Source organism: Hippocampus bargibanti, linkage group LG04 (assembly GCF_051943395.1).
Source record: "Hippocampus bargibanti isolate YZ-2025 linkage group LG04, ASM5194339v1, whole genome shotgun sequence".
Lineage (NCBI taxonomy): Eukaryota > Metazoa > Chordata > Actinopteri > Syngnathiformes > Syngnathidae > Hippocampus > Hippocampus bargibanti.
In genome coordinates, this window is record NC_142737.1 from 25,382,808 (window position 1) to 25,504,947 (window position 122,140).

Consider the following 122,140-nt stretch of genomic DNA (forward strand, 5'->3'; position numbering starts at 1 on the left):
ACTGTACATAGTGCAGAATCAAGAAATGCATTTAGATATATTGCAACAACCCATATTTACAAGTGTCCAGTTTTTTTTTGTTTTTTTTTCACATGTGATCATTGGGAATTGTGAAGCCTGACAGCAGTCGGTAGGAACGAGCGGCGGTACCTCTCCTTCTTGCAGCGCGGGTGTAATAGTCTCTGGCTAAAGGAGCTACCCAGAGCTGTCAGGATGGGCAGGAGGGGGTGGGAGGGGCTGTCCGTCATAGCTTTTAGTTTAGCTAGCGTCCGTCTGTTGCCCACCTCCTCTAGAGAGTCCAGCGAGCAGCCCACGACAGAACTGGCCCGCTTGACAAAGCGCTCCAGTCTTTTTCTGTCCCGGGTGGTGATGCTGCCTGACCAGCAGACAATGCAATAGTGGATGGCTGATGCCACCACAGAGTCATAGAAAGTCTTTAGGAGTGACCCCTGAACTCCAAAAGACCTCAGTTTCCTGAGGAGGAAGAGGCGACTCTGTCCCTTTTTGATTAGGGCATCCGTGTTTGTTGTCCAGTCCAGTTTATTGTTGAGAGTAACACCCAGGTACTTGTAGGAGGTCACCCTCTCAATGTCCGAACCCTGGATGTTCAATGGTGCAGGTGACGATTGTTTCCTGCAGAAATCCACCACCAGCTCCTTGGTTTTGCCGGTGTTGATCTGGAGGTGATTCTGCTGGCACCAGTCCACAAAGTCCTTTGTCAGTCCCCTGTACTCCCTATCGTCTCCCTCTGTAATGAGGCCGACAATAGCTGAGTCATCAGAGAACTTCTGAAGGTGGCAGGTTGGGGTGTTGTAGTTGAAGTCCGAGGTGTAGAGGGTGAAGAGGAATGGAGCCAGGACTGTTCCCTGCGGTGCTCCGGTGCTGCAGAGAAGCCTGTCCGACTCACAGTTCTTTACCCTCACGTACTGTGGCCTGTTTGTGAGGTAGTCTGTAATCCAGGATGTGAGGTGATGGTCGACTGCGGCATGCTGCAGCTTTTCCCCCAGTAGACTTGGCTGGATGGTGTTGAAGGCACTGGAGAAATCGAAGAATGTGATCCTCACCGTGCTCCCAGCATTCTCCAGGTGCAGCAACGCCGTATGGAGGAGGTAGATGATGGCATCCTCCACACCGATGCTGGGCTGGTAGGCAAACTGCAGCAGGTCCAGCGATGAGCTTGCCAGCGGTCGCAGGTGGGCGAGGACGAGTCTCTCCAGCGTCTTCATCAGGTGAGACGTCAGCGCCACCGGTCTGTAGCTGTTGAGCTCTTTGGGGTTGGCAATCTTGGGCACTGGGACCAGGCATGACGTTTTCCACAGCTGTGGAACTCTGCCCAGCTTCAGGCTCAGGTTGAACAAGTGCTGGACAATGTCACACAGCTGGTCGGAGCAGGTCTTGAGGAGTCGGGAACTGATGTCATCCGGACCTGCTGCCTTCCTCACCTGCATCCTCCTCAGTTGGTTCCTCACCTGCGCAGTTGTGACAGACAGGCAGGAACCAGGAGGCAGAGTGGCGGCTGAGGGTGTGGCAACGGTTGGGAGGGCAGATGTTGGTTGTGGAAAGCTGGTCGTGAGAGGGGGCAGGGAGGGTAAGGCCACAGTGAGAGTTGGTGCAGGTGCAGCTACAGGTGAAGTTGACGGTGGGCCGGGGGCGGCTGGCGTCTTGTCAAACCGATTGAAAAAGCGGTTGAGTTCATCTGCCCAGTCCTTGTCTTTTTCGTTCAATGTCACTGGGCTTTTGTGGCCTGAGATGTTTTTCAGGCCCTTCCAGACACCAGCGACATTGCTGGCTTGCAGCTGCTCCTCCATTTTCATCCTGTAGGCCTTCTTCCCCTCTCTGATCTTCCTCCTCAGTTGGATCTGCACGGCCTTCAGTTCCTCTCTGTTGCCCGACACAAAAGCCCTTTTCTTCTCCTTCAGGAGGACTTTTATGTCGGGATTAATCCATGGTTTGTTGTTGGCAAAACACCGCACAGTCCTGGTGGGTACGGTGTTTTGTTCACAAAAGTTAATGTAGTCTGTGATGGTGTTGGTGAGTGAGTCAATGTCTTCCCCATGAATCTCAGTAAAGAGCTCCCACCTGGTTGAATCAAAACAGTCCCGCAGAGCTTGTTCAGCTTCTGTGGACCATCTTTTGATCGTGCGGGTCACAGCTGGTTGCCTCTGGACAAGGGGTTTGTACACAGGCTGGAGATAAACCATATTGTGGTCTGCTCTTCCGAGAGGGGGGAGGGGGGAGGGTTTGTATGCATCCTTGGCGTTTGAATAAAATAGGTCCAATATGTTATTGTCTCTGGTGGCACAAGTTACATACTGTGTGAATGTTGGGAGGGAGAATTTCAGGGAAATGTGATTGAAGTCCCCTGAGATGATAAACAAGCCGTTGGGGGACTGGGTTTGCAGCTTGTTTACAACAGATATGAGGGCATCGGAGGCAGCGCCGCCATTTGCCGTAGGGGGAATGTACGTCGTCACGGCTATGACGTGTGAGAATTCCCGTGGCAGGTAATGCGGCCGGAGGCTAACGGCTAGCAGCTCGATGTTCCGAGTGCAAAGTTTTTCCTTCACCGTGATGTGCCCAGGATTGCACCATTTGTCATTCACAAATACAGCAATCCCCCCTCCTTTCTGCTTACCGCTGCCTTCATTTCTGTCCGCTCGTACGAGTTGGAAGCCCTCCAACTCTGCGTGGGCGTCCGGAGTGATTGCCGAAAGCCATGTCTCCGTGACGAGTAGAAAGCTGGCTTCCCGGTACTCCCTCTGATGTCGCGTTAGCGCTGCCAGCTCATCCATTTTATTTGGGAGCGATCTCACGTTCCCCATGATGACGGACGGGAGAACGTGTCGGTATTTCCTCGTTCTTTTGCGGCGATCTTTCCCGGCCCGACATCCTCGTTTCCTCCTCTTCAATTCATCGGGGATGTCTGGTGCGGCGGCCGCTAGTCCGCTATTAGCCCGTCACGCTAGTAGCTGGTCTCGACTGTAAACAATGGGATTCCGCGTGCGCGTGGATTCCCCGTTCACAGGAGCGATGAAAAAGTAAAAAATAACGGCGATGAGCAAAAGAAAAGATGCCCATCTCCTCTCTGTAGGTTTATGGAACGAGATTAGGCAAAACAAAAACGGAAAAGTAAAGAAGTGAAAAAGTAGACAAGAAAGGGAAAGAGCTGCTGTGGAGGCAGCCACACAGGGGGGCGCCATCTTGTTTAAATAAACATTTTCGATATATTTCATTTGTAAACCAATGTAACTATGCGAATAAAATACTAAATAACATACTTTCCAACCTGTCACATACTCTCCCTCAAAATAGATGTTGTCCCCAACATATGTACTAGTAAATACATAAATGCGCTGGACGACATACAGTACCCAAAACAATTACGCACGGTATTATGAACTGCATCCAAATATGAACTATAATAATGAACAGTTTCCCGACAGGAACTATTTTCATACATTCTGTTTACATTATAATAATCAACAGTTTACAGACTGGAACTCTTTTCATACATTCCGTTTGAATTATACTAATCAGGGGTCTTCTTGTGCCCATCTCAGTGTACTATCAAACAGAAGTGTCAATTAACCATCTCTGTAGTACTCCGGAACATATTAACCATCTCTGTAGTACTCCGGAACATAATAGGGGTGTGCACCATACATCCAAGGCATTGTCTGTTCACCATAACATGGTACTGTCCCTACATTGTAACAAGATGGCGAACCAAGGCTATCATACGTGAATACCTTGGTTCTCCTGTGCTCTCGTCGTGGCCGTTGATTTTCTCCAATATCAGAATTACTGGAGGGTGGATGGGGCAAAGGGGGGCACACCGTCACAGGTGGATCATTTTCCTGACCAATGTTGCCCTCTAGAGGTTGGTCAACTTCCGCAGCTCCCGGCTCTGTCCCCGGCAGTTCGTTCCCCGGTTGGTTGTCATCATGATGGGCTGTCGCCACAAAGCTCACATCCCGCAGTTCTGGTGAGTCTGGTCGGGCGCTCTGGCGATGCAACACTGGATAATATTCATCCTCCTCATCATCCTCTTTTGAATACATCTCTGGCATCTTGTTCGATCGTTGCCGAGTGGACTGAGGCTGTAGTGAAGTCTCTAATGGCAAATGATCACATGGCAGCAAGGGATTGCGGTGGAGTATCCTAGATCTGCCCTACCCCCTCTCAGGTTTCAGCTCATAAACTGGAATTTCTTTGCTGACTTGACGAACCACTGAATGAACAACATCCTCCCAGTGGTTTCTCAGTTTGCCTGGACCTCCGCATGGGGTTAAGTTTTGAATTAGAACAAATCACCGGGCAACAGGGAAGAATACTTCAGTTTACTTTGATATAGTCTCTGACTCCTGGCAGCAGCTTTGTTGTTATTTTCTTGCGTGATCACATACGCTTCCTCCATACCCTCTTTCCACTTCTTAACATAGTCCTTCTGGTTGGTGTCACCCTGGTGAGAGTCTGGATTCAAACTAAACAACATATCAACTGGTAAACGTGGTGAACGTCCATAAAGTAATTAAAAAGGCGAAAACCCTGTCACCTCACTTTTGGTACAGTTGTAAGCATAAACTACTTTGTTTAGTGAGTCTTTCCATTTACTCTTTTTTTCCTCTGTCAGTGTCTTTAACATCTGGATCAGTGTTCGATTAAATCGTTCAACCTGTCTATTTCCCTGTGGGTGGTAGGTAGTTGTCCTTGAACCCGCAGCCCCACAATAGTCCTTCAGTTGAGCAAAAAGTTGGTTGGTTGAATTCACCACCCTGGTCATGATGAATCCGAAGTGGGAACCCAAAGTTTAAGGCATAGTCATTCAAGATTTTGTTTGCCGCTGTTTTGCCAGATTTGGACGTTGTAGCATAAACTTGAGCAAAACGTGTAAAATGGTCTACTAGCACAAACACATAGGGCCAGTAAAAACGATCCCTTACAAGGGAAAGAGTCCTTTCTACACAATGGTGGCCAATTTCATCATGCAGCGCTTTTAACATTGTCACCTTGTGTTTTTCAGGAAGCAGTAGTCGGGTTGTGTTTCCTGTTTTTCTGTACAAAACACCTCTGTCATTAAAGTGTAGCCTGTCCCATTCCCTCACAAAACAAACAACTTGAGGACAATATTTTCTTAGTTCAGTACCTCGCGGTTTCGTCTCTGCCAGTTTGTATCTAATAATATGTCCTATAATGGGGTCAGTCTCTTGATCTAGCTTGATCTGTCCAACAGTCAATGGAGCTATTGGTGTGTTTAGTGACACCTCGGCACACGTAGCTGAGATTCCCATAGACCAAGCTGCACTAGACTTGTTCTGTTGGTCAACTGCTTGTACGACAGCACTCACAGCATCATATGACATTTCTTTTGTACATTCTTCCATATATGTTACCATATCAAGGGGCATCCTAGACAAACTGTCTGCATCAACATTTTCTTTACCAGGACGATATTTAACAGTAAAATGAAAATCAGAAAGTTATGCAACCCAGCTGCACCCAGTTGATTTTAACTTAGCAGTCGACAATACATAAGTGAGTGGATTATTGTCCCGAAACACAGTGAAGATTGGTGCATAGTACAAATAATCACTAAATTTGTCTGTGATTGCTCACTTAAGCGCCAAAAATTCTAACTTGCCCGAGTGTAAGTTATAATTATTCTCAGCTGCCGTTAAAGTCCGAGAGCCATAGGCTATCACGCGGAGTTTGCCATTTTGTCTTTGGTACAACACAGCACCAAACCCCCGGTTGGAGGTATCTGTATGCAAAATGAAAGGCTGCGCGAAGTCAGTAAAACATAAAACTGTTGGTTGAACTAAACAGTCTATTCGCTGCTCTCACGCTGAGTGACGCTCATCACTCCACTCAATACGTGTGTTGGAAGGCACACCGTTAGGCGAGAAGATGGTGTTACCCCCAAGGCTGTCCACCACGTCCTCCAAGGCTGTCCACCACATCCTGTACCTGTAGGATGGAGTGCCGGTCAGGGTCTTTTCCGATTTAGCTCTCTGTCGTCAATACATAAGCGCAGTGTACCATCTTTTTTCCTGACACAGACGACAGGGGATGAGTAGGATGAAGTGGACTTTTCCACCCACCCCTGCGCTATCAAATGAAGTCCTGTAAATAGTCTTTCACCTCTCTGTACAGTGGCTTTGGTACAGACATATATGTCTTTGAAACGGGCTCTGTGACTTTTAACAAAATGTCCATTTGGATGTTTTCCACACACCCTATGTCGTCATCCGATTTTGAAAATGATGCCGATTGCTCTCTCAACATCTGATGAACGGTCTTTCTTTTGTCTTCGTCCAGATGAGACAGATCAATTGGGGGGTCTAACTGCTCACTTATAGAGATGGAGCCTGTGGTATCCTGGACATGGACCTCGTTGACAACCGCTGAAGGAAGGTCTCTTTTAAATATGTTAGCTGGCCATCTGGCCAGTGGCCACAGTGGCCAGATGGCCTAGAGCAGGGGTGCTCATTACGTCGATCGCGATCTACCGGTCGATCGCGGAGGTAGTACTGGTCGATCGCAGCGTGACAGTAAAAAAAAACATTTGTCAGCCTATCAAACGTCCCGTCACTTGATTGACATTACAGGGCAACCATTCAGATGACAACTGAATTTTTACCTTTAGGTCGCCGTGCATGCGTAAACAACGGCACTAAACGCAGCAAAATTTACAAGCTGATTTTACAAGCGAATTACCTCAGATTTTAAGCCCTTGCTAAAACATATGGTGATCAAAATGATTGAGAAACCTGGATAAAGTAAGGGGGTAAAACATATTACTTTATTACGGAATGGGAAAATGTGGAGCGGCATTTTCGGACTGTTCATGGAAAATACGACATTGACTTCCCGCCGAAAAGCCAGCTGAGAAAGAGAACGGTGGACGAACTAAAATCCCAGTTGTCCAGACAGCAGTCATTTTTCACTCAACATACTTCAAAAGCGAAAGCCGCCAACCGAAGCATTGTTCCGGGTGAGTCACGCCATCGTTAAAAACAATAAGTCCTTCCAAGACGGAGAGATGGTAAAAGAAGCATTCGTTGAAGCAGCTGACTCTTTGTTCAGAGACTTTAAAAATAAGGCAGATATATTATCTTCAATCAAAGCTCTGCAGCTGTCTGCGCTGTGAAGCCATGGCTGAGGCTTTAACCCAGCAAATGTGGAAAGACATCGGAGATTGTGAGTGTTCTCGCTGCTGAAGTCCAGGGCTCATGGGCAGTTCTGTAACTTACTCACACAGGAAAAGTACCCCAACATGAGGAAATGTGCTACCTCCTCGACTGCATTATTCGGCTCCACTGATTTATGTGAGTCAGCCTTTTCCTACATGAAGATCATTAAGTCCAAATATCGTTCCACCATGAATGATGAACATTTGGAAATGTGCTTGAGGCTGGCTGTCAGCAGCTACTGTACGGACTATGCTTCCCTGGCTGATTCAATTCAGTGCAAGTCATCAAAGTAAACTCAGGTAATTACAAAAAAAATTAATAGTTATTTATTATGTTATGTATATGTAGTTATGTGTGTTGTGCAATATTGGCTTATTCAGTTATGCAAGGTACGTCAACATACATTGTACATACAACGATGAGAAGGTTTCTTCAGCCGTCATCTGTACAAATTTGAGAACCAAATTAAGAACCACCACAGACGTATTGTACATACAAAGAATCCTTAAAACATTTGAAAATAATTATGTTTTGCATTTTTGTCGTGGGTAGATCATTTTGACTTGGTCGTTTTTATAAGTAGCTCGTATGCTGAAAAAGTGTGAGCACCCCTGGCCTATAGAGTCTGGTACACAATTTTCACTTGGCTCAAAAACCAATGTAACATTTTCCCTAAAGGGCTTAGCCCAGGGGTGGGCAAACTTTTTGACTCGCGGGCCGCATTGGGTTCTAAAATTTGACAGAGGGGCCGGGCCAGGAGCATTTGGAGGGAGTGTTTGGGCCGGAAATACTCCGAACAAGTTATGTCCATAATTTATAAAATCACTTCAAATGACTTCGACTGAGCGTATTTTACAAAGATTCCACAGCATATAGCTATAGTTTACGTTTTAAGACTTGCGCTGAATATATGAAGTCTTGTTTTCGAGTTGATGACGATCCCCATGTGACGTCACGTTTGGACCGCCCTGACCGAGAAAGCGACATACAATGCATTTTGGGTACTTTGTTTAGTCTGAAAACTTCGTGTTAATCCGTGTTGATGGCGAAATTAGAAGGAAAACACATAAATAACGCCATGGTGAATCGTTGTGTGTTGCACCAAGACAACTATTTGATATTCGCTGACACAAATTCCCAGCTGACAAATCAGCCCATTTCCAACGGAGCTTGGGCGCAATCTTCTGCTTTTTCTGGGTGCTCCATTGCTGTCATTGACGGCTCGAATTGATATGGGAGGACTCCTAGAATCAATTGCAAACATTTATGCTTTCCTCTTCAGAAGAACAAGAACAAGAAAACATCTTCTCCGAATCTGAAGCCATTGTTTTGATTCTCGAGCAACCTTCTGAAACTGGCCATTTCCGGATTCATTTTGAAGTCATTTTTATTGGTGTTTTTCATTTAACTAAAAATATCAGCCTGCCTGATTTGGGTATTTTAGATGCTATAAAACGTTTTTCTGATGTCAGTGGGAAACAAAAACAAAAAATGGTGCCGGTTGTCCTTTAAATGTAGTATGTACAAACCTCATAGCACAGTAAAAACACTACAACCCAATTTATTAACTGTCTTTCAAATGTGAAAAATATCCCTGATCAGTTAATAAATTTGTCTCAAGGAATATGCAAGATATGGCATTTACAAACTATTTCGCAGATACTTGGAGGAGGAAATGGAAATAGATTAAAATAACATATGCACTGTGATTTATCAAGATTGCGTCTGTTTTTAAGTTTCCATCGAAGGGGCAAAGAAATCAACATTTATTGAAAAATGGAATCACTTTCAACATTCAAAACATATTATTACACAACGAAATATTCAAGCTCAATAATACCTACTTGTGTTAAATTCCGCCAAATCATAGATGGTTTGTCCTGACCGCGCGCTCAACAAACTCCTCACTGACGCTCTCGCCTTCACGCGCTAACAAAACACGTGTACCGTCGCCGAGCACACAAACATAGACTACCTGCAGTTGAAATTTGCATACTCGGCTCGGCAGCCAATCAGAAGCCTGCTTCTTTCTTCCGGACTTTCGCAAGCGTTACAAAGTCGTGCAATTGCATGTCATTTTCCAAAATAGATGCACAGAACCTCAAACTAGAAGAAAGATTCAAAAGAAGCTAACAACATATGTGACGCTACAAAACGTAAATTTACATTAAACCGTGACTGTAAAGTGTACGTGAGACTTATGAAAGGGGCTTAGTGGCTCGTAGGAATCAATGCAAACGTTGCATTGTGCACCACAATGACAATCGACTACTGTAGCAAAATTTACAGTCATGCGCATTTGCCGTAAATTAAGCAAGGTAGCATTTGTAGTTGGTGCATTCTTGATTTAAAAAAAACTTTATACTTTGTGACAATGTTTCTTAATCGGATTGGTCTCTTTTTGCTTCAAGTTGGGAAAAATGGGGCAGGCAACTTTTCAGTTATCTGCCCTGTTGTTCGCTAGCTTTTTGTCATGAGTTTTAGACACTTTTTGTACTATAATTTGGGCAAGTTCGGCGGGCCGGATTGAAAAGCCTAACGGGCCGTATGTGGCCCGCGGGCCGTAGTTTGCCCATGCCTGTCATAGAGGCTATCTAACACAAGACGCTCAATGACATTAAACCCTATTATAGGACATTGTTGCTGGTTACGTTTTAGTACTAAAACTGGTACAAGTAGCCCTGGGTCATTAGCACCAAGTTTAAATGGTATCTCAAGCCATCCTACATAAGGCATATCTGTTCCATTAGCTGCCACAATATTGAGAGTATTATCAGGGTAAATAAGCTCATTCACATTTTTCAATGACACGTCTGGTAAGTTCGTTTGTTTCCATAACTCATCTGTGACCCCGAGTCCCAGACTGCTTCAACCCTTTTGTTACACAAAAAGCATCGAATAAGACATTTCTTTCCCACTAACTCCCTGACCAAAGGTAATTTGCCACACTGTTTCTTATTTGTACGCTCGACAAATGTCTCTTCTGAACGGGGCCACATGTGTGGGGCTTACATTCCATTTTCATAGCATCACTGTAGCACTGGGACCTATCTGTCTCTGTGGTCACACCATGTCCCACTGAGGTAAACCTTTCTAGTTTAAAGCGTGGTTCCTGGCTGGATTCTGTGCTTTGAAGCCTGCTCTGAAATGTTCACTACTTCCACATTTAAAACAGTGCTGACAATATTCTTCACCTGTCTGAATACAAGAATAACACCTGGGCTGAGGGCGACGGGGCATGTAGTACTGCTGAGGGGCGAACCGCTGCTGTAACTGTGCTGCCCCCTCATCGACCTGGCGCTGGGTGGTACTGTTGAAGAGCTGATGGGGAGTGCTGGGTGTAGTAGTGCCTGGCTGGTGCATCTACCTGATATGGTGAAGGGTAGTGGTCAGGCAGGCGTTCAGGTCCTCCGCTGGTGGGCTGAGAAGTGGCTGTTGGTTTCTGAATAGTCTTTTTGATCTGGGACACTTCCGCCCGCAGCTCCTTTAAAAGCATAATCTCTGACCTCATCTGTTTGATCTCTGAAAGGAGTTCATTCGGCACAGTAACAGTACTCTGCTTTAAGACTGTCTTCTTCCCAATCAGGGCTAGTGTGTCATCTAACTGGACAGTGTTTACCGTGGTCACCCGCGGAGCAGCATTTTTCTTTTTTTCCTTTCACTCCTTTTCATTTGCACATGCTATGTTTAATTTCTCTAACAGTACTTCATCTGATGTGGTGGTTAGAAGGAGGAAAGGTTGCATGTCACTCTGTAACCCTGTCAGAACTGTGTGCAGGAATAAACTCTGGACCAATATAGGATCATACTTCAAACCTGTTTCGGCCTCTTGAGATGCAAAAAAGAATCCTTTGACAAAGGTCCATTGCCCGAAGCAGAAAGTTCTGTGGAGACTCTTTATTGGTCTGCACTTCCAATGAGAGCTGCTTGTACAATTCAGTGGCTCCTCTCTCCTGATAGTGAGACCGGAGATTCCTTCGTAAAGAAGGTAGGGTGAGGTTCCCTTTCCCTTCGAGGTAGCTTCTCAACTGCAGACCCGGTGTTATGGCACGAATCACTGCATCGATGATCTCATCCCCCTGGTTGCCTTTACTGAGCCCACTTTCTATCTGTCTGACCAAACTAGGAAGTTTAACTTTCAGTCCAAGCTCACTTATTTGTCCAGATCTTGAAACATTTGCGCCAGGGGGCAGTGTCTGGGGGCACTATGCTTCTCTTTCGCACTGCATCTTAACCTTTTTCACTTGGTTTGGCTATTCCTAGTTCAAAATCTTTTATGCTTTCAATCAAGTCCTTTACACGTAGCAAATCAGACATTCCTCCGTCTTCTAGCTCTAATTCAGCTCTTTCAATGTAGTTTGACACAATATTAATTAGTTGGCCTCGAGTCTTGCCTGTAAATTGCTCTAAATCCAGTCCAGATATTTGGATTTCAGCACATAACTCTAACTGTTGAAAATTCAGTCCAAATAACTTGCCTTTGACATCCAACTGGAATTCCTCTAGCTCCATTTTCGAGGGTACACGCAGTTCAACTAACCGAATTCACTTCATAGACTTCCAGTGCCCTCTAGTGGTGGATGTACGCACAGAGATGCAACCAGATCACATGTTGAAAAAAAAGTAACCGCGATGCCACTCCGACTGGGTTGATTGGGGGATATTCGGCGCGAGCTTCTACCCACGGCGAGTAGACCACACTCGAACCAAAATATCCCAGCGGTGCCTCCAAAATGTTGCGCTCTCCACTATGGTAAGGAGAGATATGGTGTTGTGGGATCCAGAAAAAAAAAACACAAGACAAGTGTAATGATATGAGCAAATCGTATTTGCATGTTCAACTAGTGATGCCTGGCTATAGACCAAAGGAGCATGCGCGCTGCTGCAAGTCAGTCTGAGAGCCTACGAGAGCCACACATGTCAATTGCCTTTTCCCTCCAACCAACACAGCCGTCCTAATAAAGCACCTCAACTCTATCCAGAAGTTGTATCATTTACCGAACCCGCAACAACAGCAACACAACAAGCAGTGCGATACGTCTTGACTCAACAGTGGTTTACTTCGAATGCCCAAATGTAATGCAAACGTTGCGCACAACAACTTCCTGTCCAACCATGTAAATCGGTCCGACACGAAACACTAACCGAAGCAGACATTCCTTGTTTAAATAAACATTTTCGATATATATCCTTTGTAAACCAATGTAACTATGTGAATGTAACCAAAATACTAAATAAGATACTTTTCAACCTGTCACACAATAGGGTCAATATTTAATTCCGTTCAAAATTGTTCCAAGATTAAATCTTATCTCATCTCATCTCATTTTCCGTACCGCTTATTCCTCATTAGGGTCGCGATGATGATGAGATAAAAGACGTCCTTTGACGTCCTTTGACGTCACGTACGTACTCATCACCAACTCAAAAACAAGACTTCCTGAATATTCAGCATGAGTCTTAAAACGTAAAATATAGCTATATGCAGTGGGATTTAAAGATTTAATTTAAAGATTAAAAGATTAAATGTAACTGTTAAAGGACAACCGACGTCACTTTTTTGTTTTTTAACTGACACCAGAAAAATGTTTTATAGCATCTAAAATACCCAAAACATGCGGTATGATATTCTTAGTCAAAGTCAAAACACCAATAAAAATGTGTCCAAAATCTGCAAAAAATTGAGCTACGAATTGGGCATTTTCAGAAAGTCCTGCCCCCATTTCGTGACGTCACGCCAAGACGTCTTGCATTGCTTGTGAAACAAAACAATGGCTTCAGATTCGGAGAATATGCTTTCTTGTTACACATCCAGTTATGAATATGATTCAAATAGTTCTGAAGAGCAAAGCATACATGTTTGCAATCGATTAAATAATTTATTTGGGCCATTTTGAGGCAACATTGGGGGACAATCTCTCACAAAAAAAGAGGCACAAAATGGCGACATCCTGTGGCCACCTCCGTTTCCACAGGCTGATAAATTCTTAAATGGCGCTTGGACGCCCTCTGGCGGCATTTGGGTTCAACACGAGGTCCCCAGACCAAACAACGACAGCAAAATACATTTACGTGATGGAAGGACAATGCGACAATGCGTCCTTTTCGCAGTCAGTGGGTGGTCCTTTGAAGTCACGTACGGACTCATCACCAACTCAAAAACAAGACTTCCGTCCATGACTCTCACCTGTTTTAGGTACTCAGAACTTGGAAGTCTACACGTGCGACGGAGGAGGACATGCACTCCTGAGTGCTTCCTTTCATTAGGACTGTTGAACACCAAATGAGCCCTGAATACACGTGAGCAACTGCAAGATAACGTCTAATCGTCTCTGCTTGATCTGAGACCAGAGAAGATCTACAATGACTAAAAGAAAAGGCAGGGCTACAGATGCTAACACCAAAGCTAACGTCAGCCCTGGACCCCTTAATGCTGCTACTACAGGATGTGAAAGTGAAAATACTGTTTCTTTGCCTCCTGTATGTCGTCCAAAAGAAAGTCACGCCATGATTGTTGCTAATATACACGATTACCTGGGGGGTGAACCTACTGTGGCTTCCAATGAGAATGGAATGTGGTGGGAGATTCATTCCCTCCGCTTCCACTCTCTCCTGCGGCTACCTCTACCACAGTTTCCTCCCCTACTATACCAGCAGCCAAAATAGCTCGCAATATCCGAGGTCCAGTTCCCCAAGACCTCATGGCAATTCTGCTCGCTGAATTTGAGTCTCTGCGGCAACTAATGAACACAAGAGCTGATGCCCTAGAGGCTATGATTAAGATGAACTCAGTGACTATTGCAAAAGTACAAGCAGAGAGTAAAGAAAATACAAAACAAATAAATGGCTTGAAAGTTTCTCTGGACCAGATGCACGCAGAAACGGTTGCAATAAAGGATAGATTGGGAAAACTGGAGTCTCACCCACGCAGTTTAAACAAAGACATGATAAACCGCATTTCCAAGTGGGAGACCTATCATCGACGTTGGAATCTTATCCTCCATGGATTGGAAGAAAACAACCAGCAGAATATCCGCCAGGAGACCAAGTACTTCAGGGTGTCCTGCCTGAGGCCAAGGACAAGATCCGTGGTGTGGTGGACACCATCCATCGCCTCGGCCCGAGATGCCCAGACTGCTCCAGGAGTCGCCCTATAATGATCCAGTTGGCCTGCAGGATCCACAAAGAAGCCATCTGGGCAGCAGCGAAAGCGGGTAACTCCTTCCTCCAGGCTAAAGGTCTTCGGCTGTCCCTTGACTTCCCACCAGAGGTACGTGAAAGGAGGCGTCTGTTGTGGCCCCAAGTGGACAAGGCCAGAAAGGAACATAAGCAGGCCCATTTTGTGGGAGGCCGTGCCTTTGTGAATGGGGTTGAGATCTTCCCTCCCTGATACAGTAAAGTCTCGTTATATCGATATTCAAGGGAGTCCGAAAAAATATCGATATAACCGGGACTGTCGATATATCCGACCCTGTTTGCATGTAATTTTCTCCGCGCGTGCATAGAAATAGTATCGATATAACCGGGACTATCGATATATCCGATATCGATATAACGAGACTTTACTGTATTTAGGAGGTTCTGACTGACTTAACCTCTAAGTATCCTCCAATACCTGTAAATAATTTTTGATTTACCAGGCTGTAAAGCTAATAGTATTAAAAGAATAATAAATAAATAATTAATAAAGCAGTTGCTCTCGAAATAGAAATTGAATATTCTACACGTTATGATACGCATCATACATTATGGGCTTATTATGTTTAAATGTACTACTTTTGGTTATTCAGCAGTCCTTAGTCTCTATTTCTTTTTCAATTGAGACTGTGCTTCACCAAACCTTTGGTGTGAGCACTTTGTTTTTGAAGTGATCCCGTGGATTGCTGTTTGAGTTTTCTATATTTAGTTCTTATTAAAAAAAAATAATAATTGTAATTTCTTTTATATTTTACTTTTCCTAGCTTAATTTTTCACTTCTTCTATTTTTCTTGTCTATTTCTTACTGTTCTCATCCCTATGTCCCTTTCCCTTCTCTCCCTAAATGCCAGGGGTTTAAGGAACTCCTTGAAACGCAAAGCTGTATTTTTGTTTCTCAGAAAATTTAAGTGTGATTTCTTGTTTTTGAAAGAAACTCATAGTACAGCAAATGACGTCAGTCTCTGGAAAAGTCAATGGGGAAGAGACTTATGAGGAGCACTCAGGTCGGAAAAAGCAGCCGGTGTCACAGTTCTAAAAGAAAATTTCTCTGGGGAAATTATTGGTCATGACAGTGACCCGGAAGGTCAGTATATCATACTTATGTTGGCAATCTCTGATAAAAAATTTATCATGATTAATATATATGGGTACAATTCACGTCCTAAAAATATATTATTGTTAGAAGAAATTGATACAAAAGTTGAGTACTGGTTAAACAAATATCCAACTGCCTATTTAATTCTGGGTGGTGATTTTAATGTGGTTATGAATAACAAACTACATCGACTTCCACCACCAAGTCAAGCAGTCTCTAATCTATACCTCATCACCTTCATGGAGAAATACAACCTATATGATGTTTCCAGAGAAAAGTTTCCCTCTCTAAAAACATATACTTGGCACTCTAAGGACCTTTCAAAACAATCTAGACTGGATTACTGGTTGATATCTAAAACAATCTCTGCGGACCTCGTTGAAGTAGACTACCACCCAGCACCACTGTCTGATCATAAAATAATCACACTTAAGGTAACCTTGACACCAGTTATGAATATTCCAAAGGCTTTATGTTGGAAGCTGAACAATAGTTTGTTAGCCCATGATGAGGTAAAGGAAAATATAAACAGGTTAATAAAGTCTCATTGGGACACAGCCCTTCTTCAAAACTCTTTCAGCCTCCAATGGGAACTTCTAAAATACGAAATCGGTAAATATATGAGGAAATATAGCAGCAATTTAGCGAAACACAGAGGAGCGGAAGAGGACAATTTATGTGCTCAAATAATGTCTCTTTCCAGTCAATCAGCAACCCTATCTGAGGATGATCACGCCAAGTTAGCAGACTACCAAGATAAACTTGATGGTATATATAGACGAAAAGCAGAGGGCGCATTTATCAGATCCAGGAGGCGTTGGCTGGAAGAAGGGGAAAAATGCTCATCGTACTTCTTTAACTTGGAAAAATCTAAATCTAAAAAACACACCATTGACACATTAAAAATTGATAACAAAATTGTTTCAGACTACCACAAAATCTCCTCTTTCTGCTCAAAATTCTATGGTAACCTATATACTTCCAACCATATGCAAGCAGAGCCAGTGTCAATCTTAGAATCCATTACGTCCAATAAAACTATTAGCATTAATGAGAAAAAAACGATGTGATCAACCAATCTAATTGAAGTGCAGGATGCAATTAAGCAGCTCAAGGTGAATAAATCTCCTGGAAATGATGGGCTTACTTCAGAATTGTATAAAACCTTTTCTGACCCTTTGGCTCCTTTCCTGCTCAATGTTTTTTCTGAAAGCATCTCAAAAGGCTCCCTCCCCTGTTCACTCTCTCGAGGTCTTATATCTCTCATTCCAAAACCAAAAAAAGACACATCATCTCTTGAAAACTGGTGCTCTATCTGCCTATTAAATACAGACTATAAAATTTGGCCTCCATCCTTGCAAACCGAATTAGAAAATCCTTACCGCATATAATCCTTTACACGTAGCAAATCAGACATTCCTCCGTCTTCTAGCTCTAATTCAGCTCTTTCAATGTAGTTTGACACAATATTAATTAGTTGGCCTCGAGTCTTGCCTGTAAGTTGCTCTAAATCCAGTCCAGATATTTGGATTTCAGCACATAACTCTAACTGTTGAAAATTCAGTCCAAATAACTTGCCTTTGACATCCAACTGGAATTCCTCTAGCTCCATTTTCGAGGGTACACGCAGTTCAACTAACCGAATTCACTTCATAGACTTCCAGTGCCCTCTAGTGGTGGATGTACGCACAGAGATGCAACCAGATCACATGTTGAAAAAAAAGTAACCGCGATGCCACTCCGACTGGGTTGATTGGGGGATATTCGGCGCGAGCTTCTACCCACGGCGAGTAGACCACACTCGAACCAAAATATCCCAGCGGTGCCTCCAAAATGTTGCGCTCTCCACTATGGTAAGGAGAGATATGGTGTTGTGGGATCCAGAAAAAAAAAACACAAGACAAGTGTAATGATATGAGCAAATCGTATTTGCATGTTCAACTAGTGATGCCTGGCTATAGACCAAAGGAGCATGCGCGCTGCTGCAAGTCAGTCTGAGAGCCTACGAGAGCCACACATGTCAATTGCCTCCTCCCTCCAACCAACACAGCCGTCCTAATAAAGCACCTCAACTCTATCCAGAAGTTGTATCATTTACCGAACCCGCAACAACAGCAACACAACAAGCAGTGCGATACGTCTTGACTCAACAGTGGTTTACTTCGAATGCCCAAATGTAATGCAAACGTTGCGCACAACAACTTCCTGTCCAACCATGTAAATCGGTCCGACACGAAACACTAACCGAAGCAGACATTCCTTGTTTAAATAAACATTTTCGATATATATCCTTTGTAAACCAATGTAACTATGTGAATGTAACCAAAATACTAAATAAGATACTTTTCAACCTGTCACACAATAGGGTCAATATTTAATTCCGTTCAAAATTGTTCCAAGATTAAATCTTATCTCATCTCATCTCATTTTCCGTACCGCTTATTCCTCATTAGGGTCGCGATGATGATGAGATAAAAGACGTCCTTTGACGTCCTTTGACGTCACGTACGTACTCATCACCAACTCAAAAACAAGACTTCCTGAATATTCAGCATGAGTCTTAAAACGTAAAATATAGCTATATGCAGTGGGATTTAAAGATTTAATTTAAAGATTAAAAGATTAAATGTAACTGTTAAAGGACAACCGACGTCACTTTTTTGTTTTTTAACTGACACCAGAAAAATGTTTTATAGCATCTAAAATACCCAAAACATGCGGTATGATATTCTTAGTCAAAGTCAAAACACCAATAAAAATGTGTCCAAAATCTGCAAAAAATTGAGCTACGAATTGGGCATTTTCAGAAAGTCCTGCCCCCATTTCGTGACGTCACGCCAAGACGTCTTGCATTGCTTGTGAAACAAAACAATGGCTTCAGATTCGGAGAATATGCTTTCTTGTTACACATCCAGTTATGAATATGATTCAAATAGTTCTGAAGAGCAAAGCATACATGTTTGCAATCGATTAAATAATTTATTTGGGCCATTTTGAGGCAACATTGGGGGACAATCTCTCACAAAAAAAGAGGCACAAAATGGCGACATCCTGTGGCCACCTCCGTTTCCACAGGCTGATAAATTCTTAAATGGCGCTTGGACGCCCTCTGGCGGCATTTGGGTTAAACATGAGGTCCCCAGACCAAACAACGACAGCAAAATACATTTACGTGATGGAAGGACAATGCGACAATGCGTCCTTTTCGCAGTCAGTGGGTGGTCCTTTGAAGTCACGTACGGACTCATCACCAACTCAAAAACAAGACTTCCGTCCATGACTCTCACCTGTTTTAGGTACTCAGAACTTGGAAGTCTACACGTGCGACGGAGGAGGACATGCACTCCTGAGTGCTTCCTTTCATTAGGACTGTTGAACACCAAATGAGCCCTGAATACACGTGAGCAACTGCAAGATAACGTCTAATCGTCTCTGCTTGATCTGAGACCAGAGAAGATCTACAATGACTAAAAGAAAAGGCAGGGCTACAGATGCTAACACCAAAGCTAACGTCAGCCCTGGACCCCTTAATGCTGCTACTACAGGATGTGAAAGTGAAAATACTGTTTCTTTGCCTCCTGTATGTCGTCCAAAAGAAAGTCACGCCATGATTGTTGCTAATATACACGATTACCTGGGGGGTGAACCTACTGTGGCTTCCAATGAGAATGGAATGTGGTGGGAGATTCATTCCCTCCGCTTCCACTCTCTCCTGCGGCTACCTCTACCACAGTTTCCTCCCCTACTATACCAGCAGCCAAAATAGCTCGCAATATCCGAGGTCCAGTTCCCCAAGACCTCATGGCAATTCTGCTCGCTGAATTTGAGTCTCTGCGGCAACTAATGAACACAAGAGCTGATGCCCTAGAGGCTATGATTAAGATGAACTCAGTGACTATTGCAAAAGTACAAGCAGAGAGTAAAGAAAATACAAAACAAATAAATGGCTTGAAAGTTTCTCTGGACCAGATGCACGCAGAAACGGTTGCAATAAAGGATAGATTGGGAAAACTGGAGTCTCACCCACGCAGTTTAAACAAAGACATGATAAACCGCATTTCCAAGTGGGAGACCTATCATCGACGTTGGAATCTTATCCTCCATGGATTGGAAGAAAACAACCAGCAGAATATCCGCCAGGAGACCAAGTACTTCAGGGTGTCCTGCCTGAGGCCAAGGACAAGATCCGTGGTGTGGTGGACACCATCCATCGCCTCGGCCCGAGATGCCCAGACTGCTCCAGGAGTCGCCCTATAATGATCCAGTTTGCCTGCAGGATCCACAAAGAAGCCATCTGGGCAGCAGCGAAAGCGGGTAACTCCTTCCTCCAGGCTAAAGGTCTTCGGCTGTCCCTTGACTTCCCACCAGAGGTACGTGAGAGGAGGCGTCCGTTGTGGCCCCAAGTGGACAAGGCCAGAAAGGAACATAAGCAGGCCCATTTTGTGGGAGGCCGTGCCTTTGTGGATGGGGTTGAGATCTTCCCTCCCTGATACAGTAAAGTCTCGTTATATCGATATTCAAGGGAGTCCGAAAAAATATCGATATAACCGGGACTGTCGATATATCCGACCCTGTTTGCATGTAATTTTCTCCGCGCGTGCATAGAAATAGTATCGATATAACCGGGACTATCGATATATCCGATATCGATATAGCGAGACTTTACTGTATTTAGGAGGTTCTGACTGACTTAACCTCTAAGTATCCTCCAATACATGTAAATAATTTTTGATTTACCAGGCTGTAAAGCTAATAGTATTAAAAGAATAATAAATAAATAATTAATAAAGCAGTTGCTCTCGAAATAGAAGTTGAATATTCTACACGTTATGATACGCATCATACATTATGGGCTTATTATGTTTAAATGTACTACTTTTGGTTATTCAGCAGTCCTTAGTCTCTATTTCTTTTTCAATTGAGACTGTGCTTCACCAAACCTTTGGTGTGAGCACTTTGTTTTTGAAGTGATCCCGTGGATTGCTGTTTGAGTTTTCTATATTTAGTTCTTATTAAAAAAAAAAATAATTGTAATTTCTTTTATATTTTACTTTTCCTAGCTTAATTTTTCACTTCTTCTATTTTTCTTGTCTATTTCTTACTGTTCTCATCCCTATGTCCCTTTCCCTTCTCTCCCTAAATGCCAGGGGTTTAAGGAACTCCTTGAAACGCAAAGCTGTATTTTTGTTTCTCAGAAAATTTAAGTGTGATTTCTTGTTTTTGAAAGAAACTCATAGTACAGCAAATGACGTCAGTCTCTGGAAAAGTCAATGGGGAAGAGACTTATGAGGAGCACTCAGGTCGGAAAAAGCAGCCGGTGTCACAGTTCTAAAAGAAAATTTCTCTGGGGAAATTATTGGTCATGACAGTGACCCGGAAGGTCAGTATATCATACTTATGTTGGCAATCTCTGATAAAAAATTTATCATGATTAATATATATGGGTACAATTCACGTCCTAAAAATATATTATTGTTAGAAGAAATTGATACAAAAGTTGAGTACTGGTTAAACAAATATCCAACTGCCTATTTAATTCTGGGTGGTGATTTTAATGTGGTTATGAATAACAAACTACATCGACTTCCACCACCAAGTCAAGCAGTCTCTAATCTATACCTCATCACCTTCATGGAGAAATACAACCTATATGATGTTTCCAGAGAAAAGTTTCCCTCTCTAAAAACATATACTTGGCACTCTAAGGACCTTTCAAAACAATCTAGACTGGATTACTGGTTGATATCTAAAACAATCTCTGCGGACCTCGTTGAAGTAGACTACCACCCAGCACCACTGTCTGATCATAAAATAATCACACTTAAGGTAACCTTGACACCAGTTATGAATATTCCAAAGGCTTTATGTTGGAAGCTGAACAATAGTTTGTTAGCCCATGATGAGGTAAAGGAAAATATAAACAGGTTAATAAAGTCTCATTGGGACACAGCCCTTCTTCAAAACTCTTTCAGCCTCCAATGGGAACTTCTAAAATACGAAATCGGTAAATATATGAGGAAATATAGCAGCAATTTAGCGAAACACAGAGGAGTGGAAGAGGACAATTTATGTGCTCAAATAATGTCTCTTTCCAGTCAATCAGCAACCCTATCTGAGGATGATCACGCCAAGTTAGCAGACTACCAAGATAAACTTGATGGTATATATAGACGAAAAGCAGAGGGCGCATTTATCAGATCCAGGAGGCGTTGGTTGGAAGAAGGGGAAAAATGCTCATCGTACTTCTTTAACTTGGAAAAATCTAAATCTAAAAAACACACCATTGACACATTAAAAATTGATAACAAAATTGTTTCAGACTACCACAAAATCTCCTCTTTCTGCTCAAAATTCTATGGTAACCTATATACTTCCAACCATATGCAAGCAGAGCCAGTGTCAATCTTAGAATCCATTACGTCCAATAAAACTATTAGCATTAATGAGAAAAAACGATGTGATCAACCAATCTAATTGAAGTGCAGGATGCAATTAAGCAGCTCAAGGTGAATAAATCTCCTGGAAATGATGGGCTTACTTCAGAATTGTATAAAACCTTTTCTGACCCTTTGGCTCCTTTCCTGCTCAATGTTTTTTCTGAAAGCATCTCAAAAGGCTCCCTCCCCTGTTCACTCTCTCGAGGTCTTATATCTCTCATTCCAAAACCAAAAAAAGACACATCATCTCTTGAAAACTGGTGCTCTATCTGCCTATTAAATACAGACTATAAAATTTGGCCTCCATCCTTGCAAACCGAATTAGAAAATCCTTACCGCATATAATTAGTGAAACACAGTCAGGCTTCTTGAGTAAAAGACACATTGCCAATAATGTTTGTCTTGTATTGGATATTCTTGATTATCAGGAACTTATTAACCACAATAGTTTTATTTTATTTCTCGATTTTTACAAAGCTTTTGACACTTTGGAACACCGTTTTATTTTTCAATCACTTAATAAATTTGGTTTTGGAAACTACTTTACTCAGGCTGTTAAGACACTGTACACCAACTGCAACTCCTCAATACTGCTTAAATATGGTACGTCCCCTCGCTTCAACATCTCCCGTGGCATCCATCAAGGTTGTCCCATTTCTCCCTATTTATTCTTACTTTCAGCACAAATCTTATCACTGTTGGTCACTGAAAGCGAGGTCCAAGGTATTGAAGTAGCGGGCAGGCAGGTTGTGATTAGCCTCTTCCTGAAAAATTCTGAGCAAATTCCAAAGGCCATAGTTCTGATTAAAGAGTTTTCCAAAGCGTCAGGTCTTTCGCTTAATATAAATAAATGTGAGTTGTTAGCTGTGAAATCATGTAATGAGTCTATGCTATACAACATACCTGTTAAAAATCAAGTGACGTACCTAGGTGTTGTCATAGCCAAAGACGACGAAGAGCGTTGTCATCTGAACCTCGATCCAATAATTGATAAAACCAAGAAGCGCTTTAATCACTGGTTACAAAGGGATCTATCATTAAACGGAAGAATACTGCTAGCAAAAAGTGAGGGAATCACTCGGTTTGTATATCCTACAATGGCTTTAAATGTGGATCCAAGTGCATGTAAGACAATGGACAAAATAATGTATAACTTTGTATGGAAAAATAAAACTCATTATGTAAGAAACTCAGTCATATCCAGGACGTTAAAGGAAGGAGGCCTAAATTTTTTGGACTTTACTTCTCTAAACTATACGTTTAAGATTAACTGGCTGCGTAATTATCTGTGTAGCCCTGATGCAATCTGGAATTTCATTCCAAAATCCATGTCGGAGTCCTTGGTGGTCTGTCTTTCTTGCTGAAATGTAATTATAAGTTAGAAAAATTGCCTGTTAACCCATCAAAATTCCATAAACAAGTTTTATTAGCCTGGTGCCTAATGTATAACCATTCTTGCTCTCCTCATTCATGTATGATCTGGAATAACTGTCATATTTTGTACAAAAACAAATCACTGATTTTGTCGAGATGGATTGACTTGGGTATCATTTATGTAAAGCAACTTTTTAACACAATGTTTTAATGAACTATGCTGAGTTTCTCAATACGCATCAAATCCCTGTGACCCCCAAGGACTTTGCCATCGTTATGGGTGCCATCCCAAGTGGTATCATAAGCCTGTTCAAGGGTCACTCCGCTACTCCCGACAGACCACCGCCAATTCCAGTGAAAGAAACTGCCCTGGGGAAACTCTATTTCTCATCAATTGCTCGAAATCGGAACCGTGCAATTCGACATTTGTTTCAAAAATCTTTTGTGACGGTTCCCTACGTTGTTCATCACTGGAGAACGTATGTCCCAAATATCCCATGGGAAAAAGGTTTGGACCCCCCCCCCCCCCCCGCCCCATATAAATTTTTCATCTCAAACAAACAAAGAGAAATAACCTACAAAAGTTGAGTACTGGTTAAACAAATATCCAACTGCCTATTTAATTCTGGGTGGTGATTTTAATGTGGTTATGAATAACAAACTACATCGACTTCCACCACCAAGTCAAGCAGTCTCTAATCTATACCTCATCACCTTCATGGAGAAATACAACCTATATGATGTTTCCAGAGAAAAGTTTCCCTCTCTAAAAACATATACTTGGCACTCTAAGGACCTTTCAAAACAATCTAGACTGGATTACTGGTTGATATCTAAAACAATCTCTGCGGACCTCGTTGAAGTAGACTACCACCCAGCACCACTGTCTGATCATAAAATAATCACACTTAAGGTAACCTTGACACCAGTTATGAATATTCCAAAGGCTTTATGTTGGAAGCTGAACAATAGTTTGTTAGCCCATGATGAGGTAAAGGAAAATATAAACAGGTTAATAAAGTCTCATTGGGACACAGCCCTTCTTCAAAACTCTTTCAGCCTCCAATGGGAACTTCTAAAATACGAAATCGGTAAATATATGAGGAAATATAGCAGCAATTTAGCGAAACACAGAGGAGTGGAAGAGGACAATTTATGTGCTCAAATAATGTCTCTTTCCAGTCAATCAGCAACCCTATCTGAGGATGATCACGCCAAGTTAGCAGACTACCAAGATAAACTTGATGGTATATATAGACGAAAAGCAGAGGGCGCATTTATCAGATCCAGGAGGCGTTGGTTGGAAGAAGGGGAAAAATGCTCATCGTACTTCTTTAACTTGGAAAAATCTAAATCTAAAAAACACACCATTGACACATTAAAAATTGATAACAAAATTGTTTCAGACTACCACAAAATCTCCTCTTTCTGCTCAAAATTCTATGGTAACCTATATACTTCCAACCATATGCAAGCAGAGCCAGTGTCAATCTTAGAATCCATTACGTCCAATAAAACTATTAGCATTAATGAGAAAAAACGATGTGATCAACCAATCTAATTGAAGTGCAGGATGCAATTAAGCAGCTCAAGGTGAATAAATCTCCTGGAAATGATGGGCTTACTTCAGAATTGTATAAAACCTTTTCTGACCCTTTGGCTCCTTTCCTGCTCAATGTTTTTTCTGAAAGCATCTCAAAAGGCTCCCTCCCCTGTTCACTCTCTCGAGGTCTTATATCTCTCATTCCAAAACCAAAAAAAGACACATCATCTCTTGAAAACTGGTGCTCTATCTGCCTATTAAATACAGACTATAAAATTTGGCCTCCATCCTTGCAAACCGAATTAGAAAATCCTTACCGCATATAATTAGTGAAACACAGTCAGGCTTCTTGAGTAAAAGACACATTGCCAATAATGTTTGTCTTGTATTGGATATTCTTGATTATCAGGAACTTATTAACCACAATAGTTTTATTTTATTTCTCGATTTTTACAAAGCTTTTGACACTTTGGAACACCGTTTTATTTTTCAATCACTTAATAAATTTGGTTTTGGAAACTACTTTACTCAGGCTGTTAAGACACTGTACACCAACTGCAACTCCTCAATACTGCTTAAATATGGTACGTCCCCTCGCTTCAACATCTCCCGTGGCATCCATCAAGGTTGTCCCATTTCTCCCTATTTATTCTTACTTTCAGCACAAATCTTATCACTGTTGGTCACTGAAAGCGAGGTCCAAGGTATTGAAGTAGCGGGCAGGCAGGTTGTGATTAGCCTCTTCCTGAAAAATTCTGAGCAAATTCCAAAGGCCATAGTTCTGATTAAAGAGTTTTCCAAAGCGTCAGGTCTTTCGCTTAATATAAATAAATGTGAGTTGTTAGCTGTGAAATCATGTAATGAGTCTATGCTATACAACATACCTGTTAAAAATCAAGTGACGTACCTAGGTGTTGTCATAGCCAAAGACGACGAAGAGCGTTGTCATCTGAACCTCGATCCAATAATTGATAAAACCAAGAAGCGCTTTAATCACTGGTTACAAAGGGATCTATCATTAAACGGAAGAATACTGCTAGCAAAAAGTGAGGGAATCACTCGGTTTGTATATCCTACAATGGCTTTAAATGTGGATCCAAGTGCATGTAAGACAATGGACAAAATAATGTATAACTTTGTATGGAAAAATAAAACTCATTATGTAAGAAACTCAGTCATATCCAGGACGTTAAAGGAAGGAGGCCTAAATTTTTTGGACTTTACTTCTCTAAACTATACGTTTAAGATTAACTGGCTGCGTAATTATCTGTGTAGCCCTGATGCAATCTGGAATTTCATTCCAAAATCCATGTCGGAGTCCTTGGTGGTCTGTCTTTCTTGCTGAAATGTAATTATAAGTTAGAAAAATTGCCTGTTAACCCATCAAAATTCCATAAACAAGTTTTATTAGCCTGGTGCCTAATGTATAACCATTCTTGCTCTCCTCATTCATGTATGATCTGGAATAACTGTCATATTTTGTACAAAAACAAATCACTGATTTTGTCGAGATGGATTGACTTGGGTATCATTTATGTAAAGCAACTTTTTAACACAATGTTTTAATGAACTATGCTGAGTTTCTCAATACGCATCAAATCCCTGTGACCCCCAAGGACTTTGCCATCGTTATGGGTGCCATCCCAAGTGGTATCATAAGCCTGTTCAAGGGTCACTCCGCTACTCCCGACAGACCACCGCCAATTCCAGTGAAAGAAACTGCCCTGGGGAAACTCTATTTCTCATCAATTGCTCGAAATCGGAACCGTGCAATTCGACATTTGTTTCAAAAATCTTTTGTGACGGTTCCCTACGTTGTTCATCACTGGAGAACGTATGTCCCAAATATCCCATGGGAAAAGGTTTGGACCCCCCCCCCCCCCCCGCCCCATATAAATTTTTCATCTCAAACAAACAAAGAGAAATAACCTACAAACTTTTGCACCGTTGCTATCCTGTTAAACATAAGATACGGTCCTTAAAGGATATATCTTGTACATTTTGTGAAGCTGAGCCTGAAACTGCAACTCACCTCTTCTGGGCTTGTTCCGAAACTACTCGCTTCTGGAAACACTTTGTCAAATATGTTCAATGTAAAATCACTTCTCCGTTCATATTTCATTACAAAAACATGCTGTTTGGATATTACAACAAGACCAACGATAAATATTTTATTATTAATTTATTAGTTTTTCTTGCCAAACATCATATTCATAAATCTAAATTTTGTAGGAGGAAACCCCTATTTGTAATATTTCAAAATGAAATGAAACTATATCAGAAAACAATTCAACCATCTGCCGACCCAAACTCTATCAAAACACATGATTTGTTGATGAAATATGGCATAGGATGATGTGCTTGCCGATTTATCTGGTGTTCCCCCCTCTTTTTTTTGTCAATTACACTATGTTGTGCAGACACGATGAATTGTTAAAACCCCTGGCACCCACCTCCCCCCGCTCTCTCTCCTATTGTTTTGTTCTCTCCTCTTTTTTTCTTCTTGTATAATGATTATCTGTCAGGAACTCCTATTTCCTGTGCGATCAGGTACTGTCTCGTACGCGATTATGTCACCTAATGTATGTTGCCAACTATTTGGAAAATATCAAGTATGCAGAAAGATTTGCTGAGACACAGCTCAGATTTACTTCTAGAACAGGGGTCGGGAACCTTTTTGACTAAGAGAGCCATAAAAGTAAAATATTTAGAAATGTTTTTCAGCAAGAGCCACACACACGCGCGGCCACTTTTCAACAAAATATCAGAATGCATTATTTAAAATAACTTTGTGATAGTACTCACTATTAACATGAATGGTTTTCCGTTCCTCGTGTTTGGTAAAAATCCAGGAAAACGATCGGAATGAAATTCAATTTGCCGGTCCATAGGCGAAGTTACTGCTAGCTCGCCTGCACACGGTTCATAAGCTTCCACACTTGCTATCTGCAAACTACTTCTCGCAGAAGTATGTCGATGCTAACGTTAACATGGGGCTTGTTAAAATGTCACTGACATTCGACTGTTTCATCGATGGTGTTGTTTCATTGCAAATTAGAATCAGAACATTTTCTCTCCTCTATTGCTCCGGGGCATTCACGCTGAAGTGCACTAGTTGGGCTCAAAGGGGCGTTTACCTGTTTCAACATGACGGCCACTATCATCCAATCAACATGGCGCTTTCGGCCATTGAAGGTCAGTGTCATCCAATCAAAATTGCGCTTTCCGCCAACTGCACCCCCAACGGGAAATGAACGGCGAAAAAAGAAGACGAAACGAAAAACTAAATACATATTTTAGTTTTATCGGCGAGCCATATGCAATCATCAAAAGAGCCATATATGGCTCGCGAGCCATAGGTTCCCGACCCCTGTTCTAGAAGCTCCACGAGCTATTCAAAACCAATGGTTTTGTTGTGTTTTGTTTGCAGTGTTGTTTGTTTGTTTCTGTTGCTCTGTATGTTTGCATGCCATTTGAAAAAAAAACAAGACTTCCTGAATATTCAGCATGAGCCTTAAAACGTAAAATATAGCTATATGCGGTGGAATCTTATTAAAATACGCTCAGTAGAAGTCATTTGAAGTGATTTTACAAATTATGGACACGACTTGTCCGGGGACGTTGGTTGTCCTTTAACGCTGATATTAGCTTGTAATATTCTAACCTAACACTATCTATAACCTATTTATTTGCATGATATTGCTTCAATAAACAAACTTCAGAAATGCACACTTTTAGTTTAGCTATTCCCTTTTTTAAGTATCTGTGGACAAAAAAATGCTACCTTTAGCTTTTGGCGAGTACTGTACAACAGGCAGGGAGTACTGTAGTATTTGCAGATATTGAAATAAAACGTTTATTCTGAAAAGCGGAAGTTATGTTCCATTTCACTCTCACTTGACTCGGCGGGTTTTTCTTGTAAACTAAAATCGTGCCAAATTGTATCGAGAGGATATCGAAGTGGAACGGAGTCTTTGCTGTCTACTTTGTTCATTCGTTTGTTAAAATGACCGAACTAAGGCACCGTAGAGCCACAGACACCGAGACGACGTTACAAAATCAACAGTCCGAGGACAAGGTAACGTTAGCTTGGACCCGCTCTTGCATTTTCAATATGATGCGAGTTAGCTACCGAGCTAATTCATTGAGGTCGATGATAACATTAATATAGAAAGTCATGCGTAAATTGGGGAACTCTTTAAACATATAAGGAGTTTTGTATGAAAAGCATATTTATTTAGACCTTGTTCGCCTTTATTTAAATAAGAATTTGATTCCGAGTACACTCCACCTTCGTCGTCGAACAGCAAATTCTGAAGTGATATCGGATGTAAAATATTATATACACCATTTTCTGAAAAGGAGCGCACAGTGAAATCGTGCACGCTCGAGTCTACATGACAGCTATTTACCAGATCCAATTTTAGTCTTAATGACCTTTTTGTATTGTTTTTTTTTTTTTATTCTGGATCCACGGTTCCGAGTTACTACTTCCAACCTTCATTTGTCTGCTGCAACACAACGTTGTCATTTTGCTTAAAGGACAACCGACGCCTCCGGACAAGTTGTGTCCATAATTTGTAAAATCGCTTCAAATGACTGAGAGGATTTTACAAAGATTCCACCGCATATATATTTTACGTTTTAAGACTCGCGCTAAATATTGAGGAAGTCTTGTTTTTGAGTTGGTGACGATTCCTGACGTCACGTCACGGAAGGAATGCCCCTGACCGAGAAAGGACACACAATGCATTTTGTTTGGTCTGAAAACTTCGTGTTGATGGTGAAATTAGAAGGAAAACACATAAATAACGCGATGGTGAATCGTGTGTTGCATCAAGACAACTATTAGATATTCGCTGACAAAAATTCCCACTAGATAAATCAGGCCATTTCCATGCAACTTTGTCACAATCTTCTGCATTTTTTGGGTGCTACATTTCTGTCCTAACGGCTCGATTTGATACGGGAGGACTTCTTTAACCAATTGCAAAAATGTATGCTTTCCTCTTCAGAACTATTTGAATCGTATTCATAGCTGGATGAGAAACAAGAAAGCATCTCCGAATCTGAAGCCATTGTTTTGATTCTCGAGCAAGGCAAGACGTCTTGCCGTGACACCACGAACTAAGGGGCGGCACCTTCTGAAACTGGCCACTTCCGGGTTCAATTCGAAGTAGTTTTTAGACACTGTAAGTCGTTTTTATTGGTGTTTTGCATTTGACTAAAAATATCCTGCGTGTTTTGGGTATTTTAGATGCAATAAAACGTTTTTCTGATGTCAATTAGGAAACAAAAAAGTGGTGTCGGTTGTCCTTTAAGTGTTCATGGACCGGAAATGGCTTTTGCTGATGTCAAATTGCGGATGGATGCTGAAGGAGGCGTGGTCGAATGGTGGATACGGCGCTGTGATTAAATTCAACGCTTTTACAAACATTTCTAATTAATCAGGAACTCATCGGGAGTTACAATGTTTTAAAAACCAACCATTTGTGAACATATGCTGGACTGTTAAGTATTGATGTGAATACTCAGTTTGGCAAGAGTAACAGCACACAATACTTAGCATTACGGCAAAGACTGTAAATGCTTATGAATTGTGTGATGGCTCTAATTTCTTTTGTCATGGCTTTGCAACAATTTCAAAAACAAGCTTTTGTTTATGTTTTCATGATGTTATGTTGCTCGTTTAATTTTGAGGAAGAAAGTAATTTATATCATTTTGCTGTGAAGCTGAAACATAAAATGTGGGAAAAGTGAAGCACTGTGAATACTTTCCTGTGGGTGCATTGCGGATCATGGAGTATTTATTTGCATGGTACTGTAGTTATGGATGCTACGATGTGTGCTGTGAAACCACTCATTTCTTTCTTGGTCATGTTACTATGGTGACATCTTGTTGTAGACAATTTATAATTTTAGCCGTCTGCAAAAAAATCTGATTCATCCTCTAGGAGTCAACTTCTCAATATGTCAAATATGTGAGAAGATGGTGATGCTTTAATATCTACTGGTGCGATATTGACTCACAAGTATTTAGTGTTGAGAAGGACCAGATGCCATTCCTAATGTTAACAGCATGCTACTACATTTTCCAGGGAATTTTGAGATACTTTTTACATCAGGGGTGGGCACTCCTGGTCCTGGAGAGCTACCCTCCTGCATGTTTTCCAAGTCTCCCTGTTACAATACACCTGATTCAAATAATCAGATAATCACCAAGCTCCGCGGAAGCCTTACATTGAACCTGCTCATTTGAATCAGGTGTGTTGCTACAAGGAGACTTGGAAAACATGCAGGAGGGTGGCTCTCCAGGACCAAGAGTGCCCACCCCTGCTTTACATAGTATAAGGACTATGACAGTGTCCTCGCAAGCACTGAATAACTTTTTTTCAAGCGGATTAACTGTGTTTTGATCTGTCTCCCCCCTTCTGAATCGGTGTTTGTTGTAAAGTAAATTATACCGCGACTGAAGATAGGGTTGTGTTACCACAGAATGACTTTATTGATTTCAAGTACAGTATGGTGTCGACATTAATTTGTTTTCCAAACATCGCATACTCTCATTTGAAAAGAAAAGTCATAATCAATACAACAAGTATTAAATAAGGGCCTACAGTATGTTTGTGTATCACATCAAATATGTTGCACTAGTCAAGAATGTCATTTTCTTTTCCAATATAAATCTTGGGGAAGAACCATGACATTAGCACAACAGGAGCTCCAAGTTCCGATGGTGAATCGTGTGTTGCATCAAGACAACTATTAGATATTCGCTGACAAAAATTCCCACTAGATAAATCAGGCCATTTCCATGCAACTTTGTCACAATCTTCTGCATTTTTTGGGTGCTACATTTCTGTCCTAACGGCTCGATTTGATACGGGAGGACTTCTTTAACCAATTGCAAAAATGTATGCTTTCCTCTTCAGAACTATTTGAATCGTATTCATAGCTGGACGAGAAACAAGAAAGCATCTCCGAATCTGAAGCCATTGTTTTGATTCTCGAGCAAGGCAAGACGTCTTGCCGTGACACCACGAACTAAGGGGCGGCACCTTCTGAAACTGGCCACTTCCGGGTTCAATTCGAAGTAGTTTTTAGACACTGTAAGTCGTTTTTATTGGTGTTTTGCATTTGACTAAAAATATCCTGCGTGTTTTGGGTATTTTAGATGCTATAAAACGTTTTTCTGATGTCAATTAGGAAACAAAAAAGTGGTGTCGGTTGTCCTTTAAGTGTTCATGGACCGGAAATGGCTTTTGCTGATGTCAAATTGCGGATGGATGCTGAAGGAGGCGTGGTCGAATGGTGGATACGGCGCTGTGATTAAATTCAACGCTTTTACAAACATTTCTAATTAATCAGGAACTCATCGGGAGTTACAATGTTTTAAAAACCAACCATTTGTGAACATATGCTGGACTGTTAAGTATTGATGTGAATACTCAGTTTGGCAAGAGTAACAGCACACAATACTTAGCATTACGGCAAAGACTGTAAATGCTTATGAATTGTGTGATGGCTCTAATTTCTTTTGTCATGGCTTTGCAACAATTTCAAAAACAAGCTTTTGTTTATGTTTTCATGATGTTATGTTGCTCGTTTAATTTTGAGGAAGAAAGTAATTTATATCATTTTGCTGTGAAGCTGAAACATAAAATGTGGGAAAAGTGAAGCACTGTGAATACTTTCCTGTGGGTGCATTGCGGATCATGGAGTATTTATTTGCTTGTGGTCTAGCAAAAATAATGAAGTGGGAGTACTGGAGGCGGTGGAAGGTTGGGGGGCCTGTCAGATGGTGGGATATTTTTAACTCAAGCATTCTGGAAGAAAAATATTGTCTCCATGGGAACCACCAGATGTAGAATGGAGGCTCGTGTGCGCTGATGCATGTTTTTGTCCATATTAAGAGGAATTATTGCCATGATGTTTCCCAAATTCGATCCATGTTCGAATTGAGCCGTTATTTTCAAAGACTCACATATCCAAAGTATGTCATGTGAATGGGTATGGGATGGTGCATTTGCTAGATGATTCTTGCCTTTTATGTTGCTGCTCAGCATACTGTCAGTCGACCATCTGCAATGAGGGGACGACTCAAATCCTAATTTGGTCACTGCAGCTCAGGGTTCAGTTGGGGTGTGAACAGTTTGCTTTTTTAAGTTTTGTTTTTACCGTGTTTACGCCAAAATCTTTTATATGGCCCACAAAAGCAAATAGTGTTTGCCAGGGTCATTATTAATGAAGCAGGAATCAAAAGTAAAAACAAAACGATTATTTAATCTTTGGGATGGCACAAAATGTAACTGCATGACCCTGTGGGCAGGCAGAGGAGAAGAGCCGAGAGAGGGGAGGGGCTGGTTGGGAGAGCTTTTATAAAGATGGACAGGATGTGACGCCATGACAGGAAGTCGCAGAAAATAAAACGATGTAAAGACAGACAGAATGTGACATCTTGACAGGAAGTCCGAGAAAATAAAACGATGTGTAAGGAAAGAGAGAATGTGTTTAAAACGTGTTTGTATAGTGAATTGCCCTAACAGTGTGTTTACTTTGTTTCTTGAAAATTGACTTTGTAATTTTTAATATTGGCTTTAGCTCAGTACTCAAATATTTTCAGATTTTTTTCCATCTATTAGATAACTATGTAAACATCCAATTGTCATATGCAAATTTCCCCAGTATGGGACGAATAAGGGTTTTCTGATTCTGAATCTGATGTTGCACGTTGATATTTGGTTCCCTGGATTGTTCATGGACCGGAAATGGCTTTTGCTGATGTCAAATTGCGGATGGATGCTGAAGGAGGCGTGGTCGAATGGTGGATACGGCGCTGTGATTAAATTCAACGCTTTTACAAACATTTCTAATTAATCAGGAACTCATCGGGAGTTACAATGTTTTAAAAACCAACCATTTGTGAACATATGCTGGACTGTTAAGTATTGATGTGAATACTCAGTTTGGCAAGAGTAACAGCACACAATACTTAGCATTACGGCAAAGACTGTAAATGCTTATGAATTGTGTGATGGCTCTAATTTCTTTTGTCATGGCTTTGCAACAATTTCAAAAACAAGCTTTTGTTTATGTTTTCATGATGTTATGTTGCTCGTTTAATTTTGAGGAAGAAAGTAATTTATATCATTTTGCTGTGAAGCTGAAACATAAAATGTGGGAAAAGTGAAGCACTGTGAATACTTTCCTGTGGGTGCATTGCGGATCATGGAGTATTTATTTGCATGGTACTGTAGTTATGGATGCTACGATGTGTGCTGTGAAACCACTCATTTCTTTCTTGGTCATGTTACTATGGTGACATCTTGTTGTAGACAATTTATAATTTTAGCCGTCTGCAAAAAAATCTGATTCATCCTCTAGGAGTCAACTTCTCAATATGTCAAATATGTGAGAAGATGGTGATGCTTTAATATCTACTGGTGCGATATTGACTCACAAGTATTTAGTGTTGAGAAGGACCAGATGCCATTCCTAATGTTAACAGCATGCTACTACATTTTCCAGGGAATTTTGAGATACTTTTTACATCAGGGGTGGGCACTCCAGGTCCTGGAGAGCTACCCTCCTGCATGTTTTCCAAGTCTCCCTGTTACAATACACCTGATTCAAATAATCAGATAATCACCAAGCTCCGCGGAAGCCTTACATTGAACCTGCTCATTTGAATCAGGTGTGTTGCTACAAGGAGACTTGGAAAACATGCAGGAGGGTGGCTCTCCAGGACCAAGAGTGCCCACCCCTGCTTTACATAGTATAAGGACTATGACAGTGTCCTCGCAAGCACTGAATAACTTTTTTTCAAGCGGATTACTTGTGGTCTAGCAAAAATAATGAAGTGGGAGTACTGGAGGCGGTGGAAGGTTGGGGGGCCTGTCAGATGGTGGGATATTTTTAACTCAAGCATTCTGGAAGAAAAATATTGTCTCCATGGGAACCACCAGATGTAGAATGGAGGTTCGTGTGCGCTGATGCATGTTTTTGTCCATATTAAGAGGAATTATTGCCATGATGTTTCCCAAATTCGATCCATGTTCGAATTGAGCCGTTATTTTCAAAGACTCACATATCCAAAGTATGTCATGTGAATGGGTATGGGATGGTGCATTTGCTAGATGATTCTTGCCTTTTATGTTGCTGCTCAGCATACTGTCAGTCGACCATCTGCAATGAGGGGACGACTCAAATCCTAATTTGGTCACTGCAGCTCAGGGTTCAGTTGGGGTGTGAACAGTTTGCTTTTTTAAGTTTTGTTTTTACCGTGTTTACGCCAAAATCTTTTATATGGCCCACAAAAGCAAATAGTGTTTGCCAGGGTCATTATTAATGAAGCAGGAATCAAAAGTAAAAACAAAACGATTATTTAATCTTTGGGATGGCACAAAATGTAACTGCATGACCCTGTGGGCAGGCAGAGGAGAAGAGCCGAGAGAGGGGAGGGGCTGGTTGGGAGAGCTTTTATAAAGATGGACAGGATGTGACGCCATGACAGGAAGTCGCAGAAAATAAAACGATGTAAAGACAGACAGAATGTGACATCTTGACAGGAAGTCCGAGAAAATAAAACGATGTGTAGGACACCCCTGGACTAAGCAATAGACCGTTTGAAACATGATTGTATTTTATTTCAAATATGACTAGATTACAAAGTTTAGAGCTGTATTGCAGTTATATCACTTTGCTGCTGTGAAATGTAAATTTCTCCACTGCGAGACTAATAAAGGCAAATCCAATCCATTATTGGGGCAGTGTTTCTCCCCTCCCTTAGTGAAACGTTCATAAGAATTAAAAGAAGTACGGCAGGCAGGCATACATGTATTTGTATTTCATTGCTGATCTGTGTGTTTGCATTTTAGGGTTCAGACTGTGAGCTGAGATCAGAGACAGATGGTGCAACAGACTGCGACCCCAAAGTGGACCAAGTGGACTCGGGTGTCCCTGAGGTGCCAGTGCCTCCTGATGACACACCAGAAGTGTTAAATAAAGCCTTGTCCGGACTCTCTTCAAGGTGAATTAATGGTGGTGATTTTAAATTCAGGATGCTCGATTTTCCTACCACATTCCACAACTAGGCAAAAAAAGACCAGACAAGTATATATTTAGATATTTGTTTTAGTATCTTTTTTTTAACCTTTTGCTTTTGGGTAATCACAAAGTAATTAAAAGTAATAATTAATTGGGTAATAGCATTAATAGTAAGTGAAATTAATATCATGGATATTGGGGGGATCTAGAATTCAATGCATTGTTCAACAAGGTACAGTCAATGATAACACTCAGCAAAATGTTTCCAATTATTTTCCATAGCCACTAATCAGAATATATGGAATGTGTTGACCAGTCTCCCAAAGCCCAAGTGAAAAATGCCATATTCCAGCCCATTGGGCTTTTTGAATGGCAAGTTTTTGACTGAGTCATGTGTCCCCCTTTCGGTACCGCAAGTCAAAATTTATTTTCTTTCCTTCTTATTAGCCAGTGCCACCAACATTTGGCTATACTGACTAAGCCAGGGGTGTCCAAAGTCGGTCCTCGAGGGCCGCCGTCCTGCCTGTTTTCCAGCTCTCCCAGGAGCAACGCACCTGATTCAAATCATCAGGACCATTTTGATGCTGCTTTAGAGCTAGCTGATGAGCTCATCATTTGAATCAGGTGTGTTGCTCCTGGGAGAGCTGGAAAACAGGCAGGACAGCGGCCCTCGAGGACCCACTTTGGACACCCCTGGACTAAGCAATAGACCGTTTGAAACATGATTGTATTTTATTTCAAATATGACTAGATTACAAAGTTTAGAGCTGTATTGCAGTTATATCACTTTGCTGCTGTGAAATGTAAATTTCTCCACTGCGAGACTAATAAAGGCAAATCCAATCCATTATTGGGGCAGTGTTTCTCCCCTCCCTTAGTGAAACGTTCATAAGAATTAAAAGAAGTACGGCAGGCAGGCATACATGTATTTGTATTTCATTGCTGATCTGTGTGTTTGCATTTTAGGGTTCAGACTGTGAGCTGAGATCAGAGACAGATGGTGCAACAGACTGCGACCCCAAAGTGGACCAAGTGGACTCGGGTGTCCCTGAGGTGCCAGTGCCTCCTGATGACACACCAGAAGTGTTAAATAAAGCCTTGTCCGGACTCTCTTCAAGGTGAATTAATGGTGGTGATTTTAAATTCAGGATGCTCGATTTTCCTACCACATTCCACAACTAGGCAAAAAAAGACCAGACAAGTATATATTTAGATATTTGTTTTAGTATCTTTTTTTTAACCTTTTGCTTTTGGGTAATCACAAAGTAATTAAAAGTAATAATTAATTGGGTAATAGCATTAATAGTAAGTGAAATTAATATCATGGATATTGGGGGGATCTTGTGAGGATAAGCATGCTATAATGGATAGATGGATTGCCTGCTACTACATTTTTTGAACAGGTATTGATTGTATCGGAATCCATTTTTAAGTCACATTGACAGTTTTTATCTCTTGCATTCTTAATCCCAATGTCATTTTTTCATCTCTTTTAGATGGAAGAACTGGTGGGTCCGAGGGATTCTCACACTAGCCATGATTTCCTTCTTCTTCATCATCATCTACCTAGGCCCCATGGTGCTTATGATGATTGTGAGTACGGCTAGCATCAAGTGGTATGGCAATAACATTGTGGAAGCTAATTGGTATCGTACAGTAGTTTTTGCATACCATCGTGTTTTTTAATAACCTCCTGCATCGTGTATGGAAAAGGTAGATGTGCTGAGCAGTGTTACAAAATAACAAATGGCACATTTTTAGTATTCCAATTTTGGCAGGAATTTGGAAAGAGGTATTAACGTGTTACTGCCTGTCTTCTATAAACTAATCTGTTGGCAAAGCTGCTGCGCCAGCACTCATGCCACACTCCACTCCCACTAAAGCCACATGCCCCACATTTTTGTTCATTTATTTATTTTTAATTTACACCTTTGTAAACAGTTCAACCTTAGTCGAGGTCTTACACAAAGCAGTTTGCTTGATATTGCACATAACAACATCAGTAAAGTGTTGACATGTATATGATTAGACCTGAGCCAGGTGATTGGCTGGATTTTAACAGCCAGTTGAGTTCCTTATTCCGTTTTAATGGCTGTATCGAAATTTCTGCTTCACATCAAACAATCTTAAATACTTAATTAATTTGGTTTTCCCTGTTCTCTTTTGTAATTATGTGTTTCCTTCTACAGGTCCTGTGTGTTCAGATCAAATGCTTCTTCGAAATCATCACCATTGGTTACAGCGTTTACCACTCATATCATCTGCCATGGTTCAGGACACTGAGTTGGTGAGGACCTACACCTACAGAGTGAAACATTTTGCATCATGAAAATGAAACTTTTTTAATCATATTATCTTGTCTATTTTGTGGCAGATATTCTGAGGTTTGTTGTCTCAACTGAAATATTTAGGGGAGGCATAGATAGATGCAGTGGTATGCTATAGTACTTCAGATGTTCACTCCCTTGTTATCTTTAGCATAATAGAAGATGTGACATTAGTCCTTGCCAGTCATGACCAGTGCCAAATATTTATGGTGCCTTGAAAAACATAGTATTCATATTACATGTGAGATTTTTGTGAAGAATATCATTTGTTTTCGCTAAATGAGATAAATCAACAAAATAGAAGTTAACTGTGAAGCGGAATGAAAATAGCATGATTTTCAATATGAATCAATATGTATTGTATTGTATTGTAAAATGCAAATATAATACAGAAAAATGCGGCGTGCATTTCCATTCGTAGCCCTGTACTCAGATCCCCCTAAATGGAATCTAATGCAGTCAATTAAAGTCAACTACTGTAATTGCTCAAATGTCGTCTTCCGTTATGAATACAGTGAAACTCTTCTACTACAAAATTAACTTTGCAGCAAGAATTTTTTTCACAACAAGAGACTTTTCACTATAGCAACATTTCTCAGCTGTAAACGCGCATTATGTAAAACAGTTGATTAGCCATCAATGTATTTTCAAGGCACTATACTTGCAGAGGAATTCGTCTGCATCAAATTGGTGAAGGTTTTCTGATGCACCTAAAGTATTTCCATCCGGCATAACTTTTTGCCGTTTCTTTTTCTCAATATACCAAACGCATGTTGCTCTCATAAAGATGTGAGGTTAGCGTGTTGACCCTCTTCCCGACAGGTACTTCCTGCTCTGTGTTAATTACTTCTTCTATGGTGAGACCGTCACAGATTACTTCTTCACACTGGTGCAAAGGGAAGAGCCACTTCGCATCCTCAGCAAATACCACCGCTTCATCTCTTTTGCCCTCTACCTCACGGGTATTATCACACTTGACATGCATTATCGACCGCCCTTATTGACAATACTTGTTACTGTTAATTGAACCACAACCACAAATGTTTTATCAGCCATACAGATCTGATATCAGTTTTACATGTAGTTAGTGCAAGTAGATGTGTGGTTGTTGTGAACTAATTTTCTCTCTATATATTTTTTTGGAAATCACCTTTTTGTTGTAAAGGGTATAGGCTGAAGGTACCACATAAGGATTTACATTTTAAAGAATGCAAAATAGAAGCCTGTCTTGGATAAACCGGAAAGACTTGGTTTCTTTTCTCTGCAGCCAAAGGTTTTGGGGCAAAAAAACCCACAAATGCAAGCCAAGATCTCATAAGAGGCAACTGATTAGTATTTCCAATTTATTACTGATCTTCAAGTGCACAGTCTCCTCCGTCGTCAGTCTATTAATAGAATGCAGAAACGTTGAGAAACTGTGATGCTTAACAGCTTTTAGCTAAGGTCTGACTAGAATTGGCCAGTTTGTCAAGATGACCTGGATTATGACTGAATTGATCGACTTCTAATGGGCAGTTCATTGATGGGCATGTTCACACTTTCAGGTTTCTGCATGTTTGTGCTGAGTTTGGTCAAGAAGCATTACCGCCTTCAGTTCTACATGGTAAGGAACATCCTCTTCTTAGCCTCCACCCTGGGGGGCGCTGTGTTGTGAATGACGTCTGCAAAGAGGGAATCAATTTCTGCAGGCATAGGGAAGCGGTTGCCCTACAAATCATTTGGCAGGTTGTCATCTCAACCGAAAACAAACCAGAGAGCTGAAACAGAAATCAGTTGGTTTATTACTTTGCTGCTGTGAAATGTAAATTTCTCCACTGCGAGACTAATAAAGGCAAATCCAATCCAATCCAATTACTGATAACTTAATGGAGAAATTATTCCAAAAATGAACCAGAATAAAAATAAGAACACCTCTCTCCTGGTGACAATGCATACATCCGAAATTATCTGCAGTCTTGTAAAGTACAGTGTTTTAATTGTGATTTCGTGCATGTTATCAAACCTAGTAGAATGTCACGACAATATAATACTGATACTGCACCTGTATGTTTGCACATAACTTTCTGGTGAGATTTAGTTCCGATGAATTCGCGTCAAGCAATCTTTGTCATAACAGTCTTCCTTTTTTCTCTTTTCATCAGTTTGGGTGGACTCATGTGACTCTGCTGATTGTAGTTACACAGTCTCACCTCATCATCCACAACCTGTTTGAAGGAATGATCTGGTATGTAAAAAGTCTGTACACACTGTACATGTTCAAGGTATACAAGCAGAAAATGCCATGCTTGGAGATGTCAATTTTTAATGTGCAGAATACTGTGTACAGATAAGAAACAAAGGTGTTTACTTTTAACCGTGAGAACATGTTGACCAATTTTAATTAGCACTTTTTATTTTCATTGTTTTATTCTATGCTAGGTTTATTGTGCCAATTTCCTGTGTGATCTGTAATGATATTATGGCCTACATGTTTGGTTTCTTCTTCGGACGTACTCCTCTCATTAAGGTTGGTCGACATAACACACTGCAATGTATTTATTTATTTTTGGCAATCGCTATGATTAAATGAGCAATGTTAACAAGGAGTACTACATACTGTATTTGTACTGCGTCCTCTACAGCTGTCACCAAAGAAGACGTGGGAAGGATTCATTGGTGGATTCTTCGCGACCATTTTGTTTGGCATCATGGTGACTTTTCTTTTTATATTACCTTTGGGAGGAATTGAAATGATTGTCAAATTCTCTCAGGGGTTTCTGTGTGAAGACAAGTAGCGTTTATTGTTAGCGGTAATTCCTTTTGAAAAAGCCCTTTGCCCCAGACCTCACGCCAGTTCGGTTCAGAAGACCAAAAATGGCAAATCCACGTCAAGCATTTGTGGGCACTTGATTTCGGACACCGACAATCGTGGTATGACATCTTATGGTGGTGTCATTAGCAATCCCCCGTGTTCCTATTTGCAATTTTTAGGCAAGGTCATTTGGGTGTCTGGCTACAGCTGCAAATGTTGCTGTCAGATGTTTAACGCCACCCCCTGTTGAATTGGTGAGTCGGTTACACATTGTGATAAGTTGCGGTGCCACATTCTTTCCTAAGTACAGAAGCTGCCTTCGTCATCACTTGGACTGGCCGAGTCTCTCTGGCCGTCAAAGCTAGAATTTTCAGTTTGGTCACACAGCATAAGAAACCTTAGACTCTCTTCTTTCATCAGAAAAAAAATATTTCGAGCTTACTTGGTTGTTGAGTGATCTGCATTGAAAGTGAAAAAAAATAGCCAGAGGTCTGACTGAAGCTTCAAAGGAACCCTCCACCCCGCCAGAAAAAACAAAACCTGAACAAATTCGGGAATGGCGTCATGCTTTTCAATTACCAAATAAATTTGGGAATGACAGTGAATGCGTTCATGGCCCAATTGGGATTGTGTCAACCACGTAACCTGCCAGATTCTTTCGTAGTTTAAGAGAGGGCACAAACAAGCCAGAATGTGACGCTTAAAACGTGAGCTTTAGCATTGAAAGCAATCATCTCTCACATGCTGACATCTTCACACATCAGAATTTCTAATGGGTCAATATAATAATGGCTGCTCTCAAAGAATCTAAACCATAGCTACATAACGGATTTGTCTTTTTGTGATATGGTAAGTCATGCCACAACACTGGAATAAAGTAACCGGCAGCCTTGATTTTTCCTCACAGCTCTCCTACGTGATGGCAGGCTACCGCTACTTTGTATGTCCAGTTGAGTTCAACAACGATTCAAACAGTTTTCAGGTGGACTGTGAGCCACCTGAACTTTTCCAGCTTCAGGACTACACTCTTCCCAGCATCATAGAGTCTGTCACTGGATGGGTAAGTCAACATTTTCTTAAGCAACATAAACACGGTTAAAAGCTGCAGACACCAAACCCTCAGACTTGGGTCAGCACGTTTTACCACAAAAGTAGAGCAGCGCTTTGTCTTGAATTGCAAATGGAATTGATCTGTTTCCCTTGAGGCAAAACGTGAACTATTCAATTGAATCTCGGTTGATCATGAAGCCATCAGACATGACAGTACTCCAAAGTAATTACTGATACGCTTTTTGAAGCCTTTGTATTTCTTCATCTTTTGGTATGATACAATGCAGTTTTTCTTCATTCAACAAAAATGAGGCCTGAAAGGAATATGGATACTTCAATCAATCTCAATGAGGAAAATCGATTGGACAAAAGAATACATTGAGCTCATTACAAAACAGTCCTTGAAGTCACTGACCATTCCCATTTAATCTTGTCCTGCTTGTTTCCGCAGACAACAGTTCGCCTCTATCCATTCCAGATCCACAGCATCGCTCTCTCCACATTTGCTTCCATCGTTGGACCCTTTGGTGGCTTCTTTGCCAGCGGCTTTAAGAGGGCCTTTAAGATAAAGGTACACAACTACTTTTGTATGGCCTGGGCTTGGCTCTTGATATCTTTATCAAATGTCCGGCTGGCATTTAGGTAGAACATGAAATTTGTGTACACTACAGTTAAAAGTCAAAAGCGCAACATTAAATGCCTCCTCTTCCAGGATTTTGCCAACACTATTCCAGGACACGGTGGAATAATGGACCGTTTTGACTGCCAGTACCTCATGGCCACATTTGTAAATGTCTACATTGCTAGTTTTATCAGGTAAACACAATGAACTATTTGTTTAAACACCATAGTTTTGACAAACTTGACGATTTGTCGCACCCTTTGGCATTTGGTAGTTTATGATTGGCATGGTTGTACTGCCTCTCAGGGGTCCGAACCCGAGCAAGGTGATCCAGCAGCTCCTGGCACTTCGTGCCGACCAGCAGCTTTACATCTTCAACTCTTTGAAGGCTCACCTAACAGAGAGGGGCTTGCTGGCCGCTTTGGAGGAGGTGGCTGCCTAGAGTGGTCCACCGGTGCGTTGTGATGGGAGGCATCTCAAGCCTCTGTGTGTTCCTGCTGTGAGAGACACTCTGCGCTTTTCTGTCAGTATAAAAAGGAAACTCAACACAAGAAAAAGTTACCCTTGGGTCATTCCATTTCATTAAGGTATGAGTTGTGTGTTGTTCCACACTTTATGTGAATCCTGTTAAACAAATATGTCTAGGTTCAATTACTGTATACCTTTCCATCCAAGCCTTTCAGTCTATTCCCACTGTGGCTTGAACAATGTTGGTCTGTTCTACTTTTACACGTGGAGACAATAATCTCTATTTATCTTAAATGTGTGTTGATATTTTGTTGTGCATCATTTTTTAATGCAGTGCTCTCAAATGTGCCACTCACTGCATTGTTACACTTCCCACTGAGTTCTTTTGTATTTAGACAGTTTTTTTTATACAGATGCTCCCCATCTTACAAACAAGATACGATCCGAGCACTTGTTCGTAAGGTGATTTTTATTCTAAGTTGCTTCAGTGCTATATTTTGTATGGAAGTCAAACACTGAATGGGGAAGTATAAAACACAGACGCTCTAACAGTTGTAAAATAAACTCACACCTACTGTAGTACAACAACATATGTCCTTTGGTCTTCAGTAAGCCATTACTGAAGCTGCTGGCACGTAATGACCGAATTATGTGCCATTACTTCTTGCTATGCGCGCATTCGCCTCCTCCTTGGAGCGTCAACTAGGAAGATGGATTTCCTTCCCTCCCACATACTCTACACAGCCAATCGTAAGCGAGCTCGGTAATATGGGGCCTGAACTCGTTGGCCCCATTTCAGCATAGCTGATTGGTCAGCCTTGGTGTCTGTTGCATAAACATCTAGCCCTTGAAACCTCTAATGTGTCTGTGTGCGTGCGTATGTGTGAAGCACAGTACGCAGCCAATCGCAAGCAAGCTTGGCTGGAAAAAGTCTAAATTTTTCAAAATCTAATTTACAGCATCTCTGTCTGAACATTTTTCGAGTACCCGCAAAAATGTTTGTATGTACCGTAACGTCTTAACTCAAGTGTTCGTAAGTTGGGGAGCGTCTCTATACCAGCTATTGTTTATCGACAAAGCCCAATTTAGATTAATTTGGAGCGTTGTGCAAAAAGTAAATCAAAACATTCAAATAAATGCAATACAATCTTCATCTGATAAGCTAGGGAGATAAAAAAAGAAATCAGTTATTTGTACTTTTATGGCTGAAATGTGCCACAAAATCTGGGACCACTTTGTTATATCACCTTTACTTCTAACAACACTCCACAAGCATTTTAGAACGTAGAACAGCTTCGAATCTTTCCCATTCTTGCTTGATGTACAACTTCAGTTACTCGATAGTCCGGTGTCTCTACTGTTATATGGTGCATTTCATAATACACGTCATATTTTCAATGAGAGACAGGTCTGGACTGCTGGCAGCCCACTGTTGCACTTTTACTTACTGTCTTATTTGAAGCCATGCAGAATGGTCTCTTCATGATATCTTTCTGAAATAACAGGGACGTCCCTGAAAAAGGCCTTGCTCGTTTGGCAGCCTAATTTGCTTCCTTACTTGTGAATTGAGCCTTTCGATGATGCTCTTTTTACATACAGTCGTAACACTTAGTTGTTTCCAATTAACCTCTATTCTTCTGTAGAATATACCACACAGCTGTTTTGATAATTCTTCGACTTTTCTTTGCCCAAAAAACAAAACAAAACCAAAAATGTTCATCCGTTTGAAGATTTAAAATCCAGTGCTTGTTGTCATGCATTCAATAGAATCTAAGTTGAACATGATTCGCAAATCATTATACTCTGTTTTTATTTACTTTTAGCACAACGTCGTAACTTGAGTGTTTGTATGTCTGTGAATTTCTCTTATTTCGACAGTTGATGGTAACTATCTGTCATGTCTGTATTTAATGGACTTTGCACTACCATTTATCATTTCACGACCGTAATCACGTTATACCCTATTTATTGTAAGGTGGAAAACATTTAAGTTAAAAGTCTGAATGATTTGACGGGATCAGGTTGTGCTATCTAAATCCAATCATTGAGTTTGTGAAGGCACCTCGCAATAGTTTTGTTACTGACAAACTATATTTACCAGATGAACCCAAATATATTGTTTTGGTTACAAACTTAAGTTTTGTTACGCTGGTTTTGTATCTGTGAAGTCAGGTGTTTTCAAAATGTGTAGATTATGTAATATAGTGACTGCCATGTGTGATTCTTATGATTCCTTGCAATGCCGAAAGGGAACATTTAGAATTTTAAGATTGTTCTGCCTGTTTGAGTTCTTGCTGAGACCACAAGTCCAGAGCATATGTAGGAACAACTTGTTAGTAGTAACGGTTGTCTGAAACTGTTTATTGGTGCATTACACAGCAGTCAGGGTTAGATACTGACTCGGTCAATTCTGCCAATGTTTTGTTGAATGGTAATATGGATTATTATTTTGGAGTTTTAAGTATTCTCCCCCAATTATCGATGTCTGCGTCCTGACTTCCATGCCGATTATTCTTGTATTTTGTTGTTGGAGAAAATGTTAAATCTAGTATCGTAAAACGTATTCATGTCATTCTTTTTCTGCCAGCCAAATTTCTTAGAAAGTACTACTTATGCTTTTGTTTATTTTTTATTGATATTTTCAAAAGTGCATCATATCTGGGGTGGGTTCAGTCCTACACCTGGAGTACAAATGTTTACATTGGTAATATGGGTTTGGTGGCAAAATGTATTTTGGCTTAAATGACAACTTGAGGTTCAAAGTGATGAATTGGTGATGGTACAGCAATTGACCGGCAATTTTTACCATGGTCATATCCATCTGTTCCTTAGGTATAAGTGTGTGAGTGGATGGTTGTTTGTCTCGGTGTGCCCTATGTTTGGCTGGCAACCGGTTCAGGGTGTCCCTCGCCTACTGCCCGAAGACAGCCGGGATAGGCTCCAGCACCCTCGTACGCTTGTGAGGATAAAGCAGTTTGGATAATGAATGAATGAATATCCATCTGTATATCTGAAGATGAACTTTTATTCATATAACACCTCTGTTAAGTTTTTGAACATTGGTCTCTACATGCTGTTATAAGAAACATTTATGTCATCATCCAGACTGGCTGTGGTAGACTTGTGATAAATCTGTATGGCGTAGTCAGTTCAAACCAGATAGAAATGTAGCAGGGACATCCGAGTCCCTTTGTGATCCCATTCTTCTCTTTATGTTGGTTAGTAACCACCTCGTAAAAGTGCAGTCAAACATTTTAGAACATGACCCAGATGAAAAAAACAATCACCCACATTCTGAATGTGATGTCCACCAAATGTTTTTTTTCTGAAGACACATTTATTTTGTTTTTCTCTTGACACTCTGACACTAGGCAGAATATATGATATGTGTTCTTCAAATGTAAGCCAATCATGGTGCATGCCTTTCAATTTTCCATCAGACAGCCACATAGTTCTAAGTGTATGTTTCTTCATAAAGTATTTATTTGGTTGAATCATTTCACCTCAATTATCTTATATGTTAAAGATTTTAGTGCTATTTTTGCTGTGCTTTAATATTTTGTATAGCTTCAGAGACTATTTAAGCTATGCTATAATTTAGAAAATGACACAGTATTACAATAGCAGAGAAGTGCTGGCTTTCTTGTAATGAGCTGTTTGTTGACTTGGCTCTTATGCGAATTTCTTGTTGCAATGCGTTTTGAAGCAACACAGATGCCGCTGTTGTGTCCTTTAATCAGACCTTTTTTATTTTTATTCTTAGCTCAGACAGCCTATCAGTCCCTGTTAAGTTTTTTTTCCCCAAGCCCGTTTTTGTTAGAGGTGACCATAAGAGGGAAGAAGAACACCCTTTTGCTTATACAGAAAAGTTTGACACAACAATGACCATAAAAAAGATATCCTTTCCCAGTCATCGTATATACAGTAAAGTCTCATTATATTGATATTCTCGGGAGTCGGAAAAAATATCGATATAACCGGACTCGATATATCCGATCCTGCGCTAAACTGCATCAAAAGGGGGCAATAAATGGGGGATCTTTGGTATGGCATGACATTTTCTCCTTGAGTTCAATGATTGCGTATCTAGCATGCTTTTGTACTGTCGTGAAGTGAAAAATAAACTCATGCATTAAATAAAAACAATGTATTATTTTCGTAATAACATATCATAATAACACGGTATCGTACTAAATGGAACTAATTATACATAAAAAAACTAGAAATTCGACGGGAAATGAAAATAGTATCGTAATATGCAGTACTATCACTATAACTGATATCGATATCACGAGACTTTACTGTAGAAGCAGACTAAAGACTAAATGCCAGTTTAACTCTGTTCAAAGCGAATAAATCACGTGTGGCATCAAGAAGGCCATTGTGAAAGGTATTACAATTTTGCAGGACATTTTAAAGAATGTATTGCAGTGGTGCAACATTTCTTAACCACATATTGTTTGCTCGCCTTCAAGGAAATTTTATATTGTAGTTATTTTTTTTCTTAGGCAGTGGAGTGCTTTGTGATGTATATTTGTGTATAGAAAGAAATATACTCTTAATGCTAAAATGTACTTTGCCTTGTCGGAAAATAAAAAGGTATTGGTCATGTGTTTTGCTTGTGTAATTTCTTGCCAGCACCGGTCTATGACACTATTTAATAATTGACATTGCATTGCATCATTTTTGTATGTCACACATCTGCCGTATGCAGATCACTGGATAAGTCGCGGCAAAAGATGACAAGCATGTTATACAGTATGAATTATGAGGAACCATTTTAAATAGTTGTGTCATTTAAAAATGTCTAAGCGTTTTCATGAATCACATTCCTGGGGGATTTATACAAAACAAGTCTGAACATAGAAACCGTCTGAGGAAACATGAGCGTTTGAAATGGTAAAAAAAAAACAACACACAGGAAGCAGGAAGTGTGATGTGTGATATGCGCTTTGTGTGTGTGTGTGTGTGTGTGTGTGTGTGTGTGTGTGTGTGTGTGTGTGTGTGTGTGTGTGTGTGTGTGTGTGTGTGTGTGTGTGTGTGTGTGTGTGTGTGTGTGTGTGTGTGTGTGTGTGTGTGTGTGTGTGTGTGTGTGTGCGTACATGTAAAATTCAACACTGACCTGTGCCACAAATTGAGGACAACAGTATGTCTTTGAAACAACCTCGCAACTGGGATTTCAGCACCTTCAAAGTTGAGACAGCTCGTATAGGTAAGCGAATGGCCATGATACCTTCACTCTAAGCAGGATAGATCATTTTTGATGGCATTTGAAAGTTTGACCATGCTAAAACCAACAACTAATTATCCTCATCTTCAATCAAGACAAGATGTAAACAGTATATGTTCATTGTTTTGGATGTTAGCCAGAAGTTCCCCCGGAAAGCTCGAATGCATTGCAAATGCATTCAAGATGGGTCATACTGTACATCCAAATGTTGAATTGTGATGGTTCTAACCATTACAGAATTAGTATGTCTTTTTCACGGGCGAAACTATCAGTTTATGTAATTCGATAGTAATATGAATAAAACTGCAAATGTTTGTTGGATCACAGCAACAACTCGCCTTATTCCCTGAGGCGCAATTGTGATAAAGGAGGTTTGCAACACATGCTGGTTCTGTCTTTGACTGGGAATTATATTCTACCACAATCAAAGGAAACTGCATTACATTGAACAAACTCTTTAGACCTTTGGACCATGTGAGCGTCTTATTTGAAATTATATCAGAATTATGTAATATTCCTATTAATTTCTATTTTGGATTTTTTTTCCAATATTTTTGTCCCACCATTTCTCTTGTCAAAATAATGATTGATAATTCCAATGAGTGTAATACATAAGTACATCCATACCAGTGACGTGCAGTCAGGGAGGCAGGTGAGGCCGTGCCTCACCTGTCATCATGGAAATATCAAATGAAAAAATAAACTATTTATTTAATATTTATAGCTTATTTAGCGATTTGTACTTTAAAGTTCTTTTCAATTTAACTTCACCATTTTTGGATTTTTGCTCAAAATCGCTGAATTTTCACTTACCGTTCAAATACTAAGTAGAGACGTGTGGTGAGGCAGCAGCCGGCTGAGCCTCACCATGGATTGCACAATGACTATGCTAACTGTGCTGGCTTGCTCTGCAGTGAGACAGCACTGCTGTCCCTCTGCATATCGCTATTAAAGTGTTCAAACACTTTTATTATATGAACTAAATTTCTACAGTTTAGCTGGTTTATATAATGTACAGTCACTTTACATTATAAACACTGTACTACAGTGTTTAGTTTATTTTATTTTTTTATCAAAACTGTGTGTATAGGTGAGGCACACAGTTCTTCTGCCTCATGACAGGGGGCGCTGGTGATTACAGAGATTCTTTTTGCGCCTCCTCGGCTGTAGAATAATAGAATTAGTGAGAGCAAGCTACAGTAACAGCAAGTTAAGTGCAACCATTCAGTCATTTTATCGTGTTGCTTGGCCTTATTTTCAGAATGGAGAATTACATATCTAAATTGAAAGAAATAGAGATACTTTTAAAACTGAAGAAAGATGAGGAAGGCTTGTACAATGAATGTATCGATGCCTTTCTTCAGAAGGAGTGGTGCATAGACTTCATTTATAAGTAAAGGTAACACGATCATGTTTTTTTAATTCTTTTTTTCTATGCTACAGTTTATATAAAGAATGCTGACATGACATTTTAAACAAAACACGTTAACTGTTGCCAATCTAATGGTGAATAAGCTACTCTGTAGAGTTCATATGCTTGTAAATCTGACTGTGATGACGTCAGTGCCTCACCAGCCATGAACCTCACCGCACGTCACTGATTCATACATATTTGAAAAATGCCCATTTGAAAGGTTGTGGCTGTTGACTTGACCATGAACGTCAGTTTGTGGTCCGTGTGTGGTGATCTCGAATCCAAAAAAAAGGTAACCAAATAATATTTAAGCTTGCAGGTAGGGGCCAGTGGGCAATGGCGCAGCAACTTCCTGTTTACCCCATCAAGGAGCTACTTCTGCTCTTCTCTATTTTCTCAGTACAGGACAGAGTGAATTAAAACTAAACTGATTAAATGGGCCAGCATGCGAGTCCAATTATTTCTGCTGACCAAGTAAACCTTGAACTCATGCTTGCGTGAGTTTTCTCCGGGTCCTCCGGTTTACTCCCATACTCCAAAAACATGGATGGCAGGCTGATTGAACACTCCAAATTGTCCCAAAGTGCCAGTGTGTGCGCAGATTATTGTTTGTCTCTCTGCGCCCCGCGATTGCTGGCAACCGGTTCAGGGTGTCGCGCAACTCATGCCTGAAAACAGCTGGGAAGGCTCCAGCAACCCCCGCAAAACTAGTGAGGATGAAGCAGACCGGAAAATGCATGTGTGTAGCTGTGTGTGTGTGGCGTGAGAGCGTATACGTGTCAAAGAGAGAGATGTCAAACAGTGGAAACGATGACACAACATCCAGGATATCTTTCATAGTGTGCAACTTTATTTCCCAGACACATAATTGACTTTTTTTCTGCATTGTCCAAATGCAATAATATTGCTGCAAAACCATGAGAGCTCTGTGCAGACAGCCCAACAGGAACTTGGTTGCATAAAGAAGCAGTTTCCGTTCACCCCCAAAGTATTAGCGTAAAATCTATCCTCTGCACCCTATCAGGCAGTGGTTGGTGCACATTCACAGCAAAAAAAAGGAAGAGCAGCACAGCAGTCGACTTGTGCAGAAGTTTCATATATTTTTATGTTATGGGAGAATTCTTCATCTACCCCCTGTATTTCAGTACGCTCTAAGAGCATATTATCTGGTGAGGGAGGCTCAGGTCGAATTCCGGGCTCAAGACGATCCCACAAGTCCATGGAGAGGCCTTTGAAGGCTGGCTGGCTCAAGAAACAGCAAAGGTCTTTCGTGAAGAACTGGCACCAACGCTACTTTGTGCTGAGGGGAAGCACCCTAACCTACCACAAAGATGACCGTGAAACGACTGTCATGGTAAGATTTGTTTTTTGTAGTCGACAAAAGTGTCTCGACAATCAATCTTGAAGCTATTGAATGTAGTAAACCCTGCCAGTTAAAGACATTATCTGGACATAAGTTATAGGCCACATCAATCGACCAAGCCATTTTAACAGTTGCATGGTTACGACCACGCGTGAACAGCTAGAGAAGGCCCCCAAAATATATTGAGTTAAGTGTGTCTCAATACATTGGAATATCAAGCATACTGTACTAAGAACTGCTGAGTCAAAAGTAGGATATCTGGAGCGACACTCTATTTGAGTCAATTTGACCAACTTTCTGGAAAGGGGGTTGTAAAATGACTCTTCCTGAAAAAAATAAGCTGTTTTGGTACAATTAGTTTATGGAAATGGAAAAAGAATATAGAGTGGTCTTCACATACTGTAGCTAAATAATCCATGATTAAAAAAACAGTTTGATGATCATAGCTAAGTGCTAACAAACATTCAAAACTCACCCATCTCAATAAATTGTAACATTTATGTAAAACCCAATGATTTTGTTTCATGAATTTGCGTAGGATTTGAATTTTGGCACATTTCCCCATTGTGGTACTATTAAAGGCTTTCTGATTCCTTCTGAATCCGAATCAGAATACCTTTATTTGTCCCACAATGGGGAAATTTGCAGTCCACAGCAGCAATTTGAAAGGGGATGGGATGTGGGGGGGGGGGGGTGAAATAATAGAAAACAAGATATTCTAAGCATAACAAAATTAAAATGTCAACTGTATATTGTGTAAATGTGCAAACCCGTTTATAAAAAAAAACTGTACATAGTGCAAGTATGAAGAAAGGCATATTGATCTATTGCATCAACCCATATTTTCAAGTGTCCAGTTTTTTTTTTTTTTTTTTTTTTTTTTTTTTTTTTTTTTCACATGTGATCATTGAGAATTGCAAAGCCTGACAGCAGTCGGTAGGAACGAGCGGCGGTACCTCTCCTTCTTGCAGCGCAGGTGTAATAGGACGATTCTGAGGACGACTGGTTAGACTCAGTGCACAGGTTGTGGATTTGAATCCAGGCTGTGGCTTCCTGTGTGGAGTTGACATGGTCTCTCCATGCCTATTTAGTTTTTCTCCACATACTGTAATTTCCTCCCACATTCCAAAAATATGCCTGGCAGGTTAATTGTACACTCCAACTTGTCCATAGGTATTAATGTGAAAGGCTGGAAACCAGTTCAGGGTGTACATGTACATGGTGGCCTGCGCCCAAAGACAGAGAAGAATAGGCTCTTGAAAAAATATTTGTAATTTGTTAACAGCGGGACTGAAATACATTTACTCCAGACTTTACTCCAATATCATCACCCTCCTTTCATTTGCTTCTGTTTTTTCCCCAAATTTTATTTTATAGGGCTTTATTCATCTTCAGTTCAGCAAGGTTAATGAAATGCCGCCAAACTCAGATGAACCTGGCAAGTACATCTTTGAAATCATACCAGGTAGGATTGGTATTGTGAGGCAAGCCTTCTCTCTGGCCATCTTTAAAACAATTTTATTCTTAAAAGATGTTTTTATATTGACCCAGCACCAGTCTGTCTTACTTTTGTGACGTTTACTGTTTTTGTTTTTTCACTTGGTGTGTTCACTCTCTTTTTTTGTTGTATGACTATCTTTTCAAGGATGGCAATTTGTTGACAGTGATGGTTCTTTTAAAGTGCTCTATAAAAATGTCAAGCTTGGTATGAAATTAACTTCCAGATTTTCAATTGGTGACCTATAACTATCTATTTTGCACCCAAGCATAATGTAAGACTGCAGCAAACAAAAGGGTTGCATAACTCACTCCAGATACACTTAATGACATATAAATCAATTATTTTACCTTTTTCTTGTTTTTATGGCAGGTACAGGTGCCGATAAAGAGCGATGCCCACATGTGTTCATGGCCAACTCCCAACCCGATTTGAATGAGTGGGTCCGAACTCTGCGCCGGGTCATTGGTGTTCCGAGTGGAGGTTCGGTAACATCATATTAATTAAACAGTCCAGTAAAAAAAATAGGAATTTAAATCCATATTACCCTATTATTTACTGAAAATATCGTATTTTCCGGTGTAGGTGCACCGGAGTATAAAGCGCAACCCCAATGAATGGTGTATTTTCAAACTTTTTCCATATATAAGGTGCACCTTCAATTAATGAAAAAAAATCCAAATATTATATATAAATGTTTTCCACATATAAGGCACACCATAACCAGGTCTTGAACTCACGACCTCTGCACTGTGAAGCCGGCATGCTAACCACTCGACTACCCAGCCGTCCTATTATTATTATTATTATTATTATTATTATTATTATTATTATTATTATTATTATTATTATTATTATTATTAATTATTATTATTATTAATGTGAAGAACAATATTTATTAATACTGAGACAAATATGAATATATTAGCATTAATTTTAAACGTAAAAACATTAATAATATGAATATTTATTGCTATTACTATTACTTCTGTGTAAGCTCTCAGTCGTACAGGAGTGGTCCATCGATGAGAAGGTTTCTTCAGCCGTTTCTGTACAAAGCCGTTTCATCTTCGTACAGCGAACTAAAGTCTGACTGGTCGTATCGGTTTATATATCCCTAATGTCCAGACGTGGCGCCGGACACAGCTATGATAGGTCCCTACTCTCAGCCTGTGGCCCCACTATTGTTCCTACATTCCTGACTAACGATTGGCCTATTACACCCACTCCCCCGATCACATCATAACGACCCTCATCAGCATTGCGACAGTTGCCTAATAATATTGTATGATTATTACAATAATATTATAATATAATTATTATTATTATTATTATTATTATTATTATTATTACTTCTGTGTAAGCTCTCAGTCGTACAGGAGTGGTCCAATATTGTTCTTCACATTAATAATAATTATTATTATTATCATACAATAGCCTGCTCAGGCAAAACAGGTTAGGCAACTGTCGCAATGCTGATGAGGGTCGTTATGCTGATGAGGTGATACCGGGGGGAGTGGGTGTAATAGGCCAATCGTTAGTCAGGAATGTAGGAACAATCAGTGGGGCCACAGGGGGGGGTCCCGCGCCCCCCCCAACCTGAGAGTAGGGACCTATCATAGCTGTGTCCGGCGCCACCAGGTCTGGACATTAGGGATATATAAATGGGGCCGATACGACCAGTCAGACTTTAGTTCGCTGACGAAGCCTCTTGGATAGGAGGCGAAACGTCCGAAACCTTCACTTTGTACAGATGACGGCTGAAGAAACCTTCTCATCGATATTACTATTACTATTACTATTAGGTGTCCCGCATGAGTTCAAGACCCGGTCCGACCGCCCTGTGCGGAGTTTGCACTGGTATTTTGTTTCTGTGTGCCCTGCGATTACAACTGGGATAGGCTCCAGCACCACCCCGCAACGCTATTGAGGATGAAGCGATCTGGAATATGGATGGATGGATTGATGTTACAATATTGAGAGAGAGAGATGTCAGTGCATGTATGATTTCTGATGAATGTAAAATGTCTTCTGTGTCCCATTAGTGTTTGGAAAAAGTCTGAAAGACACAGTGATGTATGAGCAACGTTTTGGACTCCAGATGGTGCCCATCCTGGTCCAGAAGTGTGTGGACTATATCACAGAGCATGGTCTAAATGAGGAGGGCATTTTTCGCCTCCCTGGGCAAGACAACGCTGTCAAACAATTCCGAGATGCCTTCGACGCAGGAGAGAGACCGTCTTTTCCCAGGTCATTCACTTTCTTTCTGTCACTCCAGTATCGGCATCCGTTTTCCATACCAGTTTGGTGAATTGGAGCCCATCGCAGCCGACTTTAAGAGAGAATCGGGCTGCAGCCTGGACCGGTTAGCGGCCAACCCTGGGGCGCATCTTCTCAACGATTCACGTTCATGTTTTAGTGTCTTTGCTGAACCTTCAAATAAGATTTTTGGAATCTGGGTCGAAATACACGGACACAATCACACAAGCGGAGCAAAAATCTAAAATCCTCACAGAAGTATAGATTTTTTTTGTAAATGGTTGTACTGCAGCATGTGAATTATTTTGATTTTTCTGATACTCCTTTAACTTTACAAACAAATTGAATCAAACCAATAGTTTTTGTACCGTGATACTTCCGCTGACGAACGCTTCAGCTCACGAACCTTTCGCCTCACGAACATTAAATTCGCGAGCATATAGTGTTGGCTCACAAACTACTTTTCGGCGGATGAACACCAAACCACACAGTCGAACAGCGCTACGGTGGCTAGCGGACTGGTTTTCTTTGAGTGCAAACGTGGTTTATTATCCAGTGTAGTACTTTTGCTACTATGTGACCGAAAAAGACCCCACCACAGGCTAGTGTTCATCATCGAAAAACACGAACGAGGTGTGCGTTTGTGTGAATTAGCGTCCCAGTACCATTACGCTAAGTCGACCATTGCTACCATCCTTAAGAACAAGGAAGCTATTAAGTGTGCATGTGTGGCTAAGGGTTTTCCGTGTTGTCTAAACAACAGTCTTGGGCAATAGTAGAGGTTAAAAAAAAATCTGTTAACTTGGATTACCGAAAAGCAGCTAGCAGGGAACAGGGTGAGTGAGGGGATTATCGCAGAGAAAGCACAGCAACTTCACTCGGATATCATCAAGCGGCAACTCCATCAAGGACCACCACAAAAGTAAATAAAACAACTTTATTATACTGTATAGTTTGTTTATTTAATTGCAATACAATAGCCCATTTATTATACATAAAATAAGGTATATTTTGTGTAGTTGTAAAGCCTTTTTAGTAGAAAATTATGTTTTATGGGGACCTGGGAATGGATTATTCATATTTTAATGGTTTCTTAAGGGAAATAAATGTTTGTAAGAAGAATACACTTTCTGGGAGCCAATTATGTTCGTGAGCTGAGGTATGACTATTAGAAAGCTGGGAGTTATGAGCGACCTGCAGAGAAACCTTGAGGGGCAGATGACACCACATCCTGTTCTGCTTGTGTATGCAAGAGGATGTGTGCATGTGTTACGCAATATGATAACCTTTGTTTTTCCACGACGCTAACATTGTTGAAACATTTAGGCTGTCTGTGTGTGGTGAAGTGTAATAATGGTAAAATGTGCAGTCGTCATTGGCCAAGACTTGGCTAATATGATAGATAAAGGAGACACATTACTGGTAGGTAACCCCCCCATATACACACATTTTTAAAAAACACTTCACATGTGTCAATATTTGTCACACGCTTTCATCACAAGAGCAGTCAGCCCTAAAAAGTTGTCCATGGAAGGAGGAAAAAAAACACATTATTGGTCAATGCTCAGAATATCATATATTAACATGCAGTGCAGTTCTACAGTAAAACAAATGATTAGATTAATACTTATTTGACAGTATTAACCAAGCAATGCATTATTGGGCTATGCGATTTAATCCCATTATTGAAGAGTGCATAAATCAGAAAATCAGAATCAGAAAACCTTTATTCGTCCCACAATGGGGAAATTTGCAGTCCACAGCAGCAAGTGAAAGGGGAAAGGATAGAAAACAAGATATTCTGAGCATAACAAAATAAAACTGTCAACTGTATACTGTGCAAATGTAAATGTGCAAAACCGTTTCATAAAAAAACTGTACATAGTGCAATATCAAGAAAGGCACATTGAAATATTGCATCAACCCATATATACAAGTGTGCAGTTGTTTTTTTTTTTCACATGTGATCAGTGAGAATTGCAAAGCCTGACAGCAGTCGGTAGGAACGAGCGGCGGTACCTCTCCTTCTTGCAGCGCGGGTGTAATAGTCTCTGGCTGAAGGAGCTACCCAGTGCTCTCAGGGTGGGCAGGAGGGCGTGGGAGGGGCTGTCCATCATAGCTTTTAGTTTAGCAAGCGTCCGTCTGTTGCCCACCTCCTCCAGAGCGTCCAGCGAGCTGCCCAGGACAGAACTGGCCCTCTTGACAAGGCGTTCCAGTCTTTTTCGGTCCCAGGTGATGATGCTGCCTGACCAGCAGACAATTCCATAGTGGATGCTGAGGTCACCACAGAGTCATAGAAAGTCTTTAGGAGTGACCCCTGAACTCCAAAAGACCTCAGTTTCCTAAGTAGGAAGAGGCGACTCTGTCCCTTTTTGATTAGGGCATCCGTGTTTGTAGTCCAGTCCAGTTTATTGTTGAGAGTAACACCCAGGTACTTGTAGGAGGTCACCCTCTCAATGTCCGAACCCTGGATGTTCAACGGTGCAGGTGAGGATTGTTTCCTGCAGAAGTCCACCACCAGCTCCTTGGTTTTCCTGGTGTTGATCTAGAGGTGATTCTGCTGGCACTAGTCCACAAAGTCCTTTGTCAGTCCCCTGTACTCCCTCCCTATCGTCTCCCTCTGTAATGAGGCCGACCATAGCTGAGTCGTCAGAGACCTTCTGAGGGTGGCAGGTTGGCGTGTTGTAGTTGAAGTCCGAGGTGTAGAGGGTGAACAGGAATGGAGCCAGGACTGTCCCCTGCGGCGCTCCGGTGCTGCAGAGAAGCCTGTCCGACTAAAGTTTTTGCTTTTATGAATGTTTCTGTGCCGATGACCATTTTATGTTTGGGAGCTTTTTACTGAGCGAGTTGCTTGTTCTGTAGCCACAAAGGGACATAAGTCTTCTTGTGCCGGTCCCAAGCCCGGATAAATACAGAAATAATATTGTTTTGGCCAAGCTTTTATATATATATATATATATATATATATATATATATATATATATATATATATATATATATATATATATATATATATATATATATATATATATATATACACACACACACAAAAGCTTGGCCAAAACAAACATGCGGATCAAACCTCTAAAGATGGAGGACACTCATTTGCTGTGGCGACCCCTTGAAGGGAAAAGCAGAAAAGAAAAGAAGAAGATTATGTTGTGTCTGGAATCAAGTTGTTATTTCCTTCACAGTGACACAGACGTCCACACGGTGGCGTCGTTGCTCAAGCTGTACTTGCGGGAGCTGCCTGAACCTGTGGTGCCTTGGTCTCAGTATCAAGACTTTTTGGACTGCACCGACACGCTGGCCTCTGGCAATGAAGAAGTATGTCTCGCCTCAAAGATGCCTTGCGTCAGCACATCTGTACACGTGCTTACATTTTTTGTATGTGTGAATGGAATGCCCAGCACGTGTGACCAAATCTTTATGCGTTCTTTCAGGGGGAAGAAAAATTAAAGAAACAGATTGCCCTCCTCCCAAGAATCAACTACAATCTCCTAAATTATGTTTGCCGGTGAGCATTGTGGGTTATTATGTAAAAATGTGGCCCTGTGTCCGCCGAAGCACTTTACTCTGCAGAGTAAAGTGCTAGTTGTAGTTCGGTTGTAGTTCAAAACATGTTTTGAACTACAACCAGATTCAAATCCGTCCAAACAAGAACTACCACCATTTGTTCTGCCACCCAATTGATCCACAGGTTCTTATTTGAGGTTCAGCTGCACTCTCAAGTCAACAAGATGAACGTGGAGAACCTGGCCACAGTGATGGGGATCAACCTGCTCAAACCACAGTTAGAAGATCCCATCTCAGTGATGAAGGGTACCAACATTTCCCAACCATCTTCGTTTGTTACCAGTCCGTGTGTACAGGCTGTGTGCAGTGGACTTAATATATTGCATGGCACACTTATTTTAGAATCTGTTGAGTAAAGAAAGCATTGCACATCATTAAGATATTAAAAGATGCAAAAAAATCTGTGTAGAAAGAAACACGATGCAATTCAAATCCCAAACTATATTTGATATTCATTCTGAAGGTTGCGACAGGCTTCAACCCCTCTCCACCTCACCACACCCCACCCTTAATTCATTCACTGCCAGACAATGTGCAAAAATGTGTCCATTCCAGTGCCAGGGCTTTTGTCATTTTCTCTCAAATTCCAGAACCCACAGAATATTGACTTTTAGGACTATATAAACATTGATTGCAGCGTAAGAAACCTTAGACTCTCTTCTCTCATCAGAAAAAAAATAATTGCTAAATTATATGGGTGCGGAGTAATACGAGGTGTAAGTGGGGGCGGCTGTACAAAAGGCAAATGCTTGTGGGATCCCTTTTGGGATGGAAAAACATTGCCACAGGTCTGACCAGCGCTTTATTGGCACTCCCCTGCAAGAAAAATCAAAATCTGAACAAATTCAGGAATGGCGCTCCACGTCATGTTTTCAATTCCCGGATAAATTCGGGAATGGCAGTGAATGAGTTAAATAGCAGAGTGATTCTTCAATTACAGTAATAACAAACAGTCGTTACCTAATTGTGGGTTTAGAATGGTATCTTATAGGCAGGGGTCGGGAACCTTTTTGACGAAGAGAGCCATAAAAGTAAAATATTTAGAAATGTTTTTCAGTGCGAGCCACAACACGTGAGCGCACGCGCACACACACACAAACACACACGCACGTGCGGCCACTTTTCAACAAAATGTCAGAATGTATTATTTAAAATAACTTTGTGATAGTACTCACCGTTACCATGAATGGTTTTCCGTTCCTCGTGATAAAAATCCAGCCAAACGATCGTAAAAAACTTGCTGGGTCCATTCGCAAAGTTATTGCTAGCTCGCCTGCACACGGCTCATTAGCTTCCACACTTACTATGCAACATACTTCTCACAGAAGTATATTGATGCTTTTTTTTACATTTCACTGACATTCGACTGTTTCATCGATGGTATCGATGGTACAGGCTCATTTAAAGGGCGTTTACCTGTTTCAACTGACGGCCAGTATCATCCAATCAAAATCGCGCTTTCCGCCCACCTAGGTCAGTGGCATTCAATCAAAATTGCGCTTTCCGCCAACTGCAGCCCCAACAGAAAATGAACAGAAAAAAGCGAGAATATGTATTTAGATTTATCGGCGAGCTATATGCAATAGTCAAAAGAGCCATATATGGCTCGCGAGCCATAGGTTCCTGACCCCTGTTATAGGGCCATAAAATTTTATGACAGTGATACCTACATGAATGTGGCCTGGTGATCTTCTAGCGGTTAGCGCGTTGACCTCACAATGCAGAGGTACTGGGTCCAATTCTAGCTCCGGCCTGCCTGTATAGAGTTTGCATGTTCTCTCAGGGCATGTGTGCGTTTTCAGCAGTTCGGCAGTGGGTTTTCGGGCCAGTTCCCTCCCATATTCAAGAAACACGCAGGACGGGCTGATTGAAAACTCCATATTGTCCCTTGGTGTCAGTGTGAGAGCGAATGGTTGTTCATCTCTGTGTGCCCTGCGATTGGCTGGCAACCAGTTCAGGTTTTCCCGGCCTACTGCTCAAAGACAGCTCTAATCAGCTCCAGAACCCACCGCAGATAAGCGGATGGATGGACACCTCAATGTATTTGATAATATTCACATTTTGGCAGAATTTAACTCTTTTCGGGAAAGTGGTTACTACAGTGGACAGCTCATCATGTTATCAGGTTCCAGAGTGCATGAAAGGTCTCATCTCTTATTTAGTACAGTGGGACCTCGGTTTACGAACGTTACATTTATGAAAATTTTACCTTGGCATACAAACTATTTTTCGGGATACACACGGAGCTGCCACAATGAGCGATGTGTCGTTCATGAATTAGCCCGTTCTCCAAACAAGGAAATGGCAGCGGACTTTTTTTATCCTCTATTCCCCACCCTCAGTCGTCGGTTAAAGCCACGTGATTGGTCAAGAACACAGCAGAGGGTTATAGACAGAGAGAGAATGAGGCCGTTCTCCAAAAAAACAAAATCGCGTCTTCGGTTAAAGCCACATAATTGGTCAAGAACCCAGCAGTGTGTGTGTGGGGGGAATAAACAGAGAGAAAACACACACACACGAAAGGGAGAGGACAGAGCTTGAAACAAAAAAAAGAAAAGGGGAAAAAAACAAGTAAAATGGTGAGAAAATGGATAGAAAACAGTGAAATTTGGACCCATTTCAACTTTGATAGTTCAAAAGCAGAGTGTAGACTGGAAGGTTAAATACCCCATCAATCCGGCTCCACAAATAACCCGCATAAGTCATCTGTACACTTGATGCAAAAAGCTATCAGCCCAGCTAAACAGATCACAATTGATGAACTAGATACAATTATCACAGAGCAAGCACCTACAAGGGATCATTCCTCAAGATGGTGAAAGAAGCCTATGTTTCTCATCAAGTGTTTAATGATGAAGAAACCGGACACTCCATTCCATCAAGCATTAACGACCATCACAAAGGTAAATAAAATGACTTTATTGTAAAGTACAGTTTATTTCTTTAATCATAATACTATTGCACATTTATTATACATAAAATAAGGTATATCTTGTGTAGTTTTAAGGCTTAGAAAATTAGAAAGTAGAAAATTATGTTTTATGGGGACCTGGGAACGGATTATTCTCATTTTAATGGTTTCCTATGGGAAATTAATTTTTGCGATACATCGATGAGAAGGTTTCTTCAGCCGTCATCTGTACTTTTTGAAGGTGTCAGACATTTCGCCTCCTATCCAAGAGGCTTCGTCAGCGAACTAAAGTCTGACTGGTCGTATCAGCCCTATTTATATATCCCTAATTTCCAGACATGGCGGCGCCGGACACAGCATGATAGGTCCCTACTCTCAGGTTGGGGGGAGCAGAGGACCACTCCCCTTTTTGTAATTTTTCAGAAACTCCTGATTAAATTACAAAGAGTCCTTTGGCAAGACAAAATTCCTACTTATTTCAAACCGAGAAACACATTAAGGCAAAAATTAGTGCATCCAAAAGATAGGCTGCCAAATGAAAAACAAAGTAATGTAGTTTATTCAATACATTGTAAGAATGAAAATTGTAAAGAGCAGTACATTGGGGAGACTCAACAAATTCTCAAAAAAAAAGACTTTATCAACATCGCAGGGATAATACTAGTGGGCCTCAATCGGCAGTACATTTGAATCTAAAAGCTAGCAACCACTCATTTGCTGACAATGAGGTTAAAATCTTAGCGAAAGAACATAGATGGTTTGAAAGGAGGGGTAAAAGAAGCGATTCTCATAAAACAACTAAATCCTTCATCTGGTGGGGTGAGGTTCAATTTCGATCGTTCATACATTCGTAATGCTGATGAGGTGATACCGGTGGGAGTGGGGCAAATAGGCCAGTCGTTAGTCAGGAATGTAGGAACAATCAATGGGGCCACAGGGAGTGGTCCTCTGCTCCCCCCAACCTGAGAGTAGGGACCTATCATAGCTGTGCCTGGAGATTAGGGATATATAAATAGGGCTAGGGATACGACCAGTCAGACTTTAGTTCGCTGACGAAGCCTCTTGGATATGAGGCGAAACGTCCGACACCTTCAAAGAAGTACAGGTGACGGCTGAAGAAACCTTCTCATCGATGGACCACTCCTGTACGACTGAGAGCTTACACAGACTTTTTGGGATACACACTTTTCGCCTTACACTTTGTCTGGGAACCAATTAAGTTCGTAAGCCAAGGTCCCACTGTATTTAATTTGTCCTTCTTTAATGAAAGAAAATGTAAATATTTCTCAAACTTCTCCAAGAAGAGACGCACAAACTGTCAGCCTATTTTTTGACCCACCCTGTATACATACAGACATCCGTGAATTTTCAATCAGAGTTTTACCCATTAGATTAACGGGTGTGCTGCATACTACCTGATTATGGGAGAGAGAGAGATGCAGAGTACAGAGCTCATAGTGTCACTCAAGATCAGTTAGCATATGCAAGCTAGATTAAATATCAGTCTTTCAATGGTGTGATGTCAAAAGTGTGCCGAAGGGCATATCAGCTTTTTCTTCAAATTTTATAGACATTACAATGACTGAAAACGATTACATGTAATATAGCCGCACAATGAAGTGCATTCAAGACATGAACACTATCAAAACGGTCTGTGTATATCATTTTGATGACCTACATCACGACATTAGCGGGACAAGCTGCTTCTTGTTTCAAAAGTATTTCATCTTAAAAGAACTCTGAACTTGAATGGAATAAGTGTTTGATGTAATCTGTTCAATTGCTATTGTTTCAACTTTGATGGCTATGAGATGTTAGCTGCACAAATACAGTCACAGTACAATATATCTTTGTCAAAAATTTACATCAAAATAACAATATTTTCCTTGAAATTATGACAACACATTTTGACAAGTAAACATATAACTTTCACTCACTGAGAAAGATGAATCCTCAATAATCTGGTTTTGTGTTCTTCTCAGCAACTCCTCACATCCAGAAGTTGATGACGGTGATGATCCGACAACATGGGACTTTATTTCCTCTATGCAACGACGTGCCGCCCTCCCCTCCGTCCAGCATGGCAGAGAACCGGAGGAACTCCCCTCGCAACTTTGTGGGCTGGGGTTCGACAGAGGTACCATCATACCCAGATCTTTATCACCCCCCACCCCCAATGCCATGTTTGATTGCGGGTCAAGACATGAGCTGTGATTAAAGCAAAATGAAATGCATGAACCAATAAAAAGGGCAGAAACAAAAGCCAACATTTCCAAAAATACTGAACATTTTCTGGCACAGTTCAACACCACCGACCTATATTACATTTTGGAAGGGCTTTCACAGATTGGATTGGATTGGATATGCCTTTATTAGTCTCACAGTGGAGAAATTTACATTTCACAGCAGCAAAGTGATTGGTCAAATACTAAATTGAGAAAATATCTGCCAAAAGCCCCCTGCCCCATACACACACATTAGGCTCTGCTGCTATTTATCTCGGGAAATCCTGACACACCTACTACTTCCCAACCCTTGTCAATTCTCAGAGGACCCTACTTGTCAAGTTCACGGTCACTGTCAGTCACAGGGAACATACAGAGACAATTAATTACCTACTCACACTGTCACTCAGTGACAACTTAACTCAAACTGCTTGCACCAAAATCCTGCAACTGCACTCTGCTCCTACACCATAAATGCATTAATCGTAATGCAGCGCTCGTTCTGTGAAATTGTAGTCATTAATTCTCGAGAGTCGCAGAATTTTGTCTTTGCTTCCATCCTGTGCACATTTTGAGATTTCAAAGCCGATGTGCAGCCTTGTCAATCAAAACTGCTCAAGGGCGTCAGATTCTGGAGTGCCAGCCCAATGCCATTTAAACCATTTTAAAATGTCGCCCAGGGCAGGATGACAGAAGCGTGACTGACTGCCAGTGTGTGAAAGCTTCACACGCGGCCATACACTATTGTGACTGTCCCTGGAGCTAAGGTGGCTGAAGTGTCCTGCTCAATGGCACAACAACACCGGGAATTGTACAAGTGTACCCCTCATTCATTGGATGACCTGCTCTACTTGTGAGCCACAGCCACCCCAACTGCTGAAGGACATGTCCGGTTTTAAAGAACATACGTAAATATTACTTGTGATATTTTTTTTTTCGTTTCAGATGCGTGACACTTCTTTCTCTGAGTCTATTGAGGAGAAGAAAAATGACAGTCAAGATTCTATGTCATCTTCTGACAAGTGTACTGGGACTCCCCGCAGACGTACCCAAACTCTGCCGACCTTCAATTGCCCCCTCACGGGAATGGCAGCAAAGGCTGGTGCCATCCAACGCTGGAGTCGCATTCAGAATCTTGTGAAAGACAACAATGGGACGTTGTCAGAGGATGTGTTGAAGATCCTGGATCTCCGCTGTTCAGGATCTTTTTCAAAAGGCATGCCAAAAGGCGTCAAGGAGATAGAGGTGAAGTTCACAGCGCAAGACAGAAACATTTATAGGACTCCCAATAGTTCTAGCTTCCAAAAATCTGACAGTGGCTCGCAGGCTGGTCATGAACCCTTCGTAAAGAGCATGTTAGGTCAGGAGGTCAACAACAGGACTGAGAAGAGAAGAGACAACCAGCAGTCTCCTGACAGGTGAGAATGTGAGCGTGAATGTCTTTTCGCCTACAATCTATAGTGCACTACACACAAAAAGAAAGGGCTATTTATCTTTCTGGTGACATTTCGGGATCAACCTAAAGCCCACTGGAACCTGCAACCATGATTTGACCTCCTTTAAACTTTGGAATGTTCAGCTGTTCACAGTGTTACAGTACTTTTTGCACAATCTCCTGCTCTCTAAAAAGGAGCAGAATTCCAGCATTAACAGGTATTTGATCCAATGAATCGCCGATTACATTTCCTGTTCAGATTTTGTACAGTATCAACATTACCGCACCTTTGCAAGGCTTCAGACAGGGTCTTCTGGCAGTAAAAGTGGCCACTGAGCAGAGAATGTCACAGTGTGTCATCAGCAGGTTACGACAGAGAATAGAAAGAAGAGTCACAGCAAGGCGAAGTGGAGGTTTGCACGCACCTGTTATACATTTTGACTTTCATCTTCTTGAATGAAATCATTCACTCATTCACCGGCAAACGTGTGCAAAAATGTGTCCGGTCTCCTGCCAGGGTTTTTGTCATTGTCACTCAAATTCCAGGACCCACAGAATATTGAGTTTTAGGACTACATGAACATTCCATGCAGCGTAAGAAACCTTAGCCTCTCTTCTTCATCAGAAAAAAAGTTAATTCCTAAATTATATGAGTCTGGATTTATATGAGCTTGACATGGGGGCGGCTGTCCAAAATACAATGCAACATACATATTGGTTTTTATCGCGCTTTAACAGCTGAAAATGAAACAAAGCGCGAACATGGAAAAAAGGTAAATGCTGGCCCCTTGTGGAAGGAGGCAGCATTTCAAAGTCAAAGTCAGTCAGCTTTATTGTCAAATATGCTAATATGCATGACATACAGCACAGATGAAATTACTGTCCTCTCGAACCCAGCATGCATTCCCTTTATCGGCACCCAAACAAGAAAAAACATAACCCGAACAAATTCGGGAATGGTGCTCTACATCATATTTTCAATTCCTGAATAAATTCGTGAATTGGATTGGATATTGGATTGGATATGCCTTTATTAGTCTCACAGTGGAGAAATTTACATTTCACAGCAGCAAAGTGATGAAAGGAATGAAAGTAGAAAATTGAAATACATGAGCTGCTGGAAAGGCAGCCACTCTCGCGGCGCCGTCTTGAAGTCAAAAGAACAAAAAAAAAAACTCAATAACAAATAATATGAATGGTAATATGAATGGTAGTGAACGAGTTAAATTTTTGCGAAGAGTACTTCTTCCTTTAGCTGTTAGACATGCATCAAATGGACATGCAAGTGTATTGTATGCTCTTGGACCTAAATTTGAGGTACCATTCCTGTTTCACAGTGTGCAGTGGGAGATGAAGGAGCTGAGGGCCACTGTGGTTAATCTTCAGGCTACTTTAGAGGCAGAACGCCACCGTATGGCAACTCTGGAAATCTGCCTCAGAAATGCAGAGCGCAACCGTGATGAAGCTGAGAGAAGAAATGAAGAACTCCAACGGGACATTCAGCAGTTTCTCAGTCAAAAGCCCCAATCTCCCACTTAACAGTTGGGGAATTTTGTTTGTGTTGGTATCCTGTAGAGTGTTTGTAGAGTGTTTGTTCTTTGCTGCTCAGTCCAGATGAGAAGTTTTTTCTAACCTCCTACCCTTGTTTAATCGTGTACTTGGATATATACTGTACTGTAAGTACATTGAGTGGATGCCTTTTTTTCTTCCAACATCAGAAAAGAAACATTTGCATTGACTGTGACCGATTGCACCATGTGTCTCAGTACAACTCCACAGAGAATAGACATGGAATCTGCAACGGTAACATTTATAGTTGACTTTGAAGTCAACTATAAACTCCGTGTTGCGTAGTGTGGAGCAAATGCCGCTGAATCTTTCAGCTGGAAATAATTGCAGATTAGAAACCAAAACTAATGAAAGTAAGAATTCCCGCACCATTTGAAATGGTGAAGTCATTTCCATTTAAATGATAACCAAGAAAGTGAATGGCCACTTTTGTGAACCACAAGACCTGTGATGCAATATAGAAAACATATGGGAACATCCATGTGTTATTATAATGCATGTTATGTACAGTGAACCCTCATTTACTGCGGTAGATACGTTCCAAAAATAGCCTGCGATAAGTGAAACCCGCAAAGTACAATGTAGTAAAAAAATGTTTTTTTTTTTGCAATGCAAAAGTACATACTGCATAATGAAACAAAAAATAAAACCTCTTTTTTAATAGTTTAAAGAACGGTGTTGTAAAACAATATTTTGCTGCTGCGCCTAATCGTCCTGACTCCACTGCGCTGTAGTCTTTTTTTTTTTTTTACTGAAGGAGCCTTTCTCCGAGAGAAGAACATTGTTATCGGTAGTTCTTTTTTTGAGAATAGAGAACAGCTCATGGAGCAGAATCCTCCATGAGCCAGTGTGTTAGATTTTATTCTGCGTTGTTTGCAGTGTTGTTTCTTTTACTTTGTTTGCACATTTGCATGCCATTAAGATATATAAAAACTTTTTTTTTTCCCCCACGATGCACTGAAGCCGCGATAAGTGAGCGCGAAGTAGCGAGGGATCACTGTATTTATTTTTGTACCATTTGTCCTCATTAGCGCTGTGGCGGAGCTGGAGTTAATTCACCATAGCTGCCTTTGGGCAGCCTGCAATGGTCACCAGCCGACTGCCTGAAGTCAGCTGGATTGGGCTCCAGCACGCCTGCCAGTCACGTCAGAATAAGCGGCTGGAATATTGAATGGGTGTTATGTTCCTCCAACACAATGTCAACATGTATTTGTGGAAAATTAGATGGTATAGGTACACGTCATTGTACTCTGCAGTCGAGTAAAGGCCTGTACCCATTAAATTGAATTAAAATAAAAAAATAATAAAAAAAATAATAATAATAATACATTTAATTTCTAAGTGCCTTTCAAAACTCTCAAGGACACTTTACAGTCACTGGATTTTTTTGTGCGGGTGAGCAGCGGCAGCCATTCGCGCCAGCGTTCACTCTACCCGCGACAGAGTTTGTAATAAAATCTTGAAATCAGACATTTTTAATTCCCACTGGTATTTAATTCAGGTTTGTGACTCAAGTGGACTCCACAAATACAGGCAGTTGATGCCACAACATACATCCCATTAAGGGGATGAGAGCTGAAGATATTCAAAATTGGTATGAACTCCAGCAGTTTAATTGCAGCTGTTTGAAGGGCTGTATCAAAGATTCTGTATGGAGATAACATGATTGGATTGACACCGACGTGTAGCTTCTTAGTTAAAATTTGTAGAGCATTTTGTGAAAACGAGCTTTATGATGGTTGTGTGCTCCAAATATTTAATTTGGCGTTTGTACTTGTGCTGATTGTACTCTGGACCTGGCATATTGGCTTACTATATACAGTATGCTTACTATATATATTATTTTTTTTCATAAAAAAAAACAGAGGAATTGGAGGAGAAAATAACTACCCGCCCTACCATTAAAAACTCGAAGAAAATAAATGTGTGATTCTCTCATTCTATTAAGCACAACAGATTGAGTCAAAAGTTAGTTCTTCACGAATGAAGTAGACACATACAGTAGGTGAAAACATTTACACACCGTGTCCAACTTCCAGGTCTTTGTCAGACAGTATTACTTCTTTTAATGAAGGCCATAGAGTTCGTTTAAAAAAAAATGTGTGCGCTGTGTAAAACGTAAACCAAAAACAAGTCCAATAATTTTGAAATTCTTTGCAAACAGATTCAGTCAAATACACTACAAATATACTACAAAGACAACATATTACATTTTCAAACTTTTGATTGGATTGGATTTGCCTTTATTAGTCTTGCAGTGGAGACATTTACATTTCACAGCAGCAAAGTTATGAAAGGAATGAAAGTAGAAAAAACAAAATACAGGAGCTGCTGGAAAGGCAGCCACTCTCGCGGTACCGTCTTGAAGTCAAAAGAACAAAAAAAAACTACATAACAAATAACATGACAACACAAAGACACAGAGAGTCATTCATTCTTAAGCACTTTCTTAAGAAGCAGTTCCAGATGAAAGAGGAGAGGATCAAAGCATCTCTTTTCATCAATAATTTGGAATTTGATGCCTGCAACAATTTACCCCAAAATCTGGGACAAAACCATGATTAGCAGACGGACGAACAATATCGAGATCAGTGTTCCCTAACCTGAGTTCAATCGAATTCCTTTTGTTCGGTGAGTCAGTCTGAGAGGTTTGATGTTGCTTCTGCCATGGAAGTAAAGACACACACGTCTCAACATGTCAATTATTAGTTGTGACACGGCCGCTTGGCCATCACTGGTTGCAGATGATCACATTCCTTTGCCTGTCCAATCAGTACTGGGGGAAATTTTGTTCGCTCAAATGTCAAACCGTGTGACCCTCATTATAGTACATTATGTGATTTAAAAAAATACGAAAAATAAAATATCCTATGTCAAGCAAAAGCAAGAAAGACGGTCGAATATGTACAACATGAATTCACATGCATCACAGTGATTGGATTCAGTGTCCAAACGCATGATTTATCATGCCCAGTGGAGAGATTAGCACTCGCCTGGCTCTGGCAAAACTAAAGAAACACTTGTGAAATTATATTTGTATCTTTCAGTAAGGGTTCATGAATGTGCATGTGAACTGCTTGGTTGGGTTCTGTACCTCCAAAAAGGTTAAGAATAGAGTAGATATATCGCTAACTATACTGTCGCTAGATAGCTAACTGGATGGATAGATGGATGGATGAATAAATGGATGGACGGTTGGGCGAATGGACAGATGGTCGAATAGACGGATATTTAGAAGGATACATAGACGGACGGACTGATAGAGAGACAGCGATAGAGAGAGAGAGAGAGGGGTAGGTAGGTAGATATGGATGGATAGATAGATAGATAGATAGATAGATAGATAGATAGATAGATAGATAGATAGATAGATAGATAGATAGATAGATAGATAGATAGATAGATAGATAGATAGATAGATAGATAGATAGATAGATAGATAGATAGATAGATAGATAGATAGATAGATAGATAGGGAATAATTTGTTTCCTTTAGCCTCCGCCCATGAGAAGAAAAAAGATGAAACACCAAATAGTCTGACCGAATTTAAGATTTTTAAAGAAAAAGCTAAACAATGAGGCAATATCCTGACAGGGACAAAACACAAGATAAAGTCCTGAGAAGATTCAACTGAATGCAGAAGGCCAAAGTCAATAGCAATCCAAGCCAGCCAGCATTCATGTCAATGGAAATTACACTGTGGTCCGAACTGCACGATGGTGGAGGTTACAGTTACAAAATGTCTTCCAAATGTGGTTGTATTTATGATCATAATCATGCCACAATGGTCAAAGCCGGTCGAATATGTACAATATGAATTCACATGCATCACAGTGATTGGATTCAGTGTCCAAACGCATGATTTATCATGCCCACAATGGTCAAACTACAGAACAAATGTTCATTGGATACAAATGTGAATTCCTCCAACTTTGCAACTCTACTTATAAGTAGAGTTGCAAAATGCAACTCTACTTATAAGTATAGAGTTGCAAATTTGGATGAATTTCCATGGAAATTCAGTGGCATTCACAGTACTATTTTACATTCATGGGAATGTCCGTGTAGTCACAACAAGAACACAGTCTGACTCTTAAAAGGTATTGCACATATTCATTCATACACTATTGTGTGACTGTATGGGCATCACGATCAGACAAATGAAGCTGAAACTCCTCTGTGCATCCCTCAGTCCAGACATGGCTCATCCTAGACCACAATGTCCAGCCACTTCAGGTTTTGGTAAAATTTCTAGGTTGAATTATGGATAAATATTTGATCGATATTGGAGTTAGTTAAAAAAAAACATGGGTTGGATTTTGAAGAGGGTTTTGATGGGGGTTAAGGAGGAATCCGTTGCTATGTCGCAGAATTGGGAGTATGCATTTTGAGGACTATGGAGTAATGATTTGTTGTAAAATTACCATTTGAATTTCCTTAATACTTTATTTGCACTACACAATTATTTTGCTATACGTCACAACCTTAGAGGTGTGTGTGTGTGTGCGTGTGTGTGTGTGTGTGTGTGTGTGTGTGTGTGTGTGTGTGTGTGTGTGTGTGCGTGTGTGTGTGTGTGTGTGTGTGTGTGTGTGTGTGTGTGTGTGTGTGTGTGTGTGTGTGTGTGTGTGTGTGTGTATGTTTTTGCATGTGCACGCTCGCGAGCAGCAGTCCACTCACAAATCTTCAACAGGTCATCAGGAAAGTGCGATGTCAGTTGCGACTGCAGTTTCACAGCGCAGGAGATAAGAGCATGTCTGTCAAGCATCACTCTGGCAGACAAGTGGCAGGTGCGGGAAAAGCTCATTGCATCGAGTGTATCGCCAGGTCACGCAAAGAAGCTCTGGAATGAGAGTAACAGTCATGAGTTCAGGTGGTGAGCAGGAATGTTCTTCCTAGTGGCAAGGAGGCCGTTTTGTTATCACAGCAGGAAGCAGCTCGGTGACGGCACAGTGAGTTATAGTGTGTACATTGAGTCACTGTGTCTCACTTCACAACATTTCGGAGCAACATTAAAAACTGCCTCACATGAAACCCTCACACACTGATCGTTCATTGGGCAATGCACAGTTGTATTGTACTCGCCACAAAATGTGGAGAGAGTTGAGCATCTTTCAGTCTTGGTGAATGGGCCTCACAGCTCATTACATTTCAATTTCACTTGGACAACTATTTTAAGATGGAATGGCATCAGCAGATTGTCGTACTTTGTCAAAAAGAAATGGTCTATGGCGCATCAAGAATGGTGTGCAGAACTTTACCATTTACAAACCAAATAAATAAACAAATGAAGAAAAAAATCAACTCTGGTGCACCCACCCAAACAAAATAGCGCTTCCACAAGGAAGAGGCTACAGGACAGTGTTTACAAAATCCTCATTAAGGAAGTTGTGAGATAACACACACTCAGCATCACACAAAGTGGAGGGCACACACACACACACACACACACACACACACACACACACACACACACACACACACACACACACACACACACACACACACACACACACACACGCACACACACACAGTAAGCAAAGCAGAGACCACCATATCGGAGATAAGGGACTGAGAGAAAAAGCTGGGAAGGGAGCGTAAAGCACAAAAAGAGAACAACACAACAGAGATGACAAGGTGGACCATACGGGGCCTCTGTCACGCTGCCACTGGACGTTTAGTCCATAGCTGTGCATGAGACTAAATGCTGTGCCAACGGCAAAGCTGCATAAAGCTTTCTGCAGGCACTGTAGAAGATCCAACTTATCACAGAAAAGGTCACCATCGCTTTTAATCGACCTTGACAGCAAAAAAAATATTGATTTTGTTTCTTCTCCATGGCGAGTATTTGGGTTTCTCTTCCGGCAACCATTCGCAGTACACAGACTTTACTCTTTCTATTTTCTATATTGTTGCTCCGAGAGCCTCTTTGCGGCAAGGGCAGCCCAATCTCCAACGCAGACCAGAGACTTGGAGCCACTGCGGGGCTGAAAGACGGACTGGGAAAGGTGGCGGCCGCATCTCAGGCTGATCAGGACAACAATCGGATCATGCATGGTGTACTGGAGAGCCTGAAAGAGCAGTTTGTGCAGACATTCAACCTGTCAGGCTTGGGTCCTCCTCCGCTGCCACCTGGAAGCATACGAGAGGAGCCGCCTGAGTACATGATGGAGCTCTACAATCGCTTTGCCAATGACCGCACATCATTGCCCAGTGCCAGCATCGTTCGCAGCTTCAAGAATGAGGGTACAGGAAGCCTTGTTTACAACTTTCAGATTGTGGTGAATTCATGTACTCTATTTTTTTGTACTGTATTTGTTTTTGGAGCTCGTCGCGATTGGGGGTTGAATAATGGATATCTGAGTGTATCTTTTTTGAACATTCAGTTCAGTTTATTATCCACTGTCAATCATACGTTGGGGTACATCCTCAAAACTCATTTCACTGCTAAAATATTTATTGAACAATTTTTTTCATTGCTTTGCATAACAGCATTTGCACATTCTTGTGGAAATATGATTATTTTTAAATCATTCTAGTGTTCCATACGCAATTGCATTATTTTTTTACTTTTCCTAAATCATTTTATAAAAACTCATCCAAGTAAACCAAGGGTGTCAAACACATTTTTTTTTTTTTTTGCCGCGGGCCACATTTTATTCACGGTTTCATCTCGGCAGCCGTTATTAATTTGGGATGTTTAATACCTCCCCATATATATAGAGCGCACAATAAATTAATGAATAACTAGTTTTCAAAATTGAAGACAAAAATAATGCCTGTTATTGTGGTTTACATGGGACAATTTTGGTTTGGACTTTAACAAGCATCATGGAATTCCACGTTTGTTTTGATTTCACGGGCCGAATAAAATGATGCGGTGGGTCAGATTTGGCTCCCAGGTCTTGACTTTGACACCGGTGAAGTAAACAAAATACAGTTCCATACTAATTTTAAGCAGATTCTTTACTTACAGACAGTGTAGGTGTTCAAATACCTGACATGTTTCGGCGACTACTTCCGACTTCGTCAGAGTTTCGTCAGAGGACCTGTTTCTCTGACGAAACTTTTAAACTTTTAAAGTAAACACTTCGGAAATTGGTTCAATGGGTGGCTGTTATAAGAAATCTGTAGAATTAAGATGACATTTGCATGAGATTATTACACGTTTATTACAAAGGCAAGAGGTTCATATCGAACAAAAATTTCAAAAACTGGATGTTGCATTGTACATGAACTTAAAACTCAGAGGATCAGGGCAATAAAGATGAAAGTGTTCGACAATGTTATTCTTCTTAATGCCCTCCAACCCCTGACACGCACGCACATTTGGCTTTTATTTATATTTAATTTGATTACAAAAAATACAATAATTCGAGCTATGTAAAATTGAAGACCAGTGTACAGTCAAATTCTGATTGTGGTTAACTTTTTCCAGTGTGCTCTTGTGTCTTTTTAATGCTAACACATACAGATAAACATATCCTCCCAATATTTCATTAATTCGTCATGTTTTTGTCGATTCCCCAGATTCCTCTCCAAGCACTGTTGGTGTTGGGGGAGTAAGGTGCCACCCACTGCTCTTCAATGTGTCGGTTCCCCGTCATGAACACATCACCGCAGCCGAGCTCCGTCTCTACACACTCGTCCAGACAGACCGCCACCTGTTTGCCGGCGTCGACCGTAAAGTCACAATCTACGAACTGGTACGTCATGATGAAGAGGACAACAGCACTGATGAGAATTTCGCGAGAGGAGATAACTCCAGGGGCAGAAACGCGCATACGGAGCTGGTGGAGTTGGCGTCCAGACAAGTTTACGGCACTGACGATGGCTGGGAAGCATTCAACCTCACAGCTTCTGTCCAGCGGTGGCGTAAATCAGAGCATGGAACCCCACATCGTCTGGAGGTACACATTGACAGCATGGCTGGAGAAGACACGCCAATGGTCGCAGATCAGGGCAAAAATGGGAATACTGAAGCGGACATGAAGATTGACAATAACTTGAAGGAAAAACACAAGCCCCTGTTGATCGTTTTCTCAAATGACGAAAGCAGCGATCATCGAGATGACAAGCATGACCTGGAAGAGATGATAGACCACGAAACCTTCAACGTCATTCTCCGAAACGATTTGGAGAATGACTTGTGGGGCGAGCTCGAGTCGAGGGGCTACAACAGTAACAGCGAGTCTGAACCGGATGAAGCCGACGTGCTCCAGATGCGCTCGAATCTGATCTACGACACAAGCTCACGCATCCGGAGGAACGCCAAGGGAAACCAGTGCAGGAGACAACCTCTGCATGTGGATTTCAAGGATATCGGATGGGACAGCTGGATCCTGGCGCCCAGCAGTTACGACGCCTACGAGTGTGCTGGAATTTGCTCCTTCCCGCTAACAAAGCACGTCACACCCACCAAACACGCCATCGTCCAAACGCTGGTCAACATCAACAGTCCTCAGAAAACTGCGCGAGCGTGTTGCGTGCCCACCAAGCTGGATCCCATCTCACTCCTGTACCTGGATGACACGGGCGTGGTCACGTATAAACACAAGTATGAAGGCATGGCGGTGGCCGAGTGCGGCTGTAGATAGCTAGCTGGACTCTGAAGGAGCGACATGGAGTCAACAACAAACGAAAGGAGGTCGAGATCGGCAATGTTCGTTGGACTCTCACTCTGTAGAACCGGAAGTGCATATAATCACTTTTTATTAAGTCCTGTGTGGCTGGACTTTGTCCATTGAGACAGAAAAGACTTCTTAGTCGTGAATGGCAGCCGCCAACGCGGTGAGCTCAGAGGCTGCGGTAATCAGGCCGCGCAGCAAGTGTCACGCTCATGTGCCTTTTTTGCCAGCGCGACTCAAAGTTACAACAAGTTCCGAAAGGATGGAACGGAGCACATCCTGCTGCGTATGCAATGTCTGTGGGAACTCGTGGGCCAGAGGTTCCCCCTCCTGCTCCATCCCTCTGACATGTGTTTTCCTCTCCACTTATCTTGGCCCTCGACACTTGAAGCAAACACTAATCAGCTCTTCATGCTCCCTGCCACAGTGAAATGACCTGCTGGAGGCAACCTGACAAGACTTGAACTCTCCAGGCTCGCCTCCTGCAGCCTCCTGATATGTGGGCACCGCCACTGGCCGGGTTATCTATCCCAACCCAGTTTCCCACTTCACATGACTCTTTTCCACTACACACATGCAGACACACACACACACACACACACACACAACGTTGCAGTGATAGCATGGTGTTTGTGGTTGGGGACTATGTCTTGATCAAACTTGGATGTCATTCCACAGGCTGTTTGAGGTGTCTGTATGAGAGATTGAGACCAAACAAGGGGCCGAGGTTGACTGCATTCCGAGGCAACTCATTATGTTAACCGTCTCACCTAGCTGACCTAGCATGTCCGCCTCCTCATCCATCACTTTGATGCAAAATGGGGAGGATATTTATCATATGTGAACTAAAGTCCGGGACGTCTGTGTAAACTCTGTCGTACAGGAGTGGCCAATCGATGAAATGGTTTCTTCAGCCGTCATCTGTAGTTCTTTGAAGGTGTCGGATGTTTTACTTCTCATCCAAGAGGCTTCGTCAGCGAACTAAAATTTTGCTGATAGCTCTGGCCCTACTTATTTCAAACCGATAAACACTTTAAGACAAAAATTAGTGCATCCAAAAATTAGGCTGCCAAATGAAAAATAAAGTAATGTAGTTTATTCAATACATTGTAAAAATGAAGATTGTAAAGAGCAATACAATGGGGAGACTAAACAAATTCTCAAAAAAATACTTTATCAACATCGCAGGGATAATACGAGTGGGCCTCAATCTGCATTACATATGCACCTAAAAGCTAGCAACCACTCATTTGACGACAATGAGTTTAAAATCTTAGTGAAAGAAAATTGATGGTTTTAAAGGGGAGTAAAAGAAGCTATTTTTATAAAACAGCAAAACCCTTCACTAAATCACCATGATGGTGTGCGTTCTGTGTTGAGTGAACGCTGGCGTGTGCGGCTGCCGCTGCTCACCCACAGAAAAACTTATCCCGTGACTGTAAAGTGAAGGTTTTGAAATGTATTATTATTATTATTAATAATAATAATAATTTTGATTGTGTTTAACAACACAATTCTTAGATCGTTACCACATAGGCTTAGTTATGCTGATGAGATGATACCAGAGCAAATGTGGCAATCAGGTCAATCATAGACCATAATCAGTCAGGACAATAGAAGTAATCAGTGTAGCCTCAGGGAATAGTCTTCTGCTCCCCCCAACCTTAGAGCAGGGACCTATCATAGCAGAGGGCTGGCTGGCTGGGATATAGGGCCAGAGCTACCAGGACAATTTTAGTTCGCCGACGAAGCCTTTTGGATGAGAAGCGAAACATCCGACACCTTCAAAGAAGTACAGATGACGGCTGAAGAAACCATTTCATCGATAAAGTCAGGGACGTAAAAAGAAGCGGTCTCGATAAAACCCCAAACAAAAATGTTTTCTTTTGTTATCGGGCTTTTGATACCTATGCTGCTTGTAATAAACACACGACTATTTATTGTTCTAATTTATTCTTTTTTTCAGTGATCGTTGGTTACATTTGAATTTAAAATGACTGTATTTTTCTGGGAAGGTATATTTCAGCTAAAAAGCACTGTTTGAATTGTTACTCCCCCCCCCACCTCCTTGGCAGTTTCTCAAGAATTCAAATCCGATAATTGTAATTGCTTCAAGCGGGTCACACTCATTTTTGTTCCAGGTTTTGGTTTTTCTTGGAGCGCCATGATGACTGTTAACCAAATTTAAAGGTATGCTTCATATCATGATTTGTCCACAACAATTTGATGAATAACTTTTTTGAATCCACTATTTTTCAGTTACTTTCAAAGTGGGATGAATAACAATATATGCTTGTGATGTCTCAATGTTATTCAAAGTTAAAATAATTTTCAATTTTGGTATTTTATCAAGTAAATATGAAGGTTACACTCAAGATTGACGTTTGTGGGCCGCATGAAATGAATTTTGCATCAGTGCTCCAGATTACTCAAAAAGGCATTCGTACCCCAGAACAAAATCAATGAAAAATCTATTCTCACAGTGAATGCGTCTTTAAAGCCTGTTCGCTTTAGGTTAATACAACTTCCTCATAATATTTATTTGTTGCAGTGTCATTTGGCTATTTACAATTCAGATGAGGCTTGATATTTTGAGCGAAAGGGCGTACTTGAGAGTTAAGAATCATCTGGCCTTCTTCTTGTCCGTTGCTTTCTTCATCCAATGATATCAGGGTCAGAGTTCACCCATGGCTTCCAAACAAAGAAGCATGGGAAAGTGATTAGCTGGACTGTTCATGACGAAAATGGATCACGTTTATGCTGCTCACACTGACACTGTGATGGAAAACCTGTTCGTGAGGCTGAGCACTGATAAATTTGATTGATGATGTCTCCTGTGATTGGCTGGCCACCAGTTCCGGGTCATTCCGCCGAACGGGATAGGTTCCAGCATGCCCGTGACCCTTTTGAGGATAAGCGGATGAGAAAATGGATGGATGCAGTGAATGGTTGATGATGGTGTCTAATTGTAAAATCCCGATTGCAATAATGTCTCGCTCTTTTCATGAGGTTGTAAACACAATGAGGTTGTAAATAAAGGATGTGATCCAATTCATTTTATGAAATGCATCGTGCCATCTTTTTGTGATCGTAACAAAGATTCTAACTATGGGAATTAGTCAATTCATGAAGTGTATAGATATTCCGAGATGGAATACGGCAGCAGCATGCTGGTTTACTAGATAGCATGTTTGTATCTAATTTCCAGTGTTTGAAGTTCAAATCTTCTGCGGTGGAATTTTCACGACCTTCCAGTTTTCTTTGGGTATTTCCTCAATCACCAACCTTCCATTTTTTTTTGGTTTTCAAAATTCTAAATTGTGCAGACATGCGAATGTGCGTGTGAATTATAGAGGACCCTATTTTATCATGTGATCGAAAGTAGAAGCGGATCCCATGGTTTTTGGCAGATGGGGATGTGGGCAAAAGTTTTGCATGGTATCTTTTCATCTTTTTTTGAAATGCAGTCACAAATTCACCCCAAAAGCCAAAGCTCTACTTATATTGTGAATGGGAGCAGTAACATCTTAATTTCATATGACAAAACGTTACATGATGTTTTTGTAGGGGGCAGGGGTCGTAGCAATCAGAGGGGGCAGGACACACACACATACACATTTCAAGAGCTTTTGTACTGTGTGCTGCAGTCAAAGTTAAATTGTTTGGCGCAATACAAACAACCGATGTGAAAAGTCTTAGGCTAATCCATCAGATACATTAAGTATGCTTGACCAGATAGAAAGCTGCCTCACTGAATGTGATAAGTGTTGGGAGAGCGACAGACACCTTGTCAATTGTGTCCAAGTGACTTCAAAAAGTAAGTTTAAGAAATGTGATTTATTTGAGCTGTGAGCTTTTTTCTCACTGGTTACATTTAATGAGGACATAAATCAGTAGTGTCATTTGTAGATGAAGGAAGTCACGCACGCAACTGCACGAACAACCATGATGTGCAGATTTGTCATTTTTATTTGCCAATAAATCACTGTAGTCATATATTAATTACCATTAGATAAATCAAATGCAGTCAAACAGAGTAATCCCTCATTCAATATTGATGACCGTATTTTCCGGTTTATAAGGCGCACCCCCAATGGATGGTGTATTTTGAATCTTTTTCCATTATGTAAGGCGCACCTTGAATGAAAATAGTTTTCCAAAAATAATATAGAAATATGTTAAAGTTTTCCAAATACAGGGTGACCCAAAAAGAGGAGTGTGTAAAAGTGATTGACAACTTTGTCAGACAAGTACAGGTTTGCTTGCAATGAAATGGTGGACATTTGGAACACATCTTAGGAAAGCCATAAATTGACTAAATATTGACAGAAATAGCTGAAACTCTGGTGGATGGTCTTCCATAAACTGAATAATGTGTAATTGTAATTTGAAATAAATAGCTTTTTAATGAAAGCCACAATTGAAATCTTCATGGGTACGCAACTTTTTGGGTCACCCTGTATAAGGCACATCACATTATAAGGTATTACAGTGGAGGCTAGGGTGATGTACAACCTCTTTTACGAGGGGAAATGGTGTTGGTGGCTGCTGACAGAAGTTCCCAGACCTGTTGTGGCTCAATATTACTTCACATATGAGGCACACCGGCGTATAAGGTGCAGGGTCATCTTTTGAAGACAATCGAGGCTTTTAGGTGTGCTTTATACACATGAAAATATGGTCGATTAGATTAGATTAAATAAGCCTGCTACTACATATAGGCCACACCAAAAACTGGTTCCACTGCATCCCCGCGAAATAACATGGATAAATGTACCCTATAATGACATGAAATTGGCAGGCAGCACGGGTGGATGACTGATTAGCACGTCTGCCTCGCAGTGCACAGATTGTGGGTTTAAATCTAGTTTTTTTCTGGGTACCCCGGATTCCTCCCAAATTCTCAAAACATGCGTGGCAGGTTAATGGAACATTCGGAATTGTCCTAAGTTGACATTGATTAGTTGCATGTGCCCTGCGATTAGCTGGCCACCAGTTTAGGGGAGCCCTCAGTGAGTGCCCAAAGACATATCCTGGATGGATAGCTGTATGTGTTGATGTACCATACAGCCGTATATACAGTACATGGATATGTCCATTTCTATATTCATTTAAGACAATTTGCCAGCAAACTCTTTTTTTTTTCCTTCATGTCACCTATTGATGAGGAACCAGATTTGGGACACGTTATTGGCAGATACTTAAAACCAAAGACTGCTGACTTAAGTGTCCAAAAAAGTGTTATTGGGACATTTTTCATTCCAATGGTTGTTTGTTTATTATAAACTGTACCACATCAAAGTTAGCTTGGAAAAGCTCACTGTCATCCATGACTCTACAAGACAAGTGGTACGTACAGAAGATAAATTTGTGTATTCACTTAGAGGCAAAAGCTATATGTTCTGGCACGGATGCTGGGCAACCTTGAATTTGATGCCATTTTACAATCTCTTTTCTCATAGCAAATCATGTTAAGTAATGTGCTGCCATGCTAGCATAATAAAAAACGGAGATTCATGCAGTGAAACAATTCTTGTGCGTGCCTGAGCGGTGAGTCACTTCATATTTCATCATTATTTTCAAATAGGGATTTTTTATAATCATTCATTCCAAATTAATGTCGATTGAGGAAGGGACAATGTCTTCTCATCATTTACTTAGGTGTGTGCACCAATGTCATAAACTGCCTCAATTTCCCTCTTGTGTTTCATGGGGTCATCATAACTCCTCTATTTTATGTCACTTGGATTAGATTAGGCTTTACTAAATCTCAAAGTGGAGCAGCCGTATGTATCTGCTGGTAACAAACCGAAATTTACAGTTACTGGCAATTTTTTTCACATATTGGAAACATGTGTTTCATTATTATCGCACAGTAAAGACGGACTGCCCCCAGTCCACACCTGGTTCTCAGTGAAAACATATGATGAGCTATCAAGTAAAACTTTGAACAACACACCTTGGAAGAGCTTCAACGACTGCAAATTCTACTTTGAAATAAACACCCTCATCATATACCTCCTTAACTTTGGTATGTTTGACACAATAAACTTATTTTTATTGGGATGCGTTATCACGATATGCACTCACCAATGAAATCCAAGATCTTCATCAAGCAAATTTGTTTGTACAAAGAAGGCATTCTTTTTTATCATGGATTGTAATGATTGGGGTTTTTGTTCACATTCTTGTAATCATACGATCAGAGTGAGAGCTTTGCGCCGAGATTGCTTGTGTGCCACAAAGGTGCTTTTTGTTTTCAAGAATTCTAAGAAATATCACCATCAAACAAGACACTAAATGAGCTGTCATTTGCGCTTTCCTTCCTCAGGCTCTTCACATACTGTTCACCTCATTCACGCAGCACCTTGTTCTGAGTAATGTGATGACTCAGCGGGTAATCAATTTTGACCCTATGTCATCACACAAGATTTACGTTTTCATTCAAATTGCGCTGATGTCATCTGCAACCACTGGAACGCTGCCGACAGCACATAAAATTCTCAGAAAGAAAAAATATGTGCCTGACCGCTCAGTAGAATGACAGCGGGGAAGATTCGAAGTAAAAATAGTAACAGAGCAGAAGGGCAAAGACTTTTCACAAGGCCTCCTGAGCTAAGTAAAGCTCACTAATTGAATATTTACAGAATGAAGGCGAAATGGAATCTGGCCTTTGTCAGTGAAGCGCCAACTCTCAGGAAATATGATGAAATGGGAAGTGTGTCGTATTTACTCAAATGACAACAAATCGTGGCGAGTGCTCTGCGCCTTTTCTCCTTCTTGTTTGACATATCTGCCGAAACAATTCTCCTCCAATGTCTGCTCTCCGTGCGAGCATTTGTAGAGGATTATAGCCTACGTGATCAATCAAGGTGTGTACCTTCGGGCGAGTAAACAAAGGGAGGAGAGAGGGGACAATGCCCGGCCTCCCATACTGCTCCTCTGACATCATAAAGTGTGGGTGGCAGGCAGTCGACGTGTATCTCGCCTTGAATTTGTGGGGCCCAGCGACATGACTCGCCCTGACTCTGACGTCGGCCCTGTAATGATCGTTTCCGCTTTGGCTCAGGTTTTTATCAAGCCATCTCCCGCTACTACCACCACCCAGGACTCTGCTCTTGCTTTCTCCTCCTTTCCCAAAGCAAAAATTGGCTTGCTGGCTGATCGCGTGGGTCCCCGTACGACACGTTCAGACATCTTTGAACAATTTGTGTTGTGAAATGTTGGAGAACCTCCTGAACAAGTCAGAAATAGAACACAGATGCTGACGCTGTTATGCAACAGGTGAAACTCCACTCACGTTTTTTCCGGGATACAGCAATTCTTGTAAAAAAGTCACATCAAACCTCCAAAAAAAGGTGGCATGATGCCATTAACGCATTCACTGCCATTCCCGGATTTATACGGACATTGAAAATATGACGTGGAGCGCCATTCCCGAATTTGTTCAGGTTTTGCTTTTTCTTTAGGGTGCCGATAAAAGGCTGGTCATGCCGCTGGTAATGTTTTTTTCCCTTCCACGAGGGGGCAGCATTTACCTTTTGGACAGCCACTCTCACTTGCACCTCATATTACTCCATACCCATATAACTTGGGAATTAAGTCTTTTTTTCTGATTCAAGAAGAGAGTCAAATGTTTCTCACACTGCATTGAATGTTGATGTAGTCCTAAAACTCAATATTCTGTGGGTTCTGCAATTTGAGTGAAAATGACAAAAACCCTGGCAATGGAATGGAGACATTTTTGACATAGCCCGGCAGCGAATTAGTTAATAACCTTTAGAAAAAAAGAAGTATTTTGCATTTAAAGTATATGAGTGACAAAATGAATCAAATGAGAAAAAGAAAAAAAACAGCGACATGTCAGGTGATTTCTCATCTCTTGTACATATGCTTTTGTTTTCTTAATCTGGTCCCCTTGGGTCCATCACAAAGCGAACAGAAGACCACAGGGGTGCAGAAATGTGAGCTGGAGTCTCGGTTCTGCTCCCATGCTTTTACGGGCTTATCAAGTGCATCAGAAAGTGGAAACAGCTGTGGCGTTGGAAGAAAAAAAAACGGGAACTTTTACTTGAAATAATTACAGTTTATATCATAAAAAGTTCACAGAATTTGGATATTGGCGTTGCACAATAAACAATAAAAATTAACATTTTACTTAGCAATACATCAATGCAAAATATATACATTACAACAGTTCTCACAAAGCATTTGGGTGGTACACTGAGAGTTGAATTTCAACTTGTGAACTCAACACAAAAGATGTACCAGGTTGGACACCACCGGTCCTGCTTTTACATTCATGTCGGGATATTTTATATTGTTGCCCCCCCCCCAAAAAAAAAAAAAAATCTGCATTTGATTTTGTACCATGATTGAAGCTGCCAGCAAAGATTGGCCGTGTTGTCAGGGACTGATCAGTCAAATGGCAGATTCCACAATGTGTAATTCATTTCAACTGGCGGATGCGCAGATAGACATTTTCAAATCTCACAACCCAAAAAGTGAATGATGAAACTTCAATGTACCCTCAATCCTTGCTGTATGTGCCAAAGAGGTGGTCCCAATGGGTGAAATAGGGCGCAAAGTTAACATTGTGCCGCTGATGATGAATGTGGTGGTGGGAGGCTCCGCCGAAAAATGGCAGCAGTCTGTGCAGAGCCCAGGGCAGTTTGTAGCCACAGTGGTCGTCCACTGCCAGCCAGGTGTTGAATATGTGGAAGACGACCTCACTGAGAGGGTGACAGTTCACCAAGCAGACACTAATCTGTGCTAGCAGTAGCAGGGAGAGCAACTCGGAGATGCTGGCATCTTGGGCCTGCAAGGCGAAGGGTACCCGGTGCTGGTGGTGCTCTCGGTGGACATTGCGATAGAGCCACGGGATTCTGAAAAGAAGCAAACAGACAATTGTCAGTCAGGAATCGCAATCACCTTATGTGCCCCATGTGTGTGTATGTGTATGTACTATCGCTAAAATACATGACCAAATATTTTGTTTTTATGGCTCTCTTAGTCAAAATGATTAGCAACCCCTGCCTTAGAGGAACACGAGGTTTGTACTAAACTTGAAAGTTCTAACATGAATTTTATGAACGGTGCACATATTTCTTCCTCTCACCTACGGATTATCTCCATTCGGGTCATGGCTAACCAGGAGTTGATCCAAGTTAACTCATCAAAATTATCATTCACACTGATGGACAATTTAAGGTCATCAATAAAACCTAAATTGCATGTTTTTGGAATGTGAAAACAAAAAGAACAAATAAATAAAAAATGACTCCAGTAAGACAGAAAATTAAAACTTCACCCAGGTAGGGCAGAAAAAGGCAGAAACCCAAAGCTTAGAAGTGCAAAATTGACGTGCTAACCTGACTTGTAAAGCATGCTGCTGTTTCATAGTAATAACGCCGAAACGCATGAAAAATAACTGGCGTTGAATCATGTGATTTTTAGGAGAAAAAAAATCTGGCAATTATTTTTTCTGACTGAAGCATTGTGACAGATGGCTTTCCTCTTAAAACATTTGAGTTTTCCCTGATTACAGTAAGCATTCCACCATTGAGAAGTACTGCATACACAAGGAATGTAAACAAAAATGATCACCTCTCTCTTATTTGTTGGTCTTATAGTCATTTTACAGTCATGAAACAACTTTTTGGGGTATTACAATAAAAAAGTTGGACAATCAGCTGTTTGCTTTTCATTCTTGCAGTCTGTGATTTATTTTTTACTGCTTAGTTGAGTCAATAAAAAAATTGCTTGAGACTATTGGCTCCAACGCCTCTTCCGTTTCGCTCAGTTGCTTTTTGGAGCTCTATTTAGGTTGCGTAAAAACATCAGGGAAAGAAAACATGCAAAGCCAAAACAATTAAAATAAAGTCATAAATCAAGTACTAGAACCCTGATCAATGAATCACAGAACATAAATTACGAGTAACAAAAAACGACCCGGGGATTTTCCATTACCAGTGTGTAACTTTAAATCAGGGATGAGCAACTGGTGGTGGCTTACAACCACACTTGGATTGAACAATGATTTTTAAAATAAAAATGTTTACCGAGCTGAGCAGTTAAGTTGTAACAACATGACTCACCACTAGATGGCAGAGCTTCTGATCACACGCTTGCAACACTGAAAGACTGTATTTGGTCATCAGAGAAGAGGTTTTATCACAATGCTTAACCCAATTCACACCGATGGATTAAATCAAGGGCGTCAAATTCATTTTTTGCCGCGGGCCACATTGTAGTTACCGTTTCCTCTTGAGAGCCGTAATGAATTTGGGGAAGCCATTAGAATGTTTCACCCCCCCCCCCCCCCCACACACACACATATTACATATAGTGTGCACAATAAGTTAATGAATTACTATTTTGACATTTGAAGTCAAAAATAATGACTGTTGTTGTGGTTTATAGGGGACAATTTGAAATGTTGATTCAGACTTTAGCAAACATCTTGTAATTTCATTACGTTTTATTTGCATCCGTAGGCCTAATAAAATGATGCGGCGGGACAGATTTGGCCCCCAGGTCTTGACTTTGACACTGTGGATTAAATAGTGACTCTGGTGTAAATTTTTTAGCGAGTGGTGCGAAGCTCAGAAGATTCTTTTCAAATGAGATGAATCGAAAGAAAGAGCTTGCTCTGATTCAATTGGCTGCCTCTGAAATTGCTGGTGTCTCCTTGGCGTCATCCTTCGGTGTCTGAAGCCCTCAGGTGGCCACACCAAGTCGACATTTCTGAGGCTTGACTGTTGAATGACCATTGAGGCTTTGGCTGGAGGACATCTTTATCTGATGTGAGGACACCATAAGGTTTCACGGGAAACACCTCGCCCTCCTTTTGGAGGCATGGAAATCTCATTCTCTCATTGACCAGAGCAGATATGTGGTCTGCTTCGCTCACTAACAGGATGTTCTCAACGCCATGGGGTGTCAGCAGCAGGTTGCAACAGAGTTATAGAGAGACTCAAAGAGTCCCAGAAAGATGTAGAAATGGATGCTCTTTGGTCACATCTCATGCTGAAGACTGCTACATGGTGAACAATGCCCTGAGAAACCAAATTGTGAATGCCACTCAACTCCAGGCACGTTTGTGTCACGTCAGACCATACGAAACAGTGGACACCAGTGTGGCCAGCGTACTAGATGACCGGCAAGGGTACATGACCACCTATTATGGTGATATCAAGGGGGAGAGCGATGCATCGGCCACTGTTATCACCAGACAAGCTTTTGGTGCTGCTGGTGGTGGTGATGGTGTTATATTGTAGCCACCTGAGTAGCATTAGAAATTCAGTGATTGATATGAATCACAGGGGCCAAATTTCACCTTCATGGATGACAATGCTCCAGCTCATTTAGGTAGCGTCATCTGTTGCACACTGGTGTACCGCAAATGCAATGGCCTGAGATTTCTCCAGACTTAAATCCACTTGAAAACCTCTGGGAGCAGCTGAGTTGCTGTGCCGAGCCTCACAATTCTGCACTGCGGAACCTCAATGACCCGAAGGCTCTTGTTAAAGAAGAGTTGGATGCCAGGCCTCATCAGTCAAAAAGTAGACTGGTAAATAGCACGACACGGACGTCTTTGTCAACCTATAATTGATGTTCAAGGCCACATGGCATCTTGTTAAAACGTCTACACGTTTTAACACACACACGTTCCTTGTGGTGTATCCATCAATGCATATATATGAGGATTAAGCGGCTTGGAAAATGAATAAATTGAAAATTAGCTGTTGTCAACTGAACCGAACAGTTACTCAAAACTTCAGCAATATTTAGTCAAATGTTCAATCAAATGTTGCACTTACTTTCCACACGGACTGTTTTACAAACATCCTATATGCAAAAATCAAGCATTTCAAACTGTATTTTCAGATATTGGAGAACATAGTGTTTACGTTTGTTTATACTGTATTCAGAGTGCGGGACGCACTAATCTGTGGCTGGAACGATGAGAGGATGTAGAGACGTTATTTTGCTCACCTGTGCAGGCAGAGGTGCCAAAAGAAAAAGAGCGTGTCGAATAGCAAAAAACAGGCAAACACGTCGGCGAAAAGCTGCCAGCTGGTCGGAGACCAATCGGGGAGTTGAGGGGGACTCCTCGATATCTGGAGAAGCGCGCTGGCGGGCAGCAAAACGGTCAGGTATTGGGCCGCGATTTTCCACAGACACTTCAACCAAGCGCGCAGAGGCGGCGGCGGCTTGTTTGCTGAGATCTTCCACGCGCGGATCCGCTGACTGACTCCGGCCAGGAGGTCCAGGAGCAGGAAAGGTGCGCAAAACGTGACGTGGGTCAGGAAAGCGCACAAGGCGGGCAGGTAAGGGGAGAGCAGAACACTATCGTGTTCACTCCTCACGTAGTCCCACAGGCTTTGGAGCATCGGCTCACATGACTCTCCACGCTGAGTGAAAGGTGCGCTCATCACGATCTCGCGATGTCTATCGACATCCTTGTACGCGTTGTCCTAATAAATACTTGGAGTGGCTTTCACTTGGAAGTGAACGCAAATGATTTGTCTCAGTCGTCAGTCTATACCACGCCTTCAGTCAAAATCCTCGATGACTATCCCTTTAAAAAGCACATTGCGTTTCGTGTTTCGGTTTCTCAACATCAGTTTCCAAAAGGAGGGGGGTGCCGCGCACTTTCCCAAAGTATTACACTTTTCAGTTTTCCATCCCACGTCGTTGGAGGAGGGGCGCCACACTGCTGCCCCTGAAAAAGACCCATAAAAGTACAACTCTCGGAGAGATGGTTTGAATGTTGTGACTCAAGAAACACATTTGAAAGCACTTTGAGAACCCCAAATTAAGTAAATATTTTCTACAAGCAGGTGTAATAGGCCCACTACAAAGATGTAAACCTGATGATCGTAAAATAGTTCTTATTACAATAAACAGCTTACTTATAGAGCATTTAAATGATAATGAATAATGGCGGATGGATATTATTCAATACTCGAGACCAGCGATACTGTGATGTAATTTTCATTCGACAGCAAGTGGCAAAATAGATGTTTTAAAATGCGTTACATGAAAACCATAGCTAAAAAAAATCACGATAGACAAATTGTGACATTTTTACCACTTAAAGGACAACCGATGTCTCCGGACAAGTTGTGTCCATAATTTGTAAAATGGCTTCAAATGATTTCGACTGAGCGTATTTTACAAAGATTCCACTGCATATAGCTATATTTTACGTTTTAAGACTCACAGTGAATATTCAGGAAGTCGTTTTCGAGTTGGTGACGAGTCCATTCGTGACGTCACTGAAGGCACGCCCCTGACCGAAAAAAGACACATTGCAGCAGTCCTTCCATCACGTCAATGTATTTTGCTGTTGTTTGGTCTGAAAACCTTGTGTTGCACCAAAAAGTCGCCAGAAGAGGGCAACCAAGCATGGAAGGAATTTATCAGCCTGTGGAAACAGGCTGATTAATTCCTCACAGGAGCTTGGACGCCATTTTCTGCCTCTTTTTGGGTGATACATTTCCCCAAATGTTGCCTCAAAATGGCACGGAATAAATTCTTTAATCGATTGCAAACATGTATGCTTTCCTCTTCAGAACTATTTGAATCATATTCATATCTGGATGTGTAACAAGAAAGCATATTATCCAAATCTGAAGCCATTGTTTTGATTTTCCAGCAATGCAAGACGTCTTGGCGTGACATCACGAACTGGGGGCGGGACTTTCTGAAAATGCCCAATTCGCAGCTCAATTTTTTTGCAGATTTTGGACACTTTAAGTCATTTTTATTGGTGTTTTGCATTTGAATAAAAATATCATACTGCGTGTTTTGGGTATTTTAGATGCTATGAAACGTTTTTCTGATGTCAGTTAGGAAACAAAAAACTGATGTCGGTTGTCCTTTAAATTGCCAAAAGTAGTAAAACACCTTTACTATTTTATTGATGGTATTCATTTATGAGAAGAGATTTAAGATGGAAACAATTCATGACATGAATTAGGAAACATAAGTCGGCAACACTTTTGCAACTCTTTCCTACTCTTCACATTTTAATCACCTCTAAACCAGAAAATCACAATGTCCCCCCACACCGGTTTGCACAGGGCCTTAATCGACTCATGTGGTTCTTTAGCGATATGTTGTGCACTTTTGGGTACTTTGTTTGGTCTGAAAACTTCGTTTTGATGGCGAAATTAGAAGGAAAACACATAAATAACGCAATGGTGAATCGTTGTGTGTTGCGCCAAGACAACGAGACTATTTGATATTCGCTGACAAAAATTCCCAGGAGACAAATCAGCCCATTTCCACGGAGCTTTGTCGCCACCTTCTGCATTTTTTGGGGGCTACATTTCTGTCCAGATGCCTCAAAATGACACGGAATAACTTCTTTAATCGATTGGAAACATTTATGCTTTCCTCTTCAGAACTATTTGAATCATATTCATAACTGGATGAGTAACAAGAAAGCATCTTCTCCGAATCTGAAGCCATTGTTTTGATTCTCGAGCAAGGAACGACATCTTGCCGTGATGTCATGAACAAGAGGGCGGGACCTTCTGAAACTGGCCATTTCCGGTTTCATTTTGAAGTAGTTTTTGGACACTTTAAGTCATTTTTATTGGTGTTTTTCATTTGACTAAAAATATCAGCCTGCATGTTTTAGATGTTTTTCTGATTTCAGTTAGGAAACAAAAACATGGTGTCGGTTGTCGTTTAAGGATCACCAGTAGAGAGCGGAGGCAGTAACACACATTACGAGTAACGACAACAGCAGTTGCAATGGGCCACGCTCCAATTGTCCTTAATTGCTTGCATCTGTGCTCACTGTGATAGATTTGCTTTCAAAATTAAATTTTATTTATTTTTTTTCAGAAAATATGACTACTATAAACATTTCATTGGTGATTCTATATTCTCACCCTTCCGTATGGTCCATGAGTATTTAGAGAATGACAGAGCTTTTAATTTTACATGTAGGTGCAATGTTGTATTTGAAAAAAAACAAAAACAGATTTCACAGAAAAAGACTACTTTTAGCTAGAAAATGCATTTCATGGGAAAACAAATATGGAATGGTGTGGAGTGATACTAAAAGATGCAGAATGGCAAAGAATAATTCCATAGAATGGAAAGATTGGTGAAAAGATCTAAAGAGGTTAGGTGCAAATGTGCACTTTGGTGGTGAAAAACGAAAAACATTAAACGCTCTGGAATGACATTGAAAGATGTGGAATGATGTTAAACATTGTTGAAAATTTGAATTGAAAAAAATAAATAACATGGCGCCAAGGTTTGGAATATGTTGAAGATGGAATGGTGAGAATAAATTTCAGAATTGCAAAAAGAGCATTCACACAATTAAATGTAGTTATTTTATGCGGAGTACATTCCTTTTCAAGAGCTCAATTAAATCTGGACAAGTGACTCACAAGAAGTCAATTGACCAAGTGGATTTTCTTGTAACTTTAAAGCAAAAATAAGAAGTCCATAGCAAAAGTGAGGTAATGATTATCATCATCATTCAGCTGTAAGAAGTGCACACACGGGAAAAAAATATTAACCTAAATTATATCAAAATCAATCATTTGGTGCATATTTCATTATATTATTTTTTTAAATGAAGCTGTTATCAGCATCGGGAGACCACAGAGGTAGCTCGCTGAGGTAGATGATTGCAGAAAATCTCCTACAAGTCTATACAACTTTATTAGAAGTCGGGAATACTACGGAGGAGGCCATGTCATCACAAAAAAAACTTCGAATCAAATGATGCCTCTATGAATGGAAGAGTGTGAACAACAAGGAAGCCTGATATGTTGTGGCAAGAAAACGTCTAAAGCTTACAATATTAGGGAATCAGATTCTTTGGATTGATGTAACCACGAAAAACGTCACAGAAAATCATATATAGAGAAAATATGGAGAAAGGAAACAAACTGTTACCGATTCAACTCCACAAGTTGTCCAACATGGTAAAGCCAATGTTGTGGCGCTGTTATAAAGGTCCATATTGGTTCACTGAATGGTCTTGGTGGTATTCATTCACTAAAAGTAATGCAAATCACCAGTTGCTTCTCTGCTCACAGTCAGCCAATGCTTCAAACTTACCGATCACAACCCATTGAGAAAACGAATGGAAATGTCCTATCAATATAAATCTGACTCCTATAAATCTAACTATGACGGATCTAATCTCAGTTGAGCATAAGAGCACTGACTGAACATGGAAGTGAAGGGATCGGACAGAAGTGACGCCCCCACCCTCAACTGACAAACGTTACTCAGTTTCTGGTGAAATGCTTTCGATCCAGACAGGACTTGTCGACGTGTTTCAGGTAGCTTTGAAAAAGATTGCTATTTATTTGTGTCACCCCGGCCAAACATTTTGTTAGCATATGATGTCAATAAGACTCTGTCATTTTCGAAATACAGTACTTCTGGACAAAATGGTTGAACAAAATTTATATTAGCTCAGATCACACAAATATTTTTAAGTATTCAAATATTTGGTGAACTGGAACACACACACACACACCCTCATGTAGACTTGGTTTGGATGGGAACAAACACTCAATGTCTGTCGGTGCCAGAAGCCTTGTGTCTGTCCACAAAAATACATCAACATTTGAGGCTCAAGCAAAAATCCTGGGACGCCTGCTTCACTCAGTTCAAACTTGGAGTGTCTCAATGATGCACATGTCAAAAGAAAGGTGGATATCTCAATTAACATGAAAGAAGAGGTTTACACACAGTGTGCTGTACACTCCTGCCGAAAGTGTGTTTTCGAGAATCAAAAGAAGTTAATTTTATTTTTAAATAGAGAGGAGAAAAAAAAAGACTAAAGATGCTAGCGATGACAGATTTGGCCAATTCAAAATGCTTGTCCTATGAAGGTCCTATGAACTTTGAGGCGTCAGATTTCCGGATGTCATGCATGGGTTCTGGTCGATTTCATGATTCATGAGCAATGATCAGTAGATGCTACTCACTGCTAAATGAGACGGAGAAACTTGACACATGAAACGAGTGTAATAACTTTTTGAATGAAATGGGTGAATCATTAACTCATTCACTACCATGCCCAAATTTATACGGGGGATTGAAAATATGACGTGGAGCACCACTCCCGAATTTGTTCAGGTTTTGGTTTTTCTTGAGGTGCAGGTGCCGAGAAAGCGCTGGTGAGGCCTTCCTTGTGTGTTCTACATACTTGGCAATAAAGATGATTCTGATTCTGATTCTGATTCTATGGCAATGTTTTTTCCCTTCCACAAGGAGGCTGCATTTGCCTTTTGTACAGCCGTCCCTTCTTGCACCTCATGTTACCCTGGACCCATATTACCTAGGAAAATTCTTTTTTTCTGATGAAAGAAGAGAGTCTAAGGTTTCTAACTCTGTATTGAATGTATACGTAGTACTAAAACTCAATCTGTTGCACGTCTGGCAGTAAATGAGTTAAGTATGGAGCCTGTATTAATTAAAAATAAGACTTTGAACAAAAATAATCAACTTCACTTGAACGTTTGGATTTCCAATACCTTTAGTTGACATAGAACGTGACTGTATGATTTCCTCAACCCATCACCTCATTTGTCATTTTACAAGAGCATGACAAAACTGCCAAGAAGTAATAATATTTGTTGTAACCGGGTTAAAAGCGTTGGAAAAAAAATATGTCAAGTGATTATTGCAGAGCCACACAGCTGTGTTCTTTGTTTGCTAAATAAAATGAGTGCACTTAAGGTGCAGAAATAACCCCACGCCTCACCCCAACCTGATACCTCTTAAAACCTTTGCACCAGCAATGATGCCACGTATGCCCAGAAAGTGCCATATTCTGACATTTTACATACCTTGTCAATACCTAGGCTTTTTTTTTTCTTTTTAAAGGACCCTGGCCGGGCAGCGTGTCTTTGGGCTGGAGGACAAAATTGCCTGGCACAGTTTTGAGTCTTAGTCCTCCAGCATCAAGTCCAGCACCCCACCTCACTGGGTTGTCCTCTTGGTCGCAATATACCTTCCTCGCTAATCCACATCCAAGATCTGCTCTCCCACTAGATCCAGAGCTGCGGGGGCCTTGAGTGAGCTGCCAGAAGAGTCCATGAACATTTGGGGTATGTCGTTCCCAAAGTAGATTTTGCTATTGGCTGCGATGGCCTTGTACTTCATCAGCTGCAAATATTCAGGTGTTAACTTCAACTGCAACAGAGGAAACGCATTGAAAATGGCAAATCTGTAAACTTGAGTTCGTGTTCCCCCTTGGTGTGTTTTGTTTAGTTAGGTGGGAATTCAGGAACTTTAAAAAATAAAGTGATAAAGTGAAATAAAGGGGGCCAAATCTCAAAATTGACGGGGCCTGATTTAATTCGATTGCCTAAGTATAAAAAAACTGTTTGAGATAAACCAAAATGCATTCATTGGAGCATGATATTTCTAAATTGCAAATGAAAACCATTATTTGAGTCTAATATATTTTTATATATAAACAATTTTAATTCAAGTCAAAGAATTGATTCATACATAAACATTTTCCATTTTCTTTAGTTACTGCACAATCAATCCCATACTACAGTAAAGTCTCGTTATATCGATATCAGTTATAACGATAGTCCTGCTTATTACGATACTATTTCTATGAACGCAAGGAGAAAATTTACATGCCGCAGGATCGGATATATCGATAGTCCGGTTATATCGATATTTTTTCCGACTCCCGAGAATATCGATATAACGAGACTTTACTGTATTTTGATATTCTACAGTATTACAGAAAATACAGAGAACAGACTTAGCATATTTCTTAATAGTGTCTACTGAATTTTTTTTTTTTTTGCTTTGAAGATTTCCAATGGGCTGCAATAGCTCTGACATCATTCCTATTAGCCACTAAATTTGCAACATGAACAGCAGTTTGCTGCAACTAATTGTCACTATGCTTTGCAGACTTATTCGATTGTTTCTTAAAAAACGAAAATGTTTGTTTGCTCCCCGTTTTTAATGTCTTTTATAGTTTTACTCCTGTTCTCAGGCTTCATATTGCAACCATCCACCATGTTTGATGTAAATAATGCAATACACCTTGGGTAAATTAATATTCGATTATTTCTTTCGGCAGTTTCCGGTGGATCACAGAAAAACACGAGATATCCTCCACCACGACTTTGAAATGCACCGAAACAAATGCGAGGTGATTATGGCGAGATATCGGAAGGCAAGATGGCAGACGACGAAAGTTACAACCTCTGATGGAAAACGAAGTTTTCAATTGCTGTTTAACCAAATGTGCTATTAGCTATTTTAACCGAAGTACATGTATGTCACATGTGGCGCGGACCATGTAGCAATATGCGCTAATCGGAATGGACTTGCGCCGGTGCTGGCACAGTGGAGTTAATCAAGTTGCGCCAGTGGCTGTCAAAACGTGTAAATGGCGCAAGGGTGCAGCCCAAATGCAGCCCTGAAAATTTTTTTAGTTTCTCTGGTTTTTATTGTGTTTGAGTTCAAATAACCACCTTGTTGGCCTCTGCGGCTTTCAGCGCCGTGTAGAACTCTGCATCGGCTTTGGCTCTCTGTCGTGCCAGGAAGGCCTCATCTAGGAAACACACCAAATGCTAGTCAGTTAAGAATATAGAACGTTGCTCGAGTTAAATTGCAGGTAAATGGCCATCGAGTTATTCCTCAGCTTGATTGACTGTTGTTCACGTGCCCCCGCATCCAAAGTGTTCTTATTTTTTGTAAATCAGGTGGGTGGTAAAACAGATCACAACTTCCAAAGAAACTAGACATTTGGCACTGCTGGGGAAAGAAGGCCGAGGCGGTGAAAGGCCCAACCTTTGTGACTCGGTGTGAACAAAACCCACGACTGTTGCAATGGTTCACCCACACATTCATTACTCTTATCACATCTGAGCCGATCCTGTGGGGACTTGCCAAATGCTATCCATTGCACAAACAAATACATGATAAAAACCTTCTAAGCGAGTCTGGAATACACACCTTCAATTTCTGAGATCTTTTTCTCAGTTTCTTTTTCCATGACCTTTTGTCCAAACTTGATCTCAGACACTTGGGCCACTTTTTCAGCCTCTGAAAGACAAAAAAACCATCACATTTCCGTCTTTTCTGCTGAATTCCGACATTTATCACATTATTTGTGCTCACTATAATCACAGACATACCAATCACAGCTTTTATCCTTTCTGTCTCTGCTTCTTTTTCCACAACCTTCTGTGTCTGCTGGGAGATCAGCAACTTTGTCTTCTCGCTCTCCCTGTGGGGAATTCCACAACCATGAATGCTGAAGGCTACACATTTCTCAAGTGCAATCGTGAATTTGTGTCTAGCGGAGCTGTCATCCACCAACACCGCACAACATGATGCATGAATATTTATGATAAATGTTGATCTTTTGCAGGTCGGTCCAAAAGATTTCCAAGTGTTTGAGCCAGAAACATTTTCAAGAATGCCAACTGCTGATAGGCGAGGCACTGTTGTCAAATTGCGAGGTTTCCATTTTTGTCTCGCAATGTGAAAATGGCCATACCCATTTTCCAATTGTACCAAAACATTGACACATCCGCTGTGCTTTTTGTTATTTACGCCTTGTTTAAAGAACAGGAATCTTTGCAAAAGTACCGTATTGTGGAATCACTGTACAAGCAGGTTCAAACATAGAGAAGGTCCAATCAAGTTCACCTGTGCATTTATGGTTTATCCAGAAATTGCCTCGAAAAGCTAAATGTCTGTAATTTTTTTTTTGCAAGTACCGTATGCCAACAACTAAACTTGACACTATTGACAGGCCTAAAAATCTTGATTGACAATCATTGTTAATGTCAACAATAGAAAACGTTTCAGAATTTAAGCAGGCCTGTAACCGCTGTCCCAATTTGAATCAGTCAGTAATAATTCCTCATTGTCGTTCTCAGGCTGTGCCTGTTATCACTCATTCCTATAAAACTAATGGAACGAGACTTATGAGGTCATACAGATACCACATCCTGGTAGCCCGAATGTCAACTTTTTGGTCTAAACCGTTCAAATGCAATAAATATTGAAATCCTGCTCCAGGACACATTTCTGGCGTTCTGTGCACTTTCTCACTGTTGCAGGTGATTCTATTAAGGGCTGTTTTACAGGTAAGATGAAAGACTCAGAGCAGACGCAGCAATGAATTTTTTTATTAGCATCAAAGGAAGCGTTGCTGGAGTTTAATTGTGTGGGTATGGTGTTTGATTAGCAAAATGTTCAACTTGGTATTCAAATAAAAGGCAACTCACGTCGACTTATACTGAGCAACATCTGAGAGCCAGACTGCAACATTTTGAATACTCTGCTGCATGCTTTGTGAACAAAGCAACTTACAATGATTCTATACCACTTTGTTCAAGTTGGTACCTTATATGGCAATCACTTACAAATAATAATACCTTCTGATGCTGTCATTGATTAAAAAGAATAGATTACTAATGCCAAACAAGCCTTTCACACCACAACCACAAATGTCTGTCTTACATCACCCCCCCCCCCCCAAACCATTTTCCAAAGACATGAGCCACATGAGTGATTGAACAAAGAAAAACGAGGGCGATGGAATGCACTTGCGGCATCCTTCTGCCGCAAAGCAATATAGTCATTGGGTTGAACAAAACAAGCCAACTCCAATGTGTGGGGGAAGAAAAAAGGTTTGCCACGCTGCAAGTTCTGACTTGTTCACTTTCCAAAGTTTTTGTCGTTTTTGCCAAACAGGTGAACATTTTCACACACACACAAAACAAATAATAATAATACAGGGCGGAACTAATTTTTGGTCAATCGAATCATATCACCGTGGGTTTAGCTGCTTTTGTCTGGTTCCCCAGCTGATGGAAATGACACACTGACGTGAGAGGAAAAATATCTGTGTTGGGAGAATGATAAAGAAACATCAACTCAAAGTTGATAATGGATAAGGAAGCAAATGAGTTAGGAGAGCCAATTCAGGATGGTGAAATTAAAAGAAATAACTAAAAAAAACAAAAATAAAGAAATCAATAGGAAAATATGGCTTTGGACGAGAATATAAATGGTTTTAAGTCACCTCACACTCTCGTTGCGTAAAGTGTATGAGTGGGCTTTGAAGTCAGGAGCTCCGCCGGTCACGCATAAAGGACGACCCAATGCAATGTCACAGTCATCATCTCATAAGTCTCCCTTTTGTTGATTATAAGGTATTGAAATATATAATCAATGGCAAGACAAGATGCCGTCTTCAATTCTTCTCAGCCTGGATGCAGAAGAGGAATTTGGTGTGGTAGACCAGCACTTCCTTAGATGTACACTTTAAAAAAAAAGAAAATTTATTAACTGATTGAGTTGCTTCACAAAGAGCCAAAAGTGCCTTTTCGGAATCCTCAGGCAGAAGCTGTAAGGCAAAATGAACCAGAAAAGATGAGGGTAGAGTCAGATCACAAAATATGACTTCAAATCTTGACTATGGCAACCAATCAAGAAAATGAAGGTTTCCCGAACCTAAAATGTTCTCATCGGCCTGCACGATTGACTGCTGAGTAGAGAAAAAGGTAAGAAATGGAGCCATCATCTGATGTATTGCTTTTTATGGAAATTAAATTGTTCGGTCGACAAAAAAACAGAATAAATGGATGCAACACACTCTTAAAGTGTGGGCGACCATAAAGAAAAGACTCAGGAGCAAAGAATCAACCTCAACATGTGTGCTGATTATAAGCAACCCAGAATTCCTCCATGTCATTGTAGAATGGCAGATTTCAAAAATGGGCAATTAGTGGGCTTACCATAATAAACCAGATATTTGAAGGCACAACTAAAACAACAATTTGGACTTGAGTTAAGTGATCTATCTATCCAGATATCTCCAAAGAAGACTATCTTATGAGTCATAGAGAGAGACCAGTTGAGATTGTCCTCTGCTGCCTACTGCCCGATGACGGCTGGAAGAGGCTGCAACACCCCGTGCGATCCGAGTGAGGAAAAAGTGGTTCACAATGAATGAATGAATGAATGAACTCCAGAGAAGTTGATAACATTGTTACTTGTCACTTTTTGGACCAAGACGTGTGAGAGTGGTCTGAACACTCACACATAGGAATTCACCAAGTTACGATGGAGCTGCCTTTCTCGGTCGAGGGTGGAGTTAAGCATTTTACAGTTGATCTGCTGGTGATTGCTCAAGTCAAAATAACATGTTCAAAGATTGACATGAACAATGTCGTTAGGTTGCCTGCGGACCATTTGGGAGCGACAATAACATTCTTTTAGGAGAGGCTCAAAAATAACAGAAATGTCAAGGGTTGAAGAAATGTTCCTCGTTCACAAAGTAAACGAAAGAAAACTTACATGAGCTCGTAGTTTCTGCGGATACTCTCTGGGATGTTGGGCTTTGTGACACGCACGGCCTATGGAGCACAAATACAGAACCAGACAAAAAGGACATGTTGGCTCATTGATCAAAATGTTGCTCAAAAATTGTTCACCCCAGGAAGTAAAGTTAGATGTCCAGGAATTCAGATGTAGGGGCTCAAGGTCCTCAATGCGACCAGATTACTGGCTTCGCAGAAAGCGCAGCAATTGTTATTTCAACCAGATCTGATTATTGAGAGAAAGCCTCAGGCCTAGAGTAATAAAACCCAAGGCAAAGTGTCACATTCAGTAATGAAATGTGTGTTTATCCATGGGGCTTTCTTTATTCAACACCCACTTCTTTCAAAAAATACTGCTGACTGATCCTGAGGGGATAGTAAAGGACTTTGCAGTGGTTGTTAAAGCCAACTTTAAATGCCTTTTGGTTTTTAAATAACAGTGACGCGACTTGCGTTGTTGTACTAAACTGACAGCAAACTTTTGAGGGGGTCAAACGATGGTCAAACATTATTTGCACCAAATATTGGGGCGTAAACTCTTCTTCTTTTCCTTTCGGCTTTTCCCTTCAAGGGGTCGCCACAGCGATTCAGTAACCTCCATCTTCAGAGGTATGATACGCATGTTTGTTTTGGCAAAGCTTTTACGTCGGATGCCCTTCCTGACACAACCCTCTGTATTTATCCGGGCTTGGGACCGGCACAAGAAGACTTATGTCCCTGCCATGCCAAAATATTCTGGACACTTTTTTTCAGTTTTTGTTAAGTTTATTTATGTATTTTTATTCTAACAAGTGTTCCAGTCCAGAGAGTAACGTCCACAGGAGCAGGGTGCATTACCTCAACAAACCTCTGGGATGAAATACAACAGATGTTGTGAACCACTGGGTTATCTTGTCATTGGTAGCCATGGACCAGACAAACGACACCTTTCCCACAGACGAAATGTTGCGCCGATGTGTGTGTGTGTGTGCGTTATTGACTATCATCTATATGCATCTATGCATCTATATTGGACAATATTTAGCAGGCTTTTTGGGTAGGTGGATGGACACAGACAATGGGGTCTTGACGAAGCTGGCTTCCACTAATGGCTCCAATCGCCGTGAAACGCTGGACGAACATGTTGCAGCAGCCCGTCGGTGAGACAGTACATCAAAATGTGTGCTTAGGCGAAAGTAATCGGTGGTGCAAAAACAGATTGGGCACTGGATCGCTGCCCTCGAGTATTGAGCTAAACTGGGTCCCAACCTTCCAGTACATGGTGGAACAATAATTTAATTGTTGAATAGGCCATGCAACTTAATTGTATTAAATATGGCTGTCTTTTTATCAAACAATAAATTACATTGTTTTAATAACATGCCATTGTGTATCCCTGGTATACAAATGTGGTGGTAATTGGGAAATCAAAATTGGACCGGGTGTGGACTGAAAAAAGCTGATACATTTTGATTAAAATGGTCTCTTCACACGTGAACAACAAAACTTGCCCCGACGTGCCATTATTCTGAAAGTTCATTCGTGAGATTGGATGGGTTGGGAAAAAATGAGCAGCAAACAACACATTCTGATGCTCAGTTGAGAACTAAACTAACATTTTCTTGTGTATAGCTAAGTTCCAAAATATTTCAATCATAATGACATGCTCTGATGGGCTTTGTGTGTTGATCAGATTGTCGTGGGACAACAAGCAATTCTGTTGAAATTAGACTATTCTTTAATGAAGTGGACAGGCAGAGTGATTGCACTTCTCAAGGCCTCTGAAGTTGCACAAACGCCAAGAGACACAATGATGCTATCAAATTGGTGTTACCTTTCAAAACAACTCGCTGCACAAGATCCCGCTTTTGTAGCATTGCACAACCTGTAATATCATGGCCTCGTTCAATCATAATAAGGGTCCTGCAAACAAAACTAATAATGGGGATTACAGCTACAATAGCCTGGAATAAACATCACTATAATTGGAACTCCCCATTCGGGTAAATTCAGCAACGGATTTTGATGTGCAGTGTAGATTGTGACAATAGAAAGACAGATAAATGACTACAAATAAAAACTATAACAGGATGTGTGTTTGGGTCATCATGCTTTTTCTGGTGACCATTTTCACTGTACCTGAATGATGAGCCCTGGCGCCATGGTTGTTAGATCTTCTTGCAATGTTATTTTCAGGTTTTCATCGATTTGGTCTGAAGAATAAATTGTAGGTGTGCAGATGAGAATATGACTTTATAAACCAGTACCACGTAAGCAGCAGCTGAAAGAATGTAGACTACCAGTATGTGGACTCTAGCGTGGAGCTTTTTTGAGATATTTGTGAGTGCTGGTGCAAATGTGGCCATTTTTAACAATAGGGGCTTTTTTTGTTGCAGTCATGCTGCTTGTTCTGACACTTTCCATTAAGTCAAAAAAAGTCAAAGTCAAAGTCAGCTTTATTGTCAAATATGCTAATATGCATGACATACAGCACAGATGAAATTATTGTCCTCTCGGACCCAGCATGCAAGGCACTTATAATTACTTAACAAACATAAACAAGGCAAGGATTGTCAAACTTATTTTTTGCCGCAGGCCACAATGTCGGTCTGGTTTCGGGGACCGTAATGAATTTGAGGAAGCCATGAGAATGTTTAATCCCCTTCACATATTACATCTAGAGCGCACAACAAATAATGAAAAACAGTTTTGAAATTTTAAGTGAAAAATAATGACTGCTATTGTGGTTTACATGGAATAATTTGAAATGTTGGTTCGAACTTTAGCAAGCATCATGGCACTTGACATGCTTGATTTGCTTTCGTGAATAAAATGATATGGTGGGCCAGATTTGGCTGCTGGGCAAAAACTTTGACCACCTGTGCATTAAAGCATGAGTTGCTATTGGAGTCTTGTTACTTTTTGCACTGTATTTCCCGGTGTATAAGGCACAACCCCTATGAATGATGTATTTTCAAACTTTTTCCTTATTTAAGGTGCACTGGACTATAAAATGAATAAAAAATGTTTTCCAAATATAATATATAAATATATATAAGTTTTCCAAAGATAGCACATCACATAAGGCGTTACAGTAGAGGCTAGGGTTACGTACGACTTCTTCGACAAGTCGAAATGGAGTCGTGGTTGCTGACAGTATTTGCGAGACCTGTTGGAGCTCAATATTACTTCACATAAAGTCCACCAGCATATAAGGTGCAGGGTCATCTTTTGAAGAAAATAAAGGCTCTTGGGTGCGCCTTATACACCAGAAAATACTTTACCTACCAAACAGGCCGATGTAGACCTCCTGCAGGGAGTGAACACTGCAGAACTGGTTGAGTTCGTGGTGAACCTTGTTGTATATTAAGGCTTTGTCGTAATCCGCAGTGAAATTCTTCACGATGTCAAACACTGTCGGGAGAAAGCAACATGACATCAAACACGTAACATTCTGACTTTCTGAGGAATCAAGTAGCTGTTTTATTGCTCACCTGCTGAGGGTACAAGGTAGTTCACAACTTCTATGCGATCAAAGTAGATCATCACCCCACCGCTAAAAGGAGTTTTTTAGGAATTATTTAGTGAAACTTTCCTGAACATGATGCCAATTCATTTTATTGACACATGTTGATAGCTTCTTGAATACATGGTGGCACGTAACACAGGTGAAACACATCAAGAGGCCACACACGACACCGTTTACTGGATAAGAAAGCCAAACCCCTACCTAGTGCCACAGGGAACATTTTTCACCTCATCTGTCTGCAACGTTGTCTACAGGACAAGAACAATGCATTATTTTGGCACACATTAATGAACTTTCATGTTGGGAACCAAGTGGTCCAGACATAAAGCTGTGGACTACAAATAACATTATGGAAGGGGGAGGAGGGGGGAAAAAAAGAATAATACTGTCCTCTGACTTGCACTCCAAATCCCCCCTTCCTTGATGGAGTCACTTGACTAAGAGCGCTAATTTTAAGTGACAATCCTGAGTCCTGAAATTCTCATAAATTCCAATTAAAAATGATGCTCTTTACCGATGACTTTGATGAAGTATCACAGCCCTAAGTGTGACATATAGTGTATGGTTATTTTGGCTTGGAATATGAGCTTTTTATTGAACGTTTGAAGTGTTGTTTTTGACTGTGGTGCAATACTGTCATGATGCCAAAAGAAATGTTAAATAATTTTGTGTTTTTTGGATTTTGAATGGGAGAAAGGTGTGCATTTCTCCCCATCCAAAACAGTAGAGTTGGGCGACCACTAATTGACCCTGAGAAGGTGATTGCAACCACCTGGCAATGGCCAATTGCCGCTTGGACCTGATTGGCCTGAAGCTCAGGTGAAGCACCTTTAAACCCAGACTGAGCCAGTCACTTCGAGGAGGAAGAATAGGGAGAAAGGACAGCCTGGAGAGCAGTGTTACCGGTGGTCTGCCGAAAACCGACATCCATTGCAACTTCAAATAAAGAAAACTCACAATACCCTTCCTGCATCTGGCTGCAACTTTTATCATCTTTCCACCTGCTTGCTGTCTCGCCACACAACAATTGGTGGCAGTGGTGGGATCATTTTGCCGTGCTTGAAGAAGGTGGGATCGTTACGCCTTGATGAAGTGGAAAAGATAAGAGGAAGCCGAGATGAAGAAGGTGTGACGAGGAAGAAGTCGTGCAGCACGGGCCAACCAAACTGGACTGAAGAGTTCTGAAGGGGATCAAGTAAACCAGGAGCATGAGTTGCCCCAAGAAGATGCCGTCCTTCTTTTCCATGAGGCGTCTGACAGTTGCCAAGCCAAGGCTGGAACTGAGCAGAGTGAGATGGAACCAGTGGTGAAGCCTAAGACTCAGACAGTGAGTACAAGCAGAGCTCAACTTGATGAGGAATTGGTGAAAGAAATAAGAAATTTCATGCAATATTCTCAACATAGAGAGGGGATGTTGATTGAACAGATCAACCAATTAAGAGATCAGATGCACCACAACAAGGAAGAATGGACATTTGATAGTTGATCGAGTCAACATTATCCTCCTCTAAACCACAGCCCCAAAACTCTGACGCTCGAACATCCAGGCCAACAAACCTTCCTCCAGCACAAGAAACTCCCATGCTGGGTTACCTAACATATGCCCAACCTCCACAGTGTCCTCATCCAAGACAAGCTGCAATTCCCATGGTTTCTGAACCCAGAATTCCAGAAAGAAATGGAAGATGCAGAACGTCAGAAGCTGGAAGAGGATCTCCAGCGAGAACAACAGCAAGAATTTATCAGGGAGAGATTGGCACCCTGGACAGAAGGTGTTAATATTGTTACCTACGGGACCAAGTAAGCTACTGGCAAAGTGGCAGGGCCCATACACTGTGACTAGCAGAATAGGACCTGTCACTTATGACATTCTCTGCCCTGACAACAAATGTCACTGCTGATTATTTGACAAGAATGTCTGAACTCTGAGGAGAGGGTGTGAATGATGTCATGATACCAAAAGAAATGTTCAATAATTTTGTGTTTTCTGGATTTTGGATGGGAGAAAGGTGCACATTTCTCCCCATCCAAAACAGTAGAGTTGGGCGACCACTAATTGCCGCTGAGAAGGTGATTGCAACCACCTGAGAATGGCCAATTGCCGCTGGGACCTGATTGGCCAGAAGCTCAGGTGAAGCACCTTTAAAACCAGACTGAGCCAGTGACTTTGAGGAGGAAGAAGAGGGAGAAAGGACAGCCTGGAGAGCAGTGTTACCTGTGGTCTGCCGAAAACTGACATCCATTGCAACTTCAAATAAAGAAAACTCACAATACCCTTCCTGCATCTGGCTGAGTGAAATTTTATCATCTTTCCACCTGCTTGCTGTCTCGCCGCACAACAATTACATCATATTTTTGAAGCACACATTTGATTTAATCACCTGTACAGGCTTGTAGGATGTGATGAATGGAAGCATAAGATGGAAACCAGGTCCACTTGTGGTGGTCAAGAGAGCTCCTCCCCTGTTTTGCAAACACATTCATTTCAGGAATCCTAGCGAGGGATTATAAAACAAACAAGTTTTTCAATTGTGATGAATCGGGACAGTGGAACCATAAAACCCTTGTGCTCTTACTTTGAAGCAAATTTACAAGGTAAAGTATGCCTCAAAAGGAAGCAATTATTTACTTCACCCCAAATAAAGTATTTTCCTATAAGTAACTCTCATTTCTCTTTCAACACCGTTAGGTCAAAGTGAGAAGAACATCAATGTCGAGGCACACCGTTATTTTGAAGTAGTTCCCAGCCGCGTGTTACAGCTTCACATACGACTTGACACATGTTCCAGACTATTGAATGGTTAATTTGCCACCAAAAACTGTTGCTATAGACATCAAGAAAAAGTCACACTGAAATCAACTTAAATTGCTCATTAAGGGCAATTTTTAAAAAATGACAATTTAGTTATTTTTATTTTACAGCTGATGTTGCCAGCCCAAAAATGGGTAAGTACAGTGATACCTCGGTTCTCGACCATAATTCGTTCCAGGACCCTGTTCGAAAAGCGATTTGTTCGAACACCAAAACCATCTCTTTGCTCCTGTCACTTGCGAGTTGACGGGGCGGTGGGGGGGGGGGGGGCTGCCTCTCCCGGCCGTTCTCCACCTGCTGTCAATTCTCTAATCACGGACACGGGGCATTTATACGGTTCGCAATCACCTCGCCAATGCCGGATGATTGACTCACCTCGCAACCGTACCTGGACTCTTCCTTCGATACGCGAGTGTATCCGGTCCAAGGTATTTTCCCTGCGTCCCGTAAATTTATGTCATCTTCCGGGATTGCGTAATTTTGCACCCTCGTGTGCCATTTGCTTTTTGGCGTAGTAAGCGGGTCGGATCACCCCCTGCCTTCTTACTCGCTGTGTTTTCTTTTATTTGTGAATAAATATCCTGCTCGGTTAGTACGTGTCTGCTTTGGGATCCCAAACATTCCACTACGTTCCGACGACTCAGCTGCCGTCACTCTCGCTCGGAACGTGACAGCTACGGATGACTCGGCTACAGGATGTTCTTTTCTCTTCAAATATCTATCCAATGACACTTGCTCTCACTGCCACAGCCACATCACTAGATTTCACAGCCTCCTTATTCGTTAATATACTGATCGTAGATTTCGCCATGCTGTATTCCCCAGCCAGATCAGACACTCGCACACCTCCTTTATATTTTGCGATTATTTCTTTCTTAAATGCAATAGTTGTACGCAGTACTTTTCTTTTGTCACTTTTAGCAGCACTTACTTTCTTTGGAGGCAGTATTCTTCGTACACCTATATTAAACACAAGAGCAAAACGCAGCACATCCGCAAGCGACAACAGTTGGTCACGGAGAGAGCGATACAAGGTATGCCGCTCAGCACCCCACCCTCGCGTACACAGTCACGCGTCGTATTGGCATTCGAACACCGATTGGTGTTCGAATCAAGAATATCTCGAATATTTTGTTCAAACTCCGATTTGTTTGAACTGTGAGGCGTTCGAGAACCGAGGTACCACTGTACTTGGTTGGTACACAAGCATTGCAAGCAATGAAAATCCACAAGTGACAGTGTCTTAATTTTCCATTGCATTATTTGAATGGTCGAGTACCGTATTTTCTGCACTATGAAGCGCACCGGATTATAAGCAGCACCTTCAATTATTGACATATTTTTAAACATTTTACGTAAATAAGGCACACCACATTATAAGGCGATACAGTCTAGGCCAGGGTTACGTTATACATACATTAGACGGCCTAATGTATGGTGCTAAAGGGAACGTCAAGAAAACAGTCACATGCAGAATAAACACACGTGAAACGTGTACAAAAACAAGCATAAGACATCTCCATTTCTAATCATTGCGCCATAAACGGAAAATTATGCCGAAATAGAGAAAAAAATTCCATCTGGCCAAGTAATTTTAAGAGATTACTGAAATGTAACACCGTATATATCGTAGCATGCGCCGCACACTACTTCTACAGGGGGGGAAATGGAATCGGCGGCTGTTGACAGTGGTTCGAGAGCTGTCGCAATTCAATATTACTTCATGTACAGTACAGTATAAGGACTGGATTATAAAGCACAGGGTGATCTTGAAGGGTCATCTGAAGAAAAAGAAGGCTTTCGGGCATGCCTTATACACCGGAAAATATGGTACAGTGGGACCTCGGTTTATGAACACCTTGCCTTACGAACTTATCGGTTTACGAACATTAAATTTATGAAAATTAAAACTTGGCATACACACGACTTTTCGGGATACACACAGAGATCCGCCCCACCACGGCTGACGGAGTAATTTCCGGCGGAAGAACACCAAACCACACGACCGAACAGCGTCATAGCCAGCCTACCTTTCCACACCCCCTTTCTCTGAGTGCACACGTCGTTCGTCTTCAAGGATTTATCCCGGATATTTTTGCTGTTATGGGACCGAAAAAGACCCCACCATAGGCTTATGTTGAGCCGAAGAAGACACAAAACAAAATTACAGTCGAGGAGAAGAAGGAGATCATTGAAAAACACGAACAAGGTGTGCGTTTGTCTGACTTCACGGCCAAGTAGCAATATGCTAAATCCACCATTGCTACCATCCTTCGCAACAAAGAAGCTATTAAAGGTGCGTGTGTGCTAAAGGTGTTTCCGTGCTGTCAAAGCAACGGTCTCGGGCAATAGAAGAGGTTGAAAAACTTCTGTTAATTTGGATTAACGAAAACAAGCTAGCCGGCGACAGCGTGAATACAGAAATTATATTCGAGCAAGCACAACAAATTCACTCTGATATCGTCATGCGGCAACCTGGAAGTTTGCCGTTTATTGATGATTTTAAAGCTAGCAACGGATGGTTCGAGAACTTTAAGGGATTCTTTACTTGTAATGGTGAGACAGCCAGTTATGACAGTAAAGCTGCCGAAGCCTACGAGGGTTCATTCGTCGAAAGGGGGAAAGAAGAAGGCGACGTTCCTCAGCAAGTATTTAATGCAAATGAGACCGGCCTTTTTTGGAAAAAAGATGCCTAACCGGACTTTCATAACACAGGAAGAGAAGTCTGAACCCCATTCCATCAAGCCATTAACAACCATCACAAAGGTAAATAAAACGACTATTATACAGTACAGTTTATTTCTTTAATTAAAGTCCTTATTGAATGTGACTCCTTCCTAACAGCAATTTCCTCCGACCTGCCACCCCGTTCCATCAAGCCATCAACGACCATCACAAAGGTAAATAAAACAATTGTATTATACAGTGCAGTGTATTTCTTTCATTACAATAGAATAGCACATTTATTATACATAGAATAAGGTATATTGTTTGTAATTTTAAAGCTTATTTATTTGAAAATTAAATTTTATGCAGACCTGAGAACGGATTATTCTCATTTTAATGGTTTCCTATGGGAAATCGATGAGAAGGTTTCTTCAGCCGTCATCTGTACAAATTTAAAAAAAATCCTATGGGAAATTAATTTTTAGGATACACTTTTTGCCTTACTCACTCTGGGTGCGTAAGACAGGGGTCACCAAACTACAGCCTGCGCGCCGTATCCGGCCCGTCAGCACATTTGGCCCGGCCCCCTGAACAATACCAGAGATACTATCAGATTTTTTTCCTATTTGGCCTCCAGAAAAATAAAAAAATCATTTTACAAGTCAAAGGTCGGTTTTCGATCATTATCTGTTCCTATTTTAATTAATGTAATCAATGTATGTTGTTTATAATCGTGATTGAACAATACTAACACGATAGAACGCTAAAGGAGTCGGTCACAATGCGACGTGACACAAGAAAGTGACGTATGAGGAAGTGGAGGGGAGTCCGATGGTACATTGAGGTGCGCTCAGTTTGGCCCTCTATTTGGTCCCAGACCCGTTTTCTATTGTAAACCTTCCTGTCAAAGACAGAACGGAATAATGGCGAAAAGGTTAGGTAAGAGAAACATTGATTCAGAATGCAGGGTATTTAACCTGCAGTGGACAAACGATTATTTTTATGTTCAATGCAAAGAAAAGGCTGTTTGTCTCATCTGTCAAGAGGTGGTGGCGGTATTCAAAGAAGACAATCTTCGCCGACACTTTGAATCCCGTCACAAAGACAAGTACGATAGCTTGCAAGGCCAAATACGAGCAGACAAACTCTCAAAGCTATCTCAGCAGAATACATTTGTACGCCAAGCTCAGCTGAAGAAGGCATCCGTTCGGGCCAGCTTTCGGGTTGCTAAGCTGATAGCAAGCAGCGGTAAGCCTTTCACGGACAGAGAGTTTTTCAAGAAATGTATGGATGCTGTCGCGGAGGAGTTGTGTCCCGAGAAGAAAGATGCATATAATGCCGTAGAACTGTCGGCGAGTACAATCACCAGACGCGGTGAAGAAATTGGGATTCATATATATGCCCTGCTGCAGCAGAAGACGAAAGAATTGCACTTTTTTTTATTAGCACTGGATGAGAGCATGGACGTGCAAGACACAGCGCAACTGCTCATTTTTATTCGTGCAGTTAGCGCAAACTTTGAGATAGGCGAGGAGCTGGCAGCTCTCCAAAGTCTCAAAGGGACTACAACAGGAGAGGATATTTTTGACCAAGTGTACCAAACCACGGAGAAGTTGGACCTGAGTTACAGAAATCTGATGGTGTGAAAGATGCGTTCAAGCCCAACAGTCTCATTGACTTCTATGCCGCCCTCCCAAACAACACATATCCAAACATCAAAAAACACGCAGTGAAAATGTCAGCAGTTTTTGGCAGCACGTATATCTGCGAGAAAAGCTTTTCTCGCATGAAACTGCTGAAATCTCCGATGAGATCAAGATTGACAGAAGAACATTTGCATCAGTGTTTTTTTTTTTTTTTTTTTTTTTCCAAGACGGCGGCGCGTGCACACGCAGCGGCTCCTCTCTCTCCCGGCAAATTGTTTTTGTCGTGTTTGTCTTACTCGTGTAAATGTCCGTCTCCGTTGGCCTCGCTACACCCGAGGCGTACCTACTCCCGTGAGGTTCTGCTCGACATCGGCAGTTCATTTTTAAAACCAAAACCAGCTGAAGCAGAAGTGCTACGCAAGCATGGATTGCTCAGGGAGTCGGCTCGTCCATTGAGCCCCACTCTTCCACCGACCCCCACTCCTGCACCCAACCCAGAGTGGAGGCGCCACAAGCGCTGTATGAGGAAACAAAAGAGGGGAAAGCGTGGAGGTATTCGCATTAGGCTTGCGGCTAGCCGCCACCGGCCTTGCTTTCCTACCATCACGCTGGCTAACGTGCGCTCGCTGGACAATAAAATGGACTACATCAGACTTCTCCGCTCAACTTCCAAGACCGTGGGTGAGTGTTGTGCCTTTGTGTTTGTGGAAACATGGCTGACCGACAGCATACCGGACAGTGCCATCCAGCTAGCCCAGCTAACTAGCTTCCGGGCAGACAGAGCGCTCGTCGAGGGGGGGAAGACTCGCGGCGGGGGACTCTGACATCAGTGATGCCTGGTGCCGCAACGCTGTTGTGGTATGCAAACACTGTTCGCCACTGATGGAACTTATGGTCATAAAATGTCGGCCATTCTACCTGCCGAGGGAATTTAGTGCCATACTGCTGGTAGCAGTTTACATCCCCCCGAGCTCAATTAACAACAGGAGCGCGGCATTGAATGAACTCTACCAGCACATCAGCGAGCAACAGACAGCCCACCCAGATGCTTTCCTTATCCTGGCTGGCGATTTCAACCATGCCAACCCGAAAAGTGTTTTTCCAGATCTCCATGGACACATTAACTTTCCGACGAGAGGTAACAACATTCTGGACAAATGTTTTCACCACAAAGGAGCCTACAAAGCCTACCCCCTCCCCCACCTAGGAGCTTCGGACCACTCCACTATCATGTTAATGCCCGCATTCAGGCCACTTGTCAAAGTCGTCAAACCAGTCAAGAAGCAGATAAGGGTGTGGCCTGATGGGTCGTCAGAGGCACTCAAAGACTGCTTCTCCAACACTGACTGGAACATGTTCAGACAAGCGGCCACCTACAACAACAACACCGACCTCCAAGAGTACACAGACTCTGTTACCTCCTACATGAGGAAGTGCATGGATGACGTGACTGTCACCAGATCTGTCACCATCCTGGCCAACCAGAAGCCATGGCTGACGGGTGAAGTCCACAGGCTCCTCAGGGCTCGGAACGCTGCCTACAAAGCTGGCGATGAGCTGGGCCTGAGGACAGACAGGGCCAACCCGTCACGTGGCATCAGGATGGCCAAGAGACAGCACTCCAGGAGGATCGCCAACCACTTCAAAGACAGCAGAGACACCAGGAACCTGTGGCGTGGGATACAGACCATCACAGACTACAAGCCCACTCCACAGACCTGCGAGAACTCCACCACTCTGCTGAACCAGCTGAACGACTTCTTCGCCCACTTCGAGGCAGACAACAGCACTCCAGCACAGAAGACCCCACCACCTCCCGGCGAACAGGTGCTGACACTGTCCCAGGACAGCGTGAGGCGATCCCTCAGAGGGACCAACGCACGAAAAGCCCCGGGTCCCGACGGCATTCCTGGCCATGTTCTGAGAGACTGCGCTGTGGAGCTCACAGATGTCTTCACGGACATCTTCAACACCTCTCTGAGCCAGACTGTTGTGCCCACGTGCCTCAAAGCCACCACCATTATCCCGGTCCCGAAGAAGTCGTCCCCCACCTGCCACAATGACTACCGCCCGGTCGCACTCACTCCATTCCTCATGAAGTGCTTCGAGCGGCTAGTTATGAACCACATCAAGGCTGCCCTCCCCCCCAACCATGACCCCTTCCAATTTGCATATCGGCCCAACCGCTCGACCGATGATGCCATCTCCACTGCTCTCCACACAGCGCTCACCCACCTGGAGACCAGAGACTTCTACGTCAGAATGCTGTTCATCGACTTCAGCTCAGCATTCAACACAATCATCCCCCAACAACTCACCGATAAACTGAGCAAACTGAGGATCAGCACCTCCCTGTGCAACTGGCTGCTGGACTTCCTGACGGGGAGACCACAGGCAGTCAGAGTTGGCGACAACACTTCCAGCACCATCACGCTGAACACAGGGGCCCCCCCAGGGGTGTGTGCTGAGCCCCCTCCTCTTCACTCTGCTCACGCACGACTGCTCACCATCATCACCCAGCTCCAACCTCTTCATAAAGTTTGCGGATGACACAACTGTGGTGGGCCTCATCAACAACGACGAGGAAACAGCCTACAGGGACGAGGTCAGCCGCCTGGCCACGTGGTGCAAGGACAACAATCTTCGTCTGAATGTGGAGAAGACGAAGGAGATTGTTGTGGACTTCAGGAGAGTGCGCCCCCAGCATGCTCCACTAACCATCGACGGTGCTGCAGTGGAGAGAGTGAGCAGCACCAAGTTCCTGGGAGTGCACATATCCGAAGACCTGTCCTGGAGCCACAACACGGCATCAATGGCCAAGAGTTCCCACCAGCGCCTGTACTTCCTCCGCAAGCTCAAAAGAGTTGGAGCCCCGACCCCCATCACGACCTCCTTCTACCGCGGTACCATAGGGAGCATCCTGACCAGCAGTATCACCGTGTGGTACGGCGCCTGCACCGTGTCCTGCCGTAAGACTCTGCAGCGCATCGTGAGGACAGCTGAGAAGATCATCGGTGTCTCTCCCCCCCCCCCCTTCAGGACATCTACAACACCCGCCTCACCCGCAGAGCCATCCGGATCGCTGGCGATCCCACCCACCCCTCCCACAGCCTCTTCAGCCTGCTGCCATCGGGTCGGAGACTGCGGAGTCTCCGAGCCAAGACCAGCAGGCTCAAGGACAGTTTCTGCCACCAGGCAGTCCGGAGACTCAACTCCCTCCCAGCCCTGCCCAGCCTGCCCCTTCCCACTGCCACACTCACCGAACTCGGAGTACATGCTACATGCTGTACGATCACCCTGAACTCTATTTTTTCTTCTTTCTCATTTTTTTCTGCAAGACCTCACTTCAACCCTTTCTTGTTGTTCGTTTTTGCATTACTACATTACGTCACTTTATATACGTCACTTCCTCACTTTACATATGTCACTACCTCACTTTACATACGTCACTGCCTCACTTTCCATACGACACTACCTCACTTTACATACAGAAATTACATGTATTGTCTGTTGTCAATTGTATGTCTTTTTTAGCCACGTTATAAGTGCCTTGCATGTCTTGCACACTGGGTCCGAGAGGACATTAATTTCATCTGTGCTGTATGTCATGCATATTAGCATATTTGACAATAAAGCTGACTTTGACTTTGACTTTTGACTGACTTGACTTCAGACTGGCTGTAAATAGAATGGAACCTATTATTCAACTTCTCACCAGCCAGATGCAGACCCACAGTTCACACTGATGAACATACAGAGGTAAGCTCAGTTGTCTGGCTTGAATGAGTCATTCTGAGCATAAACAAATACAGTAAAGTCTCGTTATATCGATATCGGTTATATCGATAGTACTGCTTATTACGATACTATTTCTATGAACGCAAGGAGAAAAATTTACATGCCGCAGGATCGGATATATCGATAGTCCGGTTATATCGATATTTTTTCGGATTCCCGAGAATATCGATGTAACGAGACTTTACTGTATAATCATAATAAAATCCACTGGAATAAAATCCATCTTTACAGCCATACTGGTATTGAAATGTATTGTGCTGTGTAGGTGCTGTATCACTTAGTTCACTTTCTCAACCTGCTTCCTTTGTGGTTTTCACAGGGAAGTTGATGAGAGAGCTGCAACAGCGGTGTCCACAAGCCTACTGGAACCTACAAAATGATTATAAGGAAGGAACACAAGAACTTTAAGAGACTGCTCATGTGTCAGAGAGATTCTGCTCTGACAACTGAGTTGAACTTGTATCTGTTAAGATTGTGCATGGCACAACAGAAAGTTAATGTTCCATGGCTTTTTTTCTATGAAGAACACAGAGAGAGTTATTTGGTTATTATTTATTTCATAAATTGTGTTATTTATTTCCTGTTTTTCTATGAAGAACCCAGAGAGTTATTTAGTTATTATTTATTTCATAAATAGTGTTATTTCCTGATTTTTTTTTCTGTGAAGAACTCAGAGAGGGTTATTTAGTTATTATTTATTTCATTAATAGTGTTATTTGTTTCCTGACTTTTTTCTGTAAAGAACCTGGAAAGGGTTATTTGGTTATGTGTGACTTTCTGGAAAACAATTTTTTTAAGCTCCCCTACGATCGTCACACTTTTTCTGTTACAAACTGACACCGGCACCCCCATCACAGAAGGGAAAAGTTATGTGGCCCTCACAGGAAAAGGTTTGGGGACCCCTGGCGTCAGCCAAGGTCCCACTGTATTTAGAGTGCATGCATGGGTTTTCTAAGTGCACTCTGGTTTCCTCCCACACACCAAAACCATGCATGGCAGATGAATGAATCAGTAATTAAATTGTCCTTCGGTGTGAATGTGAGCGCGAGTGTGTAGCTGGCAACCGGTTCAGGGTATGCTGCCCGAAGACAATTGGGACAGCAACCCCGCAACCGTAATGAGGATAAAGCAGATAAGAAAATGGATAGATGGATATTGGGATGTTCATCGCTCAACCGGCATTAACATTCCGTCACGCAGCTCGTTTTTTTCGCTGCCTCTCCTCTTCCCCTTCCCTCCTCATTAGGAGGAGCATCAAAGCTTTCCATTGTGTCAGTGATAAATACAAATTGGAAAATTGCAAGTGGGACCTAGACACTTGCTTTGAAAATGTTTTTTGTTTGGTCGCGTAGCAACCAGCACCATGTATAACATATACTGTTGGAGGGCTGCAGCTATTAGGTGTATGGTTATAAGCATTCCATACTGAAATTTATAGGAAAATACAATAATCAAACATTCCGATAAAAAAAAATACAAATTAGAAAAACAGGGGTATTCCCAGTGTCTGAAACTCATGACAAAAAATTACCGGACACCAGGGCAGACAACTCTGAAAAGTTGCCTGCCCGGGCATAAAGTTGCCTGCCCCATTTTCCACAACTTGAAACACAGGAAGACGACTAATCGCAAAATTAAAAAAAACATTGTTGCAAAGTATTCTTCTTTTCCTTTCGGCTTTTCCCCTCAGGGGAATCAATGTCCTCCATCTATCCCGGTTTTGTGCATCCTCTTCCCTCACACAAGCTACCTTCATGTCCTCTTTGACCACATCCATAAACCTCCTCTTCGGTCTTCCTCTCGGTCTCCTGCCTGGCAGTTCAAGGCTCAGCATCCTTTTCCCTGATATAGTCGCTCTCTCTCCTCAGGACATGTCCAAACCATCTCAGTCTGGCCTCTCTGACTTCCTCTCCAACGCCTCTAATATGAGTTGTCCCTCTGATGTACTCATTCCTGATCCTATCCAACCTGGTCACCCCCAAAGAAAACCTCAACATCTTCAGCTCTGCTACCTCCAGCTCTGCTTCCTGTCTTTTCTTCAGTGGCACTGTCTCCAGTCCAAACATCATGGCTGGTCTGACCACTGTTTTATACACTTTTCCTTTCATCCGAGCTGAAACCCTTCTATCGCACATCACACCTGACATTTTTCTCCAGCCGCTCCAGCCTGCCTGAACACGCTTCTTCACCTCTTTTCCACACTCTCCATTGCTCTGGACAATTGACCCCAAGTACTTAAAATCCTCCACCTTCTTTATCTCTTCTCCCTGTAGCATCACTCTTGCACTTGGATCCCTCTCATTCACACACATATATTCCGTCTTGCTGCGACTGATCTTCATTCCTCTCCTTTCCAAGGCATATCTCCACATCTCTAGTTTCTCCGCCACCTGTTCCCTGTTCTCGCTACAGATCACAATGTCATCTGCAAACATCATGGTCCAAGGAGATTCTTGTCTAACATCGTCTGTCAGCCTGTCCATCACCATAGCAAACAAGAAGGGGCTGACCCCTGGTGGAGTCCCACCTCCACCTTGAATTCCTCAGTCATATGTGGTGGCATCAGCCATCCACTATGGCATTGTCTGCTGGTCAGGCAGCATCACCACCCGGGACAGAAAAAGACTGGAGCGCTTTGTCAAGCGGGCCAGTTCTGTCGTGGGCTGCTCGCTGGACTCTCTTGAGGAGGTGGGCAACAGACGGACGCTAGCTAAACTAAAAGCTATGACGGACAGCCCCTCCCACCCCCTCCTGCCCATCCTGACAGCTCTGGGTAGCTCCTTTAGCCAGAGACTATTACACCCGCGCTGCAAGAAGGAGAGGTACCGCCGCTCGTTCCTACCGACTGCTGTCAGGCTTCACAATTCCCAATGATCACATGTGAAAAAAAAAAAAAAAAAAAAAAAAAAAAAACTGGACACTTGTAAATATGGGTTGTTGCAATATATCTAAATGCATCTCTTGATTCTGCACTATGTACAGTCTTGTTTATAGAACGGTTTTTGCACATCTACATTTGCACAGTATACAGTTGACATTTTTATTTTGTTATGCTTAGAATATCTTGTTTTCTATCCTTTCACTCCCACCCCAACCCCATCCCTCTTCAATTGCTGCTGTGGACTGCAAATTTCCCCATTGCGGGACGAATAAAGGTATTCTGATTCTGATTCTGATTCTGATATCCTCTTTCACAGTCCTAACCTCTTTGTCTGTATACACTCCTGCACCTCCCCATTCCACCACCAAGTCTCCTTATCTACCTTTCTTCCACTTGATACACCAAGTACTTTCCGACCTGTGTCTCTGATTATGTTTGCTGTAGTTTGCCAGTCATCTGGAAGGACCTCTTGCCCACCCAGTGCTTGTCTTACCTCCTTCCTAAATGTCATGCAACACTCTTCCTTTTTCAACTTCCACCATTTTGTCCTCTCTTCAGCCTTTGGTTTCTTCATCTTCCTCACTGCCAGCGTCATCCTACACACCACCAACCTATGCTGTCTGGCTACACTCTCACCAACCACTACTTTGCAGTCACTGATTTCCTTTAGATGGCGCCGTTGACACAAAATGTAGTCTACCTGTGTACTTCTACCTCCACTCTTATAGGTCACCCTATGTTCCTGTCTCTTCTGAAAGAAAGTATTCACAATAGCCATTTCCATTCTCTTAGCAAAGTCAACCACCATCTGTCCTTCAGCGTTCCTCATCTGGAGTCCAAACCTGCCCATCACCTCCTCATCATCTTTGTTTCCTGCGCCAACATGTCCATTGAAGTCTCCACCAATTACAACCCTCTAACTTCTCTGGATGTTCTGTATGACTTCATCAAAGTCCAACCAAAATTTCTCCTTCTCCACCAGCTCACATCCTACTTGTGGGGCATACCCACAAACAACATTGAACATCACGCCTTCAATTTATTGTTGCAAAGTATTAAGTCAAAGTCAAAATAAAAGTCAGCTTTATTGTCAAATATGCTAATATGCATGACATACAGCACAGATGAAATTACTGTCCTCTCGGACCCAGCATGCAAGGCACTTATAATTACTTTAACAAACATAAACATGAAAACGCCAATTTGCCGGGAGAGGGGAGCCGCTGCGTGTTCACGCGCCGCCATCTTGGGAAAAAAACAATTTGAAAAAAATAACAAATATGACAACACAAAGACACAGAGTCATTCATTCTTCAGGACTTGCTGTACCCTCTTTGTGATGACATGAAGCAGTTCTAGTTGAAAGAGGAGAGATCAAAGCATCCATGTCAGCAGTGGATCAGGGACGTCATGGTGGAATTTGTACGTCTACTACAAGCTAAATGTTGAAAGCAAACACGAAGCTGTAGCATCCATTGACGAAAAGACATTGTCTCACATCTCCTGTCCCACATAAATCCGCTTCAATTCCAAGCCGCAACAGCTCCACATACGCATTGGCGCTCTGCGCTGACGCTGCCTTCTTCTTATCGCGGGCTCCTCAAGCCATGCATCCATCCAACCGCAGAATGTCCAAAAGCACTGATCTTTCCACTGAACAAAGCGGGGATGTGAAGATGCTGCCCATTACAGGCGCAAAAAAAGCACAATGGCCCCAGAGCTGTCCAGCGATGGTAGTCAAATGGCTCCGACATTCCTCCCATTCAAAAACAGTACTGGCATATTCATGCTGCCAAAAGGCGCAACCGCTCAGCACAGTCTCCTCCTTGATGATTGTCGTGGCCAAAAATGCTGAAAAACAATCTGTATCCGTTCCACGTGACGCACAACAACATAAAGTGACAAAAGAAAACACAATAACAAGACAAAAACAACAAAAAAAGCAAGGCTCGTGAGAGCACTTGCTGATGGCTGCCGACTCAGGCGCCATTAAGGATTGATAATCAGAATATATATAACACGACAACACTTTAAAATTACGCAAGTACCTACCAAAAATGCTCCTTTGCTTAATTTATCGTAAATATCCCTTGCTGATGATTTTTCTCCAGTTGTCGTTGTCCATACAATGTTCGGCATGTTGCACAATGCAATGTTTGCGTTGCGTCGTCTGCTACAAGCCAGGTGAACTCCTCTTTCCACGATGCGTTTAATGTATGTTTACGTTTTGTAGCGTCTTAAATTTTGTTAGGTTCTTTTGAATCTTTCTTATAGGGCCAAGACGCTCGGGAAAGTCCGGAAGCACAAAGTTATTCGATGCAGGCTTCTGATTGACTCCCGAGTATGTGTGGCGGGTGTCACAGCGGTGACTGTCTTGAGCTCCACGTTGCTGTCTTAATAATTCCAGACGCGTGGATGTGCATTTTTATTTATTTTATTGCTGCAACAGTATGGCAGAAGGGATAGGTGAAGTCGCATGGGTTTCGTCTTGTGAATAACATACGACTTCCCCAAGAAGCTCCCCATATGCAAAACATTGTACATAACAAATCAAAATGAACAACATGTGATCGTATAGTGGTTATGTCCAGAATAGGGAAATAAACACAAGTTCAGTGTTATTTACATGATGTCCCTGAACGCATCACATGGCGGCAACAGCAAACTGCCGACATGCCAATAACACTCACGGCCAAATGAAAAACGACACAAGAAACGAAATACGTACAATGAAAACGAAAATGAAACAATCATTACTTGCAACACAGGATGGCAGAAGGGATAGGGTGTGGCTTTCGTCTAGTCAGTGAATAACTGCGCAACCAAAAAGCACTATGAAGCACAACTGCTTGAAAGTTCCACTCTACAAAACTTGAATTAAATGATATAAAAAGTAATCTGCACTCGAAAGGAATCGGGGAACTAATTGCATACACTACACAGTACAAAAGGGAAAACAAAAAAAGATATTGTCATGAAAATGTGAGTTAATCCAAACCATCTGAGAAATGCGACTCACCATACGACTTCCCCAAGTAGCTCTAGTCTGAATTGAGCTACGGGCGCCGTTGCGTCACTTCAGTCAGAATTTAATCATTTTAGTGCACGACTCCGTTACATATGCAAATTGCCAAACGAACCAAAATTCCGAAATTTCCAAACCGACCGAAGATTTCAAAATCAGAATAAAGCAAACGTTTGACTTGAAATAAAATATTTGGTTTTTTGTTTGTTCTCTTTTTCTTGAAAGTTGTAGGGCACCCGGGCGGAGACGTTCTGTAAATTATACGCCCGACGTAAAAGTTGCACGCCCCGGGAAAAGTATTTATGTATTTATTTATTTATTTATTTGGAGGAGTGGTTCAACAATATTGTATGTTGTTGTTGAACTTGGTAGCAAATGTTTGTGATGACACAAAGCCAAAACAATGTTTGGATTAAGTCCAAGCTTTCCTAGGCACTGGCATCCATCTTATTTGGTAATGTAAGGTTTACTTTAAAGTTGGCCTTTTTACTGGGTTAGTGTGGTGTTATTGTCATCCAATTGATGTTGTGGTTGCCATGAATTCCTATTGGCAATGTACACGTAAATGAATGGGCAGAAAAAGTGCCTAGAGTATTTTGCGAGGTACCCGAAGGATTTGAGGATTTGTTTCCAACTTAGTACGGAGTATCGTAGTACCCTGAATTTGGTGGCAGAAGAACTGTGTGAAGTGCATGCTGAAGCAAAACTGTCAAAGCCATATCACAGTTGAGTATTTACGGCACTTGTAACATGACTTTCCAAAGCCTGTCTTTGGTAAACAGATTTGAAGCAGGTGGCTGTTTTATAGATAAGCAGGTTAACTGCTTTGCAGACAACAGCTAAAAGCCCTGCATACTCACCTATAGTACACTCCGGTGTGACCTTCATCGATCTTGTGCAAAGAAGCCAAAAGTGCTGCTCCAGTAAGAGCCACAACAATTGAGAATATGGCACCAAACTGTGCCATCCTGGAAAACAAAATAGACAAACAGCATGTAAGAATGAATTACTAGTTCAAATGTCATGTTCAAAATAAATTGACAACATAATCAGCAATAACCTGCAATCACTCAGCAACACAGGAGGCAACTAACAGCTGCACCTACACTGGCACCATGGTGACTGTGATTCCGCACTCGGCCAAGGCTAATCCTGCCATTATCCGGGACTCAATAACCTGGTCAATCTCAAAGAGGATTGAGCCTCAACTGTGAAAACCCCGAAAGATAAAATACATTTAAAAACATACTCCAGAATTCTGGGGAAATGACTCTGACGATGCGAGTGATGAATTCCGTGGTAATGGTACATGTTTGTTTAACTCTCTCTGTTGATAATTGGTCATATTAGTCAGTGTTTTTAAAAGGAGCAAATTGAAATTTCCGACAGTGTTTGACCAAAACATCAAAGTATTACGTGGCAAATACAACGCCCAACAGCTGGATTTAGTGGTTACACATGACCACAGAACTATGCACATAGAAGACCATTGAAGATAAGATGAACCCGCATCACACAAAGTTTTAGCTCGCAGCGTTCTGCCAAAGTGATTTCAACGTGTTCGGGCAGGAAAATGACAGGGTCCACATGGGTGATCAAACATACAACTAAAAATCTCGAAACAATTGATTGGTTTCGTCTATCCAAGCTACAGCAAGAGTTGCGTTCAGTTAAACTTGATTTACTCAATGCGCGGATAACGTTATTTAACTAGATGTTGAGCACAACATTGCAAACTGAGAGTTATCTTGGAGTTACAGCCTTATATCAACATTAGATCAGAATTGTAGGCGACTGATCATTGGGCTTTACTAGCGCTCCAAGTAGCAAAACAACTCCACACGTTCTCTTTAAAATGAGTTGACTGGTCGCAGTTATCATTGTGTTACGCACCTTTCGATGAAGTTCTTACCTTCTATTTGACCCAATTCGATGCTAAACACTAGAGGAGCTCACAAACACCTGCTAACATCTTCTTCGTATAATCCAACCGTACTTTTGTCAACGCTAGCGGCCTCTAGTGGAACAAAGCAAAACATTTACAAATTACGTACATGACTATACAGTATACAGTATAGTAATGCACTGTATTTCTGTTTGTGATGAAATTTAGGGAAAGAGATGCCCATTTCATGGTAATATCAGTGCATTGTCATCAAATTGTGAGTATAGTTTTGCTTTATTTGAATGCTGCGTTGCCGATGACCATTTTGTGCTTGGGAGCCATTTAGTGAGCATCTTCATCTTCATTAAGTTCATAGAGTTGCTTGTTCTTTAGTCATAAAAGGACACAAGCCATGGTCTTATTGTGCCGGCCCAAAGCCCAGATAAATACAGAGGGTTATGTCAGCAAGGGCCTCCGACGTAAAAGCTTGGCCAAAACAAACTTGCGAATCAAACTTCTGAAGATGGAGGACGCTGATTCGCTGTGGCGACCCCTGAAGGGAAAACCCGAAAGAAAAAGAAGATAAATTCACATACATCCATTGATATCTACAGTACCTGTACATACATTCACAGTGTGCATATATAAAAACGACTTTTTACTTTTAAGATGTTGCATGTTAGGATGTTGACTGAAATGGCTGCACTAAATGGGTAATCTAAATACGCCACAATAACATTTGTATAATTTGTGTAAATGCGGTTGTGTGATATTATTGATATTCATTTGTTCAAGGGCTATATAAATCAATACAGTATGTATAATAAGGCATCGAAGTGGATGAAACAGTGAAATGTTTCCATTGATAACGACTGCAGCCTTTTTGGTGAAATGATCAGAAAAAAAACAACAATAACGTAGTCATAGTCATGACACAATTATACCATCCTAACTGTAGTATTACTCTATTCCCGTATAGCCGAAGTTATCAAAACCTCACAGGTTTACCGTTTAACATACGGAGTAAATGCCATACTCGATACGAACAGCAGATGGTGACAAAGGCCAGATAATATTGTGTAATGGGTCTCGGACAAAGGAGTCCCACGTTTGACGAATTTACTGTATTGTTCTTTACCCAGCTGATGTATTAGTTATTTTTTTCACTTAAATGGTGAGTGCTGTAACACGCGAATCAAATAAGCAACCGTGGGAAAGTTTTGGTTTACAGAAAAGAAAGGGTGTTTTTGCCTTGTTTCTATGTAAAAAGGATCGGCAGTACATTTGCACCTAAAAGCTA

At 41.5% G+C, this 122,140-nt stretch overlaps 5 protein-coding genes across 8 annotated transcripts; 3 read left to right on the plus strand and 2 right to left on the minus strand.

Moving 5' to 3' along the window:
• The first annotated feature begins 28,727 nt into the window (after positions 1–28,727).
• On the plus strand, positions 28,728–47,757 carry cds2 (CDP-diacylglycerol synthase (phosphatidate cytidylyltransferase) 2). The gene is made up of 13 exons (XM_088994859.1): positions 28,728–28,918; positions 35,718–35,869; positions 37,383–37,479; positions 38,076–38,173; positions 39,036–39,175; positions 39,758–39,816; positions 40,355–40,437; positions 40,632–40,719; positions 40,835–40,903; positions 41,912–42,064; positions 42,506–42,625; positions 42,767–42,870; positions 42,983–47,757. The coding sequence occupies exons 1-13, from the start codon at positions 28,847–28,849 to the stop codon at positions 43,116–43,118; spliced, it is 1,371 nt and encodes a 456-aa protein (XP_088850985.1). The 5' UTR covers positions 28,728–28,846; the 3' UTR covers positions 43,119–47,757.
• Positions 47,758–48,207: 450 nt separating this feature from the next.
• arhgap25 (Rho GTPase activating protein 25) lies at positions 48,208–68,557 on the plus strand. 2 transcript variants are annotated; one of them, XM_088994861.1, is made up of 11 exons: positions 48,208–48,356; positions 50,934–51,142; positions 52,529–52,616; positions 53,022–53,132; positions 54,695–54,899; positions 58,103–58,235; positions 58,352–58,425; positions 58,609–58,730; positions 63,378–63,532; positions 64,566–65,038; positions 66,393–68,557. In XM_088994861.1, the coding sequence occupies exons 1-11, from the start codon at positions 48,293–48,295 to the stop codon at positions 66,592–66,594; spliced, it is 1,836 nt and encodes a 611-aa protein (XP_088850987.1). In that variant the 5' UTR covers positions 48,208–48,292; the 3' UTR covers positions 66,595–68,557. The 2 variants fall into 2 exon arrangements, with proteins under 2 accessions (XP_088850987.1, XP_088850988.1); XM_088994862.1 differs by having other exon boundaries at positions 52,529–52,589.
• A 3,689-nt stretch (positions 68,558–72,246) lies between these two features.
• On the plus strand, positions 72,247–78,273 carry bmp10 (bone morphogenetic protein 10). The gene is made up of 2 exons (XM_088994863.1): positions 72,247–72,868; positions 74,153–78,273. Exons 1-2 carry the CDS (start codon positions 72,460–72,462, stop codon positions 75,217–75,219), a joined length of 1,476 nt encoding a protein of 491 aa, XP_088850989.1. The 5' UTR covers positions 72,247–72,459; the 3' UTR covers positions 75,220–78,273.
• A 4,267-nt stretch (positions 78,274–82,540) lies between these two features.
• LOC148899541 (cholesterol 25-hydroxylase-like) lies at positions 82,541–87,864 on the minus strand. Its single transcript, XM_088994864.1, has 2 exons — positions 87,247–87,864; positions 82,541–84,134 (listed from the first exon to the last, which is right to left on the minus strand). Exons 1-2 carry the CDS (start codon positions 87,684–87,686, stop codon positions 83,780–83,782), a joined length of 795 nt encoding a protein of 264 aa, XP_088850990.1. The 5' UTR covers positions 87,687–87,864; the 3' UTR covers positions 82,541–83,779.
• Positions 87,865–88,920: 1,056 nt separating this feature from the next.
• LOC148899542 (erlin-2-like) lies at positions 88,921–120,963 on the minus strand. Of its 3 annotated transcripts, XM_088994868.1 has the most exons (13): positions 120,868–120,945; positions 120,016–120,163; positions 119,816–119,923; positions 104,508–104,589; positions 102,328–102,374; positions 102,092–102,153; positions 101,886–102,011; positions 100,737–100,810; positions 98,596–98,654; positions 95,418–95,509; positions 95,236–95,325; positions 94,752–94,831; positions 88,922–93,438 (listed from the first exon to the last, which is right to left on the minus strand). In XM_088994868.1, exons 3-13 carry the CDS (start codon positions 119,920–119,922, stop codon positions 93,265–93,267), a joined length of 993 nt encoding a protein of 330 aa, XP_088850994.1. In that variant the 5' UTR covers position 119,923; positions 120,016–120,163; positions 120,868–120,945; the 3' UTR covers positions 88,922–93,264. The 3 variants fall into 3 exon arrangements, with proteins under 3 accessions (XP_088850996.1, XP_088850994.1, XP_088850993.1); XM_088994870.1 differs by lacking the exon at positions 120,016–120,163 and having other exon boundaries at positions 88,921–93,438; positions 104,508–104,620; positions 120,868–120,885; XM_088994867.1 differs by lacking the exon at positions 120,016–120,163 and having other exon boundaries at positions 89,140–93,438; positions 120,868–120,963.
• Between the last annotated feature and the right edge of the window lie 1,177 nt (positions 120,964–122,140).

Excerpts from the sequence above, each read along its gene's own strand:
- cds2 (XM_088994859.1), top strand. The coding sequence starts at position 28,847 with ATGACCGAACTAAGGCACCGTAGAGCCACAGACACCGAGACGACGTTA. Across the intron at positions 40,720-40,834 it reads GACGTACTCCTCTCATTAAG|CTGTCACCAAAGAAGACGTG; the intron begins GTTGGTCGACAT and ends CGTCCTCTACAG. Across the intron at positions 42,065-42,505 it reads TAGAGTCTGTCACTGGATGG|ACAACAGTTCGCCTCTATCC; the intron begins GTAAGTCAACAT and ends TTGTTTCCGCAG.
- arhgap25 (XM_088994861.1), top strand. The coding sequence starts at position 48,293 with ATGTCTTTGAAACAACCTCGCAACTGGGATTTCAGCACCTTCAAAGTT. Across the intron at positions 53,133-54,694 it reads CATTGGTGTTCCGAGTGGAG|TGTTTGGAAAAAGTCTGAAA; the intron begins GTTCGGTAACAT and ends GTGTCCCATTAG. Across the intron at positions 63,533-64,565 it reads TGGGCTGGGGTTCGACAGAG|ATGCGTGACACTTCTTTCTC; the intron begins GTACCATCATAC and ends TTTTCGTTTCAG.
- bmp10 (XM_088994863.1), top strand. The coding sequence starts at position 72,460 with ATGGCGAGTATTTGGGTTTCTCTTCCGGCAACCATTCGCAGTACACAG. Across the intron at positions 72,869-74,152 it reads TCGCAGCTTCAAGAATGAGG|ATTCCTCTCCAAGCACTGTT; the intron begins GTACAGGAAGCC and ends TCGATTCCCCAG.
- LOC148899541 (XM_088994864.1), bottom strand. The coding sequence starts at position 87,686 with ATGAGCGCACCTTTCACTCAGCGTGGAGAGTCATGTGAGCCGATGCTC. Across the intron at positions 84,135-87,246 it reads TGGCACCTCTGCCTGCACAG|AATCCCGTGGCTCTATCGCA; the intron begins GTGAGCAAAATA and ends GCTTCTTTTCAG.
- LOC148899542 (XM_088994868.1), bottom strand. The coding sequence starts at position 119,922 with ATGGCACAGTTTGGTGCCATATTCTCAATTGTTGTGGCTCTTACTGGA. Across the intron at positions 95,326-95,417 it reads AAGGATAAAAGCTGTGATTG|AGGCTGAAAAAGTGGCCCAA; the intron begins GTATGTCTGTGA and ends TTTGTCTTTCAG. Across the intron at positions 93,439-94,751 it reads AAGCCGCAGAGGCCAACAAG|TTGAAGTTAACACCTGAATA; the intron begins GTGGTTATTTGA and ends CCTCTGTTGCAG.